At 50.9% G+C, this 141,868-nt stretch overlaps 3 protein-coding genes across 4 annotated transcripts; 2 read left to right on the top strand and 1 right to left on the bottom strand.

The window, feature by feature from the left end:
* The first annotated feature begins 67,480 nt into the window (after nucleotides 1-67,480).
* PIM1 (Pim-1 proto-oncogene, serine/threonine kinase) lies at nucleotides 67,481-73,223 on the top strand. 2 transcript variants are annotated; one of them, XM_065402976.1, is made up of 6 exons: nucleotides 67,481-67,560; nucleotides 67,934-68,048; nucleotides 68,274-68,324; nucleotides 68,477-68,843; nucleotides 70,893-71,069; nucleotides 71,806-73,223. In XM_065402976.1, exons 1-6 carry the CDS (start codon nucleotides 67,481-67,483, stop codon nucleotides 71,961-71,963), a joined length of 948 nt encoding a protein of 315 aa, XP_065259048.1. In that variant the 3' UTR covers nucleotides 71,964-73,223. The 2 variants fall into 2 exon arrangements, with proteins under 2 accessions (XP_065259048.1, XP_065259049.1); XM_065402977.1 differs by having other exon boundaries at nucleotides 67,481-67,562; nucleotides 67,942-68,048.
* Nucleotides 73,224-77,564: 4,341 nt separating this feature from the next.
* Nucleotides 77,565-78,146, bottom strand: TMEM217 (transmembrane protein 217). Its single transcript, XM_065404321.1, has one exon. The coding sequence runs from the start codon at nucleotides 78,144-78,146 to the stop codon at nucleotides 77,565-77,567; it is 582 nt and encodes a 193-aa protein (XP_065260393.1).
* A 12,355-nt stretch (nucleotides 78,147-90,501) lies between these two features.
* TBC1D22B (TBC1 domain family member 22B) lies at nucleotides 90,502-130,588 on the top strand. The gene is made up of 13 exons (XM_065404457.1): nucleotides 90,502-90,578; nucleotides 96,544-96,600; nucleotides 97,689-97,993; nucleotides 100,612-100,791; nucleotides 101,172-101,242; nucleotides 103,127-103,255; nucleotides 103,832-103,897; nucleotides 105,981-106,095; nucleotides 121,835-121,941; nucleotides 123,432-123,507; nucleotides 125,932-126,059; nucleotides 126,371-126,466; nucleotides 127,565-130,588. Exons 1-13 carry the CDS (start codon nucleotides 90,523-90,525, stop codon nucleotides 127,691-127,693), a joined length of 1,515 nt encoding a protein of 504 aa, XP_065260529.1. The 5' UTR covers nucleotides 90,502-90,522; the 3' UTR covers nucleotides 127,694-130,588.
* The last annotated feature ends 11,280 nt before the right edge of the window (nucleotides 130,589-141,868 follow it).

Raw genomic sequence — 141,868 nt, 5'->3', positions numbered from 1 at the left:
CATGAAGCCCTAGGACTTCCTAGCCTCGGATGGTAGGACACGGTGGGATATCCCACGAGTAGAGCAGGGTACACGTTCTGGCATCTATTGGCTGACTCGAACTCGCTGGAGAAAAGCACAGCCGAGGGAAGTGATGTCTGGGTTATTGCTCAAGCGGAGTTGTGTTTGGGACCTGGAACTCAACGGCACTATAACACGAGCTAGCTCTCGTTGGCCAGAGATCTCCAAGCACTTTACAAGAGAGGGTCCGTGTCCTTATCCTCCGTTTATAGATGGGGAAACTGAAGCACAGAGCAGGGAAGTGACTTGCCCAAGGCTGGCGGCAGAGCTGGGACTAGAACCCAAGACACACCCTTGTTGATGAAAACAGCTGTCACCAATGACCCTCTCCCCCGTCCTGCCCCGGGGGCCTCTCCTTAGTCCTTTCTCACTACCAAAAGCCCCAACACAGAGTAAAATCAACTCTAATTCAGTACGTTCTGATTGCCCAGGCAGGGCTGCTGTTGGTGTGAGTTTGCTGCAGTTTTCAAGGGTCCCTGCCCTCTGGCTTAGGTCTGATATACCAGAGGTCACAAGGCTTTGCCGGGGTCTATCCAAGGCAGGAAAGAGCCGGTGTGGGAAGGCAGGGATGCCTCATCCAGCCCCCCCACGTGGAGGAGAGGAGCAGCTGGAGAGGTGGTGACCAGCCAGGCACACTCATCTCTTCCTCCATTTTTCCTCCACACACAGCACTGACCCACACCCAGGCAAACGCCTGCTGTTGTTTTAACCTCCAGCTACGCTGTTCTGGCTCTGACATGCATGGGGAGAGGAGGTCACCAGCGCTTCCCCTCTCTAGCACAACCCCGTTGCCCTAGCAACCCCATCAACATGGTCCCCTGATGCCAAGCCAAGTCACCCCAAGGATGAACAGTGTCCCCCACCCCCACCCCATGTGCTCTTGTCTCTGTCTTGCCCCCACCCTGTTGCCTTGAGTCAGAGAAAGCTGACTCGTCTCTTCCAGCAGCACCTAGAGGCCTCAGCTGGAATCAGTGCCCCTCACTGGGCTTCTAGTCTAAAGGCAAGAGACATAGGGTGAGTGATGAGAAGGATGGTTATCCCCATTTGGGGAAACTGAGGCACATAGAGACTAAGTGACTTGCTCACGGTCACACAGGAAGTCTGTGGCAGAGCCAGGATTGAACCCACATCTCCAGAGTCCCAGCCCAGTGCTTTCATCACAAGAGAAACCTCATTCCCCTTGTTGTATCCTGCACATGTGGGAAAGGGACAACTGAGTGACCTTAAACCTTGTATCCCTTGGGCCTCGGTGAGACCCCTTCTGTGTTTGCCCCCTGTGTTTACATTCACTTTAAAGACCATGCCAACCAAAGTGGTTTCTGAGATGGTTTGGGCCACCAGGATGGCAAGGGTGGAACCCTGGGCCCTACGTTCCCCCAGCAGAACGGCCCTCGAAAGGGGATTGGGAGAGGCAAACCGGGACACTAGAATCCATCTGAGCTGGAATTGGGTTTACACCTGGACTCCCAAATGTGGAGTAAAGGCTAACGTGGATGGTGGGCCCTGAAGGTGACCCATTCCTTTGGGCTGGTCTACAGTGGCGGTGTGGGGGATCGATCCAAGATACGCAACTTCAGCTACGCTATTCGCGTAGCTGAAGTCAAAGTATCTTGGATCAAATTACCTGGGGTCCAGACGGCGCGGGATTGACGGCCGTGGCTCCCCCGTCGACTGCGCTACCGCCGCTCGCTCTGGTGGAGTTCCGGAGTCGACGGTGAGCACGTTCGGGGATCGATATATTGTGTCTTAACGAGACGCGATATATCGATCCCGGATAAATCGATTGCTACCCGCCGATACGGCGGGTAGTGAAGACGTACCCTTTGTCTCATGCTCCCCATGTACCTACTGTGGCTGTTCTCCCTGCTGTGCCCCCGTCTGAGGCCTGTGTGACTTGAGGGCAAGCCCATGGTCCTTGGGAAGCTTTGCCTTTCCCCTGTGGAACTTGTCATTGGGCCTGTCAGCCCCTCCGCTAGGAGCTGGGGAGGAGCCCCTGAGTGGGGGCTGGAGTCCCTCTTCCTTCAGCAATTTCCACTGCTCTGGGGAGGAGCGGGGGGATGCAGCAGCTCATGGAGCCCAGAGTGGAACGCCCTGGGGCCAGGCCTCGCACTATGGAACTCACCATCCCCCCAGGGACTCCCCACGGCTACTGGAGAGACAGCTAATGACAGCCACCCAAAACACCATCTTCCATCAGTGCCTAGCCAGAAGACTGGGTCCCATCATGCCACCAGCATGAGCCCCAGTAGGGCACAACACAAGACTCCTCTTGCAGCCAAAGCTTCCCTCCCCGCGGATGGCTGGAGACAGAAGAGTGGCCCAGCAATGTGCTGTTGGTCTTTCCTCACGGAAAGAGAAGAATGGTACGAGGGGGAGAGAGAGCCCTCCCAGAAAATATCAGAGGAAAGGAAGAGACGGTGGTAGAGATCTGAACCATGGTGAGAACCTTGGGGAAGTCACTTCACCTCTCTGTATCATGAGCCACCATAACTCTTAATTCTCACCTACCAGCTTGACAGCATTTGGGAGGTCCATGGAGCAAGCCATTCTAGCAATGCTGAAAGAACTCCCAGAGGTCCCCCTGCCATCTGGGATAAGCCCCAGGCCCGCTGTGGCTGGCAAAAGAGATCCAGCAGCATATACAAGCCTGGCTTTGCCAACACCACTTTTGGAGAGGGGAGCCTCCCAGCGGCTGTAAAGAGGGCCATAGCTCGGGCTGTTCTCCAGAAATCCACTCTGGACCCAGGAGACCTTGCCAACGGTCAGCCGATGCCACGCTGCTTGCTTTGGGGTGTGATCCCTGAGAGACTAGTGCAGAGCCGTCTCCAAACACACCCATCCACTGCCAATATCTAGGCATGCTCCTGGAATGGAGAGAGTGCTGATAGCATTGCTGGGTGAGTTCCTCCACACCTGTCCTCCTGCATGTCTCAGGCATTTGATAGGCATGACCACTGGATTCTCCTGCCCAGCCTCAGAGACGGAACAGGGAAAGCTCGGAACAGGCTCCAGTCCTTCCTTTCAGGGGGAGAGTGGTATCAGGGAACTGTTCCCCTTCCTCCAGAGTGCTCACCACGCGCTTGCCTCCCACATCCTCTTTAAGGGCTCCTGAAGCCACTGGGGGAAAACTACGAGACAGCTCTCCATCTCCTTTACCTCTGCTAAGAGCACCATCCCCCAGCTCCCCCTCTGCCTGGCTGGGATCAGTATCTGGAGGAAAGGTAGCCGGCTGGTGCTGAACCCGGGTGTGATGTTGACGGGAAGAGGGAAACGCTTCATAGACCAGGCAACTGTTCACCCTCCAGTGGTGGGGCCTGGCCCCAGACAATCAAACCAGCCAGCAGCTTCCTGGACTCCTTGCAGCTACTGGACATGCACAGGTGACAATGGTCATTTAAAAACACCATCCTCCATCAATGCCCCATATCTGATCAAACACAGACATGGCCACAGCGATTCAGACCTTTTTGGCCTTCAGTTGGACTGTCATAAGTCACTACAGGCAGGCATTAAAGCTTCAGCTAGGTCTGCACAGCCTCGCTACTCTGATGCCCCATGCAATGCCAGGCCAGGCCACCTTACCAGCCTTGGGTTTAGTCTCCAGGACCCTCCATGGAACCAGCCCATGTTATGTCTGAGAGCACCACCGGTCTTCTGTACAACCACCGTCCCTCAATAGTAATCTCTCTCAGGACCACCAGGCTGTCCGCCTCCTGCGTTGCTGTCCTGAGAGCCGGAGGCTGGGCCTTCTCGGATCTAGGACTTGTTACCAACGGAAATAAGAGTGATCCCAAACGCCAGGGCCTTCAGACCAAAGCAGAAAACTTGCCTCTTTCACTGGGCTTCCCCACAACCACAACCCAACACAGCGGAGAAGGAGGAGGAAAAATTGAAGTCAAGAAGAGAGGAGCAGCAGAGGAGGAAGGAAACCAATTTAAAACTGTAGCCTGATGGCCTCAGGGGCAGCAGAGAGGACACACAGCTGGGTGAAATTTTTCAATCAAAACCTTTTTTCAGCAGAAAAAAAAAATGCAGATTTGGCAAATTTTGTTAGGTTTTTCCCGACTGAAACAATCCTGTGAAACTAACAAAAAATCAAAACCTTTGATTCAAAGCCACTTTTTATTTGAAGTTTCCTTTGAATTTTTTTTTCCACCTTAAAATGTTTTTAAAAGGCTTTGTGTGATGGGGTCGGCGTACCCCGCACTAGCCCAGACAGGGTTAGGCCCCAGGGGTTGACAGCGGAAGTCCCGCCTCCTTGGCAAGACTGGGTATGCTCCAAGTGCTCTAGTAGTATAAAGGGAGGGAGACTGGCTCATTCTGGGCTAGAGGCCACAGGGGAAGGACCTGCTGGGGAAGCTCCTGCGGAGGGCCAGTCACAGCCTCTGACCACGCCAGGAGGCACAGCCGTCCAGAGCCCACCTGCACCCCGGCGACTGGAGGAGACCCTGGAGACGACTGGACCTGCCGAACACAGGGGAATCGACGTCTCATGGGAAACCCCATCACAGACTCAGGTAGGAAGTGACCCAGGGAGGGTGTCGGAGTGGTACCTCCCACCCAGGGAAACTCAGCGTGTTTCGGCAGGACCCCCCTGCTGAGTCAGTGGCAAGCAGCTACTCCACTGTTAGGGCCCTGGGTCAGGGCCCGGTGGAGTCGGGTGGGCCCAGGCCCCCCTACCGGGGTAGCCACACCCCAATGCTATAGACTCTGGCCACTAGGCTACGCTACCCTGCACCAAAGGGTCGCTTTCTGGACTCTGGCCGCTAGGCCACGCTGCCCTGCACCCAAGGGTGGCGCAATAGACTCTGGCCGCTAGGCCATGCTGCCCTGCACCCAAGGGTGGCGCTGTAGACTTTGGCCGCTAGGCCATGCTGCCCTGACCCCATGAGCATGGACCGTCACACTTACGATCAAAACACTTTTATTTGAAACGATTATTATTATTATTTTTTTTTACTCTTCAATTCACTGAAAATGTCCCAAAAAATCACTTTCAGTTCGATGGTTTCTCCCGATATTTCCCCCCCCCCAGTGAACTGACAAATCCCTGATTCGCCCAGATCAAATGTGGAGGGAAATGAACCCCACACCCTGTTGACACCCAGATGCTGCGGTGATGGGCACCTCTATGACAATCTGATCTCCTCCACGCTGATTTTCCTCGTCATTGCACTATTCTGCCTGGGGGGGCCCCCCTGCAGTTTGGGGGCCTTGACTTTTCAAAGAGGGCTCAGATTTTTCCCAGCTCGGCCTAGCCGTCTCTACTTGGGTTTTCAGCTTTTTGCTTGTGACCTGCATGGGTGTGGGTGGGTTTCTGAAGCAAATCCCTGCAGCCCATGCCTAGCCACAAGCCTCTGCCATCTTGATGAGCTGCCCTCATTGGGGAGAGCAAGACGGGGGGACGGTCGCTTCCACCCCTCTTTGTCTGCCAGGCCTTTCACTCCCCAGCAGCGAGACTGGGAAGTGATGCCCCGTGAGGGGCTGGTCAGAGATTCCTGGAGGCCGACATGCTTTCCTTCTGAGTCACAACATTCCTGTCAGGTCAGAGACTGCAGGCGGCAGCCCCGGCGCAGCAAATCCCGTTAACAATCACCCCAGCTCCTTGCACTCTCCCTGAACTCCCCTCTCAAAACAAACTTCCCCTGAGTGCTGGAGGCCAGGATCCTCCGCCTGGCATTGTTACCGCCCACCCGTGCGAGAGAACACACAGCAGAGCCGGGGCTGGGGTGGCGGGAAGATCCTCAGTCCCTGGGGGGTGGGGTGTGCTCTGGGCTGTACAAAGGGGGCTGGCGGGAAATGTTGCTTAAATGGTTTTAGCCGAGCAAGGCCTGGGCAGCGCTGGCCCCGTGCTCCCGCCTGATCCTGTACTAGCACCAGGCCAGGAAGTCCTGTTACTGGCGAACATGGCATGAGCTGCCCATTGTGCCTCACTCCTGCTGCCGGATCTGTCAGTACAGTACAGAATGGGGCGGCCACTCTAAGAAAGAGAGACGGGTCCCTGGGGATGGAGACAGGCCCTCCCAGTGTGGGGCAGAGGGGCCTGGGCAGCTGGGCTAGAGTCAGCCCCTCGTGGCATGGGGCAGAAGGGCTCTGGATAAGTGAAGGGAGCAGACCGAGCTCCTGCTCACGCCTGTGCAGATCAGGGAGCACTTTCTGGAGGTCAACAGCAGAGCTTTGTCACAGTGAAATGGGGGGCAGGCCGGTGAGCTCTCTGCGATGGGGCTTCACCTCGCGGCTCTAGGGAGGCACAGTTACCAAATTCACAGCCCAGATAGCCACGCTGGCAGATGAGAAAAGCGCAGGAGGAGCAGAGACCAAGCCTGGGCAGGGTCTGGGGTGGGAAGAAGGCACCAGGACCTTGTACCAAGACGCTGTGCCCTAACCTGAGCGCCTGTACCCCAAGCCAAGCTCTGCCTTGAATCCCAGCTGGCTTAGGGCCTAATCCTGCAGTGTGGGCACCCAGGGCTCCCAAAGCCTGCAGAGGGAGTAGAAGGCGGTCTGCCCATTCAGGATTGCTCGCTGCTTTGCAGGATGAGCCCTGACTCCCCAGACTTCGCAAGAAATTAATCTCTAATCTTTTCTACCTGTCAATTTCCACCTCTTCCTTTCTTTATTTCTTAAGAAAAGAAAAGAGGAACAAGAAGGAGCCGTCCAGCCCCCCTAGCATGCCACTCCCCTTGGGGGGGGCGGGAATAGCTCAGTGGTTTGAGCATTGGCCTGCTAAACCCAGGGTTGTGAGATTTTTGTTGTTGTTGTGTTTTTTGGGCGGGGGGGGGAGGGGATTGGTCCTGCTTTGAGCAGGGGGTTGGACTAGATGACCTCCTGAGGTCCCTTCCAACCCAGATATTCTATGATTTCTTCCCAAATCATGCTCCGTCCTTCTCTCCAAAGAGAGCTAGAGGTTTCCTGAATACGTTGAAGAGGCAGTGTGGTCTAGTGGATAGCGTCCTACGCTGGGACTCAGGGGGCTGCATTCTACTCTTGGCTCTGCCAGTGGATTCCTGTGTGAACTTGGGAATGCCACTTTGCGCTTCTGTTTTCCCTGTACCCCCATTGGCATTGTCAGCTCTTCAGGGCAGGACTATCTCTTACCCAGTGTGTGTGGCCTACTAGCACCATGAAGCCCAGGTCTCAGTCATTTGTGGGGTCTCCAGGAGCTGCTGCATTTTCTGGGTACTCTGCTGGCTGAGTGCTGGAACCCTGGGAAAATCTGGCCTCAATTGTGGGTGCTGAATGCTTGAAAAACCAGGCCCTGAGCTCTTTTAATAATCCATGCAGAGCCGCCCAGAGGGGGGGACAAGTGGGGCAATTTGCCCCAGACCCCGGGCCCAGCAGGGGCCCCGCGAGCCCTGGCCGAGAATCCCTTTCCTCACCCGGTGGCGGTCCAGGTCTTCGGCGGCGGGGGGCCCTTCAGTCGCTCCGGGTCTTCGGCGGCATTTCAGCGGCGGGGGGCCCTTCAGGGCTGCCGAAGACACGGAGCGAGTGAAGGACCCGCTGCCGCCGCCGACTCGGAGCGCCACCCGGTGAGTACAAGCGCTGCAGCGGGTGGCGCCTTTTTTTATGTCCGCTCCCCCGCTTTGCCCCAGGCTCCCTGAATCCTCTGGGCGGCCCGGAATCCAAGCCTCAGTTTCTCTGCCTGTAAAATGAGGATAATGATACTGTAAAATGCTTTGAGATCCATGGACAAAAAGCCCTAGATAAGAGCTGGGTGTTATTGCTATATATCGCCATAGTAACCTTCTTCCCCAGAAGCTTTTTCTGTGTGTTTATTTCCCTTTCTCTGTTTAGAGTTCCATGTTTACCACGTTTCCTCATTCTCGTAAATGATCAGCTTTCCTTTTTAACCCCAAGCTCTCACCTCTTCTCTCCCACCCTGAGAACTCTTGTCGGCCTTGTCAATCACTTTAAAAAAAAAATCTCCCTTTTTTGGAAGAAAGCCACTTTTCTAAAAGAGGTAACATCAAGTAAAATAATAATAAAGGGCTTTCCTGTGTCCCTTACAACACCTGCAGGAAAATGTCATGTGATCTAGTGGATAAGGGACTGGATGGGAAGTCAGGAGCCCTGGCTTCTATTCTTGGCTCGGCCACCAATTTTCTGGGTGATCCTGGGCAAGTCACTTCCATGATGTTTCTCTGTGCCTCCGTTTCCTCTCCCTCCTTTGTCTGTCTCATCTCGTTAGATAGTAAGTGCTTCGGGGAGGGATTGTATCTTACTTTGTGTACAGCACCTAGCACAATAGAGCCCTGATCTCAGCTGGGGTCTGGTAGGTCCTACCATAATAACAATCTGCTAGTTGGCATTTCACCATGGAGACTGTCCTAACCACCTGTTATCTGTAGACATTAATTCACTACAGGTCCCACTTCTCTACTTTGTATTTCAGAAGGATGATAGTCCAAGTCCCCAGGGCTGGGTTTTGAACCTCTAACTCTGGCAAGCTTTAGAAGTGTAAACACTGCAGTTTAAAGCATCAAGCTTCCCCCACCAGCCTCATAGCCACCATACCAACCATCAGCTCCTTATTGCCCTATGGTCCTGTCTGCCAAGGCACTTGCTCTGCAGTCAGTGACAGTGCAACCGTCTGAATGTTTGAGTTCCCATCCCCACCTGGACTGGACAACAAATGAGCGGCAAACCTAATATTGCTGGAGGCCCAGATTCATGGAAATCGGATCTGCTCAGACCTGCCTGCCTGGTCTGCGATGTTGTTGTTGTTCTTGTTTTGCTTTTCAAGATTGCGCTGCTGTTCAAAAGCAGATACGCCCACCAGCTACAGGAAACACTCAATCAAGATTACACTGTGGAAGAGCTCTGTTACGTAGGTCCAAGGTATTATGGGACGTGTGGGCTGGGTGGCGCTTTCTTACCCAATGGATCTGTGTCCTGAGCATTCAACAGAGACAGATCTGCTGAGCTGAGTGACCAAGACTTTTCCTGCTTTTCAATCCCGTTAGCCTGCAGAGCCAGCTAGCGGAGAGTGACCTAGAACCTCTTCCTTCTTGGGCAGCAGCCACAGATTCTTTCCTGCCATGTTTGGCAACATTTGCATCCGGACACCCCCTTATTCCAAGTCAAAAATGTTCATGACCCCTCGTCATTTACTATAAAAGTAGGAGTTTAAAAAAAAAAAAAAAAAAGGATCGATGACCCCAAAGTTAAGCCTAGATAATTGAGTGGGGTGTAGTGGGAGAGATTGGTGGAGAATACTGGAACTGGGGCTCCTACAGCGTCTAGGTTCCCGGCTCCTCTACCTGGAAATATCAAGCAGCCCCAGCTTGAGGCAGGCCTCCCAGTTCGGTGGCAAGGATCCTGGAATCTCCCCCCCCCCCCCCCCCAATTTCATTTCAAAAAGTCACCATGAAATGTGGGTTTGATTTCTTTTTCGGAACGAGTGTTTGGAATTCCCACCCCATGGGAAATCTCGACATGCAAGGCTCTGGCCTTAGACAGAGTGAAATTTGGTTTGGAAATTTTGCACTTGCCCGTGGCCTGGGAATTCCAGAGTCTGGCCAGCCCTGTTTAGATTGCAATAAACTTTTCAACACCATGTGTCCCACTAGCTTCCCTTTTGGGCCCCCCACCCATTCCCTCCCTGGGTGTTCACAACCCACCAACTGAGGAACGCGGGTTTATTGCTTTCCAGAGAGTCCCTCTTGTGCCAATCCATTGAGGGCACCAAATTCTGCACGGGTATCCCTCCGGGCCTCACTGATGCTGCACAGCCCGTACTGCTGGTGATAAAGAAGAGATTCCAGCGTGGCTCTCAGATCCCAGGGTTACTGCAGGGCTGGGAGTTGGTGGCGGGGGGCAAGAAGCATCTTTCTCTGATCACATTCAATCCAGGAATCTTAAGAGCCAGCAAACTCAGAGCCCCCCCGTGCCACTTTTCAGCATTTTCACATTCCTCGTCTCGTCACCGGTAGGCCACAGCCTCACCTGTGCATGGGCCATCCCCACCCCTGCGCTGGTTTTATCCTTCGATTCTTTCCCCCACCCCTGCTCCCATCCGCCCCCTGCCCGGGAGCCTGCACTGAGCAACAAGATGAGACGCTCGTAACCATATGCCATATGCCCCCTGGCAGGGTCCCAGTCTCTTTCTCCCACTCTCCAATTGCATCACGGTTCCTATTCAATTCCAAAGCAGCAGTAGCCCTGATTGCTCATCACTCATTGTGCGGATGGTCCTGCTTTCCAGACACAAGTCGTGTTTCATGCTTGGGTCAGCCCCCCCTCCCCCCCGCAATCCTCCAGCATATTATAGGGCCAGCATCTTGCAATTTGCTTGTGTGATGCCTGGGGAGAGGCTGGAAGCAGGGGCGGAGCGTCGCTGGGGTGGGCATGGCTGTGGGAGTCCACGCCACCGTCTATTGTATCTGCCCCATCAGCACATGAGTCGCTCACGCGGCAGTGCCCCAGCCGGCTGCCACTTGGGATCAGCAGATTGGAATGCTGTGAGCTTGCAGAGCGTGGCTTCAGCGAGACGTTATCTAATGGAGGAGGAGGAGGGCGGATTAAGCCAAACCCACAGCACCAGCTTTCAATTAAACCAGGGGGGAATTTACGGCTTCTCTTTCTGACACAGTAAACACAAGTGAAAAAAACTACAGCCTGAGCAATCTTTAAGGTCCTGATCCTAAGAGGTGCCCCCAGCTCCCAGGCTGAGCCAGCGTCATGCAGGATCGGGGCCCCCCAGGCAGCTGTAAATCTCTCTCTCCCCCCCGCCCCGGTATGTTTCAACGGCACCCAGTATCAGCACAGCTCTGGATTTATTATTGCTACATGTTATTTATATGACAGTAGCACCCAGAAGTTCCAGCTGAGATCAGGGTCCCATTGTGCTGGGTGCCGCAGGTATGGATTGTAAGAGACAATGCCCCAAAGTGTTTACAATCTAAGGTAAGACACATGAAGGGTGGGAGAAGAGACAGGAAGGTCCAGACCCTCTGTGGAGGTTCGGAGCCTAAATACTTTTTGAGGAACTGGGCCAAAGTGACTCGCAGCAGGGGAGCTGGGAACAGAACCCAGCTCTCCTGACTTGCAGGCTGGTGCTTTAGCCACTGGACGGGTTTGCAGAGCAAACTGGAAAACAAAACAAACCCTCAGGACTTTAAAATCGCCCTGAAAAAAGTGACTCCCAGTTGCTGCCACCACGAGCTGAGGAAGAACACACCAAGGGGAGGCATCAACAGAATAGGAAAAAGTTGTGAGGGTGGAGGGCTTTCCCCCTCTGTACCTTTGCAGTATTTATCCCCATGCACTGGAGCCTGACCTGAGACATGTCAATCAAGGGGGTCTCAGGCCCTGATCCTCAAAGGTATATAAGCACCTAATTCCCAAATGGAGATACATTACTGTGATCGTCCTGCATAACAAAGGCCCACCAAACATTGGACAAGGATCATTCTCTCTGTTTCACAGATGGGGGAAACTGAGGCACAGAAGGGGCAGTGACTTACTTAAGCCCACTTAGCGAATAAGTGGCAGATCCAGGCGCAGAACCCAGATCTCCTGATCGCTTCACCCAGTGATTCCAGCATCAATTAATAGCCAGGTGCTATATGGCAGGGAATAGATGGTCTTGGGCCAAATTCCCTATTGGTGTAAATAGAGACGGCGTCATTGCAAGGAATTTAGGGCCAGATCCTGCAGGGCTGAAACAATGCTGAATATTGGGATTTGTTTGTTTCTGCCAGTGCTGGGTATTTCTAAATGACAGGGGAAAAGAGCACACTTAGGTTAGGCTTCCCTCCTGCTTCCCCACTGTGACTGTGCACCTTAAACGTGTGCGAACTGTAGTTGGGTGGTGTTGTGATGGAGCCATCTCTTTCCTCTCTGTCCTGCCCATCTATCATGTTTGGATTGTGACATCCCACGGGCGGCAGGTGGCACAAGCAAGATGCAGCCCTCGTGCATCTCGTTGATGACCATGACTGTTTGTGGGTTTAGCATTAGCTGGCCTTCTGCACTATTAACAGCGTTTTACTAGCTTCCAGCTCTGCTGTCCGGTCTGAGTCAGAGATCTTAAGTGCTTAATGACTTCACTTCAAAGGAGGCATAAAACCCAACCTTCTCCACAATGTTTTCTGACTGCACTCGGGACCTGATTCAGCAAAGCACCTGAACACGTGCTTAATACCCAAAGTCCATGTGATTTACGCGTATCCTGAGGTATTTTGCAGAACCAGGGCCTCCGGGATGTTTGTTTGAGAGGGGGACAGAGGCCAAAACATGGTCTAGAAGTTTCAGAACAGGGAGTTCTGGATTCTCAACTGGATTTAGGTCCGACTAGATCACATCACTTCCTTCTATGAAGCTTGGACTGTGGGAATCATCCCAGCTCTGACTCTTCGCCATGGCCCCGCTCTGTGCCTCAGTTTCCCCCTCGGTAGAAATGAGGCTAATGCACCAGAGATGGATATGTGTCTTGTGGGGTTGAGATTTCTGTTGCCTCTTCTGACTCCTTTGGAACTGTGACCCCCAATCCTTAGCATCTGCATCCCAGATGCTTCCTTATTCCCACTTCAGCTGCTCTCCTCACATGTTGTTTCCATCCCTTATTGCACTTGGAGTGTCAGCCCATGTACCACATCTGTGTGAGAGACGTGAACTCATCAGAGCAAGTTGGATTAAGGGCACTGGATTAAGCAGAGCTGGGTTCTGTCCCTGGCTCTCCCACTTAATCATCAAGTGGCCCATTCCATGCCTCAATTTACCCCTCTGTGAAATGGGGATAACGATGCTTGTCCAGTGTTTGATCCTAATATGAAAAGCACTATTGAAGTGATAAGTAATATTATCTCTTTTGTGCTGGTAAATTGGCATATTCAGTTACAGGGCTGCATAAATAAAGACCTAAACAATTCTTCTTCCTACTTTTTGGTTGAAGCAGCAAAAACTTACCATAAAGGAGGTCCGACTTGCATGTGGCTTTTCCAGAATCCAGCGCTAGGTCCGGATTAAGGAAACACTTTCTCCAAACCCTGAAAATTCCTCCTCTTCCTTTGAAATTCTCATCCTTTGTGGCACAGTCATGACACAATATGGGCTCCCCTTAGTGCCAGAACCTCTTCAGGTTCAGTAGCAGAGAAAGAACAACAGGTTGGTATCGTTCACTTGTATTTTCTAAAGGCTTTGTAGGAAGTCCCAGGGCAGGAGGCTGCTAAAGAAATTTGGCAAATACAATGCGAGAGGTAAAGACGAAAGACCAGATACTCAGTTAGCTGTAAATCAGCATAGATCCACTGAAGTCAATGGTGTTATACGAATTTCCAGTGGCTGAGCAATGCTGATGTACTCCAATTGAAGATCATACCCTAGAAGCTGGCTTATAAATAGGACTAGGCGTGATCATGAAACGACGAGGCTAGACTGGTGCTCCCGGAGTCAGATTTTGGACCAGCGTTGTTCAATATATTGATTAAAAGCCTGGAATGGGGATGAAGAGCGAGGTGGCGAAAATGTCTTCTGACCAGTTCTTTAGGTCCATGCAGAGGATTGAGGGTGGCGAGGAGCTCTGGAATGGTTTAGCTACAGTAGGTAACTGGGCAATTCTGTGCCAGATAGAATTCAGTGCAGGGTGGCTGCCAGGTGATGAGGACACTTTTCAGGGCCAACCGCCGTTTTCCGGGGTGAATCGCTACCACCTGCTCACAGCAGGAGGGAGACAAGTCTGTGCCCACCCCAGGAAACTCTCTCCAGCCACCGGCTGCTGGCAACACAAGCGCTCCGCTCCAAGCTCCGCAAGGCCCGCTCTTTTTCCCAGCTAGCAATTGACACACCTCAGGTTGTCACACTTGAGTGCCCAGGCCCTTGTCTTTTGGACACCGATCCGCGGGCTCAATGGAAGCCTGGCGCCCCAGTTCAACAATTGTCATTTATTTAACAGAGCTGGAGATAGAGATTCAAAGAAAAGCAAGTAGAAGGGCTTGGAAACATCAGGTTACAAGTAAAAGAAAAACATAAAATGTAGGCGCTAGTCTAGACTTATTAACAAGTTACTTTGCTGTCTAATAAGGTATTTTTCACCCAATGGTTAGAGCTTAAACTGGGACCATATAGAACATGGTTGCAACCAAAGTCCTGTAGTGGCACCAAATCTTGTATAAAGGAGGTCAAATGAGGTGTCTAAGACAAGGTTATGGTTTGCTGGTTATGATTATGCTGTCTGTATGTGTGTATCAATTTTGTAGTTGAAGTTGTGAATATTGGCTCTATACTCTCTGTATTTCAAACTTATGCTATGCTTCTGGGAAACATCCCAGACAAGTTGGTGTTAGCTCTGCCTAGCCTGCTTGATGGCCCATTAAGGACCATCAGCTATACAATTGACCCATGGAGAGAAGGCAAATAAGCCTTGCAACTCAGCAAAGTATGCAGGAACTTGCCCATGTGACTCCAGACTCCATTTTGCTGTAATTTTCCACAGTAAGGACAAAGAGGTATTCTTACACCTGGAAAAGACTATAAAAGGCTGATGCCTCTCCTCCATCTTGTCTTCAATCCTGCTTCTTACCTCTGGAGGGACTTTGCTACAAATGAAAGCCCTACACAAAGGACTGAATGACCCATCCCAGCTGTGGATGTACTCCAGAGACTTGAGTTAAACCTGTAGTTTATGCTATCACTGCTACAAGCCTAAACCAAGAACTTTGCCATTACTGTATGTAATTGATTCCATTTAACCAATTCTAGCTCTCTATAACTTTTTTCCTTTTATGAATAAACCTTTAGATTTTAGATTCTAAAGGATTGGCAACAGCGTAATTTGTGGGTAAGATCTGATTTGTATATTGACCTGGGTCTGGGGCTTGATCCTTTGGGATCAGGAGAACCTTTTTTCTTTTAATGGGGTATTGGTTTTCATGACCATTTGTCCCCATAACGAGTGGCACTGGTGGTGATACTGGGAAACTGGAGTGTCTAAGGGAATTGCTTGTGTGACTTGTGGTTAGCCAGTGGGGTAAGACCAAAGTCCTCTTTGTCTGGCTGGTTGGGTTTGCCTTAGAGGTGAAAAAACCCCAGCCTAGGGCTGTAACTGCCCTGTGTTAAGCGATTTGTCCTGAATTGGCACTCTCAGTTGGGTCCTGCCAGAACCGCATCGTTACACTAGCCTAGACTTATTAACAAGTTACTTTGCTGTCTAATAAGGTATTTTTCACCCAATGGTTAGATCTTACTGCCCAGGCCAGGCCAGAAAGCTGGGCTCCACCTTGCATTAGACACTCCCACTGGTGGAGTTTCTCCTCCATAATGGATAACAACATATGCTCTTTCTTCATCTCTTGTACAGTTTCTATTATCAATTAGCCCAGGAGGTCCCCTATTCAGAGACTTATCTTGGGGTTCTTTTGACTTGGTCAGTCCTCAAGTCTCCACCGAGTCCAGACCGTAAACACAGGGTTCGGGCTGGCTACAGAGATGTCCATTGTTCTCAGTACTGATTGTGTTAGCCCTGAACCTGCCTTGCCTCAGGACACAAGTTTCACTTCCTCAGGTTTTGAAATCTAGAATTCAACACTTTGCACCTCTCTCGAGCTATTTCCCGTACAAACCTCTCGCAATAACGATGCCGATCAGCGAGTTCTGAGAGACCACCCATGACCCCCTCCGGTAAAATATTGAGAAGATGTTTGTACATGGGGGGTAATAACATACATGTCTGGGCAAATCTATGTCACAGGGATGCAGTCAGTTCGAACAAACTACAGTGTGATATTAGAGAGATTGTAATCGTGATATCCAATTACAAAGATGAGTAAAATCACTAAAAAAAGTTAATAATAACCCATGGAACTTCCTGCCTCAGGATATTACTGAGGCAAATAGCTTGTGAGATTCAAAAAAGGATAAGAGATGAATGAGAATAGCATCCGCACTTACACTAGCTAGGATGGATTTACCAGGGCACTCAATGCTCATGCTTCAGGGTATATGGTGTTGACAAATGGGGGGTCAGGAAGAAATGCCCCCTCTTCATGGGATACTATTACACAACTGGGTGCATTGTGCAGGTTTTATGTCTTCCTGCGAAGCATCCGGCTTAGCCCATTGCCAGAGACAGGATACAGAGCTAACTGGACTATTGGTCTCATCTGGCAGTTCCTGTGCTCCTAGGAGAACTAATCAATACATATAATTACTTTCCCCAAGAGATGCTCAGTGCACATAAACAGCTAGGCACAAATGTTGTAATGCAGCTGCTTTTCCACCTGCCCCCACATGCTGGTTTGTGCCATCTTATCCTGAGAATGGAAAAGTCCAGGTGCTCCTGCGTTAGAGGGGCAGGGTGGATGGGTGTGTGAGGATTGGATTGCAGGGGTCGCTGGTAAATAGCCAGGTTCATTCAGAGCCACCCTGATCTCTCTGTTTCTAGAAGTTGGGGGTCTTTGCACTGAGTTCAATGGGAGCTGGATAGAGCCCTAGTATTCCCCTTCTAATTGGCCTTTTCCACACGCTGCTAAGGAGGGAGGCTTTTATCAGATGGTTGTTTCTATGCATTTAGTTTATGAAATTATTGCACAGGGTCCCAAGCTGGTTGGGGACTCGGGGGTTAAATGCAGTCGTAGTTTCAAATGAATGATTGCTTATGAAATGTCAGCAGCTCCGGGAGAGAGCCAACCTGTGTGAGGACTGGCACCATCATTATACACCACGCAGGGCCAGATTCTCAGCTGGTGGAGAGCCCGGTAACCCCAGTGATGGCAAGGGAGCTGTGCTGATTACCAGCAGCTGAGGATCTGGTCCGTATAGTTCTAATGGACATCAGAGTATCAGAGCCCTCCCCATCACCCCCTGCCACCATATGGGCGGATGGCTGACAGTGATGTCCAGGCTGATCCCAGAACTTGGCTTCCCTTGACTGGAGAGGCCATGAGAGATCAAATGCACGCTGAGAAGCCAGGAGGAGCAGCAGGTTTGTAAAGGCTGGAAGGGAGGGTGTAGCAGCCCTTTGCTCGTGAGTCAGCTGCACTCTGTGACTCAATCTCAGCTGGCAGGGCGGGAGAAGACATTTTCCATGCCAGCCCATTGCCTCTGCTGATTCAATTCACTAATGATGAGGCTGCCGGTGCACTGGCCGGTCTAAAGAACAGCGTGTCCGAGTGGTGCACTCCTTACCCTCCATGCAGGCATCCAGCCCCGTGTGCGTCTCGCCAAGTCAGCCGGTGCCTTAAAAGCGCAGCGCTCCTCTGAAAAAATAACACTGCAGAAATGGCCCCGCTGCTCCTTGAATGCATTTCCTCTGAGTCCCATCCGTTTGCTCACTCAGGTCTGCAGCCTCCAACCTTTCACTCTTTTCAGCCCTACCGAGCCCTTCTGGGAGGGGAAGTGAATTCCACTCTACACCTGTGCAGAGCCACTGACAGAAGCAGGGCCGCGAAGGCAGCGCAAAGGCACAGGCGTCACTGAGGGCATGGTTTGTCCCGGTGAGCATGTCTCATTAGTGGCGAGTTGTAGATTTTTAAGGACCATTACGATCATCGGCTCTGACCTCTGAGGTTGTGATGCCCAGGAAGGAAAGAATCCATCCTGCCTCTCAGATCCCAGGGTGAGTTTGTAGGTTTGGCAGCTTGTAAACTGAGCACATTTGCCTTGGAAGCCCGTGTGACAATAACCTTGCAGAACCACTCTTGAAATTCCTACGTTTTCTGTTTCCCTCTTCAGCCAAGCAGTTACATGTTCTTCTTAAGACGGCTTCAAGAGAACAGAGAGAGGTTTTTTCCCCCTGTGCTTGGCAAGCAAGATATCTCTATAACCTCCAGAGAAGTTAATAGCCTCCTGTCCTAACAGCAGTAGTTCTATGCCCATTCCTGCTCTGGGTAAAGACCACTAGAATTTTGCCATTGACATCAATGGGAGCAGGTTCTCTGTTCCCGTATGACTCTGGTCTCTTAACGCTTTGTGGCACATGTTCGTTCTTCAGACAGCCACTATCCATTACTGGCCAGGGGTGTGTTCTCTGTGCATATCTGCAAGGCAGAATTTGCCCAGCAAGGCAGTGCAGCAGCTGCTCTAGCCACTAGACTACTTCCCACCTCACCACTCCACTCCTGGAGCTGGGGATAGAATCCAGAAGGATATGAGTCGACAGTGTGCCCTTGTTACCAAGAAGGCTAACGGCATTTGGGGCTGTATAAGTAGGGGCATTGCCAGCAGATCGAGGGACTTGATCATTCCCCTCTATTCAACGTTGGTGAGGCCTCATCTGGAGTAAGAAGGATGTGGAAAAATTGGAAAGAGTGCAGCGGAGGGCAACAAAAATGATTAGTGGGCTGGAGCACATGACTTACGAGGAGAGGCTGAGGGAATTGGGATTATTTATTCCGGCAGAAGAGAAGAATGAGGGGGGGATTTGATAGCTGCTTTCAACTACCTGAAAGGGGGTTCCAAAGAGGATGGAGCTCGGCTGTTCTCAGTGGTACCAGATGACAGAACAAGGAGCAATGTTCTCAAGTTGTAGTGGGGGAGGTTTAGGTGGGATATTAGGAAAAACTTTTTCACTAGGAGGGTGGTGAAGCACTGGAATGGGTTACCTAGGGAGGTGGGGGAATATCCTTCCTTAGAGGTTTTTAAGGTCAGACTTGACAAAGCCCTGGCTGGGATGATTTAGTTGGGGATTGGTCCTGCTTTGAGCAGGGGGTGGGACTAGATGACCTCCTGACGCCCCTTCCAGCCCTGATATTCTATGATTCTAAGGACCCGCACTCCCCTCTCCATGCACGTCTGAGGCCATGTCTGTATTACAAAATGGAGTCAACCCAACGTACAGCCGCCGCAGTCATTGCACCGCTTGTGCATGTCTGTGCATTGCTCCTTGTGTCGGCAGTGCGGGTCCTCCCCAGGAGCACTGGCACCGATTGTACTGTCCATGTGGGGCCTTGTGGGACAGTTCCTGAAAGTCAAAGTAAGCAGCGCAGTGTCTACACTGACGCTGCATCGATCTAACTATGTCGGCCTCGACTCAATGCTGCTCGTGGAGGTGGAGTTATTAAGTCGGCGTAGTGGGAGTGAAATGTCTGTGTGGACACTTCTGTAGTTAGGTCGACATAAGCTGCCTTGGTGGTATAGATGAGACCTGACTCTAGCGAAATCTCTGGCACAGGCATTTTCTTGCCCACTCTGGTTGATCACCTGGGTGGAGCCTGCAGGGTGTAAGGTGCTCAGAGATTCAGCACCCTGCAATTCTCCATAAAGGGACTTAACACCTTCCAGGATGAACGCCCCCGGGGGGAGGGGGGCGATTGCCTACAACAGGAATGGAGCTATGCTGAGAGGACACTGATCATGAGCGGTGCTGAGCCCCTCCAGGACCTACTGCAGTCCTGAGGATCAGGATCAGGCCCAAACCACCACTGACTCTGATGGGGGTTGCATGTGGCTGTGCGACACGCAGTCCACACCGACTGGCACAAAAGGGATCATCAAAATCACTGCCAAGCGCTCAGGCTGGAAGCACCAGCTCTCAAGTGCAGCACAATCAGCAATTCTCCATCTCTGAACAGCTGGGCTCCTACCACAGGGCTGGCAGCTGACAGCCCCAGAGACACGTCCTCCCGCTCACCCCTCTGCTCCTTCCCCCATCTAGGTAATAAATTCTGCAGCTCAACAGAAGGCAGAAAACTTCTTGGCACGACTTTCTCCTCTCAAGCTCTCCCAGCAGCACCCCGGCTCCCAGCATCACTGGCCGGGCAGAGAGGGGAGGGAAAGGATTCCCCTGCATGCATTGGAAAGGGTGGAGCAGCACTTGGGCTCGGAGGGGAGAGATGGCTGGATAGAGACTCAGGGTCTAGTGGGAGGCTTTTGTGTCAATTGCTATTCATGGCATCGCAGACACAGTCCCTCTTGCCGTTCGAGTCGGGGGCCTGTGAGTGAAACTGACTTCATCCCCTTCAAACCTCAGGAACTGGGCGTCCAGGGCAAAATCCCCATCCCAGGGCACAAGGCCCACCCCTCCCCTGCTGGCGGTTACGGTCTCTGCACTGGGAGCACTGGGGCCACGGGATCAGGATAAACGTGGATCCTTGTCCCCATCTGTGGCAGGGGGATGTGCTCAGGGCATACAGAGAACCCCCTGCATGGTCACTCCTCCCGCCGCCCTGTGCAACCCTACTACAACCCTCTTGCTCTGGTCCCCTCTGCTCCATGGTGAATTACGTCCTCTGAGCTCTTCACTAGCTCACAGCACAAAACCCCTCCACTGTGTAGCAGGATCCCGTCTCCCCCCACCCAGCCTCAGAGAGCTGCCCTGGCCCCCAGCCTGTGCCTCCGTTTCCTCCTCTGTAGCACAGGGACGGGACGGATGTACCCACCCGAGGGGTGGTGGTGAGTCTGAATTCAATGATGAGTTCAAATCTGCATCAGGATGGAGCTGATGGTACGTCCGGTTGAGGGTATGTCGCCGGAGGCAAGGGGGCTGTGACGGGGATGGGAAAGTCTAGGCTGAGGTTCCCTGCCAGAGCCGTGGGAGGGGGCAGGACCGGAAGAGCAGCGGTGTTGCACATAAGGACATCAGCACCTTGCTACAGCTGCAGGGCAGGGTGTGGGGGGAGCGGGCGGGAAAAGCAGGGCTCATTGCAAGGTGCCCGGGCAGAGCTCTGTGCCAGAACAGACACGTGTTCCACCAGACGCTAATACCCCTCTACTTGCATTAACCCTAAATCTGCCAGTCTATTGTTTTTAAAAAAACAAGGGGAGGAACGAATACTAGTTTCCCCACAAGTTTCTTCTCTTCTCCTGCCTGAGCGGAGGCTAACAGTGAATGAACTTAAGTTATGTCCCACCCCCTGCCTATGTGCAGAGTGTTCGGCTGTGTACAACCCAGGCCTGGACTCCACCCCCTCCCCACCCCGCTTTCCTAACCGTGTTACTCACGCTATTGCTTGGGAGGGTTTGTTGTGAGTCGCTGTTATTCAGAAAGAGACCAGGGTGTCTCCAAGGAGTTCCTATTTCATTAGCACTCGCCTCTCCCTGCTGCAGGCGCCCATGAGTGCTGAGCACACCGGGCGTTTTACAATCGCCCTTAGCGTGGGGCATCATCAAAGCATCATGCAGGTGCAAGCTAATTAAGCTGAGCCGGGAGAGGCTCAAAGGGGAAACCGAGGCAGCAGGCGGCAATCTGCCCTGCCCAGTAAGCCAGTGCCAGAGCTGGGATTGGAACCCGGAGTTCCCATCTCCCTGCCCTGTGCTCAGATCACCAGGCCAGGTTCCCCAGCTCTGTCATTCATTAATTGTGTGTTGGCTGGCCGGTAGTGCTGGTTCTGGGCTCGGCGTAGGCTGGTGTTATGTTAGCACGTGCAAATGCAGAGGTGGGCCGGCAATTGAATCCAGGATCTGATGGAGTCGGGCCTCAGTATATAGGTCAGGCCTCTCCATGCCCTCAGATGTACCATGCAGCGCATCATTTTTGTTGAATTGTTATAAGCAGAAAAGTTATTTTTTTTTTAAATAGTTGCTGTTCAATACTGCAGTGCAGAACTGCAGAAGTAAGGGTGGCCATGTCAGACCATGCCACCCTTACCTCTGCATAACGTTTGACATATGCTCTGGGAGGGGTGGCTACGGGGGGTGGCTAAAGCAAATTTTGGGGTTCCTATAGCCCCCGCAAGGCCCCCCCAGCACCACCCCTGCCTGTGTCTGCTTTTTAAATTATAAAATTACTTTTTTTTTTTTGCCGATCTCCATGTTCTGATTGGTCTGCAGTTTAATGTGCCTCTTCAGCTGCTGAACAATCAAGCCCTCTCGTGTTGTCTCAGTCCCACCTTTTTAGTCTCGACAACAAACCGGCACACAAAATAGACAGTCCCCAGACTCCAATTTCCTTAAAGTGGTGCTGATCCAAATAAATATTTTGTTCAGGAACAATGCTCGCTAACATTATCCCTTGACAATACTTTTTGCAGTAAATACACGACATTGCGACGGAAAGGAGTGTGTAATTTTCTAAAATACTAGATTTAAATGATATATTTCATAGCAGGTGCTCTGTTTCGTGCATGTACTCGCAACCCCCACCTAATAACCTCGTGACCCCCTGAGGAGTTGCGATCCCCAGTTTGAGAATCCCTGCTCCAGGGGGAAGGCATCTTAGGGCAGATAAGCTGCCGCTGGCTGTGCAAACCCAGCTTGGTCCATTGGCAAGTTCAATGGGCATTTTGAACTGAGCTCAGGAGAGAGCACGTCTTCCCACCTGTTCTCTGTTTACCTTCCTCAATGGAATCCACCCTGCCAACTTCCTCCCTGCACAGCCCAGATAAGGAGAAGTCACAAAGGTTCTGATTTTCTTCGGGCGGCCGTGAACCAGGAACCGTAGCTCGGGGGCCTTGTTAGTCGCCCTGAGCATTTGAACAGAGGGTAGCTCTGCTCATGAGCTTCGGCCCTCCCAGGCATAAGGGGGCAATGTGACTTGCCCAAGGTCACACAGCATGTCAGTGGCAGAATCACTGCCAGGCTCGAACCACTACTAGACCATCCTCCCTTCTCAGAGCTGGGACCGGAACCCCGGAGTCCTGACTCCCAGTCTCTTACTGCTACTATTATGCCAGACTCCCTTGCAATTACTTATCTTTTAACCCCTTCAGTGCTGAATGACCTGGGCAAGGTGGCTGACATAACTGGTGCATCTTGCTGCTCCATCCGTCTAAAAGCAGATTCAGTGGGCGTCCTGGCAGAGACACCCCCCACCACCACCAGGGGGAAGGGATCTGACAGCAAGAATCAATCCTGCCATGCCTTAGGGTCATGTCATTGTGCAGGCCAGATTGGAGCAAGCAGCCCAGCTGGAAAGAGTGCCTGATACAATCCATCCATTTCGGGCCCCTCCCACCAATAGACTGTGATTATCAACAGAAATCCCAGCGGGTTCGATAGGTCGCTGGGAGGCTGCAGGTCATGGTTAAACAGCTCTCGGCCCTAAATCCTTTAACTGCTCTCTGGTTAATTATTCTGGCCCCTGTACAGGGCTCCTGCTATTTCCACCTGGAGGTAGGAGAGGAAAGGCTGGGATATCTGTCACAGTTAGACAGTGGGGATTAGATATAGGGTGGGCCAAAGATCCCCTCCTGCAAAATACAGCATGCCACGCCCCATACCCCCTCCTGCAAAATACAGCATGCCACGCCCCATACCCCCTCCTGCAAAATACAGCATGCTGCGCCCAGGGCCGGCTCCAGGCACCAGCTTGTCAAGCAGGTGCTTGGGGCGGCAGCTCCGGAGAGGGGCGGCACGTCCAGGTATTCGGCGGCAATTCGGCGGACAGTCCCTCACTGCGCCTGGGAGCGAAGGACCTCCCGCCGAATTGCCGCCGCAGATCGCGATTGCGATCGCGGCTTTTTTTTTTTTTTTTTTTTTTTTGGCTGCTTGGGGCGGCCAAAACCCTGGAGCCGGCCCTGGCCGTGCCCCATAGCCCCCCTCCTGCAAAATACAGCATGCTGCGCCCCATACCCCTCCCCTCCTACTAAATGCAACATGCTGCGCCCCATACCCCCTCCCCACTGCTCTCCGGGGAATCACCTCAGTACATAATGGAACAGCCTCTCATTGCGGTTCCCAAGAACAGTGCTGGGAGTATTGAGTTGTGGGAAGAGGCTTGTTTATTAGCTCTGAACATGTGAAGCTTGTTGCACGCCGGGTGCTGGATGGCTGCCCCCTCACCTGTCCATGCGGGCAAGAACGGGGATCAGGCCCTCTCCAGACTGAGTCGTCGCTATCGTCTCCCTTCCCGCTTCCATGGCACCACTCCCACCCGCTCTGTTACTGGGGTGCTGCGGGTCGAGGCCGAGCAGGGGGCCTAGGATGCAGGGGCTGCAGAGGTCTCACACATGCCCTGCAGCCTCCTCCTTGTAAGTGCAAAGCCGCAGCCAGGAACCAAGCGCTGGCTCCAGTGAAGCCACTGGAAATGCTCCTTTTGACATCAGCAGAAGCTGGTCTGGGCCCAGTGGAAGGATAGCAATGCATGGAGCAAATGGCAGGGAGATATGGGTCTGCCATGATCCCACCCCCAATCCAACTACTCCCTTCCCCCCGCGCCCCGAACCTAGGGACATTGGACTTCACTCGCGGGATCTGCGTGTTGCAGCTTGGGCCCATCTCTGTGAGAATTGGTCCCTCCCCGACGAGTTTACAAGATAAAGGGTGGGAGGGGAAACTGAGGCACGGAGCAGGGAAGTGACTTTCCCAAAGTCACCCAGCAGGCCCATGGCAGAGCAGGGAATAGAATCCGAGTCACCTGAGTCCCAGGCCAGTGCCTTTTCTATTGGATGCTTCCATTTCCTAATCTAAATGTGGCCATTTGGGGTAGCCGTGCAGGCCCCCTGGGTTGCAAAACTTGGGTGCTCCTGGCCCAGCCTCTCCAGCCCACTCTACTGCTCCCCTTTATCCCTGGTTCGTATGCCTCAGTCCCAGCAGATCACGGAACAGTGACGCTCAATGGGGAAGGTTCAGCAGAAGAGTCAGTAACAAGAGACGTCGCCTGATTTGTTCTCTCTGAGCTGGGTTACGGGCAGGCTATCCAGAAGGGGCAGCGGCATTTGTTACAACTGAGAGGTGCAGAGACGATGATACATCCAGGGTTGTATTTACCTGGAGATCAAATCCCGGCCTGCCTAATGATCTCAGCCACTCCATTCTATCCTGCACCTTCTTATGTATACCTGCCTCACACAGGGAGAGAATCCCATGGGCTCCCAAAGCCTATGGCTCACGCCCTGGAGGAGAAAATGGTGTTGAAGAAGACAGGACTCCTGAGTTCTATGCTTATAACATTTGCAGAGGACACCACACTGGGAGGGGTTGCAAGCACTTTAGAAGCCAGGATTAGAATTCAACTTCCGCCTTGACAAATCAGAGAATTGGTCTGAAATCGACATGGTGAAATTCAATAAAGAGAAGTGCACAGTACTTCACTTGGGAAGGAAACATCAAATGCACAGCTACAGGATGGGGACTAAGCGGCTAGGCTGAAAAGGATCTGGGGGCAATAGTGGATCACAAAGCCAATGAGAGTCAATTGAGTGTGATGCACTTATGAAAAAGGCTCAGCTAGAGAACTGCGTCCAGTTCGGGGCACCACACTTTGGGAAAGATGTGGACAAATTGGAGAGAGTCCAGAGGAGAGCAACAAAAATGCTAAAAGGTTTAGAAAACCTGACGGATGAGGAAAGGTTACAAACCCTGGACATGTTTAGTCCTGAGAGCAGAAGACTGGGGGGGAGCCTGGTAACAGTCTTCAGATATGTTAAGGGCTGTTATAAAGAGATTGGGGATCAGTTGTTCTCCTTGTCCATTGAAGGTAGGATAAGAAGTAATGGGCTTCAGCTGCAGCAAGGGAGATTTAGGTTAGATATTAGGAAAAAGTGTCGAACCATCAGGATAGCTAAGCTCTGGAACAGGCTTCCAAGGGAGGTTGTGGAATCCCCGTCATTGGTGGTTTTTGAACAAACACCTGTCAGGGCTGGTCCAGGTTGACTTGGCCTTGCCTCAGCGCATGGGGCTGGACTAGATGACCTCTCAAGATCCCTTCCAGCCCTACATTTCTGGGATTTCTATTATTCTATTCCTGACTCACTGTGTGATCTTGGGCAGGATGTGCTCCCCTCTCTCTGCCTCGGTTTCCCCATTTGGAAAGTGGCCTTAATCATGATGATGACTCACCCCCTTATTAATGAGTATAAAACACTCCGATGTGATGAAGGGGATAGAGGAGTTCAAAACAGTAGTATTAGGAATAAGCAGCTGTTTATCGTGTATTTGAACTGTAGATCAAAGCCTTGGCACGTCTTGGAAAAGCAAGGCCCACTCAGGTCTGACTTGTGGTTCTACAGAACCATCCGTCTCATGGATCCCTGCCTCTGCCCAGCAGTAGCATTAGCAGAGGTGACTCACAGGCCCGCAGGGAGCAGCTCTGTTGAGTAATGTGATGACACGTCCACACAGTCGCCTTCTCTGGCCCATTCGAATGGAGGCCAGTCCAAATGAGGGACGGGGTCCCTGTCCAGACACAAGCCCCACAAGTTTGGGACTTCCCAAGGACCAGGGGGGTGGGTGGATGCTGGGCTCTGGCTCTAGGAGTCAGCCAGCTTCCCTTCCTGGGCTCTCCACATCTGGGGGCTGTTCCGTTCTTTAGCACATCTGCCCAGCATGCTCATTTCCCCTCCTTCCCCCTGGCCTCGTCAGCACAGGCAGCGGGCAGCACCCTGCTCTCTCTGTCACCCTCCGCATTGCGATGTGGGATTTGTTCGCTTTGGGTGCAGTTTTTAAACCATATAAGTGGGGCTGGGGAGCAGAGGGGCCCACACAGCCCCCATGTGGGCCCCTGCCCAGAAGAGCTGTGCCAGTGCCCAGAGCACTGTTTGGGAGGTCTCCCCTGTTCTCTGCACGGCAGAGCGCTGAGGGTGTGCCCACCGCCATCTAGGAGATGAAAGGCGGATGTGTCTGATGCATAAAGCTGCCGGCCTCCTATCTATGGGTTCCACTAGCCCCCACATTCCTTCTCACCCCAATAGGTGCCTTTCTGGCCGGCGTGGCCCAACCTGCTGGGCTGCTCGGGCGAGAGGTATTTACCTCCCCATTATCCATGACTCACGTGGGACTCTACCATCCGCTTCCTCGCTGGGCAGCTTCAAAGGGAATGGTTAAGAGGAGACAGGACACTGCAAAATCGGATGGAAAGGTGGGCGCAGAAAGTGCTGTGAGCCAGGGACAGCAGGGTGCAGGCTGGATCTCTGTCTGCAGCTGTCTAGGAAACAAGAATCTTAGGGCCCGGCGCACCACTGTTACAGCAGAACTGGAGACATGCTAACAACGTCAGATGTGTCCCTCAGTCGGAGCATAAACAGCAGCAGTGGGGACCCAGGGCAACCACGCAGGTCTTGTGCGTAAGGTGCTGGCAGGCAGGAGATCGGGGTCCAGTTCCTGCCTCGGCCAGTCTCCCCATGTGACCTTGAGCGAGCTGCTTCGGCCTGGGCTACACCTCAAACGTAGGTCGGCCTAGCTAAGTCGCTCAGGGCTGGGAAACATTTTGCCCCCTGTACGTCGACCTAACTCTCGCGCTAGGCACAGTGAGGCTGACAGACGGATTCTTCCGTCCATCCAGCTACCGCCCCTCATAGAGGTGGGTTTATTACAGTGATGGAGAAACCACCGCCAGAGTTGGATTTTCAGAGGCGCTGGGGTTCTTGGGCCCAGATCCTCAAAGGTATTTGGCCTAACTCCCATTGCTGTGCCTTGATCCTTCGAAAATCAAGGCCATTCGCCTTCTGCACCTCTGCTTGCCCATTGGCAACATGGAGGGAATAATAGTTCCCTTCCTCCCAGGGGCTTGTGATGCTAAATTCCTTAACCTTTGTGCCATGCTCAGATACTAGTGAGAAGGATTATGAGCTCTTTGGATCAGTCACTGTCTCTCAGCGCCTGGATCAATGGGTCTCGGACCTCATCTGAGGCCTCTGGATGCTATGGGAACACAAAAAAATAAGATGAGCTGTATAGGGATCAAGATAGATAGCTTCCAATGTCACTGGTGTACCTGGGGCACACATACAGTGACTAGTCTGAATCACTGATTAAGGTCCTGCTATTTAAAAAAAAAAGATCAATGTATTTTGTTTGCCTCAAGCTCACGGGGAAAGATTAATGGCGTGTAAGGCCAGACGGGACCACTGTATCATCTCCTCTGACCTCCTCCATAACACGGTCCAGAGAGCTGCCCTGAACTAGGGGGACTGGCTGGGCTTTAGCTATCCACACACCAGCATGGATAGCAGCAGTGCAAACCCCACCCATCCCATCTCACTGTTCTGCCTCAACCCCTGCCGGCCGGGGGTGATCAGGGACTCAAGGGATCTCAGCCTGTTCATTCCTGGCCCCTCCAGGTGTCTCAAGAGCTCAGGGCCAGATGTTCAAGGTCTCTCTGCATCCACAGTCAGAGCCAGAGTTCTCAAAGAGCTGAGCACCCAACGTGTCCCTGAGTACGCTTTGTCTCGGCACTTTTGGGGTGTGGACAGCTGTTCCCAATGGAGCAGGGCTGAGAACCCCCCAAACTCGCTACATTGAATGTCCCTCAGATGGCCATTCTCAGTTCTGATCCAGCTGGATTATTTTTTAAAAGAACCAGTGTCTGTTTTCAGATTTGTGGCTCTCTGTGAAACTTCCCCAAACCACCCTCTACCATTCTGCATCCGCTACATGGAAAAGGTACGGGGACTGCGGCATTTTTGGTTTTTAAGTCATAAAAGCTTTGGAAGCAGGTCCCAGCCCAGAGTGAACGCTCTGCAGCCAAGTTATATAAATCCCTGAATGACGAGTTTCACAAGGCAGATGCTAACACGCCCTTAACCATCGCCAGGCAAGCCAGCTGCTGTAATAATACAGGTAGTAACAATAAAAGGAGCATCTGTAGGTGCTTAATTATCATACACCTGTAGCTATTCATTCGTGCTTCTGCTCTTCCACCTGATTTGGGCGCTTCGGCGGGCTGGGCTGTGTTCCTGTACAGTCCCCCTTTCAGAAGGGAAGGGTCAGCTTGTAGCTTAGGGCTAAGGGTCAGGGTCAGGCTGACCTCGCGGTCAGGCGAGAGGAAGGCTGGCCAGGGGGTAGGGTGCTGGGAAGACGCAGGTTTGAGTCCCTGTTCTGCCGCAGATTTCCTGGCAAATCACTTTGTTTCTCTGTCCCAGTGTAAAATGGGATAATAGCACTGCCCTAACTCCGGGGGGTGCTGTGCAGACAAAAACACTCAAGGTTACTCAGTAATGGGGGCGTAATCTAGGCTACAGGGCATAGGATAGGGGGCTGGGGCTCCTGGGTTCTATTCCACTGACTTGTTCTGTGAGCTTGGGTAAGTCAGGTCCCAGCTCTGTGCCTCAGTTTCCCCACCTGTGAAATGGGGCTCCCTGATACCTAACGCACAAGGCAGCAGTGGATGTCTCTGAAGTGCTTTGAGATACTGTGTGCAGATATGGTCACCCCATCTCAAAAAAGATATATTGAAATTGGAAAAGGTTCAGAAAAGGGCAACAAAAATGATTAGGGGTATGGAACGGCTTCCGTATGAGGAGAGATTAATAAGACTGGGACTTTTCAGCTTGGAAAAGAGACGGCTAAGGGGAGATATGATTGAGGTCTACAAAATCATGACTGGTGTAGAGAAAGTAGATAAAGAAGTGTTGTTTACTACTTCTCAGAACACAAGAATCACAAAATGAAATTAATAGTCTGCAAGTTTAAAACAAAAGGAAGTATTTCTTCACACAACACACAGTCAACCTGTGGAACTCCTTGCCAGAAGATGTTGTGAAAGCCAAGACCATAACAAGGTTCAAAAAAGAACTAGATAAGTTCCTGGAGGATAGGTCCATCAATGGCTATTAGCCAGGATGGGCAGGAATGGTGTCCCTAGCCTCTGTTTGCCAGAAGCTGGGAATGAGCGACAGGGGATGGATCACTTGATGATTCCCTGTTCTGTTCATTCCCTCTGGGTCACCTGGCACTGGCGACTGTCAGAAGACAGGATACTGGTCTAGATGGATCTTTGGTCTGACCCAGTAGGGCCATTCTATTGTTCTTATGTGATCCCCAAAGGGAGGCTGTGCAGGGCAGCACTCTGTCAGAGCAGAGCTGGGTCCTGCACTTCAGGCAATGACTTAGGACAGCAGCTCAGTCCAAATGAGCAGCTGTAGTGTCACCCCCTGCTTTAAGGTGTGACAAGCACCAATCTGCACGTCAAGGCAATGTAGCTTGTCTCGACGTGTGAATTTGGATCCCCCCCGCCCCAGAATCAAGCAGGGGCTGGACTAACTCCCTCGCCACCCAGGAGCACCCGTGGGTGAGTGCTAGGTGGCCTCAGACTTGGCTGCCCCACTGCTTTGTGCTTGGAGCCATTGGGGGGCCTCCTCCCAGACCTGTGTCCACGACGGGTGCTGGCACTGAGAAGGTGAAGTGCTTTCCCTGGGATGAATCCGCCTCCAGCTCAGGCACTGAGCCCGCCAAGGAACCATAACCCGCTGCCCCATTGTGCACTGCTAGATGGTGTATACCCACACGTATTGGTGGAGTTGAGAGTCTCCCCCTTTCTCCGGAGTCCTTGCCTCAGCACCTTCTAGTGTTCCCAAGTATGTACTGCACCTGCTCACCCCGGCGCGGTTCCCTCATGGCTCTGGGAAAAGGCATCTCGCCACGGGGCTGCTGTGGAAACATCCCTCTCTGAGCCCGCGAGAGCTGTCAGCGCATCCTTCTCATGAGATGCCAAGAGTCACAGCCTGAGCTGGCGTAAATTAGCATCGCCCCATTGACTTCAATGGAGTTCCACCAATTTACACCAGTTGAGAGTCTGGCCCAGACCCTCCAGAGATGCAAACTCAGGTAGAGAGATAGATGTGAGGGTCGAATCGAAATGCCCAGAGCCAAACCCCACGCCCCCAATGAGTTGGAGCCCAAACCAGAAGGAGGCTATTGGCCAGGTCTAACTGCGAGGAGCCCAGAAGACGATCTTGCCAGATTTGCACCCTTTCAGGGCCAAAGTTAGAGCAGCCGGCAAGACCTCGGTGCTGTCAGCCCTGATTCAGGTCTGGAGCAGAAAACGCGGCCCACCTCTGCTTCTGATCAAGGAGTCACCTACACAGCTGGGGCCAAGCGCTGGGGCGAGCAGAGGGGAAAGGATCCCAAAGCCAGCCCCGCCCTGTGAAACCCACGCTCTGTGCTGTGTTGTGAAAGCAGCTGGTTATCAGCGCGGGAGGGTGTCGGTGCACAGCTTCCAGGAAAGGAAGGAAGTATTGGGTCACCGCTCCGCTACCACCCTTTTCCAGCAAACAAACAAGGCTGATAATGAGGCCGATGGTATGCGCTGCAGAGGAATGTGTGTTAATAGGGAAACTATGTGACCCAGCAGCATGTGCTCCTGAAACTTTGTATTTACTCACACTTCCTCTCTGGACTCACCAATGCTGAAGCAAAGGTAAACATGGTGCAAGCCAACGAGCGGTTGGATCTGCTCGGCAGGGCCCGAAGATAGCACTTCGATCATATGCCCCAGGGAGCCTCTTGACAGGCATGGATGCTACATTGGGCCTAATTCGCCTCTTACTCACCCTGGTGCAAATCCGGAGTAACCCCGTTTGGCCTAATTCCCTTCTCACTCACCCCTGGCAATCAAGAGTAACTCCGTGGGGTCTGAGGCCCCTCTCGCTCAGCCCAGAGTCAATCGGGACGAATGTCGTTGAAATCAACAGCGTTAGGGCTGTGTGAGAGGAGAATCGGGGGTAGCTTTAAGATGCATCCCAAGTCCAGAGCATAGATGTGAGGTGCTGGTATAAACCATGACTTGTAATGGAGCAAGTAGGGGGCATTCAGTGCCTCTGAGTCCCTGCTGAGAACAGCGGGAGCTGCTGAATGCTGGGCCCTTTCGAAACTCATCAGACATCACAACTAATGAGGACAAGGACCAGGTATCATCCTCTCGAGGGCAGAGGGTTGCAAGAGGAGGCTTTGCAAACCCTAACAGCAAACAGGAAGCGGGCCAGGGATGGAAGGAGCTAGGTGTGTGGAGACTGCTATAGGAGTGAGTCAGCAAGGACAATGAATAGGTGGGGGGGTTTTTAATGTTTGCCTAGTGCCAGCAGTGCTCCAGGCCAGGCAGGGTATGTCTGAGCTGGGGAGGAGGGAGTGTGATTCCCAGCTGCAGGAGAAATACCCTTGCTAGCTCGATGCAAACTAGCTGCGCGAGCAGCAGGAGGGTGAGTATGTACCAGTGGTCTCGGATGAGCGCGAGCTCAGGGCAGCTAGTCCCGCGCTCTGCCGCGGCTGCCTTCTAGTTTTTGCACGCAAGCGCCATCCGGGCCAGCGCAACAGCGACGTCTCCTCGAGCTGGGAATCGCGCCCTCAGCTTGCAGTGTCGCCCTTCCCTGAGATAGCTACAAAAGTCCCTCCGACCCTCACGCAGCCCTATGCCAAGGTCTTCGCCGCAGATCAGCTGTGGGCCAAGTCCTGCCTGTTTTCCCTTGGTTCACAAATTCAGGTGTTCTGCCTGAATAAGGATTTGGGGACTTGACCATTTATAAAGCGAGATGGGCCCAAAGGGTGAACTCCTGGGGCCTGAGTCTAGCGTCAATTGTACAGCACCGCAACTCTGCTAACTTCTTGATTTACACTGGGAGAGGAGACCCAAGCCCAATGGTGTTACTCCTGATTTACATCAGGGTAAGAAGAGAACCAGGCCCCCAGTCTGAAGTTCTAGGGTGTTCAGTTCCCGCTCATCCCAGAAAATAATCTGGTTGCTGGAGGAAGGATTAAAAGAGCTAAATTTGCATAGCTTAGTGAAATGACAATGGAGAGGGGGGAGCATGGTAACTATGTGAAGGGTGTGGACAGGTAGGACATAGGATGGAGAAGGCTCATCCGCCTCTATAGCCTGCAGCTATAACTGGCAGTCAGGGGAAGAAAGGCTGAAGACCAGGAGGTCTCTGAGGCTGTGAAGTGGCATCTCCGGAGGGAGACGGTGGAAGCCCTGTGGTTTAGCTTTTCAGGAGTAGGGCAGATTCCCCCAAGCCTGTGAGGCAGCAGCACCAATTTACCCCAGGTGAGAATCTATCCCTTGTCTCCCTACGGTAAGAGGCAATCCTGCATGGGCAGGGAGCTGAGACGATCCGGTGGGTCTCATCCATCTCTAGCTTCTGTGACTAATGATGTGATTCTATGACTTGGGAACAAACTGAGGATTCATCTTTGATCTTGTTAGTCCTGCTTGACCATCTGCCTTGCGTGTGCGATGGACTCCCTCATCGCGCCACACCACTGAGGGCCAGCCAAACAAACAAATCCAGGGGAGAAGGCCGCGTTGTGGCAGGATCGCTTCCCTTTACCAAGCTTCCCCTCAGAGATCAAATCTCCCCACTCTCGAAGCCAGCCGGTGGGATGCAGACAGCTCTGGAGCATACGCTGCCAGGCGGGTGCAGCTAGGGGAACGTGTCAGCGCTGAACAGCCGCCCAGAAGAGGAAGCTCCAGCTGAAGTCAATCCAGCCAGGTCTCCTCAGGTTGCACTGGTGCAGGTTTTTTTCTGAGACTGTAATTTGGACTCAAGAGTCTGCAGCTTCCAGCGTGGTGGGGGGTGGCCAAGGCGATGTAAGAGGGAACTAAGAAAGACCAGGCAGAGTCGGAAGGCTGTTCTGGAGAGGAAAGAGAAGCTGGTGTTAAGGCACTCAACCCATCACTGGTCTTTATTATTTGTGTTACCGTGGTACTTAGGAGCTCCAGTCCTGGCCCAGGACCCCACGGCTAGTCAAACACAGAACAAAAATTCCCCGCCCCTTTGCCTGACTTCTTTATTCAATGTGTATGAACTTTGGGGCAGGGCGTGTCTCTTACAAGGCCTGTGTGTAGCATCCAGCATGGTGAGCCCCTGACCTCAGGTGAGGCCCCTAGGAGTTAGTGCAATACCAATGGCAATGTCCTGATGACGAGGTCTCTCAGGCCCTGTGGGCCAGAGGCCTGGTTGCAAGACCGCTAAGGGGCGTGGTGTAGGCAGATCTTAGCCACACACCCATAACCAAGTCAGGACCCTGCACGGCCCGTGGCTTTAGCCCAGTCACCAAGCCATGGCTAAGCTGGGTCCCATCGACACTGCAAGTTGTAACTGCGGGTTTGGAGTAGGACAGGCAGAGCTGATGATCCACGTGGACTGCACACAGGTGATGGCGAGGGTGAAAGGATGCAATGTGGTATTCCACTGGCCTGGGCCCACATCTTGGTGCCCCATGGACAAACCCACCGGGGGAGGCTCTGGGGGCAGTAATCTCCATGAGGAACTGGTCAAGATCCCCACACATCTTCCTAATGGGGTTTTCACATGGCTCGTCATCCCCGTCTTGTGTCCTGATGTGCCACTTCCCGATGCTGCCATGATATTTTGTTCCCTGATGTTGCCCCGATATGCCCCCGCCTCATGTTCTCCTGAGATGCCCCTTCCCATCTCCTCCATCTCCTCATCCCAGCTTTTGTGCTGACACGAACTGGGCCACACCTCATACTGCCGCACCTTGCACAACCTCCTGCCATGCGTCAGCCCCATCCTGTCCCCGCATGCACTTTACCGGCGCTGTCCCCAGGTGCCCCTCCCTGATGTTGCCAAGATGGGCTTCCTCATGGGGAGGCTGATTCTTCCCCCTTGTGGCCACATGTGAACCCCACCCAGACTTCTTCGGGGAAGGAAGAGGCCAGCCTCCCTAGGGACATGAAACCAATCTATGAGACAGAGAAACCCGTCCTCTTCCCTGCCCCAGAGAGACTTTTAAGAAAGAATTATCCCTGGGGAGCAGGTTGTCCTAGTGGTCAGGGCAGTGGCCTAGGAATCAGCGTGGGCGCTATTCCTGGCTCTGCCACTGATTTGCTGTGTGCCCTTGGGCAAGTCACCTGACCCTTTCTCCCCTTGCACACTTGTCTGTCTTGTCTAGTTAAGTTTGTAAGCGTTTAGGGGCAGGGCTTGTCTCTTGCCATGTGTCTGTACAGCACCTAGCACAATGGGGCCCTGGTCTGAGTGGATCATCATAACGTGGCATGTTATATACTTAGCAGATAAAACCCAGCATTGCCTCCTGCTGGGCCCACTTGCTGTCAAGACACAGCTGGCAGGGAGAGGAGACATACAGCTGGTATCAGCCTGCAGTCTGGTTACGGTAGGGTGTGTGTGAGGGATAGAGGGAGACAAGTCGGGAATGGAATTTCTTTATCAGTATCGCTCTGAGGCTTTCATATCACGAGAGGCTTAGCCGGGATTGTGGAAACTGCTTCCTCTTGAGTCGTGATCCCCCAGTCAGTGCTGTCACGTCCAGGGAAGTTCGCCTCCACCACCCTCATCACTGGGTGGGAACAACCAAGGTAGAGAGGCATCTCCAAGGACAGGTGCACTGGCAGAGGTGGTGGCAGGACCGGAGTGTTCGGGCTGCAAGGGGTCAGGACCGAGGGGCACTGGCAGAGCTCTGTGGGGCCCTGGGACTGGAATAAGGGTCAGGACTGAGCTGCATGAGCAGAGCTGAGTGAGAAATCCAGCACAAGGGCTCTTTCTTTATAAACAGGGAAATTCAGCTCCCCCCGCCGCCCTGCACTCAAATACAAAAGCAGCCCCGTCTCCAATGGCTCTGGCAATGCAGCCAGGCAGGGAAATAGTTTGGGAAGCTCCTAGAACGCCGTGATTAGCAAAGCACGTCTGCGTCTCCTCCTTGGAAGCTGGTGTCCGTCCGGCAGCAGAACTCCCAGCTCCCCACCGCCTACGTGTGCGAAGCAGCAGGGGTCTGGGCGACACGCAGCGCACCGCGAGGCACAGACAGTCACACTGCGGCTGCTGAGCTGGAGTCGCGGAGCCCCCACCAAGGAGACAAAGACCCGCTCCTCAGCAAAGCGTGATGGGCTGCAGCAGGAGGAACAACCAGCGCGCCGGCTGGACACTGGATTTCCAAGGGTTTGGGTCTGTGCTAGCGGCAGGCAATGAAAGGGAGGCAGAGCAAACACTGTGACCTGATTGGGCACCAGGGAGTGAGAGAAATAGCCCTATCCAAATGCAAACATGCAGCTGCTCCTGGTCTCAGGCCAGTTCCCAGTGGATGAGCAGCTGTCCAAGGCCTACATGTAACGAGTCTGGCAATTCTCAACCCTGATACTAGCGGCCAGGTGTCCACATCCCAAATCCAGCCCCACGACTGGTACGAGTTGACCCTCTTGTTGGCAGCCTGGCAGCAGAGAGGCCAAAGGTTCAAGGGGTCATTGAGACTGGACTCGGCTCTAAACGTAAAGAGGAGGCATAGTCCAACGGAGGTGTATTCATAGGCAGGAAACTGTAGGGGGAACTTGCCCAGCCTCTGCCCATGATGTCCCTGCTCTGGGGATGACGTGGGGACCCCAGTCTCCAGCAGTGTCAATCTGTCACCTTTCACCAGCACTAAACATACAACAGCAAACTCCCCATCAGGGAAGAGGCCAGCACAGTACACTGCAGCTCCAGAACCACGTCAGAGACCCAGATGTTCCTGCAAAGGGGGCAGAGTTGATGTCTCCCCCGCAGGCCATGTGAGAGGCGGGGCAGTTATCCAAATCTGCTTACTGGCTTTGATCTAATAATGGTAATGATGAACGAATGGGCCAGCTGCTGGTCTCGCTTACAGCCGGGCAACCCTTGAGTGACTTTAGGTCCCGGAGTATCCAAGTGCTTCGCAGGAGTTACAGGGGCTCAGAGACCAGGGTGATGGGCAGAGTATTACAAACTAGAATAGAATCTGGACCAATATTTGTAAATCTTAATAGTGAGGCCAGATCCTCAGCTAGTGTAACGCAGCACTGCTGCCTGGACTTCAGCGGAGGGTCGGGCCCGTTGTTTTGCACAGCTATGGACTCTTTCATGCAGGGATCACAAAGCACTTTGGCCCAAATCCTGGGCCTTTACTGACAGTCAAGATTCACCCTTCCAACATCTTGCCTGCATAGATATGACCATGGCTCCAAAGGCCAACCCAACAGATGCCCATTCCCATTCCCTTGTTCCTAGCTGGGTCGTTCTAGCAACAGGCCTGCTCTAAACAAGTGACCCCTGGACTGCCTGCAGTACTGAGCCAGTTGCACAGACAATCCACCCCACCAGGTGGGTTCAGTATCATTATCCCTTTTACAGCGGGGGAAACTGAGGCACAGAGCAAGGCAGTGACTTGCCCCAAGTCACACAGGGGGAGGAAGGAACAGAACCCCAGGCTTCTACATATACAGATCAGACACCCAAACGTGCCACAATCAAGCTACAAAGAGCTGGACTGAGGCAAATGTCCAGGAAGAATGTCCATGGCCAAGCAAGCCCCAGCAAGAATCAGTCACCTGATGGCCTAAAGGCTGGTGGGGGAGTCCCTGTTGTGTGGTGGAGTCAGAGCACAAGGGCCTGCCAGGATGAGATTCGAGTTTTAAATCCTGCCAGGTCCTTCTCTGTTACAAGCTTTTCCACTGAATAATTCCATGGCTTGACTCCCGTGTTGCCTGACCTGCAAACAGCCCAGAGCGAGACAGGAACAAGAGAGAGACGAAGGAAAGTGTAGGTCCCTCTACTCAGCAGGAAAGAAGAACTAATAACTGATGACATCAAGAAGGCGGAGGTGTTTAATGCCGATTTTGCTTGTCTTCACTAAAAAGATAAATTGTGACCAGATACTTAACACAATTAATATTAACAACACGGGGGAAGGAACACAAGCCAAAACAGGGAAAGAACAGGTTAAAGGATATTTGGATAAGTTAGAGGTATTCAAGTCAGCAGGGCCTGATGAAATTCATCCTAGGGTAATTAAGGAACTAGCTGAAGCAATCTTGGAACCGTTAGTGATTATCTCTGAGAACTCATGGAGGATGGGTGAGGTCCCAGAGGACTGGAGAAGAGCAAACTTAGAACCTATCTTTAAAAAGAAGAACAAAGAGGACCTGGGGAATTATAGACCAATCAGCCTACCTTTGATACCTGTAAAGATACTGGAACAAATTATTAAACACTCAATTTGTAAGCACCCAGAGGATAATAAGGTATTAAGGAATAGCCAGCATGGATCTGTCAAAAACAAATCATGCCAAACCCACCTAATTTCCTTCTTTGACAGGGTTACTGGCCTAGTGGAGGGGGGAAACAGTAGACATGCTATATCATAATTTTAGCACAGTCCCACGTGATATTCTCATAAACAAATTAGGGAAATGAGGTCTAGATTAAATTACTATAAAGTGAGTGCACAACTGGTTGAAAGACCATAGTCAAAGAGTAGTTATCAATGGTGCACTGTCAAACTGGGAGCATGTATTAAGTGGGGTCCCGCAGGGGTCAGTCCTGGGTCAGGTACTGTTCATTATTTTCATTAATGATTTGGATAATGGAGTGGAGAATATGCTTCTAAAATTTGCAGGTGACACCAAGCCGGGAGGGATTGCAAGGACTTGGGAGGAGAGAATTAGAAATCAAAATGATCTTCATAAATTAGAGACTTGATCTGAAATCTACAAGATGAAATTCAAAAACGACAAGTGCGAAGTACTTCACATAGGCGGGAAAAATCAAAGGCACGACTACACAATGAGGAATAACTGGCTCGGGGATAATGCTGCTGAAAAGGATCTGGAGATTTCAGTGGATCACACATGGAATACGAGTCAACAGCGTGACACACTTGCGAAAGAGGCTAATATCATTCTGAGGGGTATTAATGGAAGTGTTGTGTGTAAGACGTGGATGGTAATTGTCCCACTCAGCACTGGTGAGGCCTCAGCTGGCGTCCTCTGTCCAGGTCTGGGCGCTGCACTTTGGGACCGATGTGGACAAATTGGAGAGTCCTGAGAAGAGAAACAAAAAGGTTAAAAGGTTTGGAAAACCTGACCTGTGAGGAAAAGTTAAAAACCTGGGTATGTTTAGTTCTGAGAAAAGAAAACTGAGGGGGGACATGATAACAGTCTTCAGATATGTTAAGGGCTGTTGGAAAGAGGATGGGGATCAGTCATTCTCCATGTCCACTGACGGTAGGATAGGAACTAATGGGCTTCATTTGCAGCAAGGGAGACTGAGGTTAGATTTTAGGAAAAAAGTTCTATCAGGGTAGCTAAGCTCTGGACCAGGCTTCCCAGGGAGCTGTGGAACCCCCGTCATTTGAAGGTTTTGAAGAACCAAGTTGAACAAACCCCTGTCAGGGCTGATCTAGGTTTACTTGGTCCTGCTTCAGTGCAGGGCCTTGGACTAGATAAGCTCTCGAGGTCCCTTCCACGCCTGCGTTTCTATGATTATCAGCCCTGAGCTTTGCTGACGTTTCGACCTGGCCAGAGATCTGCAACGGGCTGAACGGAACCCCTGGGCCCAGCCAGCCCTGCAACATGAAGGCATGGATCAAACACTGCGGCTCTGCCCGCTTCCCCTACCCATCACGGAATGATGCTTCCTTGAAAACCAAAGCAGCAGCAGCAGCTTTCCTGGTGCAACAGGTGGGAGACCCCTGCAATGATGAGGATAAATAGACAGAGGGGAGCATGAGCAGCTGGTGCTGGGAAGGGCTCCCCAGACGACCCCGCTCCCACCTGAGGAGAGCCCCAAGAAGAAAGCCCTCCCTCAGGGCGGCTGGAGCTTGTGCATCTGACTGCCTTGCCTCTGGTATAATGCCAGCCGCATGGGCGGGCGGTTGACACGCTCGGCCCCCTCTCCGTGGTTCCGCTGCCTGCAATGGCAGCGCGCCCGGCTTTCATATTTGGGTTTGAATCTCCTGACCTGGACTCCATCCAGTAGCTGCTAGACACCGATCTCCAGAGCACAAGCGGCTGTTATGACAGCGCCTCGTAGCTAGGAAACCGTGCTGGGGAATAGTCTTGTTTTGGCAACGGAGAGCTCCGGCTGAGCGGGAGCCAATTGCAGCGAGGTCATCTACATATCAACCAGGGTCCCGCGGCGCCAGGACTCTCCGTTCGGGGACGGAGCTATCTGTGCAGCCAGCCTGTCCCGAGACCGCCTGTGCTAGCTTCAGCTTTCAGGGCCTAGCTCACGATTTGCAGCCTGAATCCCCAGCATGACAACCACACCTCCGCCTGCAGGGAGTCACAGCGGCCCAGGCGGGGGGAGTTCTTGGCTGTCAGAAGCTGTTTCCACAGATCATTCATCACTGGGCCCGTGCGGGCTAGAGGATGATTCCAGCGTGAGCGCTGACATGCCTGGTAGTGACTTTCCACACCGCATCGAAGTTCCTCTTTAACCCCGCCAAGCCCCTGTCCCAGCAAGTGGAGGTCACAGCCATGCCATTGGGGCACCGTGGCTGCTTCCCAGTGAACTCTGGGATTCCTGTTTCCAAAGCGCTGGACAATTAGGCACGAGTTCTCCTGCATACCGGCCAAGGCTACGTCCAGTGGGCCAGAAGGGGAGAATGTGGGCCAGGCAGGTGCTTGAAATATCACATAGCAGCAGCAGCTGTCCAGGGGCAGCTGAGCCGGCGCTCAATGTGCTTGTCTGCAACATTGATTAGCTGGCGTCAGCTTTTCCGGGAGTGATGCACTGAACTGCTTCTTCTCCAGTGCATCACACTTAGCCATGGGAGAGGGGAGAGGACTGGGGCCATGCAGGCAAATTCTGTGCCACCTCTGCGACCTAGAATCACTGGCGTACCCTGGATTCCACCAGGGAAGCAGATTCAGTTCCAAGGGGGACAAGGAGATCTCGATCCGTGGCTGAGAAAACTGGCAACGGATGTGAATCACATCTCTGGACAAGATGAGCCAATATACCCTGGGCACCAATACAGGGGGAGGCCAGGACTCAACAGATATGGGCTTTAAATGACCTTCCATGCGGTTCATCCCATTTTTGAGGGTTGGTTTTTTTTTTTTTAACCCTTTTGTTAAAAATAAAACAGAAGAAAAATTCAAAAGGAAAAGCTGCTCAAATGGAAAAATCAAAACGTCTCCTTTAGAAACCGTCAACGTGTTTCGATTGGCCAGAGTTTGTTGTGGATGGAAACGCTTTGACGCAAAGTCACGCGATGTGTCCGTCGACCTAAAACTGCATTTTTCAGTGGAAAAAAAGGGGTGTCCGAAAAATGTCACTCTGCTCTAGTCCTGAGCCCCGGTGCAAGGCAGCCCCCTTTGCAGAAGCGGATCATGAACGAAACATGCTCTCTTCTGCCCTCAATTCTCCAGGGGCTCTCCCAAGTTGCCCAGGCTGGATGTGTCTGCTAAGGACCATGAAAAGATGAAAGAGAATTCCTGCCTGATCTCCTGACCCCTTGCCTATCCCCTACAGCAGAGAGAGGCATTTTCCCATGGTCGCAGGGGTCAGCATTCTCTCCAGCGCACATGGACAGAAGAATGCAAGGAATGTACCTGTGGAATGGGCAATTCCTTTGCTCAGCACCTGCAGAGACACATGGAGCTGTGAGAGCAAGCTCCCCTTTAACTTTCCAAAGAGCTGTGAATGGCTTGAAATATAAAAAGCCAGTTTTCTGGGTGCCGCTGTGAAAAATCTTGCATCGTTTAAGGAATCTGTTCTGGTTGAACTCCCAGGACCCGATACACACCTAGGTGTAAACCGGCAGTGCTCCATCTCCTCCGCTGCTGCAAATAAACTCAGCTCCGTGGCCCCTGAGCTACACCGATTTACACCCGCTGGGGTCAGGCCCAGCACGTGTCCTCCTCCTGACCTTCCCTCCCACTCCGTTCCCATCTAGGCAGTCGCTCCCTACCCAGCATGCTTCCTACACTGGGTGCAAACAGGGAAGCCAATCAGACTGCTCCCAGCAGGAAGCATTTTGCCCGGTTGCAAGTGTTTGACTGGACTGGGCCCTTCAGTCTCAATCCTGCAGCTGGATCCATGCGAGCAGACCCTTGAGATCCCCATTGACTTCACTGGGACTCTCAGCAGGTACAAGAGCCCCATGCAGCTCTGGTTGCGGGAGCAAGGCCTTAGATTGCACACCGTGATCTCAGCGAAGGGAATCACTCTGTGCTTGCATGGTAGCCCCGATCCAGCTAAGCATGTCACGTCAACAAGACTGCTCGCATGCTTACAGTTCAGCGCATTCTTTGGCCCTGGATCAAGGCCAGAGCCCTCAGCACCTTGCAGGATCCAGCCCTAAATGATTTGCCCAAGGTCACGCCGCAAGACTGGGGCAGAGCCAGCGATGGGCCCCACAGCTAGTGACAAATGACCCGCCCACATTCTGTGCCCGGTAGGGGCTGGGGAGAAAGGGGCAGGGGTTGCATTCCCAGCCCCCCTTGACTGCAGCACATTTCCCTCCATATCACTGGTTCCCCAGCTGTTCCCGAGACAACCCATCTGGCCAGATTGAGGCCTCTGAAAGGCGCAGATGCCGTGAAGGGGAGAGCTCGAGGAAACATGATAGCTGTTAAAGGGGGGAGCTGAAAGCCAGGACTCCTGGGTCCCATTTCTAGCTCGGCCACTTCCTTGCTGTGTGCCTCAGTTTCCCCATCTCTAAAGTGGGGGTAATACTACCGACCTATTTTGCATGGGACTCCCGAGGCTTAATTACTGTTTGGGAAGTGCTGTGAGATGCTCAGATCAAAGGTGACAGAAGGACGCAAAATGGCACCGTTCCCTGGAGCAAATGACGGGGGTTCCACAGTTAGAAAGTGATGAGCACCTGCTGTCTGGAAATCAGGCCTCTTTAAGGTATGAGGGACCCAAAGATGGAATCCCCCAGAATCCCTATGGAAAATGTTGGCTGATGATTTTACTTCACCTTGCTGTGATTTTTCCCTGATCTTGGACATGGGGCAGCTGTCTACAGCCACCTCCACACTGGGGTTAGGAACGAGCTACAGTCAAACGCCCAGTGTCCTTTGCCTCTTTCAGCTTCACAGAGTTGGCAATCCCTTGTGTAATCATTCCCTGGAGATCCGTTCCCATTTTAATACCCTCCGTTACTTAATATTGAACATCCGCCAGCCTTTCCCATCCCCACAATAGAAAGAAAAGTGTGGCGTGGTTCTTTGCACCTCGCAAAGCACTTGACAATGGAGCTGGTTGGGAAATTCTGACTGAACATTTCTTTCCATCGGTAAATGCTGATTCATCGAAACCGTTCGTGGGAAACGATCTGTTTTGATCAATTGCCTGACTCAAATAAGTTTTCTGCGGGGGAAAAAAAAAAGCTTTGAAATTGTTGAAATGACCCATGTGACTTTTTTTTAAAAAACGAGAAGCTTTGTTTTGGGGTTTGAAACAACTGTTTGGTTTGAAATTTGAGTTGATTTAAACTAAAGAGATTAAAATGTTGTCAAAGGTTGGAACCCAAACAAAACGTTTTGAAATGATGAAAACACAAGGCTTTGTTTGACCCCATCCCATTTTCTTTCTTCAGCTGATCGCTTTGTGAAATTGTCCATTTTTTGACTTTGTCCCCATTCAGCTCTGGAAACATTTTCGATCTCTCAAAAATTCTTGTTGGATGGGAAACCTGTTTCTGCCCAGCTCTGCCTGACAAGTGCTCATCCATCCTCTTGACCCCCTGTGAGGTAGGTTAATGTTCATGCCTCATTTTTACATATGGGCAGACAGAAGAACAGAGCGGGTTGGTGTCTTGTCAGAGTCACATGGCAGATTGCTCTAACCATTGGGTAACACTACCTTCAGAGGCGAAACAGAACAGGGGTGTCCCGAATCACTGTCCCCTGCTCTAACCACTGGATCACACTCTCCTGCCAGAGCTGAGAATCAAACCCAGGAGTCCGGAATCCCAGCCTTCTGCGCTAACACCCCTCTCCCATGTAACGTGTTTTCATTTGCTTTGGGAGCACAACAAGAACCAAAGCCACCTGGGGAGTCCAGCCCCAAGACATGGCCTGTGAGGCTGCAGCAGTGGACTGTGCAGATACTTTCCCTTTAGTGAGTTCCCCACTGCTCCCACCCTCAGCCCTCCCTGAACAGATAAACAAGGCGACTAATCTGATGCAAGGACAGCACCTTAAATGGCCATCCCGACTGACTCCTGGAATTCCACTTGGGGCAGTGGCTTCTGGAAGGATCAAAGCCAAGCAGCTCATCAGACGGTCACCTGCCAGCAAGAGACAAGTGCCCTTGTGTTCCTCTAGGGATGCCGTGTGACTTGTGGAGTTTTTTAAATAGAAGGGCTGATCTCACAATGGGTAAAATGTTTCCCTGATCTCACGCTCATCTGCTAAGGTCAAGGTTCAGAGAGAGGAAGCAGCCACCACAGACAGCACCCCCCCACCAATCCCAGACGCTCCGGGGTCCCCGCACATGACATCATTTCCCACCAATCGCAGACGATGGACGTCTTATGGTCTGGGAGCCGGGAGGCCCACTTCCCTTTTGTTTCAATGCAAGATCAACTGTGCACAGTGCAAACTGACCCAGCCTGGATCCGAGAGGGGAGAAGACTCTATGCTTCTTATGAGCACCGGCACATTCAGCGCATGCCTGGACACCTGGGGCATTGGCATTGGGTCCCTGCACTTCTCAGGGGGGAGGGCCTCTCCCCAGTGGCTTGAAGCCCCCCTTCCAGTTGCCAGCCCCCTACCCACCACCTAATTCAAACTGGTCAAACCCTTGCCCTGCCCTCAGCGCCCTGATCCCCCTTTTCCCCGGTCGCTCCAATTCTCCAGCAATGTCCTATCAAAGCACCCCGCCCCCGGCCAGCCCTGTGCCAAATCCCACCTGCAGGAAGGTCCTCGCCTGTCTTACTGTGCACCAGGTCCCACAACCCCCCGCAGGCCAGTCCTGGGGTCTCCAGTCAGACTCATGCAGTGAGTGAAATCCAGGGCAAACGGCAGTGACCTCCCCTCCGAGTCGTCCAAACAAATGTGCCCCCGGGAACGAAGGTGCCACGGAACAGACTGTGTCAAGGGCGCCCTGTCCCCAGTGCCTCAGGTTTCACAGGACAAAGACGTGTTCCGCACCAGACTCTCCCTTCTCAGTCCCCGGGGAGGCATTTCCTTTTACAGGCTGTGGAGAGCAACGGACGTCAGAGCAGCAGCGAGTCCTCTCGGCTGTACTGGAGTCTGACTCCATTTAAGGCCTTAGCTACGCTGGGAATTAGCCCCAAGTCCAGCCTCTGGTGTAGCTGTGCCCATGTGAAGCCGCAGCGCAGGCGAGCAATGATGCTGTTTGCACCAGTGGAGCTTGAGACCAGGGGGAGCTGCATGGGGACAGATCACACCTTTCCTGCTCTATACTAGGGGGAATGCAGGGTTGCAGCTGCTTCAGTGACTAGCTAATTTCCAGTGTAGCTAAGGCCTATTGCTAAGCCTCTGCCCTTCCTTAGCACTTCCCATCCGAGGATCTCAAGGCACTTCCACTACATTAGTCCCACGTGGGGGGTGGGAGGGGTTGTCATTATCCCTTTTCTTTAGAAACAGGGAAACCGAGGCACAGAGCAGTGAAAGGACTTGCCCAAGGTCACACAGCGAGTCAGTGGCGGAGTTAGGAAGTGCACTTGACTCCCAGGCCCCTGCTCTGATCTCTAAACCGTGCTGCGCACAATCAGCGTTTCTCCTCCTCCTGTCTTGGCATCCCCTGAATTATGTCCTTTGTCCCTAATATCCAAGAACTTGAGACACCCTGCCCCCGCTTGGCATAAAAGTGGGACTCTCTGGTCATGCCGTGGGGAAATGCAAACAATGATGTGAAAGGGACAGGCCAGGAGCGAGATGCAGACCTAGAGCCAGGGTAAGGGAGCCCAGGACTTTTAAGGCCTGGGTGCAGAAATCCTCTTGCCAGCCCTGAGGTTCGTAGTAGAGTGTAGACACTGTGGATTCCCTGGATGGGGCAAATGAGCCATGCTTGAATAGGGAAGCAATGGCACAGGTTTGCTGAGGAATCCAGGCATTTTGTGAGCAAAGGGCACTGGGCACCACTATCGATATACCACTGCGAACTGCATGAGAGGATGGGAGAATTCATTCCCTTGTGAGCTCAGGGATAATCACTAGGACCAGGGGTAGGTTTCTATGCAGCTCCTTTGGCTTGTGGTCTGGCAAGAAAGAGATCTCAAAGGAGCCTCTCAGTTGAGGTCAGCCCATTTGTCCGTCCCGCTCCCCTAGGTGTCTTGCCCCGGCAGGGCCCAGTACCTGTTAGCGCTGAGTGAATGCGGTACTGGTGGTGTGGACATGTGTAAAAGCCCCTAAGAGCCGTGCTCTGTGTTTGGGTTGCGGTGTCATCAGTCGGCGTGGAGCCTGTAAATAAAGACAATTAATAAAGAGAAGCCCGGGGCAAATTGCCCCAGATAAGCACATCCTAGGTGTGAGGGTCCATTACACAGCGCAGGGGCTTTTGAGCTGTTCACTCCTAAGACTTCGTTCAGATCCCGGCTTTCTGGCCCCAATGAAAGTGACATGGGGCTCACATTAATCCCAGCGGCTGCCACATAACCACCACGTGCCTTGGGCCGATTCCACTTCTCCAGCGAGGAGCCCCCGTCTCGGGCATCGAAGAGGTCCAGAACGGGACGAGCAGGAGGTGCTGCAGGTTGGGACCAGGCAGAGCTGTATGCAGGGCACCTGCCTGCCCAAACGAACGTTCTTCATCCAGCGCTTTGCTCGCTTCTGAAACGATACGGCGCTGGCTTAAAATGACTGGCCAGAGACAGAAGCAGGGGAACCACTTGCCTTCTGAGCTGGTTTTCGCTGTGGCCTTAAACCACCTGCTTCTGGCACAGCCCTGATCCCGGCACTGTCACCATCCTCACCAGCCGGGCTTTCCTGCATGGACGGAGCTTGGCAATGCTGGGACCCACGAAGGGCATCCCTCTGAGCGAGCTCAGCCTGGCAATGCTGCTGCCCACTGGCTGGCTCTGTCTGAGTGACCGGAGTGCCTGGAAGTCCTGCTGCTCCGCTAGCTGCACGGGCTGTGCCCTGGGGCCTTCGTTCTCTGCTCCCAGGACAAACAGGCATCTAATGAATGGGTGGGGAGGGGAGAGACCTACAGTGACCTGTCCAGAACGTGGCAACCCCTATAGACAGAAGGGGGTAAGACATTGCTGCTGAACTGGATTGGAGCCAGGGGTTGTTTTATGGCATCCATGCCAGCGCTTCTGTCACAGCCTCTGCCACCGCTGATGTACAGGAAGGACGTGTGACATTCCCCTGGTGTTATCTGGACTTGTGATCTGCTAGGTCACTCCAGTCCTCGGCTCTGGGAGCCAGCCTTACCCTGCTCCGCTGTGAGAACCCCCATTCCTGGGCTGTTCACGCACAGCCTCTGGTATGTCAGCTGCTCCCAGCTATGTGAGTGAGCACTTTTGGCCAGCCGCTGCTTGGATTGTGCAACCAAATGACACTAGCCAATATCTCCGGTCCCAGACACAATCCTAGGAACCTCTGTCTTGCAGTGTCACGTTATGCCCGCTGGACGCTGCAAGTTTATATGAGTTCATCAATTTAACAAAGACATTGATATGTACCAGGCTTGTTATCCCACACGCTTCAAACCAAATGCACTGCTTCAGGTAAAATAAACAAAGAAATTTATTAACTACAAAAGATAGATTTTAAGTGATTATAAATCAAAGCACAACAAGTCAGATTTGGTCAAATGAAATAAAAGCAAAATACATTCTAAGCTGATCTTAACACTTTCAATGCCCTTACAAAATTAGATGCTTCTCACCACAGGCTGGCTGGTTGCCCTTCAGCCAGGCTCTCCCCTTTGATCAGTGCTTCAGTCGCTTGGTGGTGGTGTCTGTAGATGGAGGTGGAAGAGAGAGGAAGAGCATGGCAAACGTCTCTCCCTTTTATCATGTTCTTTCTTCCCTCTTGGCTTTTCCCCCCGCTTTAGGTTCAGGTGAGTATTACCTCATCGTAGTCCCTGAATGACCAAGGGAAGGGGGGTGACTCACTCAAGAGTCCAACAGATCCTTTGTTGCTGCCTAGGCCAGTGTCCTTTTTTCCTATGAGGCTGGGCTGGGTTTGTCCCATACATGCCCCGATGAGGTGTGAACTGCCCCTCCTTTCCTGGAAGTTTTGCCTCGGCTTGTTTTAAGCCATGAGGACACATTTTCAGCCTCATAACTATATACATGAAATTACAACCTATAACATTACTATAACAACAATGCTCAGTGCATCATGAGCCTTCCGAAGACACCCGACATGACAAACTTTGCATTGGATACCACACAATCATATTATAAGGATGAACATAGGGGTGCAAGGTGTTCCCCCGAGATACAGAGTGTCAGGATGGTCCGGTAGTTTGGACACTAGCCTAGGACATAGGATGTATAGGTTCAACTCTGTGGCCTCAGTCTCTCTGTTCCTCATCTATAAAATAGGGATAATGGCACTTCCCCTCCTCACAGAGGCATTGTGAAATACATTCGCGGTTGCAAGGTGCTTGGATCCTGCGCTAAGAGGGGCTGGGAAGTGCCTCCGATGGGTGGAGCCCTCCGTTGTGAGTAGGGGAAGGGGAATTCTTTACCCACATTAGGGATTTTCCCAGGTCCCCTCTGGGCTAGTGCAGCCAGGGCTCAGGCGGCTGTGTGCTCTGCAACTGCTTTGAGCAGGGGTAGGTGATGCCCTAGTAAGTGCCCACAGTGGTGATCCATGTTAGAGCTGCCCCAAAGCCTATGCAATTGTAGGCGAATTTCCACATGCGCGCACATACCCCTCTAAAAAGTCTAGTGTAGCTACAGCCTAAGAAATTGACCTTGTTTAAGGCCAGTTGTTTAGTCTGGTTTGGGAGACGGTGTTGTAACATCACCCTTTGGTCCTGCTCGCATACATGGGGCCAACACTGCTTCCTAACAAGGATGACAAAAAATGCGTTAACCTGGGTTTAGCACAGCAAGGGCTCAGTATCCACCGTTGAGGCCAGATTTTCCACAGGCCTCAGCTCCCATTTAGGCCCCTAGATTTTCAGAAGTGCTTTGTTCCGAGCACTGAATCTGTCCATTCATTTTGGTACCTAAGTGGAAGCTGAGCTCCTCTGATAATTTGCCTCTTCCAGATGGTTTGCAAACCTGGGTGTAAAGCCCAGGCTAGAAAATGGGGCCAGATTCTCAGCTGGTATCAATGGGTGTCAGTGGAGGTAGGCCAAGTTTCCACCAGCTGACCGGCTGGCTTGTGATTTTTAAAGATGGTTCTAATACAGTTTGTGATTCCTGAATTTCATTTAAAACGAGGGTAGACTGGGCCAAACGCCCACTCCACATGTGAGTACTGGGATCTGTATCTTGTGTAACATTGAGGGAATGATGCAGAAATATTTCCGACAATATTTGCTGGGATTTTTGAAGATCTCTCACTGTGCCTGTGTTTGCGTTCTTCTTGGCTCCTCCAAGCAGCCCAGGACACACAATCAGGGAAAGCCAATTTTTGTAGCTACTGGCAATAATATCCCCGCTGGCAGAGCTCCTGTCCTCAGCCAAGGGGGGGGGGGGCGGGGGGAGGGCAGAAACCATGCCCATGTGACTTGCCTGACCAATTGCTGCTGAGCAATGCAGCTTGACTTTAGAATATACATGATCAAGTGGCAGAGTTATAAAGAAAATTGGACACGACTGCTCCTGGGATAGATCCGAAGAAAGGGTACGTTTGAGGAAATGCCGATCCGATCTTGGATCCAGGGGGGCTGGAGCAATTTGTAGAGTAGGGGGGAGGGGAGAGGCTGAGAGCCATTGAACCAAACTGTAAACCCCGTATACAATGGAAACCACTTCAAGCCAAGGGGTGCTGCCGCACCCCAGTTCCAGCACCTATGCTTGGATCTCCCTCAAGCAGAGAAAGCGGTTGCATTAGAGGAACCAGACGGTGGCTGGGATTCATTTTTCCAGCTCTGGTGGTAAGGGAAGTGCTATATATACCCCCCCACACACACCCAGTCCCTGCTCTGTCACAGGGTTCCATGCACACATCACACAGATATGCTCACCCACCCCCACCCCCATTTCTCTGCAGGAGGGTTAGCTTTGTAAACATCAGTCACTTAGTAACACTCTGCATCATTTGCCTCTGGGCTATTATTCATCCCAAGCTAGCCCTAAAACCCCTTAAAATCCCAGCCTACCCCTTCTCTGCAAGGCACCCCCAGACCAGAGGAAATTCCACAGCTCTGATGTGATGTGAAACATGATCCCCCCCAAGCCCCAGCAGCCCCCGCCCCCAGTACCCAGTCTCTCTCTCTCCCTGTGCCATTTCCCAAACCAGGTCTCCCTGCAGCAGCCCCCCCGCCCCCTTCCACCAGCCTTTTCTGTTTTAGACATTGTAACCCGAGAGGGTGGAAACGCAGCTTCTTTCATCTTCCATTTCCCACATCCTGAGAGTCTGCAGAGAAAGAGCCCACCCAGATAAAGGAATTTCAGGCATGTGGCTCCCTCCCCCTCCCATCTCCAGCCCCCCATGCTGCTCCATTCACAAAGCAGATTAGCAATGGTTTTTTGCCTCCAAGGGCAACTGCTCCCTCCTCACATGCTGCACCTACTCCCCAAAAAGCCCGTGGTAAAAAAGTCAACCCAAAGCTCCCTGGTCCACGTTGGGGGCTTTTCTCCCACATAGCAGGGATCTCCCACAGGGCAGCGTGCCCCAACTGTGCTCCCCTTCTTCCGCGAGTGGGGCGCCTTCAGGTTCTCATGGGAGGGGAGCTGTTGTACCCCGAGGCTGCTCTTGCGTGAGGCTGGAAGGTCTGTTCCGGGATCCCCGTTAGTAGGCCAATGGGTAGCAAGGTCTCAAAGGACATTAAGGGCAGGAGCCTGAGAAGTACCTGCTCCTGGGGAAGCTGGGGGAGGGGAAGCGATTCAGGCCATGAGGCCACCACCCTTTTCCAAAGCAGATTTTGGAGGTCTCCCTTTCTCTCAGGAGCCAAAGGAGAGGCCTAGGGCGTGTCTCTTGGAAGGCTGAGTACCCCCAGCTCCTGTCCCAGTCAGTAGGAGCTTGACCCCTCCACCGATGAGGCCTTAGGTATCTGAGTTGGGCACCCCTAATTGTGATGACTTCTTTGTATGTTGGTAACGCCCCGGGATCCCAGTCCCGGCCCAGGCCCCCACCATGCTAGGCGCCGTGCAAACCCCGAACAAAGAGACAAGTTACATCCCCGAAGAACTAAGTAATTTAAGTAATTAGAGACGGTCTGAAAACGTGCCTGCATACAATTCACCCGCATGCCACCCCTGTGAGGTTGGGGAAATATTACTAGCCACATTGTACAGAGGGGCAGACCGAAGGTGGAGCAGGGAAATGACTTGGTCAAGGTCACAGTGAGGCCAAGCGGGTGACCCAGGGCAGCCACCACAGCACATTGTAGCAGGTATCACTGGTCTGTGTCCTTGCAGGTGCAAAGTGGGTTGGCCATTGCCTGAAAGGATGTATGGGGTTCCGTGATTAACTCAGGCCCCGGTCCTCAAGGGTATTTAGGCCCTTAACTGCCATGGGTCCCATGGATCTGGGCCTCATTGCTTCTGGGGTTCACGAGTGCTGGGGATGCGCGGCTTTGAAGTTGTCACACACACCCTGTGGCGTGTGTGTTGGGGGGGTCTGTGCCTTTATTTGCTGGTCCACTAAAAAGATATCACATGTTCCTGAGGAACCAGCAATAACCTACAATCAGACGTGTGTGCGTTCGCTCAAGTTACTCAAAATGATCCCATGTATGTACGCCCAACACCCCTATACAGTCAGCGAGTGGTAAGCGGTTTTACGGGTGGATAAACTGAAGCACAGAGTCAAAATATGATTTTGCCCAAGGTTGTCCAGTGAGTCAGCGGCAGTTCTAGGAGCAGGACACAGACCTCGTGGCTTGCCAGGCCACTGCTCTAGTCACTAGCCCATTCTTCCTCCTTTCCTGGTGATGCTAAAGTGAATTTTGTGACTCCCATCCACTCTGGAACGGCAGGGGATTGGGAATGGAGACACATCTAACCGCCTGCATCGGCTGACAATCTTTGTTTCAGTCTTGAACTTAGGGTAAGTCTACACTGCAAAAGAAAGTCGACCTAAGTTATGTCGACATACAGCCACTGCAGTAAGTAAATCACTTTTGCATGTCCACACTACGCTCCGTGTGTCGGCGGTGCGCATCCTCACTGGCAGCGCTTGCGTCGATGCAGAGAGCTGTGCACTGTGGGTTGTTATCCCACTGGGCAACTCGCTACCATCTAGCACAGGGTGTTTTGGGAAGGGTTTGCAATGCCTCTTGGGGGCAAACGAGTTGAGCAGCAGTGACTGGGAACACGGTTTCAATGTTCCATGGTACAGTTTTCTCCATCCCATAATTTTATGCATCTCCCATAATATTTCGCGCCTCTTGGCAAAAGCCCCGCAAACCCGCACATCCGCCATCTCTGTGAGAAGCATGGATCCTGCACAGCTCTGCACTATTGTATGAGCGTTGCGAGCACGGGGCGCCTGATCCTGCAGTATTTGCAGAGCCACCAGAGGAGCCGCGGGGAACATGATAATTCCCTGGAGGCTAGCTTGCTGTGGGACATAGAAAGAAACCATTCAGCGTTGTTGTGGGCATTCACGGGCAGCTGCAGACGGTGGAGTGCCAGTTCTGAGCCCAAGAAACAAGCACTGACTGGTGGGATCGCATCATTATGCAGGTTTGGGATGATGAGCAGTGGCTGCAGAACTTTCAGATGTGCAAGGCCACTTCCCTGGAACTGTGTACGGAGCTCGCCTCAGCCCTGCAGCGCAGCAACACCAAAATGAGAGCTGTGTTGACAGTGGAGAAGCGAGTGGTGATCACTGTGTGGAAGCTTGCAACACCATATTGCCACCGATCAGTCAGGAATCAATTTGGAGCTGGGAAATCCACCGTGGGGGTTGCTGTGATGCAAGTGTGCACAGCTATTAATCGTGTCCTGCTACAAAGGATTGTGACTCTGGGCAATGTGCAGGACACGGTGAATGGTTCTGCAGCAATGGGGTTCCCAAACTGTAGTGGGGCAATACATGGCATGCATATCCCTATTTTGGCACCAGACCACCTTGCCAAGGCGTACATCAACAGAAAGGGATATCTTTCTATGGTATTGCAAGCTCTGGTGCATCACTGGGGAGGTTTTACCGACATCAATGCAGGATGGTCAGGGAAGGTGCATCTTTAAGAACACAGGCCTGTACAGAAAGCTGCAAGCAGGGACTTTCTTTTCAGACCAGAGGATTACCATTGGGAATATTGAAATGCCAATAATGATCCTGGGAGACTCAGCCTACCCCTTACTCCCGTGGCTCATGAACCTGTACACTGGCCACCTCAACAGCAGCAAGGAGCACTTCAGCTACGGGCTCAGCAGGTGCAGAATGACAACTGAATGTGCCTTTGGCCATTTGAAAGGCTGCTGGCCCTGTCTACTCATGAGATTAGACCTCAGTGAAAAAAATAGCCCAATGGTTATGTGCTTCATAATATCTGTGAAGCAAAGGGGGGAAGTTTCTGCTGGGGTGGAGGGTGGAGGTGGAACTGATTTTGAGCAGCCAGATATCAGGGCTATAAGAAGAGCTCAATGGGGAACTATACGGCTCAGGGAAGCTTTGAAAGATCATTTTAATAATAAACCACAATAATGTGTGTTAGAATCATAGAATATCAGGGTTGGAAGGGACCTCAGGAGGTCATCTAGTCCAACCCCCTGCTCAAAGCAGGACCAATTCCCAACTAAATCATCCAAGCCAGGGCTTTGCCAAGCCTGACCTTAAAAACCTCTAAGGAAGGAGATTCCACCACCTCCCTAGGTAACCCATTCCAGTGCTTCACCACCCTCCTAGTGAAAAAGTTTTTCCTAATATCCAACCTAAACCTCCCCCACTGCAACTTGAGACCATTACTCCTTGTTCTGTCATCCGGTACCACTGAGAACAGTATAGATCCATCCTCTTTGGAACCCCCTTTCAAGTAGTTGAAAGCAGCTATCAAATCCCCCCTCATTCTTCTCTTCTGCAGACTAAATAATCCCAGTTCCCTCAGCCTCTCCTCATAAGTCATGTGTTCCAGCCCCCTAATCATTTTTGTTGCCCTCCGCTGGACTCTTTCCAATTTTTCCACATCCTTCTTGTAGTGTAGGGCCCAAAACTGGACATAGTACTCCAGATGAGGCCTCACCAATGTCAAATAGAGGGGAATGATCACGTCCCTCGATCTGCTGGCAATGCCCCTCCTTATACAGCCCAAAATGCCGTTAGCCTTCTTGGCAACAAGGGCATACTGTCGACTAATATCCAGCTTCTCGTCCACTGTAACCCCTAGGTCCTTTTCTGCAGAACTGCTGCCTAGCCATTCGGTCCCTAGTCTGTAGCAGTGCATGGGATTCTTCCGTCCTAAGTGCTGGACTCTGCACTTGTCCTTGTTGAACCTCATCAGGTTTCTTTTGGCCCAATCCTCTAATTTGTCTAGGTCCCTCTGTATCCTATCCCTACCCTCCAGCGTATCTACCACTCCTCCCAGTTTAGTGTCATCTGCAAACTTGCTGAGAGTGCAGTCCACGCCGTCCTCCAGATCATTAATGGAGATATTGAACAAAACCGGCCCCAGGACCGATCCTTGGGGCACTCCGCTTGATACCGTCTGCCAACTAGACATGGAGGCATTGATCACTACCCATTGAGCCCGACGATCTAGCCAGCTTTCTATCCACCTTATAGTCCATTCATCCAGCCCATACTTCTTTAACTTGCTGGCAAGAATACTGTGGGAGACCGTATCAAAAGCTTTGCTAAAGTCAAGGAATAACACATCCACTGCTTTCCCCACATTCACAGACTCAGTTATCTCATCATAGAAGGCAATCAGGTTGGTCAGGCATGACTTGCCCTTGGTGAATCCATGCTGACTGTTCCTGATCACTTTCCTCTCCTCTAAGTGCTTCAGAATTGATTCCTTGAGGACCTGCTCCATGATTTTTCCAGGGACTGAGGTGAGGCTGACTGGCCTGTAGTTCCCCGGATCCTCCTTCTTCCCTTTTTAAAAGATGGGCACTACATTGGCCTTTTCCCAGACATCCGAGACCTCCCCCGCTCGCCATGAGTTTTCAAAGATAATGGCCAATGGCTCTGCAATCACATCCGCCAACTCCTTTAGCACCCTCAGATGTAGCGCATCTGGCCCCATGGACTTGTGCTCGTCCAGCTTTTCTAAATAGTCCCGAACCACGTCTTTCTCAACAGAGGGCTGGTCACCTCCTCCTAGGGTGACCAGACGTCCTGATTTTATCGGGACTGTCCCGATATTTGCTTGTTTGTCCCGCGTCCCGACCAATGTTAGGTCAGGACACTGGACAAACAAGCAAAGGCTCCGGAGCCCAGAAGGGCTCGTGCCCCACCCCGCCCCCTCTATCCCCCATTGGATCCCTCCCCAAATCCCCGCCCCCATGCCCGCCCCCTCACTGCCTCATTGGCTCCCTCCCCAAATCCCCGCCTCTTTCCCAAGCACGCCATTCCTCCTCCCTCCGCAAGCGCTGGAGGGAGGCCCGGGAGACGCAGGGGAGCGCAGGGCCGGGGTGAGTGTGAGTCCGGCCTGGCCCCGAGCGAAGGCAGGACTTGGGCGGGGCGATACCTGGACGGAGAGTGGGGGGGCGGCCTGCGGGGCCAGGCGGCGGCTGTTCTCCCCACCTGGGCAGCGGGAGTCGGGAGCAGCCGCTGCTGCAGCTCCCACTGCCGCGGGGGGAGGAAGCGGCCAAGCACTTGGCGGCTGCGGCTCTGGCGCCAACGAACCCCGAGCCCGGGCCTGCTGCGGGGACCCAGCCCCTGGCCAGTCGCGTCTGGGCTGGCTGCCCAGCTGGTGCAATCCCACGGGCGGCGGCATTGGCAGCCCCATTTGTTCCCCTGTGGGACCCAAGCAGGACGGGGGGGCTGGGGCCTGCTGCCCCCGCTCCGGGGCCGCCCGCGGGATTGCACCAGCTGGGCAGCCAGGCCAGACGCGACTGGCCAGGGGCTGGGCGCGCGCAGCATGCGCGCTGGGTCCCCGCAGCAGGCCCGGGCTCAGGGGGTTCGCGGGCGCCGGAGCCGCCACGTGCTTGGCTGCTTCCTCCCCCCGTGGCAGTGGGAGCTGCAGCAGCGGCTGCTCCCGAGTCCCGCTGCCCAGGTGGGGAGAACAGCCGCCGCCTGGCCCCGTGGGCCGCCCCCCTACTCTCCCTCCAGGTACCGCCAGAGTCCTGCCTGCGCTCGGGGCCAGGCCGGACTCACTCACCCTGGCCCCGCGCTCCCCCTGCATCTCCCGGGCCTCCCTCCAGCGCTTGCGGAGGGAGGAGGAATGGGGGGGGGGGGTTGTTGTTGTTTTTTTGCTCTGCCGCCGTTTTTTTTCCCCTCTGCCTCCCCCGCCCCCCCTCCTCCCCCCCCCCCGTGTCCCGATATTTGACCTGGGTGATCTGGTGACCCTACCTCCTCCGCATGCTGTGCTGCCCAGTGCAGCAGTCTGGGAGCTGACCTTGTTCATGAAGACAGAGGCAAAAAAAGCATTGAGTACATTAGCTTTTTCCACATCCTCTGTCACTAGGTTGCCTCCCTCATTCAGTAAGGGGCCCACACTTTCCTTGACTTTCTTCTTGTTGCTAACATACCTGAAGAAACCCTTCTTGTTACTCTTAACATCTCTTGCTAGCTGCAACTCCAAGTGTGATTTGGCCTTCCTGATTTCACTCCTGCATGCCTGAGCAATATTTTTATACTCCTCCCTGGTCATTTGTCCAATCTTTCACTTCTTGTAAACTTCTTTTTTGTGTTTAAGATCAGCAAGGATTTCACTGTTAAGCCAAGCTGGTCACCTGCCATATTTACTATTCTTTCTACACATCGGGATGGTTTGTTCCTGCAACCTCAATAAGGATTCTTTAAAATACAGCCAGCTCTCCTGGACTTCTTTGCTGTTGTGTGCTCTCCCTGGCATTGTTTTTTTGCACCCCCGGTGTGAACCTTGTAATGAGTGCTCTGTGTGTGTTTTGTAACATAACATTGCAAATGCACCTATTGCTATTATCTGTGAATGATGTCAGCCCCAGACAGCATATGTTGTGAATTAATAAAGATGAATTAAGTTTCCATAAATAGACTTTTATTCCAAACCCATGTGAACAGACATATTTGTAACTGAATGGAACTTTATAAATACAGGGGAAAGAACCTTGGAAGGGGAAAGAACAGTCATTCTCATTTCAAACACACGTACACCAACCGTGTCCCTCACAGGTCAGTGTATGTGCGGCTGTGATTGTACTCTCTTCAGGGGTGGAGTGGTAGGGGTAGTGAAGCAGCCCTGGAAGCCAGGTGGAATGTGGGTGTGTGTGTGGGGGAGGTCCTGAAATGCAGTTTTCTATGGGCTGCAGAGGGAGTCCTGTTGAACTTGAAGGTCAACAAGAGTCTCCAACATGCTTGCATCTCCCACTGCACGTCTCTCTCCATTTCCTGTGCTTTTCTCCTCTGCGCTCCATCCCTGTCCATTCAGTCCGCGAGGATAATCCTCTAAGCCCTGTGCTCGGTATCCGAAGCACCAGAGGATTGTAGGATCTCTTGGATCATGTCATGTCGTGTCTTCTTCCTTCTCCTTATCTGGCTGAGCTGCTCCGCTGGTGTGAATGGAGAGATCCTCAAGGCCACATTTCCAGCTGCAAAAGATAAAAGGCACAGAGGTACTATTGTGAGTGTATTCACAAGACAAATGGGAACTTGATATACTGAACTTGCTCCCCTTGATCCACACAAGTTACAAGTGCTACATTCTCTCTTCAACTGGGGATTCATAGAGCGCGGCAGCAGTCCCAGCTAGGGTGAGTATGGCCTGGCAGGGAGAGGGCAAGTTGGGACAATAAGGGGGGGGGAGCTCACAGGCATGAGTATATGCGTCGAGGACAACTGAACTGAATACTAGCACTGTTTTCCACAGGCAATGGTGATTTTAGCTGATATCTCACTCCTGAGGGTAACCGATGTTGAAAGGGAACAGGTCTTACTGGGTCCGTATGCTGCTAGCCTGTGTGCTGCAATGGTACCTGCTGAAGTATTTGCTGACTGGCCTGGGAAAGTGTCCTATCGCGGTAGAAAGAAGAAATAAGGCAGGCCTCCCCAGAAACCTTTGGCAGAGGATTGCAGACTACCTTCAGGAAAGTTTCCTGGAGGATTCATGGGACATCCCGATGCCCCCTCTGCGTAACTGTACAGGGGAATAAGAAGCAGATAGCGACTCTACCTCTGTTGGTTATTTCGCTACCTCTTATAGCATGATTAATAAAAAGTAAATGAACAGTTGTGTCCCTGCAATATCAAAGCAAACTGCATATTTACCAGAGGTTTCTTCCCCTGCATCAGGCTCACCATGCTGGACTGTAGGGACTGGCTCGACTGCTCTGGAGTCAAAAACAGGTCCTGGCTTGCTGCACCACTGGATTCCCCAGTCACCTGTCCCCCATACACCTCCTCCTCCAATACCTGCTCCTCACTGTTCACTCTGGGACCTGTGACTCCAGCTCCCCCAAAGTATCCAAGGGGCCTATAGGGGTGAGGGTGGGGTCTCCACCAGATGGTATGCAGCTCTTTGTAAAAGCAGCATGTCTGCGGCTCCACTCTATAGCGACTGTTAGCCTCCCTTGCCTACTGGTATGCCTGCCGCAGCTCCTTGTCTTTCACGCGGCACTGCTGGGGGTCCCTTTTGAAGCCTTTCTCCCCCATGCCCCGAGTAGATATCAACATTTCTGCGGCTGGATCAGAGCCGTGCCCGCACAGCCTCTTCTCTTCACGGACCCAGGAGATCCACCACCTCCTGTGTACGCCAGGCGGGAGCGGGTCTGCAGCACCGAACCGGCGTGGTCAGTTGGGCAGTTGCATAGGTGAGCTCTTCATGCCGAGCAAACAGGACATGGAACTTCAAAAATTCTCGGGGTTTTAAAAGGGGAGGGGTGTGTACCTGCATATCTGGCCGCTGGGCAGTGGAGTTCAAAACGGGACCAGAGCAGTCATGGTAGGGCATTGTGGGACACCTCCCGGAGGCCACTAAAGCCGATGTAAGTAATGCAGTGTCGCCCTAAGCGCTACGCCTCTCGCGGAGGTGCAGTTATTAAATCAGTGTAGTCGTAGTGGGCAACTTACATCGCCAGGAGTAACACTGCAGCGTCGACCTAACTGTAGCATAGACCAGGCAGGCCTCAGTAATTTACCCAGTGATATTCCTTCTGCTGTCCAGAACATTGCATGGCGTGCAAGCCCCTGTCTGACAGCCGATTCCAGTTATTTGTGTGCAGTGAATTGAAACTACAAAGCCCAGCTCTGCTACCAACCATTTTCACCTATTTGCTAATTGTAATGACAAAATCTGGAGACTGAAGGATCTAAAGAGCAGAGGGGGAGGGAGAGCGGGAGACAGAGGAAACAAAAATATAAACTGAGAAGGGGACACTGCAGCTCCAAAGGCCCTGCACAACAATCAAGGGATAAAGCGGCAATTAGACCTGATTATCATGCAAGACAGCCCTGGTTCGACTGGAATGCAGCTGAAGAGACTGCAAGCTGGAGGGATTGTTTGCAGGGCTGGGGACTGATCCTTTGATGTCTGCATGGTGCTTGGCTCAGCCAGTCACCAGACCACAAAATGAAAAACGTTGCAAATGCACTGTGCAATCTTGTGCCGACAAACCACGCTGCAGACAGAATGGGGCGCGAGCTGACTGCCAGGTCCCGGGGAAGCCTGCCGACACGCCCAGCGCTCCTGCTCCCGGCTTTTTGCTTGCTTGCTTCCCCCCCCCGACTGTCTAAGATTTACTCTCCCAGTCTGCTCTGCGAGAAATGCGAGCGCCACTCAGACAGCGGGACCAAATTCAGCACTGGTGTCGCTGCGTGCAAACGCTGCCTTCTTCACTGGAGCGACAGCCGCTTTCCCCAGGGCTGAATTTGGCCTGGAGATGGAGAGAGAGCGAGGAAGAACCAGACAGACACAAGCGGACCACCCTTGATTTAGGGCATTCCTGTTGGCTACCGCACTGATTCGAAGCCCAGGGAAGACTCCCCCATCCGCTGCCATAGCGGGGCCTGCTTGAAATGGGCAGTAAATTGCCCTGGTTGAAGGCCTGGGTGTCCCCGAGAGGCGCTAAACTGCAAGAACAGATGCTGATGGTGTTGAGAGGCTGACATCCTCTGCAGCTTTTATCCTGACTGCAGATTGCGGGGGGAGGGGGGGACCAGTTTGGAATCAACCAGAAAACTAGGTTACCCTACCAGCCAAGCACACACCAGATAGTGAGCCGGAGTGTTTGGTTGGTTGTTTATTTATTTATTTATTTCACATCTGACACATCCTAATCACCTCAAGCAGGGAAGCCTGGACTGGAATCAGGGCCAAGTTAAATACAAACATGCAAACCTTGGTTTCAGCGGAATGAGGCTTTTCACACACAATTTAGTCCATTTTGGGAGATGGATCTACTCCCTCATGGAACGCCCTGATGAGAGAAAGATAGGCCTGAACCACCAGCAACAAACTGACACCAAGTAATTGCATGCACCCCCATGCTATCTCGGTCCAGTATGGCTAGCTTAGGCCATTGGTGATGGGAGGTGGAGCCTTTCACCTCTAGATCGCCAGTTTAAATCCAGCACAAGTCAGTAGGGATAGAAAGCTGTCACCACGTGGTAGCTGTTCAGTGGACCATGGGAAATAAGTTGGTGTGGGACTCAGTCCACTTCCAAAGTCTTGTCTACACTGGGGAGGATCCCCCAGATTCAGTCATTGGGGGACCATTAGGGTAGCTGCAATGGGACAATCTCTTAGCATAGACAGGCAAAGCTGTTGTGAAACATCATTTACACCAGTGCATGGGCCAGACCCTCTATGCTGTAAATTGCTCTGGTTCCACTGACATCAGTAGAGCTAGACTGATTTAGACCAGCTGAGGATTTGGCCCTAGGAGTCCATGTTACAAGAAACACTGCTACATTTGGCCCTGATTAGCAGCTTCAACAGAGAGGCTTGCTTGTACATCCTCCTCCGCCTTTCTTTAGAGGAAGTCCCTGCAGGTGAGAATCAAGGCACCTTGGCAGGAAAGCTTGCCTGGTTGCTCCGTCCACTCTGTTTGTAAACAGAGAACCTCCATTTCTAGGGCAGTCGGTTTGGGACCTTTCATCATCACTGTAAGGAATTCAGTAATTGGTTAGGGGCAGACTGTGAGCGCTTGCTCCCAAGAGTAGTCCCATTGCTTGGCGCAAGACTACTTGTGGGCGTGAGCAGTAAGAGACACAGGGCTCTGGGAGGGTTTTTTTGCAGCCTTGCATCACTCAAGAAAAGGCTGAACAGATTTTCCTCAAACTTTCCAGCAACAAATATTTCACCTTTGGCCGGAGACCAAGCCTAGAAAATTTCAGCTGCACAAGAGGATGTTTCAGAAAGTTCTGAGTAAGCCGAAAACAGAAAATTGAAACTCTTTTGCAGCCTTGAATGCTTGGCGAACAGAGCTTGGCGAACAGTATAAGGTGGGAAGGCAAAGTGTTTTGTGGATTCATCCTTAATGAACGAAACGTGTGTTTATCACACTGCTCACTGTCATGCCTTTTAGCTCAGTCCCATCTAAGTATGTGCCACATCTTGTATTTATATCTTCCTGGAATAGGGGGATGTCTCCTTTGCCATGATGCCTACAAAAACTCCACAACGGTTAGCTCTCAGAGATCACTGTCTGTCATGCTGACCAATAATACCTCATTGTTTCCGTGGGCTCCCCTGTCTGTCTCCATCAGTCGTCACTTGTCTTCTACTTAGTTTATAGACTTTGGGGGCAGGGATGGCCTTTTTGTTCTGGGTTTGTACAGCACCTAGCACAGTGGGGTTCTGGTCCCTGACTGGCACTATGACAACACAAATAATTATAATAATCTGCACTGCAGCTACAGGTGTGGCCCTTTTGTTATGCCTATAATTTCTTGTTAGTCCACTTGTAGAAATGGTGTGAACATTTGTTTCCCTTTTGTATATGGTAACATACTTCTCTTGAAAGCAGAGATGCTCAGTGCTAGGAAGATATTTAATCTCAACTCGAAAATACTCTTAAAGCTGCTCTGCCACGTACTGTGTGTCTCTTAGGACAACGACAGGGTCTGAGACTGAAACTCTGTTTTCAACTATCGGAGCCTGTGTACTTTTTGAAAATCAGTTGGGGAGTTTTGTTTTGACTCAGCGAGGAGCCTGAGCAGCTGTGTGTTTTTTTAAATAATAAAAGAAAACAAGGCTCACCAGAATTTCCAGTAAAACCCATTAGATTTAAGCAATTCATTCCACAAGTATGTGTGGGTGCTGGGAGCTCCCTGGTCTTCTCAGGAAAAAGAGCCCAGATGGGCTTCATCTGTAATAATTTAGCTCCCAGTGGCTGAAGCTCTTTGCTCTAAATGCTAATAGAGTGAGTAATCAGAACCCTATATCCAGTAAATTATTTATCTTATCTCTGGAACTCAGCAAAGCATCTCAGCCAGCTACTTCTGTGGAAAGAGGCTGTTGATCAAGAACTCCCAGCTGGAATCTTCACTTTTACTAGAAAAGGGAAAAGTCTGTGTGTGGATCAGGAAGCAATGACGTAATTACAATAATACCCAAAGCCAATCAAAGCTGACTTCTTCAAGGCTGCAAAAGGGGTCTGGCTTGTGTTGATGATGCCAGCATTGACAGGCACTATGGATGGGATCCATGAAGGGACTTGTGTGTTGCAACACTGAGCATCATGGGGCCTAGAAAATGCAGGAATGCTGTGATCCACATAGCCGAGTTTGGTGTCTAGATTCCCTGTACAATGAATGGGGAGAGAGAGGTGCCTTAGAATGCAATGCACAAAAGCCAGCATACTAGGTGGCGACTTGCCTAAGGAAAATGGCCACAAGAGGCGGAACTGGACCCAGGGTCTCCCATATGGGTGACCGAACCGCTGGGCTAGAGTTTTTTTCCTTGCTCTTCCCCACCTCCCCCCAGTGACTATTTTAGCATTTACCTGGGGAACTTTTATCCTGAAAAACTTAGGTACCAAGAGAGTTTAGGCACCTACAGCGTTCGGGGGGAGTTTTGTGAATTGCAGTGGAGCCAAAACTGAGACTTGGGCACCTAAATCTGGGGTTTAGGCACCTAAATCCTTTCATGGATCCCACCCTATTACCAAATAGTCCTTCAGTACTGCAAGTCAAGTACTTTTGGATTTAGACCAGTAAGAGAGCCATTGTATTCCCACAGAACAGGAGCAGCACCTGACGAAACTGCTCCCACTGTTTTTCATCCCTTGCCTACAAAACCAGGAACTCATCTTTTAACTTCACTGCCATAGTCTATCTATAGTACTTGAATGGCCCCCCTTTCCCCCCCCCCCCCCATTGCTGCAGTGGCTGAGTGCCTTCTAATCACGTAAGTATTTATCTTCACAACATAATCACGTAAGTATTTATCTTCACAACAGCCTGGTGAGGGAGGGAAATGCCATGGTCCCTACTTTACAGATGGGGAAGCGAGGCCCCGCTCCTCAAAGGTATATAGGCACCTAACTGCCATTGAGGATCTAGGTGTACGTGACTTGCTTAAGGTCACAGAGGAAGTCTACAGGAAAGCAGCAACTTGACCTAAGTGCAAGGCTAGGGCCCTAACTACTGACCCATCCTTCCTCTCTGTACGGGGAGGCACTATCCCTACCAGACACTGTCCTACAGCCACTGCACTGTTTGACACTCTTCCCTTGGAAAGCTTTGAAGAAAACACTGATATTGCTGGCTTCTTCCTCACCTGGTATCACTCCTCCTACCTCTGTATCCCTGGTGGCTGCTCTGCTGACAGTAAATTATTCCTCTGTGGAGATGCTCAAAGCTCTGTTCTCATTTCTATCTACCACCTGCCATTGTTTCAATCGATTCTTTTTATGGGGCTACCGTCCCTGGCTCTAACACCTTTCAATTTTACAGTGACTCCTCTATCAACGTCCTCTCCATCCTGATTTCCTTCAGCTGGAAATGGGGAAATTCTAAACGATGGTTCTCCGGGACAAATGTAACTTGAACTCCTTGCATTTATCTAGTATTTTTGAGCTCTGTATACAGCGGCCAAATTATGGTCGATGGGGTAGCTGTAGCATTTTGGAATTTCTTGAGTATTTTATGTAAAAACTTCAACCACCAGGTTGTATCATCATCTTTTTTGTTAAAAAAAAAAAGAGAGAGAGACAACAGTAAGAGGATACTGAAGAATAAGAGGATATCAAGTTAAATGCATTGTGTGAAATGGCTATGGTTTCAATCAGCCAAACAGAATTCCCCAGGTGAAATTCACCACACGACTGAGACAAATGAGACATTTCAACCAAAAGCAAATTCTGTTATGAAGTCCTGTCCTTTGAGAGATGCTCTAACCTAACTTGCACCTGGCTGCTTACCACCCCTACTAGGGCCATTCTAATGCTAAGAATAGCTGGACCAGAGGGTGCTTTCATAGATTCACCAGCAATCTCAAAGCAGGAGGTTTGTATCATTATCCCTGTTTTACAGCTGGGAAACTGAGGCACGGAGAGGGGATATGATTTGCCCAAAGTCACTCAACAGGCAAGTGGTAGAGTCAAGAATTGAATGCTGGTCTCTTGAGGCTAGTTCAATACTGTTAGGCAACACTGATCCCCCCGGTTAAGCCACAGCTATACTTTTTATTATACCAATAAAATAAAAACTAGCCGTCACTGCTGTCCCATCTGCATGATAGACTATCATTTTAAACGTAAAATCAGTGATTAATTATCACTTCAAATGTAAAAACAGCATAACAAAGCAAACCCTATGGATTTGAATAAGGATGAATTCCTATAAAGACAAACTCTAAAAACTGAGAACTTTGAGTCTGGTTTTGCAACCACCCTCCAGGAGCATCAGATGCGCATCTGACAAGACTCGGCTCCATCCTCGTGTCCAGGCCACCTGGCCAGTGGCTTGGCACGAGCAACTCTAAGGCTGGTAACTATGATAACAACCTTACAGAACCTGTGTGTGTATAAATAAATGTGTAAATAAATATGAAATTGAATGGAATGTTATAGTTGTAACTGACTGCTTACTATGATTCTTTCTGTATTCACAATAAACGTGGCATTTTTTCTTATCCCCTTGTATAAGATCCTGCTAGTTTTTATTTGATTGGTATAACATTTTGGTGGAGAATTGCGAAAGAGGGACTATTGGCATATGTCTTGGTTATTGTAAATTGGTATAATATTTTCCCCTATCCACATCTCTGGTACTAGGGTTCCAGGGAAAGGGCAGGCAGGCACCAAGCCACTAGACTGGTCCATCCCATCCAAAGATTCTCTCTGCAAAAGAAAAATTCCCAGATAGCTGGTTAAGATGGCTTCCTAGCTGTTAGCAATACAGAGCTAGGGTTGCCAAGCCTCCAGAATTGTCCTGGAGTCTCCAGGAATTAAAGATTATGTCATGTGATGAAACCTCCAGAAATTCATCCTACCACAATTGGCGACCCTATACAGAGGAGCCAGAATAGTGGGTCAAAATCTGGACCATAACGCTTTGGGTGCTACTACTCTGAAATAGTTATATTGTATAAAAACATAAGAATGGCCCTACTGGGTCAGACCAAAGGTCCATCTGGCCCAATATCGTGTCTTCCAACAGTGGCCAGTGCCAGGTGACCAAAAGGGAATGAACAGAACAGGTAATCATCAAGTGATCCATCCCCTGTCGCTCATTCCCAGCTTCTGGCAAACAGAGGCTAGGGACACCATCTCTACCCATTCTGGCTAATAGCCATTGATGGACCTATCCTCCATGAATTTATCTAGTTCTTTTTTGAACCCTGTTATGGTCTTGGCCTTCACAACAGCCTCTGGCAAGGAGTTCCACAGGTTGACTGTGCGTTGTGTGAAGAAATACTTCCTTTTATTTGTTTTAAATCTGCTGTCTATTAATTTTATTTTATGACCCCTAGTTCTTGTGTTATGAGACGTAGTAAACAACACTTCCTTATCTACTTTCTCTATACCAGTCATGATTTTATAGACCTCAGTCATATCTCCCCTTACCCATCTGTTTAGAAGAATTGAAGAACTGAAAGTGGGGACAATAACTTAATGCAAAGAGCCTGCATCTCCACTGCCTTGCTTATGCCGTCATTTAAACCTATACACAATGAGCATACAGAAGGTGAATAGAGAATTCTGGTTTATTAGTGTTTTTACACCCACTTTGCACAGTTGTCAGTAACTACACAAAGTGTAAGGCAAGAAAACATGTTTAACGTCCTATTTATTTTCTACCATTTGTGCTTTGTTCACCTTTTTGCACTTATCTCACACGATGGAATTTAGTCAGTTTCACTTGTGTTTATAGTCAGTTTCACTTTCGGGATGCTGCAGCCTTTGGCTTGCAAGCATTGCTGGGAAGTGTCTGTTTGTTTGTTTGTTTGTTTTAAATATAGCTACTCCTGCCTGAATTTGTTTAAAATACAAATATTGTGAAGAGATTTCTGTTGGTTTTAGGTTTTATAAAAGCTTGTTTATCCAAAATAAAAATGTTGGGGCCAAATTTGAATTGACAGTATTTAAAGGTTGTATTTGTATTGCTCTAGCTCAATATACACATAACAGCACACAACACAACTCTCCTTCAGAGCTGCCTGAGACAGACAATTTAAGTGAAGGAATGACATTTTTTAAAAAGCACGTTTATTGGAACATGCTGCAAAAATCTTTACTTGCAAGAGTGTGAGGTGTTATACACTGCCTTAAAGCAGTCAAAGGAACTGGGTGCCAAGATATTATTTACCATGCATGGGTCCTATTTTTACATACACACACACAAGATAAAGGGTATGAGTCTGAGCTCATTTACGCCAGTGTAAATCAAGAGAGTAACTCTACTGAAATAATTAGAACCGTGCCAGTGTCAAACTGGTGTGAGGGCAGAATCAGACCCCACTGAGTTAGTTTACAATCTACATGAGATGAGATCTGAAAATTCCAGCGTTTTTCTGGTCAGGGTGGACATTAAAGATCCCATGGCCCAAGTGATAGGAAAAGGGGCGTTACCAGAAAACCCCTCCTTTGTCTTTCCTGTGAATGCGCCACCCTCCACCCCAGAGGTGACTGCATGGGTGTGGTTGGATTATGATGTGTATTATGGAAGTGTCTAGGGGGCCCCATTGTGCTAGGCGCTGTACAGAAACCTACTGGAGGTCCCTGCCCTGACGAGTTTACAATCCAAACAGAGAGACAGACAGAGGGTGGGAAGGGAAACAAAGATATAAGTGCTCTGGGCTCATTCAGGATGGAAGATGCTTGTAACCACATTGATCCCAGGGGGCCCAGCCAGGGGTGGGGGTGTTAGTTTATTTTGGTTTGTATTTTCTGCTGGATTTTTTTTTGAAGGGGGTATTTAAACCCTCCCCCTGCCCACCCTCCCTTCTCATTTACCCCTCCCAAACTTTCCACCTGCCCCTTCCACCTGCTGTCTTCCCTCACTTTTCCTCAGGCTGCTCCTCCCTCTTCCCCCCCCTTCATCCCCCTCAGTCTCTGCCCCATCCCCCCGCCCCGCGCCTTTATTCTCCCCTTCCCCCGACCCCTCCCCCCTCTTGGCGCCTTTTCCTTCCCGCCACGTCTTTAGTCTCCCCGTCCTCTTCTGACGGGAGGGGGAGGATGGGCCCCGCGGCTGATTGGCTGCGACCGCGTTTGTGGGCGGGGCGGCACCGTGCTGAAGCCCCGCCCCCGGCTGTCCCCGGCTCCGCCCCTGCCCCGGCTCCCTCCCTCCCTTACTACTGGCGGCTGGAGCTAGGGGAGCCGGCGCCACACGGGAGCCCGGCACCGAGCGGAGCAGCCTCGTCGGCTCTGCTCCCATTCGCGTCCCCCCCCTTCCCCTCGGCCTCCGCCCCTCCCGCACCAGCCCGGACTCCAGCCCCTTGGTTCCGACCCGGCGGGGCTGCGAGCCGAGCCACTGGCGCCCGGTTCGGTTCGGGCGGTCCCGGTCCCGGCCCTGGAGCAAGGGGACGGGGCGGGGATGCTGCTCTCCAAGATCAACTCGCTGGCCCACCTGTGCTCCGGGTCCGGCGGGGAGCTGCACCCGGCCAAGCTACAGCCAGGTGAGGCCCGGTTCGGTTCGGATCGACAGCAGGGGGTGGCTCCGGAGCGGGGTGCCCTGGAGCGGTCCGGGTTCGGTTCGGGAGGAGCCCTGTCCTGCTGGGCATTGGGGAGGTTCGGTTCGAGAGGGGTAGGTTCAGAGAGGAGTCTGGTTCGGTTCGGGGGAAGGATGTGGGTCTGGTCCGGTTTGGGGGGTTCGGTCTGAGGAGAGCTGGGGGGTCTGATCCAGTTTGGTCTGGGGAGGGATGTGAGGCTGGTTCAGTTCGGGGAGGGAAGTCGTTCTGAGGAGGGATGTGGGGTTGCTGTGGTTTGGAGGGTTGGCCGGGTCTTTTGAGGACACAGCTGGTTCTGATCCCGGTGTCTGTGCCTCTCTGCCTGCAGGGAAGGACAAGGAGCCCCTGGAGAAGCTGTACCAGGTGGGCCCACTGCTGGGCAGTGGTGGCTTTGGTTCTGTCTACTCGGGCACCCGCCTGTCGGACGGCGCCCCGGTGAGTAGAGCCTGGACAGTGACCCCCACCCCTGCAGTCCGCTCCCCATGCACGCTGCTCTATAGATCTCCACCTTTGCGTTCCTTACCCAGTTACATCTCCTTTGCTTTGCCCTGGCATAACCACCATCTTGCATCCCTTCCATTGGTCCCTTGTTTGCCTCCCCTCTTTCTGGGGTTGCCTGACCTGATTCTGATTGTCTGTCTGGTTCTGTTTGTGTTCTAGGTAGCCATCAAGCACGTGGCCCGGGACCGGATTTCTGACTGGGGAGAGCTGGTAAGTGTCTAGGGCAGGAATATCTGCTGTGGCTCTGCATTGCATGGTCATGGCTCTGTAGTTAAGGTTGCAGCCGGTGTCGTAGGTAGCTCTTGACTTTGTGGGTCGATTTGCCTGCCTCTGATGGAGATCTCCTTTCTCTGTCTGTGCAGCCTGGCGGGAGCAGAGTGCCCATGGAGATCCTGCTCCTGAAGAAAGTGGGCTCAGGCTTCCGCGGGGTCATTCGGCTCTTGGACTGGTTTGAGAGACCGGACAGCTTTGTCTTGGTTTTGGAGCGACCGGATCCTGTGCAGGACCTGTTCGACTTCATCACGGAGCGGGGTGCTCTCCCTGAGGAGCTGGCCCGCAGCTTTTTCCGCCAGGTTCTGGAGGCGGTTCGGCACTGTCATAGCTGTGGGGTATTGCACCGGGATATCAAGGACGAGAACATCCTGATTGATCTGAACAGCGGGGAACTGAAACTGATAGATTTTGGGTCTGGGGCATTACTCAAGGACACAGTGTACACTGATTTTGATGGTGAGTGTCTATTTCCATCCCCTTCTATTTTATCTGCGTAGGGAGGGAAGCCAGGGAAATTCCTCTCTGAAATGGGTTGTTCCCTGCCTGTAAACGTTCAGTAACTTCCCAGCCAGGGAATGTTTTGTTCCCTCCTCCCCCTGCCATTGTCATTTGCTAAATATACTGTTGTATGATCTGCAGCTTTGATACCGTTGGGGTTTTCCTCCCTGCCTTGTATCCAAAAAGCATTTCACAAATGTGTTTGCCCTTTTGTTGGATGTTAACCGCAGGCACTGGTGGTAGCTGCCCATGTCACACAGGGTGCAGCGGGGGGGGGGGGGGGGGGGCACATGGCAGAAATTGGATGTGAACTCACAAGCATCAATCTTTGGAGTCCCTGTTAGCAACGAGAGGAGAAAGTTGGACTCTGGTTCCAATGGTTTGGTTTTCTCTAGGTCCATCATATTTGTAGCATTTCAGCAGGGATCTGGCTGGTATTCCACCCTCCTGGGGTGGTGCAAACAGGATCTGCCTCACCTCATAGATGGGGAAAGATTGAGTTAAACCTGTCTGCAGCCGTGGCTGCTTAGATGCTGGATCCTAACCTAATCTAGCAGCTAGAATGCAGGGGGAGGGGATGTCCCGTCCCCCCCAAGGATAAAGAAGAGGGCTCTTGTACAGTTTCTTTCTGTGAGGATGGATGGACATCCAGTGTGGGGAGTGGATCAAGAGGAGAAGCTGCTGTCTCCGCCATCTCGCTAAATTATTCATTTCATTGGAAAGTTGTGTGTTGTCACGGGATGAATGTTGTGAAATAGGATCTGCGGGAGATCTGCTTACAGCTGGCTCCCTTTCCTCTGCTGCCCAAAGGCACCTGAGTCAAATCTTTGGGGAGGGGGGAGCTCCAGACCCAGGGAGGAGTGTTTGACCTTGGAGCAGGGGTGCAGGGATCTGCGTGGGGGACAAATAACCTTGTGCTGCTGGCGGCAGGCATTCTTTCTGACCGGGAAAGGCATATTCAGGGTAGGGCCGTTGAGTTTCAAAAAAAAAAAAAAATCACTGTTTGTTGTTGAGGGTTTGTTTTGCTTCTGCCGGGCTGCATTTTTTGTTTTTAATTTAACGGTTGATGACAAGGGACGGGTTTGCACCTTCTCTTCTGCAGAACTTCCTAAGCTACTGGTGCCCCCTGGTGGCACATCAGGTTATTTTTTACAACCCAAAGTTTGTAAACAACAGTCACGTGGCCAGGAACCAGACTGAGCTCTGACCTCAGTCTCCTCTTCCTGCCAGAAGGGAAGAGATCAAATACAACAAAGGCAAAGGGCGTAAGCATCTGCAGAGGCCAGAAGCAGGGTGGAATCTGAGTTCCAAGCATAATTATCACACGCCCAATTGTACTAACTCCCTTGATGTTGTACAACAAACCTTTGTCCATAGTTTTGGAGTAGGCTGGCTTTATACCTGGCTGACTCAACAGTAGTCAGTGCCAAAAAAGGAATAAACTCTTCAAGGTATCTGCCCTTCTTTAGGTTAAGCAAGGAAACCCTTTTATGTAGAAAGGACTATAAGGTTGTCAGGGTTCCTTGTAGTGCAATAGACAAGGCCTCAGCCCCTCCCCATGGGGCTGCACTGGGTCACCATGGACTGAAGCATCTGCAAGCTGCCTCTCTCTTTACCTCAGTGAGAAATGGTTACATTGACAGCGATAAAGTCAGGATAACAGTGGCCTTAAGAAACCTGTTACTTATTGTGGCCTGTATTGCAGCTGGAAAGCATGTTTATTTGCACTCCATTTGGTTCTGTTTCACTTGTAGTCTATGCCCTAGCGCAACACTGCAATTGGTAAAACTACTGGGGGTTTAAATCCCAATCAAACTGGGCTGAAAGTTAAACAATATTAAGATATTGCAACCTAAATTTTGGGCTGAAGTTCCTAACTTGGTCTCTTAAAAAGCACCCTGATAACACCTGAAAAAAATAATTAATAACTGGTTGCTCTGATTTCCTCTGTTTAGAGTAAAAGATGAAATATTTCTGCTAACCATGATCCTCTAATCTTCTCTACAGGGACCAGAGTGTACAGCCCCCCGGAATGGATCCGCTATCACCGGTATCACGGCAGGTCAGCAGCAGTCTGGTCTCTGGGGGTCCTGCTGTATGACATGGTCTGCGGGGATATCCCCTTTGAACATGATGAAGAGATTGTTAGGGGCCAGGTCTACTTCCGACAGAGGGTCTCTCCAGGTGAGCACTCTACTTTGTTGTGTTAGAGTTGGGCAAACAACTGCTTAGCCTGAATGGCACACTGACAAAGCGATAATATGATGCCATAGAAGTGCATTACCATCATTTCATGCAACCAGTGAGACGTGCAAGGCATGATTCTGTGATCTAGTGGTCCCTTCTTGTCTTAAACTCAATGAGATGTTTAATGCTATTGAATCCCAGCAAAGTGCTGGGGACCCTGCTGTCTTCTCTGCCTTAGACAGCTGCTTCAGAGCTCACTGTGGTAGTTCACTTCAGCACTTCACTCTCCTGCCACTTGCTGGGGTCTTTAATGTGGCTACTGCAGCTGGCTGCTGAAGCAGTCTTACAGAAAGTGGAAATGACAAAATATATTGAACCAACCGAGTAGCTCTCAGGTTTAATCATCTCACTGGGAAGGGAAAGTTGATTTTTGCTATTAGCCTGGGTATGAGTGGCAGGGGAGGATGGGCTGCTCATGGACTTGCATTGCAAATTTGCTCCTTTGTGTATTTTCGGAGTCTCCTTCCAAAGATGGGAGCTGGTTCACCCACGTACTAGGGTGAGGGGGGTAACTCAGAAACCACACCTAGCCACAGCCATGGTAATCTGTCCTGTGAAGCAAGAAAGGCAGATCCCAAAGCAGACTTGCAGATGCTAAAATAGGGAGGCTTGTAGGCTTCACAGACATTACCCAGCAGTGCAGTCTCACTAACTGCTTGTTTTCTCTCCCCAGAGTGCCAGCACCTCATTAAATGGTGTCTGGCCTTGAGGCCCTCTGACAGACCATCCTTTGAAGATCTTCTAAATCATTCTTGGATGCAAGACGTCCTCTTGCCACAGAAAACAGCAGAGATCCACCTGCACAGTCTAATTCAGGAGTCTGGCAAATAGCAGCTCCTCTCATCCATTGGGTGTAAAAGAGAAAACTCTCACCAGTGACTGTCTGCCTGTTACATGGGAACATTCATATCTCATTCCAGAGCTCAGCTAACTGGAGAATCTTCTGAGAGGCTGGAGGTTACCATCCATCCCAGGTGGACTGGTCTTGAACTCGTTAGGTCCTGCCTTACTTGATGTCTTGCCAGTAGACTTTTTTGATGTCTTATGGGCACATCCATGAGTGTCCCTGACCTGCTGAGTCCTGGAATATGAACTGAGCGAGGACCAGAGAATTAGCAAGAACGGTTCGCTTGGGGAAACTGGCTGTGGAGGGGGAGGGAAGGTACTGATTTGAATAGCTGTCTTATTCACTGTGTCACCGTGTTCTGAGTGCCTTCAGTTGCGATCTGGGCTGTGCTGGGGGAAATACTTGAATCTTCCTACACCTCTGCTTCTCCAAGATTCACCTGGGTTTATTTTATATTCCCCTTTTTAAGGAACAGGTCAGAAGCAGCCACGGGTGAAACCAATGCACCCTGGCTAGTTGTTTCCGAGGTATGCTGTTAGTGAGAACTTTCCTTCCTCAGCTCTTTGCTTTGAGCCTCAGAAGCCAGAGCGTCCTCACAGATGCACAAACAATGCAACCCAATAGAGCTGTAAATGTGTACAGAATTATACAGGAGCGAAGCTTGGTGTACAGAGGATTGTAGTTTATAATGGTAACGTTTTTACCTTTTTATTTTTAACTTATTTTCAGGGGTTTGGGTTATTTTTTGTTTGTTTTTAAGGAAAATGTCCTAACCTGTAGGATAACTTATTTATTTATTTATGAATCATGTGGGTTCAGGGCCCATGCCTGGCTTCCATAGCTGCTGATCTGGTTTCCAGTTGGGGTCCCCCCTCCCCCGACTGCACTCCCTTCTTAGAATGCTCTGTTAATGTCTCACCACTGTGTGGAGTGGCCGACCGCTTCCCAGCTGTCTGTAAATAGTTCCGGCTGCCGGTGTTCCTCTTCCACGCGTGTGTTCAGTTGCTTTAAAGGCATTTCCACGGGTATTTGTCTGGGCTTGGGGGGACGTCATGTCCGCATGTGTATATAGCACTGGTTTTGCCGAGCTGTCGGGAAGGTACCCTGGACTCCAACACTGTCAAGCCTGTATATGTAATCAGTGTGTAGTCTGCTGCTTTTGTTAATAGTTAATATTGTACAGGGGAATTCAGAAATCCTATTTTTTTTATACATGCGGTTTTAAATAAAAATGAATCACTTGATTTAACCTGAGACCTCTTCTCTTTCGGGTGGAGTAAAACTGCCAGTTTCACAGGGCAGAGAAGCGGTGCTGTCGAAACTCGGGACCCTTCATAACATGACCCGAACGCCCAGAGCACCACTAAAGCGCGCGATTCTCAGAGCAGGAGATGAGTAAGCTACAGCCTGCACTACAGCTAGAGATAGCAGCCCAAACCACAAAGCTTGCATTCACATGTCCTCAAAGCTGTGTCACTCACATACAGCGTTTTGGTTCAGCCCGTTAAAGGCATCAGCTGTTAGTGTTGGAGCTGAACTTGTGCATTGTCCATGTCCAGTGTCCTGGTTCTGGCCATCTCTGGCAGCCCTCTTCACTGAACTGTGAGATCAAAGGTGTATGGCTGAGGCACGAAGTATCTCCATACTGTTTCCATTCATGCCTAGTGGTGTGTGAATAAAGCAGGTAAACATCAGCGCTATATTGATGATGCAGTATGTTACCCATGCACGTAGTACATTGAATGTTGACCATCAATGTCGGGGCACAGTGTGTTTCAGTAACACAGATCCTGTGTGGCAGGCTCTGGAGGCAGTAATGCTTCACATCCGTGAAGGGATTGTTAAAAGTTGCCTATTAGGGACGTCTGATTCGTTAAGTACTATCACCATCGGCAGCCAGGCTGTGACTGGCCCAGAGCCACGGGGGCTGTTGGCGTACAGGTTAGGAGAACTCGGTCATTTTCACACTCTTCAGCACAAACACGCTGGGCTTCCCCTCATTAAACTAAAGCGCCCACATGTTGCACGCAACTGCTGTTAGATTCAGTGCTGCACAAGTTACTGTTCATACTGAGAGGCAAACTTTAAAACTCTGCTTTACCCTGGTGGAGCCAGGATCTATTCTTTAACTGTTACGTTTCAGGGTGTCTGCCTGCGGGTTGAATGAAACAGCGTGCTTCACCTGGCTGTAATATTCATGGCGTTGTCTAAAACCTAGGCTGTTGGTTCAAGTGTGGGGCTGTGTAATGTTAAGAGATGGAGCAGTGACTGCAAGCATTGTTTGCACAGTGCATTTCTTTTTAAAACCCTGTTGGTTGTAGCCTCCCAGGGAAATATTTTACCCTCTCGGTGCACTACCTATTTGCTGCTGCTAATCTCCAGCAAGGTGCCTGCCACCAAGTGAGCGCTGGAGTTGCCTAGAGACTTCTAGGTATGGGTCTGGAGTACTAGCATGAGCAGCAGGATATAGGAGTTCTATTCCTGCGCCGCAACTTCCTTGCTGTGTGCCCTGGGCCAAGTCATTTGCTGCTGTGTGCCTCAGTTTCCCCATCCATAAAGAGCCCCTCTATACAGCCCTTGCAGGTCCCTTTGAGGAAAGGCGTTAGTGAGTTAATTTTCCTTTGTAGGTGGGCTGAACAAGAAAGCTCAGCTCCACGTCTTCAAAGGCTGGGGGCTACTCAGCTCTGTGGTTTTCGTTCAACCGCAGGCTCTTGTGCTAGACCAAAACAAACTTTATAGCTCCTTATTTCGAGAAAGTCCATCTCACACGTTTATAGCACCAAATGAGTTACGCAGCGAGTGAAATTTAGCCGGGCGCAGTTACGGTATCACAGCAAACTGCTCCCCACTGAGTGCAGGCTCTCCCTCCTTCCCGTAAACACTGCTCAACTGCTACTCCACTTCTTAGAAACCTCACCACAGAAAGGCCAAGTAAGATCAGAGTGTCAAGCCCCGCAGGGACCGATGCAGTGATAGTCACTATGCTTCCTGCTGCAGCTTATGTCTATTTCCCGGCCAGGCCAGCTCAGTAGGAGGGAAATGCTGTCAGGGAGACATGACATCCAAATGGCACAAAGTACCAAGGAGAGCACACAGCCTAATACGGTCATTTGTCAGGTAGGCATAACTCTCACTGAGGCTGGGAGTTAAATCCATCTAAGATTCTGGTTCAGAAAAACATTTAAACATGTGCTGAAGCCCTGGGAAGTCAATGGCACCTAAATGGGTATGTTTACACTGCAGCTGGGAGCACCCTAGAAAATAGCAGTGTGGATGTCTTGGTACTGGTGGAGGCTAGCGTTAGCCACACGATCTTAGACCCCGGGGGTAGAATAGGCTTGAGCTTAGGTGGCTAGCTGGAGCCTCTGCCAGCACCAGGTAAAAATTCCAAAGTCCTGCCCCAGCATGCACTGGGCTGGATTTTCTGGAAGCCGGTCTCTTCTTCAGTTTTCCCAAAATCTTGGCATCTAGGTGGGGAACGTCCCCAACACAGTGTCAAGAGCCCTGATGGGCAACAGAGATGCAACAAAACCTATTGGCACTATTCTCCACTTCGGCAGCACCGGAGGTTCCTGTGCTTTATTAGATAGGTTATTCCGCAAAGCAAGGTGCACCCGCAGTCTGGGCTTGCACCTGTGTTCGCTAACCTCACTCTGCCTGGCTATTGCCCACGATGTGCAATTGCGCTGCTAAGCTCCAGTTCCTACACTGTCCCACAGGAGGTGCTGCTCAAAAGCGAGTGCTTCCTGGGAAGTGATGTAAATAGCTTTGTGGCAGCCTACGTCCTATATAGAGGAGCTGCTGTAGTTACGTCAGTAGTGTGGTGCTGTATTTGTTTACTTCTACATGGCAACCATGCAATGATTTAGTTAGGCTGGATGCCAAAGATATGCGGCATGGTCTACTTGAATGCATCCTCTCAGCAGCATCTGCTACAGGGCTCTTACGATACCCTGATCATAACTTACAGCTGTCCCAAGCACCTAAATCCCTTTTGAAAATGAGAGCTAGGCTCTTAAATCAGTTAGGTGTTTCAACTCTGAGCACCGCAATGCCTAAATATCTTTCAAAATCTGGCCTTATGTCAGGCTTTTCATCCCTCGAGCTTCAAGTGCCTTACATATATACTATACAACAATATCTTTCTCTCCATTTTACGGATGAGAAAACTGAGGTAGGGGGAGATGACATGACTTGCTCAAGGTCATTTGGTGACTCGGTAGCAGAACTGTGGATAGACCCAGTTCTGCTGACTCCCATGCCCTGTGGCTTCCTGATGCAAAATAAAAGCCAGGGGTGTGATGTTATTGACATAAACTGGGACCATATAGATCATTGTTGCAACCAAGGTCCTGTAGTGGCACCCAAATCTTGTATAAAGGGGGTCAAATGGGGTGTCTAAGACAAGGTTATGGTTTAGTGGTTATGATTATGCTGTCTATATGTGTGTATCAGTTTTGTAGTTGAAGTTATGAATATTGGCTCTATACTGTCTGTATGGCAAACTTATGCTATGCTTCTGGGTGACATCCCAGACAAGCTGGGATTAGCTCTGCCTAGCCTGCTTGATGGCCCATTAAGGACCATCAGCTATACAATGGACCCATTGAGAGAAGGCAAATATGCCTTCAGATTCAGCAAAGTATGCAGGAACTGGCCCATGTGACTCCAGACTCCATTTTGCTGTAATTTTCCACAGTAAGAACAAAGAGGTGTTCTTACACCTGGAAAAGACTATATAAGGCTGATGCCTCATCTCCATTTTGTCTTCAATCCTGCTTCTTATCTCTGGAGGGACTTTGCTACAACTGAAGCTCTGAACAAAGGACTGATGTCCCATCCCAGCTGGGGATGTTCCAGAGACTTGATTTGAACCTGCAGTTTATTCTATCGCTGCTGCAAACCTGAACCAAGAACTTTGCCATTACTGTATGTAATTGATTCCATTTAACCAGTTCTAACTCTCATCTCTATCTTTTTCCTTTTATGAATAAACCTTTAGATTTTAGATTCTAAAGGATTGGCAACAGCGTGATTTGTGGGAAAGATCTGATTTGTATATTGACCTGGATCTGGGGCTTGGTCCTATGGGATCAGGAGAACCTTTTTTCTTTTTCTGGGGTATTGGTTTTCATAACCATTTGTCCCCATAACGAGTGGCACTGGTGGTGATACTGGGAAACTGGAGTGTCTAAGGGAATTGCTTGTGAGACTTGTGGTTAGCCAATGGGGTGAGACCAAAGTCCTCTTAGTCTGGCTGGTTTGGTTTGCCTTAGAGGTGGAAAAACCCCAGCCTTAGGCTGTGACTGCCCTGTTTGAGCAATTTGTCCTGAATTGGCACTCTCAGTTGGGTCCCGCCAGAACCGCATCGTCACAAGGGGAAAAACCTAAAACACAAATATAAATCATGGGCTTTTGGGGTATTTATTCAGGACTTGAACTCAGAGCCTGGAAAATGCAGCAACAGCAAGAGAAACACTGAATTATACAACAGAGGAAGGAGATTACATAGGTAATGGTCTCTCATCTCCATCAGTAGGAAACACGTGAAAATGGGGCCCAACGTACTGCTCCAATACCTCCCCTCACACGCCTTTCCTAGCAGTGGAGCGCAACCTAAACCTGGGCGGTTCTGACACGTTCCTAGAGCTCCGCCTTATCCTGAGCGACAGCCTTTCTTGCTCTTTGCTTTCAATAACCATCAGGGCATATGTGACAACGAAGGAGAGCCAGAAACAATCCATGGGGATCCTGATGGCCAGCCCAAACCACTCCAGGGGGCTGAGGGAAAACCAGGCTTCTTTGGAGACCTGGTAAGCCAGGGCCACGATGAGGCAGTTAGCCAGGTCATAGAAGGTGATCCATGCAACATAGCCGAACATGCCCATGTAGAGCCGCTTCTGGACTGAGTAGATGAGGAAGACACACACCGGGTAGGTCATGACAGTCAGCGTGATGGCTGTATAGTAGCAATACGGTAGCATCTTTCCCACTTCGGTTAAGTTGAAGGGCTTGATTTGTGCCATGTCCGTCATTGCTCGTTCCAAGTGGCCAACCTCAAAGATCAGGTAGATGCTGGTCACTAGGATCATGTAGACAGCAGCTACAGTGGCCCCGGCCTTGGGGGTCATGCCACAGAACCCCGCCGGGCACAAGATGATTGTCATGTTTTCTCCACAGGCAACGTCGCTGGCCAAGGAAACCGAAGGAGCGTCGCAGAGTAGAAAGGCAGAAAGGCAAGCTAGGAGAGACGTTGGCGGGGCTTGTGTTAGGGATTAAGTGCAGTGAACTCAAGCCTGTGCTGGAAAAGAAAAGGATCAGGTTAAAACATCGTGGGGCGGGGGTGGGAGGGGAGGGTCATCATGTGGAATGCCTAAGGAGGAGAGTTGATCAGTGTGCACACACACACTCTGTAACCCCATCTCTCTCTCTCTCTCTCACACACACACACACACACACACACACACTCTGTAACCCCATCTCTCTCTCAGACACACACACAGACACCCACTCTGTAACCCCATCTCGCACTCACGCACATACATGCACACACACTGTAGCCCCATCGCTTTCTCTCTCTCTCTCTCACACACATACACACACACACACACACACACTGTAACCCCATCTCGCACTCACGCACATACATGCACACACACTGTAGCCCCATCGCTTTCTTTCTCTCTCTCTCACACACATACACACACACACACACACACTGTAACCCTATCTCACCAAGATTCCTGCTAAACCAAAACTTGGTTCTGTCCCCCATGATCCTATGTGCTCTTCACCACGGTCCACCTCCCCCAACACTCGAGTGCAGAGAAGGGCTCCCAGCCCCCTTAATCAATGACAGGCCATGCTCCAGAGCTTCTGAATTGAGAGACCTGCCAGCTTTAAAGGGGAGGCCACCCGAGTCCCCTTTTAGAAACAGTGAAGGGGACAGGTGGTTGATTGCTCGAGTTCCCGTGGAACTGATTTTAATGGTGGTGAGATTAAATTTAATTGTGTTTACCGAATAATTAATGACATTAGGGTGCCTAAACCCTTGGATCAGCCTCCTTATTATTTTAATCTCAATAACATAGAGTCTAGCAGTCTCACAGCTGTTGGCGTCCTCAGTGCGACCTGGTGGATAGAGCACTTAGGAGATTTGGGTTCTATTTCCACCTCTACCACTGACCTGCTGGGTGATCTTGGGCAAGTCACGTCCCTCTCTGTGCCTCAGTTTCCCCACCTGTAAAATGGGGATAATGATACTGTGCTTTGTCAAGCACTTGGAGAACTACAGATGAAAAGAGCTAGATTAGAGTGAGGTCTTTATTATTATTTCATTAAAATCACCAAATATATGTTGAATCAATTATTTGCTGCAATGTAACCACTCAGCTCTAGATTGCAAGCCCCTTGAGCCAGCTCTGTACTGACACAGAACTTTATTTTTTTTAAAAGCATTGCAAAATAAAATAAAAGAAAAGGTGCAATGCCAAGCCTGCAGGCTGACTCCTCAGGGGGGCTGAGCGCCCACAGCTCTCCTGGAAATCCACAGACCACGTTTTCCAAAGAGCTCAGGGCCAGATTCACAAGAGCCTAACAGGGCCTGCAATCTGGACCAGGTTGACCAAGTTAGCTTAGTGCTCAGCAGCTCCCATTGTGGTGCTCTGGCCAGATTTCTAGGCTATGAATGCCAGCAATTCCCACTGAACTCAAAGGGCCAAAGCCTGGAGCTTTAGTCAAGCAAACTCCCATCAGTGTCAAGAGAAGTTTGTTTGAATGGGGACATCTGGAAGTAGCCCTTTATATTTCATCTCCATTTTTCATGTCCACCAACAGGAGGCATTTCCAGCCTCTCAAAGGTTAGACTCAGTGAGCAGGTCAGGGCTAACTTCCCTCCTTCTGAGAGAGAAAAGGGAGGAGACCTGGTGGATGGATCGGCTGCGATATCTTTGCACCGTCTGGAAGTGATGCCTAGCTACAATGCCACTGACCTAATGGCTGAGAGACCGTGTGCTCTTCCCCTTGGGACCCTGCTTTGCTAAAGGAATAACTCCTCCAACTCCTCAGCTCACCAGGAACCTATAAAGCAAAGGGAACATAGGAATTGCCAGATGGAATCAAAACCAAGGTCCATCTAGTCCAGGAGCCTTTCTCCAACAGTGGCCAGTGCCAGATGCTTCAGAGGAAGATGCAAACAAACAAACAAAAACCAGAAGGTAGCAGTGGGCTAATCTAACAGTTAGAAACTATGGCCAAACAGAAGGCACCTGGCCCAGATATTGGCAGAAACCAAACTATCCACCTGCCTAGAGCCAGCAAAAGGTGGCTGCTTCCCCCTGCTGGAGACCAGCACCTAGGACAAGGGCCTGGGAGAGGACTTGTCTCCATGGCCAAGAAATCAGTAGTGCTTCCTTGGTCTGTTTGGGCAATGAAGAGATTTCTGACCCCACATCGGGCAGGGATGCATTACTGCCAGCCCTAGATCCTACACTTTAGAATGGGGCGTGACTCTGTTTGGCTTCCTCCCTTAAAAGAATCCAAAAGTTATGCACCTGCTCAAGTGTTTTCAGGATCAGGGCCTTAGATTGTAGGTTCATTAGGGCAAGAACGGCAGTATTGTCAACTCCCATCATTTTATTGTGATATTTGGTGTTTTTCTTAAAGCCCCAGCTCCTGGAGGCAAGTGATTTGGTGAGAATGTCAACTTCTGTTTAAAAAAACCCACATTTCTAGCCCTCATGGTTGTGGAGAAAATCCAGAAAACATTACCCAAGTGCCCCCGAAAGGAAAGACAAAGAGCCCATGTTTATTAATTTAAAAAAAACAACATGATTTTTAAGCCAATCTCATAATTGTTGGGGCCTGACCCCTGATTTCTGAACACTTGAGGCTGGGCATGCTAGAACTTTCTATGTGTTCTGTGCAGCACATCATACCATAACAAACAATCCAGATTTAAAATAACCTGAAAGCATGAAAAAATTCAGATGATTTTTTTTAAAAATCGCAGTTACTCTGTACCACTGCGTATGTTTCCAGCTGGGAGAGTGGAACTAGCCTAGTCAGTTTCACTTTCTGCCTCTGTGCCTTAACCGGAAGCTGCAAGGTTTGGGTGGCCAATCCTGCAGAGGAATTGTTAACAGCCACATACAAGTGGCTTTCATTGCAACTTTAAAAAAGAATTTCTATCCAAGTCAGGTTTGATCAATTCCCATTCTCCCCTCTCTACCCTTTAAAAAATAAATACATTTGGGGGCCATCCTAGGTTGGTGTATGTGGATTCCAAAGAGACCCAAATAAATGGAAATCTATTAATTAATTTGTGTTATTGCAACCCTTCTGCCAAAGAGCGCCGTCCCCTGTGATCTCCAGACCACAGGGTACATTATGAGAGCGCCTACAGGCCCCAACCCAGATCAGGGTTGTGTGAGTCTGTGTGTGTGGACTCTATTATTATTTGTGTTGTGTATGTGAGGCTCAGGGCCCCATTATGCTAGGTGCTGTACATATATATGCACAATAGACAATCCCTCCCCTAGAGAGCTGACAATCTCATAGACTTTAAGGTCAGAAGGGACCATTATGATCATCTAGTCTGACCTCCCGCATGATGCAGGCCACAAAAGCTGACCCTCCCACTCCTGGAATAATTCTCTCCCTTGACTCAGCTGTTGAAGTCCCCAAATCATGATTTGAAGACTTCAAGTTGCAGAGAATCCTCCAGCAAGCGACCCCTGCCCCATGCTGCGGAGGAAGGCAAAAAACCTCCAGGGCCTCTGCCAATCTACCCTGGAGGAAAATTCCTTCCCGACCCCAAATATGGCGATCAGCAGAACCCCGAGCATGCGGGCAAGATTCTCCAGCCAGACCCTCATTGACCATTGTTACCAATTACCAGCGATGGCACGTTATTGACCTATTGACTAAAATCACAATATCCCATCAAACCATCCCCTCCATAAACTTATCAAGCTTAATCTTAAAGCCAGAGAGGTCTTTCGCCCCCACTGTTTCCCTGGGAAGGTTGTTCCAGAACTTCACCCCTCTGATGGTTAGAAACCTTCGTCTAATTTCAAGCCTAAACTTCCCGACGGCCAGTTCTCAATACCCTTCTCAATAGATGGGGCAGCAAAGAGTGGGAGAGAGGAAAGGTACAATTAGCCCCAGGTGACCCGTGAGGAACTGAGGCCCAGACAAACTTGCCCAAAGTCGCTGTTTGACAAGGGCTGTTATTCACCCCACGGAGCCTTTTAGGGGGCTGCTATCACATAGGGTTACCATATTTCAACAATCAAAAAAGAGGACACGGGGTGCCGCCCTAGCCCCGCCCCAGACCCGCCCCCTCCCACTTCCCACCCCCCTCAGAATCCCCCTACCTCTCCCCCCCACACCCTAACTGCCCCCAGGACCCCACCCCCTATCTAAGTCTCCCTGCTCCCTGTCCCCTGACTGCCCCAACCGCGCTCTACACCCCCTTCTCCTGACAGCCCCCCCCAGAACCTCCGACCAATCTAACCCCCCCGTTCCCTGTCCCTTGCCTGCCCCAACCGCTCTCTACACCCCCTTCTCCTGACAGCCCCCCCAGAACCTCCGACCAATCTAACCCCCCCTGTTCCCTGTCCCTTGCCTGCCCCAACCGCTCTCTACACCCCCTTCTCCTGACAGCCCCCCCAGAACCTCCGACCAATCTAACCCCCCCCGTTCCCTGTCCCTTGCCTGCCCCCCCCTACCAGGCCGAGGGAGAGCTGCGGGCTCCACGTGCAGCCAAACAATTAAGGCGCTGCTCTGCGGGGGAGGAGGGGGATGGGGAGGGACTCTGGCTGCTAGAGGCCCCAGTGGCTGCGAGCGGCTTTCAATCAGGCACAGCCGTCCAATCAGCCGCGCCGCACTCTGCATGAGGGGAAGGGGGAAATTCCGGACATTTCTACCTTATTAGAAATCCCCCCCCGGACGGCCATTTAAAGCTAAAAAAGACGGACATGTCCGGGGAAACCCGGACGGATGGTAACCCTACTATCACAGGAGAGATGAGCTCCTTGAAGCACCGACACCACTCCGGCACTGATCCAACAGAAGACGGCCTGATAACGCTTTGTTCCAGCCCAGTCAACGGCTTCCTGAGGCATTCATGGACAACATAAGTACCAGTGCATCTGAGAATGTTGCGCTAGACAGCTTCCCAGTAGGAGGCATCAGAGGATGACAGTGTGGAGAGGTTAATATGTGGGAACTCTACTGGCAGGAAGTGCTTGATGAGAGAGGCCAGTACATGTCGGGGGGAAGGGGGTGAATAAAGCCTCAGTGTTACACGGTCTTGGCTCTCTCTCATTTTATGCTGGAGCCCTCAGCAGTAAACAGCCTTTGGAACTGTGTTTGTACAGCGCCTAGCACAGGGGGGCCCTGCTCCCTGGGTGCACCCCCGCCCACAGTACCAATAATAACTAATAATCATGAGCGGACGTGCGCTCACTCGCACCTGCGCTCCCTTAGCTCCCGGACCATGTCTCGTCAGCTTCATCTCAGAATCCTTCTCAATGCAAACCCTGGGCCAGCGTGAGCCCGGAGTAACTCTTGACTTCGCTGGCGTCGTGCTGTGCCGGAGCCTTCTCGCCTTACATAGCGTGTAGGCCAGAGCCCCTCTTCACTTGGAGGTTTATACCGGCGGCACTGAAAGCACAATCAGGCCTAGCATACCCGTACGTGCCACACTGGGTGAGCAGCACCAGTTCCCCTAAATACTCCTCCGTTGGCCCTTACAAACCCCACCCCGAGCCGTAAATACCTGACCCCAATGGGAGCTCCCTAACCGCTCGCACGCTTTTTATTCCGTCCCATCACTCCCTACCATGGTTACCCCCAGAACCAGTATTACCATAAACTTTGTAGTATTCCCTCCCCGCTCTGTGCTTACTAGTGACAGACCTGGGCTGGAGACGAACGCCCTCATGGTTCTGTGAGGCTTTCGAGCTGAGGGCTGGAGTCATCTCTAGGACTTCTGGTTCTTTTAATGGGGGCTTCCTCCTGTCCCTCTTGCTCTGCTTCGGCCCGTGGCCAGCTTCCTCCCATCCTACTCTGTCAATGAGACTCAGCTGTGGAGGGCCTGATGGGGGGATTTCGTCTCAATAGGGCCTTGCCTTCTCCACTGAGGCTGCTGACCAGGCGGCCTGAGTCGCTGCTGGTTGTGGTGCTTGTGTGAGGTGAATACCTGGCTGCTGGGAGTTGGGCTGAGTCCCACCAAACTCATGTCACACAGGAATGGGGAGCTGGCCTCAGACAGCTGGATCCTGGTTCCCTTTGCTGATTGGTGCCTTTCCTCAGCTTGCTGACTATTTATTGAGTGAATACCCAGTCCCCTCAGGCAGCAGGTGGCATTTCATCCCCTCCCTCGGTCTGTGTATTGCCCTATATTTGTCCTGCTTGGCTCATGCCTTCCTCTATGTGCGTCATTGGCACATGCGAGCGGGACTCCATAGCTATCATTTTAGAGTGACATTCGCCCGAGGCCTTGGCACTACTTAAGTCCTCAAAATAGGCCTTAAGGGCAGGACTTTCCGACACGTTTGCACACTGGGGACTGGGCACTGCTGAAATCTGACCCTTACTTAGGTGCCTGAGTGAGCTTATTGGAAAACCATGTCCCAGTTGCAGGTGCTGAGTCCTTGACTATCTGTCCCTGCGTTCATTTGTCGGTCTAGCCCCATGTGGGCCCTCTGCCTGGGGTGCATTTCACCTTTCATGGGAAAACCAGGATTTGGGCAGAATAAAACCTTAAAGTCAAACTTTTCCTCTCCTGCCCCACTGCGAGATGGCAAGTAAGGAGTTAAAACCTGGGCACCACCTTCCTTTGGGGGGCAGTAATTGGGATGCTGGCTTAGCCCATCAGGGAGGAGGGGAATGTCTTGTAACTAGGCCTGATTTCATCTGAGTCATTCCCAAACAATTTCCCCAAGGAACAAAGCCTGTGGGGCCAATCTGTGAAGAAGCCAGAGGTAAAATTCCCAGGGAGAGGGAATTTTCTCTATCTCCCTATCCTGAGGCCTGGATGGAACAGATGGATTGCGAAGGACCCAATCCAGTGACCACTGACATGGAAAGGAATCTTTCCACAGACTTCAGTGGGAGTTGGGGCAGACTCTGAGCACTTAGACCAGATTTTCAAGCATGTCCACAGATTCAGGGTGGCTCAGTTCCCCGGGCCACAGTAAGTAGGCCTGATTTGCAGAGATGCTGAGCATTCACGGCCCCCATTGGCTTCTGTTGCACTTATAGGCGCTTCATGCTTCTGAAAATCAGGCACCAAGGTGTCCCAAAACTGGAGGTGCCCCAAGTCGGTCGCCGCTTTAGAAAACATTGACCTTTGGACTCGCTGTGCCAGAGTTTCCCCCTCTGCAAACCAGGACTAGTGATATTGATCTGACCTCCCGCTGATTGTGAAGTTGTGAGGTTTAGTGCATTCATGGTTTGCAAAGGGCTATGAGCACCTCTGCTACCGGAGCAAAGCTGTGTTGTCTCTCGGTGACATGATTTGTGTTACGGTGCATTGTGAGTTTGCTAACCAGATGGAAGAGAAAGCTGAGCTCCAGCTGCAAAAGCTGGTTGCAGATTTTGATCAACCTAATCTTTGGAGGCGGGATGTGTTTTGATCTTAAGTCTTTTCCAGCCCATTATAAAGAGAGGGGCCATTTATGAAAGTGAGATGCCGACTGCCAGATGTTGGGGTTTTGGAGGCGGGGGGCAGTGACTCAGGCTGATCTCTATGTAAGACATCACGATGATGATTGCTGCTAGTGCCTGTGAGCCCCGTCACGAATCAGGACCTGTCCCATTAGGAATGAGGCACGTTAGAAATAAGGCACGCATTTGTTACAATGCGGGTGATTAACCATTGGTACAAACGGCCAAGGGACGGGGTGGATTTTCCATCTCTTGATGTTGTCCAATCAGGCCTGGGTGCCTTCTGGAAGACATGCTTTAGCCAAACACAAGTTATTGGACTCAGTACAAGAGTAACTGCAATTCTCTGGGCAGTGATTCCCAACTAGGGATCTGCAGCCCCCTGGGTAGCCGTGAGCAGGTTTCAAGGGGATCTGCCCCAGGTGGTGGGACTCGGGGGAGGGAGCGCTACATCCGCCCTTTTACTCACCTCAGCGGGCCACCCAGCCTGTGGGTCAGCACCAGCAACGCGTTTCACACCAAGTAAGTAAAACAAAAATAATATTCCGTTTTTTTATTTTTGTACCTCTGTGGCACAGGTGGGCCGAGGAGTTTTTATAGCATGTTGTGGGGGCCTCAGAAAGAAAAAAGTTGCGAACTCATGATATAGAGGAGGTCAGACTAGGTCAGGGGTTCTCAAACTGGGGGTCGGGACCCCTCAGGAGGTCGCGAGGTTATTACATGGGGGGTCGCGAGCTGTCAGCCTCCATCCCAAACCCTGCTTCGCCTCCAGCATTTAGAATGGTGTTAAATATATATAAAAAGTGTTTTTAATTTATAAGGGGGGTCACACTCAGAGACTTGCTATCTGAAAGGGGTCACCGGTACAAAAGTTTGAGAACCACTGGACTGGGTAATCTAATGGTCCCCTCTGACTTTAAAGGCTATGGAAGTATGAAACTCTGAACCTTTCTGTTCTAATAGAACTCAAGAGACAGCACGCGTGCTCCCCACTTTGCCCCTGCCTTGGAGGGGCTGATCTCGCTGCAGCTGGGAGCTACAAAATTAACTTTCAACTTTCACTTGGCTTTAAGTTCCTTCCCCTGCTTGGCTGGGCACAGGAGGGAGAACTGATTCTTGTCCCTTCACTTTCAGTCTTGTTCAGAATCGAAAGTTGGCCTTTGGCTTTGGCCCTCTTCCAGCTGGGAGGCTCCTGCTGGCACCTAGGAGGTGGCTGGTTCAGGAGAAAAGAGAAGCTCTGTAAGGTGTATAATGCAGGGTGGTGTAGGTGGCCTGGCTTCTTATCAGCTGTAGAATTGTACTGCCCTCTGGTGTTAGCATGTCCCGTTTAGGCACTGAAACAAAGAGCCAGATTTTCATGTGCTCAGTGCTTGGCTCTTCTGAAAATCTGACCCCAGTTGTGTCTGCTGAGCCCTAGAAAATCTGGTCCTAGGAATCCCTGTCTAACTTTAAAAAAGACACTTCCTCGCCTCACTTGAAGTTAAAGAGAAACACTGGGGGCCATTCTCCTTCACCTTACACCTTGTGTAAATCATTCAGACTCACGCACAGTGGGCAAACGATGCAAGCAAAGCAGCCTGCCAGCAGTTTATACTGACTTTCTGCTCACTTAGCCCTGGTGTAAGTGACCACGCATGGTGCAGGGAAATGGAGAATCAGACCCATTCTCTTCTTAAATTTTTACACAAATAATAGTATTTTGCCCACCTAGAACACCTTCCTTCTCAGGTCCTCACAGCACTTTTGAGAGTATTGAAGGAATCCTCTCGACTTCTCTGGGCACAGGTCTGTACTATTATCCCCACTTTACAGATGGGGAAACTGAGGCACAAGGCGGGGAAGTGACTTGCCCACAGTCAGACAGACAAGTTGACACTTGAGTTTTAACCTTGAATAAATTGATTGCTAATTATCTCACAGCAATTAATATATGTCTGCACAGACTAGTTTGAATGCTCCCCAAATACATGTTCCAGAATTGCAAATGTTTGTTTACCGCAGAGTTTGTTATCAGCCTGTAACAAAAGTTTAGGGCAGTGATACTCAGACCTCAGTAGTTCAGGAGCCAAATTAGCAATCAACATTACCCAAAAGAGCCACAGTTGTGTGAATGATGGGGAAATATATATATTATCCTCACAGCAAATAACTTAGTGCAAGTCAATAACTCAATTGGTTAATAACATAGTAAAAGCATCCTGACTCGTTAATAACTTAGATTGACTAATAATTCAATCACACAGTGTTTTAACATCATGTGCTGCAAAGAGCCACGGGAGACCCATTAAAGAATCACCTGCGGCTTGCAAGCTTCAGTCTGAGTCTCACTGGTTTAGGGAGGGTCCAGACTGGCCTTCACAAAGGTCTTAGCTGCCTTGATTGACTCAAAGGAACAAACTCGAGGCCAGTGCACAGATGAAGGTTAAGACAGAGAGCCCAGGAGGCCCAGTGGTCAGCTCTTTGCTTTAGCAGCCAAACCACCCCTTCTCATTTACTTACAAAACGAGGTAGGAGAAATAAACCTGGGTCCAAATTTTCAAAAGTGGCCACCTTGGGAGACTTAGGACCTGATTTTCAGCGGCTCTGAGCTCCCACAAGGGGATCATGTTATTAAACATCGTATGACAGGGTCCATTTTCAAAGGAGCTCAGCTTCCATTTAGACACCCAAAAGCAGAGGCCATGGTTCTCAATGGGAGCTGCCAGGCACTGAGCACGTCTGCAAACCTGGCCCCCTCCTTAGATGTCTACACGGGAGCTGAGCTCTCAGGAAACTTTGGCACCAATTGTGAGTGCTGGGGGCTTGAAAAGCTGGCGAATAATGCAGCCAGGCCAGGGACAGCGTTAAGGGTGCCTAGGAAACGTTCACTTTGGCATGCCCTGGCGTTGGGTGCCTGGCTTTGCAGCATTTGTGTTCTCTTCGTGAACACAGAGATTGTAATGCAATGTTTATGGTGTTGGGTTTTGTTGTTGTTGTTCTGAGAGAGAGAGAGAGAGAAAGAAAAGTGATACAGAAGAGAAATTCCATAATGTGGAACTACTTGCTGAACAATGGTAAAGTGTAGTGTCCTGGACAAAGGTCCTGATCCAAAGTCATCAGAGAAGAAAGATGGTCTGGTCTAGGAACTGGCCTCTCTGCTCAAGTACCTGTTAGCTGGCATGGCTGGCAATTGTTGCATCCCCGCTGGAGGCAGCCAGAGCCACGTAGGAACTGCCAGGGTAAAGTCAGCACCCCAGCAAGTTCCCTGGGTCTGGCAAGCTTTTGCTGCAGGGTCCCATGCACAGCCTCTAACTTCACCCCTCCCGTAGAGCAGAAAGCCTTCTTCCCTTCCCTCAACAGCAGATTCAGCACAAGTGGAGTAAACCCCCTGGCTGATCCGCTCCTTGGAGAAGTAGCCATAAAGCCCACACCCACCTAAAAACTAAACCCCAGCAGCTCTATAGTCGGTACTCGCACCCCCGCTCCGCAGGACAGGGGAGGGGAGATCAACATGTCACTTATATCACACATTCACATTCAGAAAATTTTTCCCCCTTTAGAAAAAAAAGGGGAGTGCATGGAGCATGGGGTGTTGGGGGAGGTATGGCTCTGCTTGTTTTTTAACCTTGGCAATAGCAGCAATGGAAAGTTCCTTCCTGCTTTTGGTGGATAACTTTTTGGAGATCTCAACTGTGTAGTGTGAAGTGTCTCTTCCTTCCCCACTCCTCAATGGAAAGGTGTGGGATCTTTAACAAAGATGTCCCAAGTGTTTCTCCCACATTTGAGTTCCATAGATTCTACGAGGCCAACAGCCCTCCAATCTCCAAGAGAGTTTCTGGGTTTAAAAAAACCCTGAATGTCTAATGTAAAACAAAAACAAGTAGGGGGAAAACCTTCACTGAGACACAGACACATCCATCCCAGGTGTTCCAGGGACTCAGATGAAAAACCAGGACATATGATGTATGTCTACACTGTAATATAAACCCAGGGTTAGTAGAACTTGAGTTAGCAGACGCTGGGTTTGTTAACCTAGGGCTGGAGCATCTACATTCATTGCTAACCCCAGTTTAGGAAGTGCTGAACTCTAGGTCCCAACCTGGGGCTCCAGCATCTACACTGCATTATGCGGGCCTGACTCCAACCACCCATATCCCAGACTTCCTAGCGCCATCCCAAAATGTGGCCACTCCAGTGTTGGATTAATAATTTTGCCGCCCCTAGGCCGGGAAATAATTGCCGCCCTGGCCCCGCCCTGACTCCGCCCTTTTCCCGCCCCCATTCCAACCCCCTGCCCAAAGTCCCCGCCCCAACTCCTTAGTTTAATCCTACTTCACACCGCCTCCCTGGTGACCATGGTTTAACCGTCTCCTCCCCAGTGCAGATGGTGTAACTCCCTCCAAGCGCAAATAGTTTAACCCACTCTACCCCTCCTGCCCAAGACAGAAGATTTACCCTATTCTCCCACTCCTCTCCCAAGCAGAGTGGTTTCTCCCTTTTCCAACCAGTGGAGATGATTTAACCTAACTCTCCCCCCTCCTCAGTGGAGATGGTTCACTCCACTCCATCCCTCCAGTGGAAATGGTTTATTCCTCCCTGCACGCAGATGGTCTCTCCCGCCTCTCGTGGCCCCGCCCCTCTGCCAGGCCCCGGACTCCCTCGCTTCACGACGCGGTAGGATCCCGGCTGAGGATTGGCCGAGCCGGAGGCCGTGGAGCCAGGAAGCCAATGGCCGGGGTTTGCCCTCCCGGATCCAAAATGGCGGCGCCGGAGCCTGGCAGCGGGGCCTCCGGAGGAAGGAGGTGAAGCGGCCTCGGCCCGCGGCTCCGGGACTTGCCGCCCCTGCTCGTCCCCCCCGGAGCCGGCCGGGGCCCGGCCCCAGCCTCAGCCATGGCCGCTGAGAGCAGCAAGCAGTTCTGGAAGCGGAGCGCTAAGCTGCCGGGGAGGTGAGTGCGGCTCGGGGCACCTGGACCCCGGGCTCGGTCCCGGCTAATCGGTGACGCCCCCCAGGCTCGGTCCCGGCTAATCGGTGACAACCCCCCCCCCCCGGGCTCGGTCCCGGCTAATCGGTAACACCCCCCCCCGGGCTCGGTCCCGGCTAATCGGTGACACCCCCTAGGCTCGGTCCCAGCACCAGTTAATCGGTGACATCCTCAGAGGAGTGGGCTACACACATTCCTTCCTCCTGCCCTTTCATTGATTATTGATACCGACTAAGTGGTGATCTCCTAGCCCGGGCAGGGGGCCACCCCCCTTTTCCATCCATTCCTTGGGAGAGGTGGGGCAGGCCGGTTATTAGTGCTTTGTGGGTGCCAACCCCTCCCTCCCCCAGCTCATACATGTGTGGAGTTGGGCAGTTTTTCCAGGGAGGGAGAAGGAAGACGACCCCTCTTATATTCCTCCTGCTTGATCCCGACTAATCGATTAACTGATGTTCATCTCCAGCCTGGGCCTAAGAGGAGGGGATCTGCCTGGGAATGGGATTCACTTCCCACATCGATTTGTGGGTACCTGTAATATGTATCTCTGCCCCCATGCAACTCCTGCAAGGGAATGGGAGCCAGTGACAGAAGGGGGCGTGTAGGAGCCGGTTAACTAAACTCCTGTCCACCTGCTTTCCCCCCCACCAAGTCTCCATTCAGTGGGGGAAGCCAAGCATGAGGAGGAACAATTTGGGCTGGATATTGCGGGGTGAGGAATCAGCGAGTCCTTTCTCCTTCACGCCGCATCCGGGAGTGGGACAGGTAGGAGGCAAAGTGGAGAGGGGCTTGCTGGGCATCTAAAGGGCAACTTCAGAGCTGGGGGATATACGGTGCCCCCTCCTCCCCCCCCCGCAAATGTTGAAGCAGAAGCCCTTCATCCCCCCAAGGTCATACACTGCCCTGGAGGCTTCTCCTTGAACAGCAAGATCTCCCCTCGCCCCCAAGCAAACAGCAGAATGGGTGTCCTTGCATACCACATGAGACTGTATCACTGCACTCCCCTTAAACTCTGCTTCCATTGAGGGTTCGTCCTCAGGAAGTGTCAATAACAATCTGTGGGGGCACTTTCCCCACCTCATTTCCTCTGGCTGGGGAGCAGTAAGGTGCTGCTTCCTTTAGAGCAAGGGATGCTTACTTGGAGGGAGAAATGCACAAACCACTGCATTAAAATAGATTTATGAGAGCTGGGGGCAGGAAACCTGCCCTGGAGAGTGGCTCCTCCCATGTGGTTTCGAGAGGAAGGTTCCCATAGAAAAACAAAGCAAATCCCCAGGAGAAAGGGAAAAGGCTGGGGAGTTTCACCCACCTCCCTGTGAGGAGTATTACAAGGTTAGGTTAAAGTCTGAGCAGTTCATATGGGCTTCACGGTTTCCACACCCCCATTAATCTCATCTTGACCCTGCAATCCCCTTCTGGTGTGCAAATGCACAGCCTTTGAAATGCTTAGCTGGCTTTAAATCCTGCTTGGCCAGTTAATTCTCTTTCTTTCTAATGCGCTCTCACTTTCACTTGCTGTCCCTGCTCAAACTCAGGTTGTTGGGACAATTCAAATCGGGGCGGGGGGGGGTGGTGTGAAGCTGCAGACATAACCCACAACTCTTCCTTTTCTTCTGGAAAATAAATTCCACAATGTGTAAGCACGTGTCTTTAAGTGTAATCTTACTATCTGGTACATTCTTTATCAGGAGTCCACATCCTGCCTGTGTAGAGGGGTGGTCTCTAAGATAACAAGTCTCTTCCATCTCTAACTGCTTTGAGCTCAACTTTTGAGAGCTTAACCAGGCAAACCGGTTTGGGGAAAGAACTACGAGCCAACCAGCCCAGACAAGAAACTCAAACTTCATAGGGCATTGGATAAACTATTCCTCTCTCCCAACAGGCCAGCGTGCTAATATTCTGTCAAATCCATCAGTGTAACGTGGGAATGTCTCTGTTCTTAAATCCTTGCTCTGAATCACCCCCATTTTGACGCTGTCACTCTTGGCAGGTCAGTGGATAGTAGAGGAGGGAAGCAGGAGATGCTAGGCTTAAGGCCTCAGGAGATTAAGGTTATTTAAGAGTTGCTTAACCAAACCTTCTGTGGTCTTTTCCTGTGTGTTTGCTGGCTCCTTCCCTTTATGCTGATCACCCTGGAAGGGACTGGAGATGGTTGGGATAAGCACTCGTGCTTTCTTCATCCATCAAATCTGTCAAATGCGCTTTTCATCTGTAGATCTTAAAGCGCTTTGTGAGTTGTATCATTCCCATTTTAGAAATTGGGGTGGGTGTTGAGGCATAATAAATTTGTTAGTCTCTAAGGTGCCACAAGTACTCCTGTTATTTTTATAAGAAAGATGAGTGACTTGCCCATCGTCACCCAGCTGGCAACATCCCAGACCGAGTCTACCAAGCCACATGGCCTCTCAGATTAGACACGCTGGTTCAACGGCACATCAGTATTAAAAGGTCACAGCTGTCAAGATAACTAAAAATCAAAAACAGATGTGAAGAAAATGTACGGGGTTTTTTTCTTGCTAATAACCATAAATGATTACAATGGGAATAATGAACCTAGTTGATTTCTTGGATTTTGTTCAGTGAAACAAGATTGGTCAGTTTCACTTGTTCTCCTGCACAAGGCTTGGTGTTCAGGTTTCCTGTGCTACAGAGAGAGGTTCTCTAGGGCCCTGGGAAGTTTGGGCCCTGTGCGTAGGGTTTTAATAATAAAGTGTGTTGTGAAGCCTAATGAGAATAAAAATGTTAAATATTTTGGGTGTCACTGACAGGCTTCTTGGTTTTTACTTTCTGCTGTGGCAGTGGCAACCCAAGCAACCTTATTCTCTATTTATAGACAGTAGACCCTGGAGACCTAATGAGGTCAAGTCCCCATTGTGTTAGGCACTGTACATGAATGTGGTGAGAGAGGCTCCACCCCAAGTAGCTTCCAACTTAAATAGACAAAGGTGGGAGAGGGAAGAGAGGCACAGAGAGATGAAGTGACCTGAGCTGCTTTGTGACCTTGGATGGTGGCAGAGATGGGAACAAAGCATAGGTCTCCTGACCTAGTGCCCTATTCACTGCACCTCTCTGTTGACTCAGAGCCTTTCACTAGTGGAGCAGAGAACAAGCAAGTGGAACTAACTAGATACAAAAAGTGGAATTGATTACACTAGTTTCACTAGCTAAACTGTTGCATTGAAAAAGTAAATGGCATCAAAAGGAAATTAAATCTGAACATTCCATGAAAACATTTGAGATCCTCCAATGAAGGGGACTTCATAATGGCCAAATCCTCCTCCCTTTTGAAGCCAATGGGAACAGGATCAGACACTAAGGACTGCGTATTATTACTTTTCAGTAGTCCCATGTTGGTTGCTAGGCTGTTCCCAGTCTTGTTCTGGATATTTTTATATCTCTGGCTCAGGCAGATTATTGATGTGAATGGTTCTTGAAGCTGATTTTTACATAGATTTTTTTTCCTATGCACCTCTACAAAAACTCCAACCACTATAAAGTTAGAGCTAACTGTAGTCATTTTCAGCAGTTCTATAAGTAGCCCAGTTAGGGGAAGTCCGCAGTGTCCTCAGCTGGTCCTTATCGGTGTTATGGCCTGGTTTACTGGCTGGGGATGGCCATCTAAGGAAACAAGTTTTTTTTGTTTTGTTTTTTGTTAAAGTGGAAGCTCATGAAATTGCCAACATACCCTAGAAATCAATCCCATTGTAGCTTTCTCTTTGGGAGTGTTTGTGTTTCTTCCTCACTCTGCTGTTTACATCATCCTATAATACAGGGACAAAAGGTTCAGCCAGTGAAACGAACAGCAGAACAAACCAAAGGAAATGCTGCTTTTGTGTCATCCTGTGGAACTCGCTGCTGCAGGAAACCAACGTCAGATACTGCAGCTAGCGTCCCAAAGGGGGCTGGGAAATACTTGACCAATGACATTTTTAGCTGTTCATATGAAAATAACCCAGGCTTGTGGGCTACGTTTTCAGAAGTGACTAGTGATCTGGGTTATCTCTGGTTTTGGGTGTCTGCCTTGAGACAGCTTAAAGGGACCTGCTTAGAAAATCAGACACCCCTGCCCCCTTAAGATATCTCCCATTGGGTGCGTGCACTCAAAAGTTTAGGTCTGTACTTCTGAGCATTAGCTGCTTGCAACCACAGCCAGCCTGAGGCGGGATTCTAGATTTGAGGGACCAGTGGTGTGTTCCCAAAGGGGACTCCAATATTCCTGTGTCAGTCTTTTCCCAGTGCCCTTCCTGTGTGTAAATGAGGACCCTCTCCCAGAAGGAACATGTGGATTCTTGGTGTCACACATGACACTGATCAGTGTACAGAGGGGCGGCTTGGTGAGCTTTGTAAAACTCGCGTTATGCTTTAAAACAACTGATTTGGCTTCTCCTGGCCTCTGAAAGAAGCTGACATGAGTCATTTGCCAGCAACATTGATCTTATTTTGCCCTGGTTAATCTGCTCGTTATGCCCACCAACACAGCCACCTCTGTTTAATGGCTGTCCTGACAGCTAGATCTTAATTAGCCAGCAAACTCCTTCCCAGCCTAATCACTATTGGGGAAATACAGCTAGTCTTTTTCGAGCGTCAGGCTGAAAGACAGGAGTTGCTGATGCAGCAAGGAAAGCCCATGCTAGGTTTGGTCACCCATTGCTTTTCCTGGGTTTAGGGCCCATTGTCGCCCTGTGCCTGTACTGCAGCTCTTCTGTTCACTCTTCTGTTTCTCCCTCCTGCCACGTTGTACCTGTGCTGCCGTCTTCCCCCTCCCCTTAGCCAGACAGTTCCCAGCACTCAGCGTGTTCTCCAGCTGCAGCCAGACTGCATTCTCCCTCCTGTACCGCAGGGCCCAGCTCTCTGTGCCACTGGCTCTACCTGGAGCCATTGGCTCCATCCGGAGCTGGTGAAAGCGACTGCAATTCCATTGACTCAGGTGGAGCTCGGTCTGCTTACACCAGCTGAGAATGGGCCCTGCTGTTAAATAAGGTACGTGACATATGTGCAGAGGGATGGGCTTTGGTTATATAGAGAACCATCCTCCAGGAATGCTTGTGCTTCTCAGAGCATTGGTGTGGAGGCAGACAGAGCAATAGGCCTGGATGTTGGCAGGAGAGTGGGCTTGGGGGCATGTATAACTAGCCTGAATCTTGGACTGAATCCCCTACTGCTCTGTGTAAATTGCCTTGGGGATCTTCAAATTGCCTGTGAAACTAGCGATATCCTCATTTTAACATCTGTGAAGGCTAGGCCTCATTGCCTAGCGGTTCAGAGCTTCATAGCATCCTTGCTGCCTTTGAATGACGGGAGTGTTAGTCTGATCCACAGGTAGAGAGCCCAAGGCACGATGGTAAAGTTACTTGCCCAAGCGTCCTTCACCAAGCTGGGATTTGAGCTCCAATCACGCCTCTCGGTGCAGTGTTTTCCTTGTAACTTTCTGCACTGCTCAGCAGTGACTGTGAGCCCAGCACCTGGTGGGGAGCTCAAACCCACATCTTTCTCTCCAAGACACGAGCATGCTACTGGCAGTAATACTTTGCCCTTTGCTACGCACTTTCATCCAAGGATTTCAAGGCATAACGAACTATGCCTCTGATGCCCCATTGATGTAGGTGACTGTTGGCCTGAATTTACAGGTGAGGGAAACTGAGGCTCATACTCACGCAATGAATCAGTGTCACGGCCGGGCATAGAACCCAGACGCCCAGTACCCCGCTCCCACCTGCCCAGCTGAGCCAGAGTGCGGCTGATCATTTACAGTGTCTTTTCTGCTCTCAGAAAGAATAAACCTTCAGCTGACTGTGGCTCTTTGATCAAAGGCTTTGAACTCTGAACCCTATTGAAGTTGCTTGCGGCTCCCAAGAACAGCTGAGGAATGTGACCCTGTCCGAGGCTGAGGCAATTATTCGCAAATCTTCTGTGGCTTTTGTTTCCCCTGCAGTATTCAACCTGTCTACGGAGCCCAGCATCCTCCTCTGGATCCCCGGCTCACCAAAAAGTAAGTGCCGCATCTCCCCGCCCCCCCTCTGGCTCTGTTTCCATTGGAGGGCTTGCTTTGCTGGGATGTTCTCTGTCCCTTCTTGGGCAGGGGCTCTCCAGACTTCCCGTACTCCCTTGAAGCCTTGCACCTGTAGGGCATCTGTTTGACTCCGGCCCACGTTCCCAGTTGATGGCTTGTGTGAAACGAGCCCATGGCCTCGCCTTAGTAGCAAGGAGTCCGCATCATAGAACTACTGTCATAGCCACCGCCTAGCAGAGAGACCAAGGATTTCTTGGGCGATGGTGACTGACCTCTCTCCCTTTGCTCTTAGAGGGGATCCCTCCCGGGCAGTGGGGAGGACCTGGCAGCTTGTGTGTGGGAACCACATCTCTGCTGCTTCCCCTGCAGTCTCTGCCCTGTAAACGGGCAGCACTTCAGCCCCTGGGACTGTCGAGTCAGCACATTTCCCCAGCACTGAAAGGGAGACTTTATCTCCTGGCTTTGGCTCCTTATCACGGTGGACTTTGACTCTTGGAGCTTGAAGGTAGTGGGAGCGCTCTCCCTGTGTCTGAAATCATCATCAGGCCAGTCTGGCCAGCATGTGAGCACAGAGCTGCTCCTGTACCTCTCCCTGGGTTGAAAGTATCCATTATTTTTCCTGTTCTTTGTATGCGGCTGGGGCAGTTGCAAACCTAGGAGCGGCCTCATGCAGCCTGGAGCTGAATCAGTTCCTCTCCTTTGCCCTGCTGGGCAGAGTAGATAGACTTGAGCACCTTCCTGATAGGAACGGTTAGCTGGAGCATTGGCCTTCCCTGTGTTGAGACTGTACCAGCTCTGTTCTGCCTTCCGGCGTTTTACTTGCCGTGGGGGTTGCGTGGAGGGATTTCTTGCGTTCCTTAGCTCATGCCTAGGAAGGAGATTGTACCATGGGATGAAGAGGCATTGGGGGGGTATACCAGAGGGCAAAGGGAAGGAAGTATTTGGAAGGGGAAGGGATTGTACCACGGGAGGAAGAGAAAAGGGTACATGGAATGGTCTTGTCTGAGGAGTAAGGAGCTTGGGGTTGGCTCTTTCTGTGGCACTTACCCTCTTTCCCTGGCTCCCAGCTTCATTAAGGAACGTTCCAAGGGCAATACGCTGCCCCTGAAGAATAAGAAGGCCTCTAGCTTTCACGAGTTTGCACGCAACACCAGTGACGCCTGGGACATCGGCGATGATGAAGACGAAGACTTCTCCTCCTCTTTCCAAACCCTGAACTCTAAAGTGGCCAAGGCCACAGCAGCCCAGGTGCTGGAGAACCACAGCAAGCTGCGCGTGAAACCTGAGCGGGCCCAGTCTGCTCTCAGCGAGATGCCAACCAACTGCAAGGTCATCAAGTCCAGCAGCGAGGCCCAACTGTCCAGATCACCTGGTAAGAGAGGCAGTGACCAATCTGTTGCTCATATGCTATCCTAGCTGTCTGGCTTTGAAGCTAGTACCCACGTGCTGTATTGGTTGACTGTGGAATTCAGCCTCCGGCTACTAATTTCAAAGCCTTGGTTTGCCCAGGTGATCCTTCATTCTATTCCAGTGCCTCAAATCCAGGCCATCTGATTCAGCTGTGTCCGAGATGCTCTGCCTGTGGCTCTTCGGGACCCCACGTGCTGCTGTTGGACTCTCTGGGCCAAATTCAGACCTTTCCTAAGTGAATAGAGCTCTGGTGGAGCTGCGCCCACTTGGAACAGGTCGGAATGTGATCCTTTGAGTCTGATGGGACGCTTTGCCTTGATCCTGGCCTGAGTGCCCAGCCAGAGCGCTCTACCTGGTGTGCTAGATTAACTCCTCTGGCTTAGGTGTCTTGCCAGGTCAGTGCTGCATCCTGGTCTGATCCCAGGCATGTGATTGCTTTATCATCAGAGGCAGCAGGGTGATGGGACACTAGATGGGGAGGGCTCTGAGTTATTACAGAGAATTCTTTCCCAGGTGTCTGCCTGGTGGGTCTTGCCCACATGCTCAGGGTCTATGTGATGGCCAGATTTGGGGTCAGGAAGGAATTTCCCCCAGGTCAGATTGGCAGAAACCTTGTGGGGGTTTTGCCTTCCTCTGCAATGTGGGGCATGGGTCTCTTGCAGGTTTAAACTAGTGTAAATGATGGATTCTCTGTAACTTGAAGTCTTTAAACCATGATTTGAGGACTTCTGAAACACAGCCAGAGGTTAGGGGTCTATTCCAGGAGTGGCTGTGGCCTGTGATTGGCGGGAGGTCAAACTAGATGATCATGATGGTCCCTTCTGGCCTTAAAGTCTATGAGGTCATGTAAATGTGTCCTTCCATGCTGCCAGTGGACCTAGAAACACCCGACTAAATACTCACCATGTGAAAAGGAGCCGGCAGATGAGTCCAGCCACCAGGTGGCATCAGAGGCCACGTAATGTCTCCATTTCTGCTCCAGCTCTGACTGAAGTAGGCTAAAGGAGGCAAGGTGGGGTAACCTTCAAGGTCAGCTTCCCTGGGACTCCCAAGCACCCTCACTCTCTGAGATGTGGTGGAGTGCGGGGCGAGCAGGCATGCTGAATGCGAAAGGGAGGAAGGAAGGCAGGCAAGGACGAACATTGGGAGTGAGAGGAAAGGGTCGATCAGGAGGAAGTGATGGAAGAACAGCTGCAGGGAGCTGGCCTTGTTCCATCCTGGCTGCTGGGTTTGCAGCCAGGCCCTCCTGGCATCCCATCCCTGCACTGTGACTTCCTCAGGCTGGATCAGTGGTTCATAGTATGAAAGTGTGAGAGCCGCTACTGCAAAGCGGGGATGCCTGGCTCCCCGACAGTGGGAGTGTGGATGTGGTACAGGGTGGGGGAAAGCCAGTGAGGTGGTCATTGGAATGATGGGAGACTTAGCAGTTGTGGGGGGGGGGGGGGGCAAACAATGTAATTAGTTTAAAGAGAGAGCTGGACAAATGTATGAGTGGGATGGTAGGGCTGGGTTGCTCGTCATGGCAGAGTGCAGGGCTTGGCAGCCCTGGGGTCTCCTTTTGGTTTGTCTTATGTTTCCAAAAATCTCATGCTTCAGGGTGTCCGTCACTTGCAGGGGTCAGGAAGGGAAGTTTCCCCCCAACATATTCTGGTTTTGTTTTGTTTTGTTTTTTGTCTCCTTCCTGTGAAATATCAGATTTGGCCAGGGCTGAAGATGGGACACCGGATGGGGAGGGCCAGGACTCTGGGGTGGCACCAAGCATTCTCTTTCTTAAGTGTTTGGCTGGCTGGTTCTTACTCACATGCTCAGGGTCTAACTGATCACCATATGGGGGTGAGAAGGAATTTTCTAGCAGGTCAGATCGGCAGTGACCATGGGGGGCCGGGGGGGGGGGGGGAAGGTTCACCTTCTTCTGTGGCATGTGAGGGCGGGTCACTTGCCAGTATTATCTGGGTATCTCTCACGTATTCAGTTCCCTGCCATTGCGGGGGCTTCAGGCACTGGTGCACCTCCATCCCTCCTATTCTCTGCCTGTGGAATAGAACAGTCCAGTCTCCTGTGGGCTGCGCCCCTTTGGTCTAGTTTCAGTAGTGGGGTTTAGTGTGTGGGAGCTGGGGGCAGAGGGGTGGCGTGTCCCTTACAGGAGGTCAGACTGGGTGATCTGGTGGGCCCTTCTGGCCTAAAACTCTCCGATTCTAAGGGTGGGGATCTCGGCAGGTGGTTGGGTGCACTCAGAATGTGATCTGGTCTCTTTTCTCGACCAATAAACTTTTCCAAGCATTTTCCAGTGACTAGAGAGCAGCTTGAACCTTGGGGGACTCTCCTTTGTTTGGGGGCTCCTGAGAGGCTTCCGTTCCATGTGAGGATCCCAAAGCACTTGTACAAATGTGAGGGAATGAATTCTGAGGGAGGGATTTATCCCCATTACGCAGGTGGGGAAACCGAGGCACAGATCAGTAGAAGAATGAGTAGAACCTAGATCTCCTAGCCCCACTCCTGTGCTTTAACTGCTACTGCACACTGCCACACCACCACACACCCCGCTCACAGCATGTCTGAACTCTCTGAACCCTCTTCCAGAGGATGCCTGCGTGCGGAACGCCCTGCACAAACAGCAGTCCCTCCCACTCAGACCCATCATTCCACTTGTCGCCCGCATCTCCGACCAGAACGCGTCGGGGGCTCCCCCAATGACCGTGCGGGAGAAAACGCGCCTGGAGAAGTTCCGGCAGCTCCTTTCCAGTCACAACACGGACCTGGGTGAGTGCGGGACTAGTTGGGTGGGTCATGAGGGCACTTCTGTGCCAGTCAGATGTGGGACAGTGCCACTGGGCTGATGGATGGGATTGCTGAGGGGCGCTGAGCTCTGTTGAAGGCTGGTTCTGCTGGGCTGGGCTCTATACCCTTATCAGCTGCAGTCTCCTGTTGATGTTATCAGCGAGTATGATCAGGTCTCCACTTGTTCTGCACTTGTGTCCCAGGCATCAGAGACATAGAGCCTTCCTGGGGGCTCGGAGTATCCGGAGCCTGCAGGAGCAGACTGGGGTTTCCTCTCCTTTTAGGTGTAGTTCTACCTAGCCGGGCACCTCACTCGGGACGCGCCTAGGATCTAATCCATTGACACCACTGTCCGTTTGCAGATGAGCTGAGGAAATGCAGCTGGCCTGGCGTGCCCAGAGAGGTCCGGCCCGTGACGTGGCGACTCCTGTCGGTGAGTGCCGACCACTGCGGCCCGGGGTTCCTGGGGAAAGGCTGAGCAGCCTCGCGCGGAGCTAGGTGCAGCAACACCCGGCACGACGCGGTCAAATCCGCCCCGGCGCCGCAATCGGCGGGAGCCCGAGGGTGAGCGCAGCCCAGAGGTCCACGCGGGGACGTGAAAATGAACGTGCCTCGGGCTTGCTAAACGTGAATGCTCCTGTGTGCGTTGAACTAGGTCCGATCGGCTCTCAGTGCCTGGCCCCAGGGGCAGATCCATGTGTGACCATCTAGACACGGGACTGCCCAGTTCCCTGGTGGGACATGACCTTGAGTATGGAGCCGTTCCTTATGTATAAATTGCCCTTTCCTGTGCAGGCCACATTATAGGCTACCCAGCAAAGAATCCAAACTCTTCTTTGCAGGACACCTTAAAGGCGCATGGCAGAATGGAATGGAGAGCCCTGCCCTGAGGAGCCTGCGGTCTCGCCTGGGCAAATAGGATTCCAGGTGCAGAGCTCCTCAGTGCAGGAGACTCAATGGAATAAATGGGCTTTAGGGAGGGGGTCACTTGGAGGCTGCTCTGACTGTTGGGAGGAGAAAGCACAAGAACGGGAGGAGGAGACAGAGGCACCTAAGGAGCGAGGGGCCTAGGGTCAGATGACAAGGGACCTGAACTCCCAGATGGGTGGAGGGCAGGGACCTCAGCAAGGTGACGTGGTTGTACTTAACTCCAGCCACAGAAACCAGCAGCAGGGTCTGAGAGCGTCACTAGCATGCCATTGAGGTGTACACTGGTGCATGTGAATGCAGACGGTGCGCAGAGCAGTGACCCCACCAACCACATCGAGTGGCCTTGGGACAAGCCCGTAAGAGGAATCTGCAAAGATTTTTTTTTTTTTTTTGCCTGTCTCATTCGCTGCTCCTTTGTGATCTAAAATGGCCTAATTTTTCCAGCAGAGAGAGCCTCCCTGCTCAGCTTCTTCCCTTTTTTAATGACTCTATAGCACAGAATGGTTGTTTATCACACTCAGCACCACAGTACGTGATCACCTTCCAGCAGTGCCTTAAGCAGCATGGCTAACATCTGTCATGCTTAAAAATCCCTCCCCGCAGTCGCACAGGTTTCGGAGTCGGGTGGGATGTCTCAATGCTGCCAGTTCTCCAATCCACTGAGGAGTCCTGCAGCGAACCTGGGGAGACCTGATACTCCTAACCTTCAAACCCCACGCTTTCTGAGGTCGCTGATGGACACCCTGAAATGGGCACGCCCAGGCAGCGGGGAACAGCGCAGTCATTAGCAAAAGCCATGTTAAAATACAATGAAGACTCCTACCCCCTTTGCTTGTTTGGCCTCTGTGTTAAAGCCAACGAGTTTTCCCTCAGCGGCGCTCTCATCTTGCGTATGCTACATGTTCATTTTCTCCGCATCAGCCCCTTATCTCGCAGGCTCTAGCTAACACACTGGTGCTATCCAGCGCCTTCATGTACCACGTGATCTGATCTGAACGCCCATCTCAATGTAGTCTCGCCTCCTGCTTGGAGTGGAGCCCTACCTGCCGCTTCACATACTCGTCGGTATCTTCCTGTAGCTTTAAAGAGCAGTTGACAAATAGTCAGACCCAGCGCTGTCTTCAGCTATTCATGTAGAAACAAGCAATCAGATCTCATGCAGCTGGGTGTTGGCAGGTTGCCCTGGGGTCAGGCAGGAAGGATATCAGACATCATGTGCTGGGAGCTTTGAAGCCCTAGAGATCTCCCCTCCTCCAACCTTTGCATGCAGGCTGGAAGCGCTTCCTGGACAAACTGCTGCTTGGCAGGATTGCAGGGAACTGACAGTGGCTAGGGCAGGAGGGAGAGGGGAAGGGGACCTACTGTGACAGGCTGCTTTCTGCTGCAGGGCTATCTCCCTGCGAACAAGGAGCGGAGGAAGCTGACCTTACAGCGCAAGCGGGAGGAATATTTTGGCTTCATCGAGCAGTATTACGATTCCAGGAATGAAGAGCATCATCAGGACACCTACCGGCAGGTACAGGCCTTGCTCCTCCTCCTTTTGGTCCCTGCACCTAAGGGTAAGGCCCTCCTGCCACCCGGCCTCCTCTCCCACTCTCCGTCCCTTTCCCCCCCATACGACACTTCCCTTCTTCCCCGTTCTGCCTCTTGCGCTTGCTGCTGCTCTCTAGCCCGCATAGGATCACAGCAGCTAAAGCTGGGGAAAGCCATACGAGGTGGAGTCCATCTCCCCCAGTGAGGGCACGGTGTAGTGCCCCTATCCTGCCTCGTTACTGGCTGTATCAGATGTGTCAGTGGTTCTCACCGGCTGGATTTGCCACCCGATCGCTAGCTTTAAGGCGCCAGCCATTCTAGCTGCTCCCCCTCTTTCCCCAGAATTGAGCGGTGGGGGCTGGAGTTTAGACACTTCCCTCTGCCTCTCAGCAAGGTCTCTGTCCCTGGGGGTGGCTGAGAGATTCGGCCTCTTCTCTCGATCAGTGCCTTGACAGAAGAGTTGCGCTGATCTATACATGCGAATCGCAGCTCCTTCTCCTCCCCCGGCCTGACCATCGAGGTCAGCAAGTCTAACCCACTCTGCCTCTCTCCTTTTCAGATCCACATCGACATTCCCAGGACAAACCCTCTCATCCCGCTCTTCCAGCAGCCGCTAGTCCAGGAGGTGAGGCGGGACGAGTCTCTCTAGCTTCCCTGCAGTGGGGCAGGCCAAATCCTGCTGGTGACCAAGGGCTTCTAGCTGGAGACTCTTCCGTTCCACCCAGGGCATCAGGCCCATCTGGTTTTGGTGTGTGCTCCTAGGGGCACCTATTCTGTGCTGTGAGGGCCCAGTGGAGTTAATCTAGTCATCTGGATTTGGGGACTTGCCTCCACCCAGGGCCGGCCTCCCTCCTTTCTAACATGCGCTTTAGGATCAGCCTCACCTACATCTGTTTGGAGGGGGATGTAGGATGTTAATGTAGCCACCCCACCGTTCAGACACCAGCACCTCATGGGAAGGGGGATCTTGCACAAGGCTGGGTGTTTCCTCTGAGTAGAATGGGCGGGGGGTGGAGAAACCGTTGGCGTCCCAACCGGGGCCCCTTTGTGCTGAGTGTTGTAAATGATAGTGCCTGCTCCCAAGAGCCTACCATGAAAATAGACAAGACAACGGGGGAAACTGAGGCACAGAGCGGGGAAGTAACTTGCCCAAGGTCACAGCAGGTTATTGGCAGAGCTGGGATTAGAACCCCGGTTTCTTACGTCCCAATCCAGTGCTCTATCCATGTGACCACAAACACGTTCATTGTACCTTCAGTTCGGTGTTCTGGCTGTTGGATGACACATCCAGTCCCTTTTGCTGTGTGGTTGGTGTGGGCTCTTCTTTCGAAGGAACAAAACCACAACTGGACTCTGTCGTGCTTTGAAAGAATCATAGGCTAACCTGGGCCAAGCCCCTGTGATTCCAGAATAAGTGTGTGCAGGTGGAGGGTTATAGCAGTAATACTGTATTGGTACAGTTCTGTGGGTAAATGTCCCTGCGTAGACCAGTCCTAATGTGTCCTGCAACTTATCAGCAAAGTTCCTTTAAACCTTTTGGAGCCCTCTTTTAAAGGCTAAAGATCTGCTCTAGGGACTCTGGCCAGGAGCTCCAATTATGAAGGGCACAAATATAGTTGGCTAAAGGTAACTCAGAGTTGGTCAAAAATCTGAAGTTCTATTTGAAACCAGCCCAAGGCCATCATGCCAGAGTAGGCTGCATTAAAGCCTGGCCATCAAAGTTGGATGTGCAAGGCTTTTCCCTGTGGGAGCTGGCATGAGGATCCCAGCCTCTGTTGTATGAGACCCAGAAGGTTTAGCGGGGTTGCTAGGGTGTACAAGCAGCTTGATAAGATGGAACTGAACTGATCTGCACTTCGGGCAGAGTTCTTGGTCCGCCAGTTTCCTGAGAGGACCCACTAGAGTATGTTGTAGGAGGAGCTCAAGGACTTTCACATAGGCAGAGCTCTGCCAGGGCACCGGGAACCTGACATCTCTCTTCCCACTAGAGTCTCTCAGATCACAGGCTATTGACATGCCAGAAGAGGGCATGGGATTCTGGAGCCAAGGCACAGGGATACTTCAGAAGAAGCCTATATGCAGTCAATCCCAGCATGCTCTGTAACCCACTGGGAAATCAGAAAAGCCCTGGGGTGCCCTACTTGTAGAACTATTTTGGGGTCCATAACAAGGATGTGCTACTGCAGCAAAGAGACACAGCAGCCTGGCGTCTAACTTGGATGTTCCACAGCTGGAAACTGGCTTAGTCGGGAGCTGTCTAACAGTGCTGCGAGTTAAAGGGCTCAGGCTTGTGCGTGGATGAACGTCTTGGGTGACCCACTCTGGCAATTTTCAGCACAGTCAGACAGCTCTGGTAATACAGTAAAAACTCGACTTGGCCTTTGGAAGGGCCTGACACCACATCCAGGGCTGCATCTGGATCTTAGAAACTCAGGCTCCATGTTCACTCACCAAGGAAACTAACGCTAATGTTTGGGGAGGTATGGGCTGGGCTGAGAGGGGGATCTGTGCTTCATATACACCCAAGGGAGTCCTGGTTCTTTAGCTTGCTTACTTTTTATCCTATCAGTGTTGCTGCTAGGAATGGCTCTGCCAAACCATGATAGCTCCCCCCCGCCACGCCCCATCTGCCTATCATGCATGCTTCTCTGCCTCTCCTCTGGGCCTGGCTAACACAGGTGTCTGGCTTTCCTCCTTGCTTTTCATAGATCTTTGAAAGAATCCTGTTTATCTGGGCCATCCGACACCCAGCCAGTGGCTACGTCCAGGGGATTAATGACCTGGTCACTCCATTCTTTGTTGTGTTCCTCTCCGAACATGTTGGTAAGTGACATCTGAGGCTCAGAACATGCAATTGCCTCTTGAGGTGGTGCTGCAGTGGTTCTGAATTGTTAGGATGAGACAAGCTAATCTTGCTGGAGAGGATCTCTTTGCTATTCAACTGCTGCACAAAGCTAGAGCTGCACCTTACCCTTCCTGCCACGTCTCTCCTCCTTTTGGATTGGCTTTAGTCCCCTAACGTACAGGGCTCAGCAGAGGCGAAAGTGCCAAGGGTGTATTTACATTTGAATGCGCTTAATCCGGCTGTCTTTTTCCACATAGTGGAGCCTTTTATTGGTTTTGAGGCTTTGCTTAAACCCATAACTGAATTTTTCTTGCTCTCCTGGCTGGAATTGCGAGCTGGCACTCACTCAGTGCCCGCACACGTGAGCTATAAAGGGACCCTGTTTAAATTAAAAAATTAAAATTAAAATAAGATTGTTGCTCTGTGTTACTAATGCAGCCACAGCTGATTCAACCGGAGAGCTTTTAAAACATGAATTGACGTCTCCCACTTCTGCTGGTCTGCCCCTTTGAAGTTTTCACCTTATTAGCTGGTCAGTTTCACTACTGGCTGATCTGCACTTGAAGTGTCAGTTCTCTAGTCTCTGCTGTCTTGTTTGGGTTCACTGCATCGCAGGAGAATGTTTAAAGTCAAACTGCTCCTTGCCCCACAAAAGCTTTCATTGCTGCTTTTTAAACATAGGGGTTTAGAAAACCTTTATTAGGAACAGGATGGCTAGTCTGTCATGAGGTTAAATGTATCTTCAAACTTCCGTGAAGGGCCTAATACGAAGTACCCTGAAGTCAATGGAAAGACTCCCTCTGACTTCACTGGGCTTTGGATCAGTCCCTGCGATGACAGTGTCTGATTCCAAGGGCCTGATCCTGTGAGGGGCTAAGTCCTTCCCACTTGCATTCAGTGGGATCTGAGGGTGCTCAGCATCATTCAGGATTGTGCTCTGCGTAAGGGTCTGGGGAAGCAATGGCACGAAGCCTAAAGGGGCTTGCTGTTTTTTGCCCTAGTGATTTTCCTTTTCAATAGAAGTATCCACAAAAGGAACAAACTTGTGTCCTGGAAGCGACTGAGAGCAGGCCCCTGGCTAGTCTGTACCTTACTGCTCTATAGGTGCTATTATAGTGACATCATGGTGCATGACGGCCCCAAGCCCCCGCTGTGTCTGATCGGCTGGGTTAGAGGCAGAGCTGTGCAGGCCGAGTGAATTACCTAGCTGAGTGCAGGACTAGTCTGAAACTTCTGGTACACTGTGTCCATCGCTGGTGGGTAATGGGGCTGGTCTCTTACGGTTGAAAATGCCATAGGGCCTCATGCTGTGTGTCCACATACGCCCACACAGTATGGAGTCTGCTGTAACAGACATGCTAGTATGAATGTCTGTCTGTTTCACAGGGTGACAGGCCCTGATTGGGTTTCACTCCTGTTAGCCCTTAAGATCAAAGCCTTCTCACTGAACAGCTCCCTCCTGCTAGAAGCTGCTCCTGAAACATGGGAAAGAGCAAAATCTTTGGCTTGTGCGAGATTAGCCCTTTCACTGAGTTGGTTCCTGGGGCACAGCAGCTTAATGCTTCAGCCTTTCATCTCTGGAGACCTGGGTTCAAATCCAGTTTGGATCACAAGTGAAATGAGCGTTGTGCCTGGTCTACACTACGACTTTAATTCGGATTTAGCTGCTTTAATTCGAATTAACGCTTGACCCGTCCACACAACGAAGCCATTTAATTCGAATTAAAGAGCCCTTTAATTCGATTTCTGTACTCCTCCTCGACGAGAGGAGTAGCGTCAAAATCGGTATTGTTAATCCGAATTAAGGTTAGTGTGGCCGCAATTCGATGTTATTGGCAATTAGATGTTATTGGCTACCCACAATGCAACGCTCTGGAAATCGATGCTACTACGGTAGCTTGGACGCACACCACCGAATTAATGGTGCCTAGTGTGGCCGAATACATTCGAATTTATAAAATCGGTTTCCTAAATTCGAATTATATAAATTCGGATTAATCCTGTAGTGTAGACATACCCTTAGTCTCTTAAGGGGATAGCTGTCCAGTGCTCTGACTCGGTGGCAAGCTTTTGCTCAACAAAGGCCTGGGGCAGGATGAGCAGCTTGTGCTGCACGTCTCCAGAGATCGACAGTCCAGAGAGGTGGGAGAACCCTGCACGGTGTCTGGATAGCACTGTGCAGCAGTGTATTTAGCCCCAAGTTCACCTCCTTAGTGCTCGCTTGGTGGTGTGGAGCCGGGGCTGTTCCCTAGGGCAGCAGCCCTTGCTGGCAGGTACCAGAGCAGGTGACTCCTGGAAATGTCAGTTCTGGAGGCTCTCTTGCTCTGTCAATCATTAACCCCTGTGATCCCGAGGATCAGGAAGGGCTGGGGTAGTACCTGGGCTTTTGCAACAGGAGTGCATGAAGAGGCTCCACTCCGATCATTCAGCTTTGCATAGGGTATAACGTGGAGAGACTCATGCCTGTTATACAGAGGTCCCCCGGGGTGGATTTTCATTGTAAGGAGACGTACCCCTCCAGGGGCAACTCTTCCTTGTGTCCTGTGGCTTGCGCTCTTTAAAGGCGCGTCTCGTGGGGTATCGTCCCCAGGAAGTACGTGCCTTCACTCTCCAGGATAGGTGCAGCACAGCCCCAAAGAGCCACCCACGCCGGGGGGCCCTCCTGCGGTCCTACACCCTCTGACATATATTGGCATATACCCACAGCGTTGTATCAGCCCCACTTCGGGGAGTGTGTTCCGGGGCCAAAGCTGGTTCAGTGTGGTTACCCAGAAGCGGCCATTGCAGGGGAGGGAGGGCGGAGACTAATTCCAGCCAATAGTCTTTCAGCCATTTACAGACTTTATGCCCATTAGGTCCATCTGTGAAAAGGACGTATGGCGGACTGGCCATACCCTTTGCTGGCTTGCCAGGCCCGAGCGTCTAGCATGCCTGTGGATAGCAGATGAATCATAGTGGTAGCAGAGGAGACCTGACCGGGGTAGTTACTGGAGGGTGGCACTCGACCATCAGAGCGGTAACCTCTCAGACCCACCACTTGCTTTCACACCTCTGCAGACATCTGGGGGGGGGGGGGGGGGTGTTCTTGGCAAGTGGATGAGCCAGCAATGGACGGTCTCCTCCAGTGGTGGATCTGGCAGGTGGTTTGAAAGGAAAAGGATTGCGGTAGAGTCTGTTGTGTTCATTTTGATGGAGTAAATGAGACCCAAAGAGTCATCCCAACAGGTCCCCGGAGCCCTATTGTAAGGAATGCGATTTGGTAACTTCTGAGGATACAGCAATGGGAAGGAGGCAATTAGCTTATCTAGTCCTTTGTCAGTCCCCAGCCAGTGCAAGATTGTCTCTTTATAATTAAGCTTGGCAGAATTCAATTAAGTTCAGTGGATAATATCAATATTCATTTTTAAGCATTTTTTTTTTTCAATGTTCACAGTCGTCGGAAACTTTGGGGTGGGGAGATCAGGCAGTGGAGAGGGAATTGGACAATAATGCAATGACGGTAGATGCTGAGATCCAAACCGTTAACGCTTTATAACCATTTAAACACAAATGTCAACATTACGGGTCAAAATATACAAAGGAAATCAGCTTAAATCAAACTCTACTAAATTCTCTGCAGCATTTTCCCATCTGTAAACTTCGATTATCGATGGGAAGATTTTTTTCATCGGTTTAGGCATGTACAATGAAATTGACACCGATTATTTCCTGATTAAAAAGCTCATCTTCCAAACCTATTGGTCCAAGTTCGTGTTCCGTTATGGTGCTCCCCTCACTTACCCTGGGGCTTGTACCTCAGCCTAACAGATCTCCTTGGGAAGCGCTTCCTCTTTCACTTCATCCCATTATTCCTACCCACCGTGGACCATCTGAAACCATTGTTCCCTCTGTTCAGCTCCTTCTCCTACTCAGACAACTGTCTGCCCCACCACAGTCCCTGTGTGTGGTTGGCTCTTAGAAGTCACTCAGTATGTGCAGCCTAAAAGAACCGTTTTTTCCCTCCCCGCATCATACTCCACTGCAAGTTCATCTAGTTGGCTGCCCACCATCCTCTCTAGATCTCTGACTTGAGCGCTTTCCAAATGTCTCCCTCCCCTGACGGCAGAGCCTGCAGCCAACTGAGTCAGCAGGACCAAAGCAGCTCTCAGGGGTGGTGTAGGGAAATAATTGCTATGCTGGAGGTGGGAGTTAACTGTTCAGCACAAGTCCAAGCTGACAACAGAGCCTTTTACTGTTAGACTTACTAGTTTCTCCTTTAGCATCCCCCGACAATGATAGATTAACCCAGCTTGGAAGGTTACTGGGACTCGTTAACCTTCCTCACGCCTCGGCAGGTATTGTATTCCAAGCCAATGCAGCAGCAGCAGCTTTCATACAGGTCAATTACAACCTCTCCCCTTAACTGATCAGCTGGTCAATACGTGTCTCTGGCTGATCGGCTTCTCTGTCGCAATCGATAAAAGGGCCAGGCCAAGAGTTAAAACAAGCAGCAGCCAGAACCATCTCTCCAAGGGGCTTGTCTGGGCTCAGACCAACTGGAGGGGGTGGGCTCTGGGAGAAGCCATGCATGGAGGTTTTGGTTACATGACCTCATAAAAGACACAGGGAGGGCACTGTCTACTCCCTCAATGGCTTCGGTATCAAACGTGCTCAGTTCACAAGCTCAAAGCCAGCAGCTTCCTTCCTCTGAGGCTGTCACTAGCAATAAACGCTCTGCAGCCATAACTTGGCTCACTTCGTTGGCCACGGGTGAGGCGGGGCCTAATTCACCTTGCTCTGGGAGGCAGGGTGGTCTAGTGGTTAGAACGGGGAGTCAGGAGACACGATTCCCTGTGTGACCTTCGCTGGTCACTCGCTGCAGGGTTTTCCTCCCATCTCTGAAATAGGGACCTACTGCAGGAACACTCCTTGGGCAAAAGGCTCTGTCAGTGCGCAGTGGGGGTCTGCTGCCTGGCTTGACACTTGTCCAGCAGTGAAATGAACAGATCAGGGAGTAAGAAGGTGCTGTTTTGACAAGGCACTAGCCAATAGCTACCCTCAAAGGCTTTTACATGTGATCGAAAGAAACCCCTCCACTATGGGCTCGGGCCTCCTTAGCCTGGGGTTGTTTCGAAAGCTAGAAATGCCATGTCCTGGTTGGGGGTCCCGGGTCTGTAACACCTGGCGCTGCCTGGGAAATGAGCAGCTGCTGAGCGTGGGAGAGTCTGGGTGCGAAGCTGTCATGACTAGTAGTGGAATCTGGAGCCTGGCCTCTCTAGATGACTGGTTCTCCTCCAGGCCAGGCTGGGAATGACCTCAGTTACTGCTCTCTTCTGGCTGTGACCTTAGTGACCTGAGCTGCTGGGTCTCAGTCCATTTCCCAGCCAACAGGGACTGTTAGAACCTCCCTCCCACAGGCTCTTCCAGCAGTAGGGAGCCTAACGCTTGGATTGGCCGGAGATTGAACTCCGCTCCTTTCTAGCAGCCGTCAAGCCTTCTCCAGGCTGATACGTGCTGACACAGTGCTGTGGCGGAAGCTAGTGCTGCCTATATGGTACAGGACTTGGGTCTCCTTGGGCTGTGGCTCTGGTCCCCTTCATCAGTGCTTAGAAGCAGGTGGGGGTGTTCTCATGGTGTAGTCACTTGACGCACTATCTGCTGAGCTGTATATTTGGCTGCAGGGCTCTGGCCACATGCACCTGTCCTGGGCGATGGCCTCTCAGGTCAGTCTAGTGCAGGATTAGTCTTTTACTTCCTGCCTGGGGAGCTTCTTGGGGTCAGTTCCACGACGTCATTTCCTGCTGCCTGTTTCTTTCCCAGTGAGGTGGTGTTGGGATGGAGAACAGCCCTGTCTCTGCATTTGCTTTTCGCTGACGGTCCTCTTGTCTCCCCCTCCCCCCATGCTCACAGCTTTGAGATCTTTAGCAGGTGGGTTGCAGCTGAGTCCCTTGGTCCCATCCTTGCCTCCACAGCGGTGAGTTGGTTTGTATGTTCCCGAGATGATCTGTGTCAGCCTGCTGCACCAAACGCAGCTGCCTCAGCGAGCTGGCAGAGCCCGCGGATGCCTTGGGCCTCTGCCAGCAACAGATCGATCTATGGAGCGACTGCTGCTCCCATCTGATCCATGGCTCCAGCTGAAGAGTGCTGAGCGCTGCTTGTGTCAGCTGGTGCCTTCAGATAGAAGAGCTTGTGGGAGGCATCAAGGCTGCAGCAGCAGCTGCGCCTGCTGTTTTGCATCCTACAGGTGGGGCAGGCGTGGGCGGCTGAGCGATCAATCGGGAGATGCAAGCTGGCCTTCGAGTAACGTGCGCAGGTGGCTGCAAATGGCTGAGGAAGGAGGCAAGGATAGGTCCATGTCATTCCCAGGAATCACTGCTGCTTATCTTGTGCTCGTTGAGCTCCTCGCTGAGCACTTTACACTATGCCCTGGCCTCAGTTTACCAGCCCATAGCAAACCGACCTGAGTTAGGGTGGGTAGGGGAGAGTACAGGGGGTCGGGGGCATTGGGGTTGAATGTTCCTGCGCTTCCAGAGAACATCATGGGCTGCTTAACAACCCAAGCACCCCACAACCACATCATCCTTCCCTCCAGAGAAATGATCTCTACAGCTGCCAGCGTTGCCTTTCATTCGAAGAAGCAGCGGGGTAGGGTAATGACAGCACTGGGACTAGGGATCCATACTGCTCCTTTAAATCAGAAAGAGGTTGTAAAGGTGACTCTCTCCTTGTTGGCTGGAGCCGGTACTGGCCAGGGCACTGTACCAGCACTGCTTAATGCTCCCACTAGTTTCTGTTGTAACGGCTACGTTTCTATTTAATAACAGTAAGTTTCTAGTCCCTGGCAGTTGCTAAAGGAACCTCAGTTCTGTGCTTTCTTCTGTTTCTTTACCAAGTCTGCAAATAAGAACAATCCCTCTGAACTGTCCCTGTACGTCCCAGTTAGTGTTAACTCTGAAGCCTACTGATGGTGATTAAGACAGTACCTATTTCACAGCAACTAATAAGAGAACTATCCAGCTACTGTGAGTGGTGCTTGGCCAGAGTCCTGACTGGCCCCTGGACCTGGCTGTCAGTGTTGGCATTAGACTCAACTAGACAAATGCTCAACATAGCAGTGTGCATGTTTCAGGCTGGGCCCTTTTATCCTACAGTCTGCCTTTGCCCAAGCCATTAGTATAGTAATTCTACCATCAATGTACAGTGTACACATGTCCAATCCCTAGCAGAGCTGTGCACTGAGGAACAGGTGTAAGTATCCAGCAAGCAGCTCCCCCCAGCCCATAATACGGAGACAGCAACCTATCCTGCAGCTGAGGTGCTGATTAGAATTGGAATGATCCATCCCTTAATGGGAACGGAGAGGGGAAAGGGGTCAAAGTTCACAGGCAGGTGCTGGTGCTCCTGCCCCACTGTTAGGTGGTCTGGAATGCTAGGGTTAGTCAGTTTCATCAGCTCCTTAACCCGATCCCCTACTGCAGCCCCTGAGGGGGGGGGGAGAGGGGGGCAGTGAGATTCCAATGCCAGGAATGTTATTTTCCCCAATGGGACACCTGGCACAGCAGGGAGCTGAGCATGCTCATTCGCTCACAATGCTACCCTAGGCGCCCAGTGCTGCAGTGACGGCCACAGCCACGTTAGAGCCTCCTGCATCCCAGAGCCGACTGGCTGCCGCTCAGCTGCTGGCTCCCTTTCAGTTTCTGTCAGAGCCATATGTTGACTAGCCAGGTTCTTTATGTGGGGCCTTTTTAATGATGCTGTGGAACAGCTGTTTGCGCTGAGCGATGTGCTCCGGGGAGATGGTTTATCAAAGCTTCTGTTTGTCAGGGTAGTTGGCTCGTGCCTCCCTCCTGATTGTGCCACTTGCCTCTGAACGAGTCAGCGGTGGAAGGGGGCAGGGATCTGTGCTGTGAGTGGCAGTACTGAAGGAGGGAGCTGGACACGTGCCGCAGGCTCTCTTCCTCTACCAGCATTACCCCAAGCTTGGTACGGCACAGCCAGGCACGGTGCAAGCTTCCCCTGCCCACTTGCATTTACTGTCCTGGCTTTCCAGGGCTTCTGGCCTTGGAGGTTTCTTGTCCTGCAGGGGGAAGTCCATTGAATAATACTGAGTTCCTGTAGAGAGATACCACCTCCCTGCAAGACTAGCACTGATATGTGAACTGCGCCCTCAGTCTTGCTCCTTAATTTGTCCCTCCTGTTCTGATCTCTGATCCACCACTTCTCCCCTTTTGTCCTTCATATGCTAACTTTCAAGCGTCTCTAGTGCCTTCCTCCTTGGTCTGAGCTGAACTGTAAGCAGCCCAGGGCAGAGACTTGTTGTCCTTTTTTTTTGTTTTATTTTTGGTCTGCAAAGCATCAGCTGCTCCCAGGGTTCTATAGAAATAAAAATACAAGCGTACAGCGGGCTCACTTCTGAATCCGTGAGCTGCAGCTAGCTCTGGGGTGGGAAGGAGCAGGTGTTGGTGCACAGCGACACTGCCGAGTCTAGCTTGGGACAAGAAGCAAAGAATGCTGTATCCGACTGAAATTGAAAGTGGCAGAATCCAGCTGGGCTCTCCAATTGTGGGCAGTGCCATGAGATCTTCCGTGGCCATTGCTGGTCAGGACTGGGTTGGGACCTGGCATCTGAAAGATGATGTCTTTCAGCACTCAGGTTCCCTCCCCTAGTTTCAGGGTGACCCTGCTGCCAGCATGCTCCCCACTGAATTAGGAGCATCGCTTCCACAGCATGTAGGTGTGTGGTGGTGGTCTCCCAGTGGATGTGTTGTCATCTGCTCTGGACCTATGTGGGGGAGGCACGGAGGAAAGATGCTAAGTTTTAAAATACTAACACAATCCTTTGTGGCTCTGAACCACAGGGGAAGACACAGAAAAACAATCCAGTGCTTATGAAAACTACACCGAGCCAGAGAACCTACTTCCTACTACTCCTGTTGATAGATGATGAGCAGAAATTAGCAAAGGCTTAAATAAGAGTCTGTTAATTATAAACCTCAGCTTTGGGGTTGGTTCCAGGCCAGACATCCCCAGGTAGAGACATGAGTGAACCTGAAACTAACTAACTTAAACTAGTTAGGGGTCAGGATCCCCCTAGGGTGAGTCACATCCAGCTTTTCTAGCACAAGCGAAGCGCCCAGGAAGGGGACAGAACAACGCCCCTTCCCGATGCTGGGCTGGCCTAAGTGGGGCACAGGCCGTTCTTTCATTAGAATTCGCATTTCACTTCCTCTTCCATTGATTCCTAAGCAGCAGCAAATCAAGAATTTCAGGGCCAGGGTGGGTTTGGGATTCAGTCAAACGAATTTGCTTATCTTCTTGTTATTAATTAGCATTACAATAGCCCCATTGTGCTAGATACTGGACAGATGCAGATAGCCTCTGCCCTAAAGAGCTTCCAGTCTAACTAGATAAGACAGGGTGAGTGGAGAAACTGAGGCACAGAGAGGTGCAGCGACTTGCCCAGACCCAGCAATGGGACTCAGGTCGCCTGACTCTATCTGGTGCCCTATCCACTAGGTCACACTGCCTTCTCCCAATGCCCTGACTTCAAGCACCAGGTGCTGCGTGTGAGTCCAGCTGTGCTCTTGTCTTGAGCAGGGCAATCTCTGGACTGTCCCTGGAGTGGCACTGCCTTGTGTGTAAGGCAGTGTCGTCTCGCTGTGCTGCTCACGACTTCTTGTCACACACACATCCGCGTTTGAAGCTCTCCTCCCGCCCCGTTAAAAGGGAAGAGCTGCCTTTCACGCTCTGCATGCCCTTCAGGGACTGAAACCATAGCAGCATGTGCCTGCTGTGATCCTAATTAGCTGGATTCAAAAAACGAGTCTGTGGAAATCTTGAGTCCCCACCACCACCACATGCCCAGAAGAGAATCTTTCATGCCGCCCCTCTAATGCACCAGGCTTGTTGCAGTGACTGGCGCTCTCCTTTCACGTTTTGCACGGGGAGAGGGAAGGGGTCCTTTTGAAGCTGCACAGCAGAGGCGCCGCTGTCAGTTCATCACAGCTAATTGCTCCGAGCCAGATTTAACTTTCAGACCTTTGCTGGCTCAGAAGATGTTTAAGAGCTGTCGTGCCTGTGGGCCTGGTCACGCGCCTCCCAAAAAATCCCCCATCGCTGCTGACTGAGCGTGTGTAAGAGACTCCAGCAGTGGCCTCTGCCTCGCTGCCATTCCGTCAGCTGTTTTTGGAATGCTTAGTGCCCGCTGCTATCTCCAGTCCCTTGCTGCTGGGAGGCCAGTGGGCTGCCTTCCCTGTGGGGCCGTGCAATCTGCCCTGCTGCGGTGGAGGGCTGTCACATGTGACTGGAAGGGGGGGGGATGCTAAGGGGCAAGGTGAATCCGGTTACTCCACTAACTGGAAACGAGCACCAGTGATTTAAGCTCTCAGCCAGTACCCAATTCACTGCACATCTCTAGGACTTTCCCTCTGAGGAGCCTGTTAGGACAGGTGGGCACAGGCTAAGAGAATGTGGTGTCCTTTCAGTTTCAAGGGGAGTTGGGCACCTACCATTCATTGTGTCTGTTGTAGTGACGCGCAGGACCCCTTTGCACTAGGCGCTGTACGAACCCAGAACAAAAAGCTGGCCCTGCCCCAAAGAGCTGACAAGCCTCATCCCTTATTTTCATTGGGGCCTGATTTTCAAAAGTGCTCAGCACCTGCAGCTCCAGTGGAGATCGAGGGGAGATACAGGTGCTTCTGCATCTCTGGAAATGGGGCCCCGAGTCTCCTGCCAGCCCTGCGAGGTGGGGAGGTATGAGCCCTGTTTTACAGACAGGGACACTGAGGCAGAGAAGGGTGTGATGATGTGCTCAGTCCCATGCATGGTCTGTGGCAGCCCCAGAAATAGAAGCCAGCTCTCTCTGGCTTTAACCACTAGACCTTGCTTCCTGCCACGCCGTTTATTTCAAACACCACGAAACTGCAACTGTCTCGGGTGGAGAGAAGCAGTCAATAGCAGTGGTGGGGAGAGGAGAAATGTTGCCTACAGCTGCCGGGATAAACCGTGGTCGTGAGATCCTGCTTTAAAGGGTGGAATTGCAGTGGGTGTGGAGCTGATGAGGCAACTTTTCAGATGGGCGTTTAAACATCCCTAGTGATGGCCTATCTATTGCGCCATCTGGATCAGGATTCTCTCTGACACATGCTTTAGAGCAGGGGTCGGCAACCTTTCAGAAGTGGTGTGCCGAGTCTTCATCTATTCACTCTAATTTCAGGTTTTGTGTGCCAGTAATACATTTTAATGTTTTTAGAAGGTCTCTTTCTATATGTCTATAATATATAACTAAAGTATTGTTGTATGTAAAGTAAATAAGGTTTTTAAAATATTTAAGAAGCTTCATTTAAAATTAAATTAAAATGCAGAGCCCCCGAGACCGGTGGCCAGGACCCGGGCAGTGTGAGTGCCACTGAAAATCAGCTCGCATGCCACCTTCGGCACGTGTGCCAGAGGTTGCCTACTCCTGCTTTAGAGGAAGGTTCAAGAAACCTCACTTAGGCAGCTGTGGGATGATCTTAGGTTTCCTCCTAGTAACTAGGAATTGGCTTATGCCCTGAGCATGAGGTTCATGAAATCTGCATGTCTAGCTCCCATGATTTTGGGCAAGGAAAATGGCATAGTCCTGCTGAGTTCCAAATTCAGGATCTATGTTCGTAGCCTAGATCAGTGGCTCTGCTCTTAGACTCATGAATAAACATCACTTGCCCAGCAAGGGGTGGGGAGAGCGATACCAGTGATTCGTAGCATTCCGATTACTCAGCCCTCCCGTTCTCACTGGGCCTCCGTTTTACTTTGATGCAGAATCAAACCACAGCCTTTTCCACCCTGAGAATGGCCATGTCTAAGGCTAGAAATGCAGAGAGAAAAGAGGCTTGTGCGGAGTATAGAAGTCAGCGGGATGTGCTGCTCCCACCCAAGGCCCAAACGAGATCTGTATTTATGATGCAGCTGGTGCCGGAGCAGCTTGATCAGCTGCCTCTCCTGCTGGGAGCTGGGCTTCTCATCCCAGCAGAGCGGCTCGGTTCAGAACGAGCTGGCGGTGGATACGCTCGTGTTAGTTCCAAGGCCAATATTGATTTTTTTTTATCCAGTAGCCTTTTATACTGGCCTCTCCAAACTCTGGGCTGTGCTCTGGAGGGACTTGTGAATTGCAGCCTGGGTCTCCGCTTCCCAGCAGGGGAGTGCGGGATGGAACTGGGAGTACCAAATCACGGATTCTAATGCTGTTTGCGACACGCTGGGTGACTGTGGCCAAGTCACTTAACTTCTCCCTGCCTCCGTTTGCCCATCAGTAGCCGGAGGGGTCATGAGGCTTCCGTTTCCTAGGGGCGCAGGGTGACTTGTGGGCAAAGCCGCTTGGAGCTGTTCAGATTAAAGGAGCTATAGAGGGCACAGCACACCATTGTCGTCAGCAGTACTTGCATGGACTGAAGGAGCAACTGGCTTTGGGCACTGCTGGTGGGGAGACTAGACTGCTCAGGTGTCATTGACCATCCCCACTCCCCATCTGCCTAGAAGCAGGGCAAGGGAGTGATCTGAGGGGAGGGCAGTGGACAGAATGACCAGGCTGCTACCTGGAGTAAGAGCCCATCCCACCCTGCAGGGCATTTTGGGATACTGATGAGGGGAGGTGCTAAAAGGGACAGGGTCACCAGAGGAGGTACCTTGGCAGTATTCAGGTCTCAAGTGGTTTCTGCACGTATGACATTTGGGGCCATTGGCAGGCTGGCTCTGTAGCCAAGCATGGCACATCTCGGTGGGCCTTTTCCTCCATAAAACCATGAACGACAGCTGGGCAGACACAGAACCAAACTGAGCAGAAGTCAGGCCTACAGGAAGTAGACTGTGGGAGCCGGGCATCTCCCACATGCCCCTCCTGTAGGAACAAGATTGTGCCTGCTGCCCGAATGAATCCTCCATAAATCCAACACACCCTTTCTGTGGGCGAGCAGTGGGGTGTTGCTTGTCAGGCTTCGGCAGAAGACTGGGGTCACATGGTGTTCTGTGCCAACTGGAAATCAGGGGTACATTTTTAACAGTGAGAGTAATTAACCAGGGGAACAGCGTACCAAGGGTCGTGGTGGATTCTCCAGCACTGACGATTTTTAACTCAAGACTAAATATTTTTTTTAAAGAGATCTGCTTTAATTCAAACAATTATTTCAGGGCAGTTCTCTGGCCTGTGTTACACAGGAGGTCCAACTAGATCACAATGATTCTTTCGGCCCTGGAATCTATGAAACTTCAGCCAAACAGCAGGTTTCCCCTGCGGAGACAGGATAACTTGGGTTGTGATCTCCTCAGACAATCGAAGCAGCATCAGGCTTGACTAGTGCTGGAACGGCAGCCCTCCCAGGCAAACCCATGTTCTGCCGCATGTGGTGGCTGGTGACCCAATAGATGGCGCTGTTCCCTTTATGGCATTAGTTACCCTCTTCCAGATACAATCAAGGCCCTGATTGCTTTGCATCATTAAAGACCCTGGTGTCTCAGCCAAATTCCAGTTCAGGCAATTACATTCCATGTACCTGAAATCTCCCCTGCCATGCAGCAGTCTTCTCTCCTTTCTGCCCTGTGGTGCTGCTTCCTGTTAAACAGCTGCTACCCTCCACCTCAGAGGGGGGGTGCATGTCGTTGGGGTGTGAATTGATTTGGGGTGTGAAGCTGTTTGGTATGAAAGACACTCTGACTTTAAGCAGCAGTGTCATTGGGTCCCTCCCTTCCTGAATTCCCTCCAGAGGGCTTGCTGTCTGTTCTGCATCCCAGGGCTGCTGACTTTCCTGTGGGCTCGAGCTCTCCACCCCTTTAACCAGCCTTCAGAGAACTAGGTCAGTTGCTCAGTAGCTGTTAACTCTGCGTGAGGCTCGAGTGGCCTGTCCTTATCTTTCTGGTGGCTGCATGTGGTGGGCAACATTTAGCCTCCCGCTCTGTTCTAACAGCAAAACCAGCCCTTATCAGGAGCACTTTCTCCACTAGCTGTCAGATCTATTAGCAGGGCAATCGCCACTGAACGCAGAGAGCTGGCATGCTGGTAATTTAAAGCTCTGGGGTTTCTGGCTTGGCAATCAGTGTAGTAGGAAGGAGCCCGAGGAGAAACTGCTGCAAGCAGCCTCTGGAGGAACCAAGCCCAGATCAAATATGCAGTCAAGGGAGCCCCTTCTCTGCCTTTGCAAAGAAACGCAAGGCTTTGAGTGGCTGGTGGCATTTTCCTCATCCCTATCTGAATCCCAGGCTTTAGATCTATGCTGTGTGCTTCTCTTTGGGCATCTCTCTCATCTTGGATTAGGGCATAAGCCCCCTGTCTTCACAGAGGGAGTTGCTGTGTGACCATCTTGCCATCCCCACGGCCACCAGGGATGGATTAGGACTATAAATGGGGCCAACTCCCCCGCCCCACAAAATACCCCATTGGACAGGCTTTTCCTCCCAGCCTGGTCTCCTTGATCTTCCCCACCCAGCTTCCAGATAGACTGTTTCATTGATCCAAGGAGATGGCTGGTCCTCTTGAACCTGCGGGCCTGACTTTAGGGACTTTGCTTTAATACACCACCAGCACTCTCAAAGGAAGCTGTAAGCAAGCTTGGATGGATCAGGTTTTTATTGGTAAATATCGAGAAACATCAATTTCAGTGCACACAAACCCACAGAAAATATTTCCATTAATAATAATCAATATGTACAGCTAGGCAAGGTGCTTGAAAACTTAGAGTCAAAAATCCAGGGAATTAGGCTTGTTCCAAATGGGCTAGCAAATGACAAGTCAAAACACGTGTGATTTGTTGATTTAAGGATATTTTATTTTGTATATTCTGACATGTGATGCTGACAGTTTAGGTTTTAATGGTTATAAAGCTTTCACTTTTGGAATCTCAATGCCTATTGTCATTAAATAATTATTATTTGGCACCACCACCCCTAGTTTCCCACAACGGTGACAGTTTAAACTGATGAAAATGCTTACAAATAAACCTCAATATTCTCAAAAATAAAAATCGAATTCTGCCAAGCCTAGTTGTAAGCAAGGAAGTGACTCATTGGTTGTGGTGACCTTGATGTGGTGCCTGGGGATGGTATGTTGTGCATTGTAGGCCTCTTGTACCCACCTAGCAGCCTGCTAGATGATTGGATACACAGTTCTAGCCAGTAGGACCAGACCTGGTAAGGAAGCCCACAGCCATTGGAGCGTCTGTACTGGCTTATCTACAGAATAGGACTGTAGCTCTGGGCTCAGCTCCCCTGTCACGGTAAGGGGCACTGTTAAATTGTAAGCGCTGTTTGTGCAGCGCTTGGCACAATGGGGTCTTGATCTGTGCTTGGGGCTTATAGGCACTACCGCCCTACAAAGAATAACTGTGTTACAGGTGATCCCAAGGCAGTGTGGTGTTCCGTGTACTGGGGGACTGAGCTTTCCAGATTTCCCAGGCTGGTTTTTCGCTGTGCTGCACAGCTTTGTTACAGATCTTGTTCTAGAAGCCAGAGCTGCCATGAACCAGTTCTCCCAACCCCTTTCCCCCTTGATCCCAGCTGCAGAAGAGTGACTCAAAGCCAAGGGTAGGTTGCACCAGGGACACAGAAATGTGTTTGCAGCAAGGATGGTGGCACTATGGGGAACTCAGCCCAGCATCCCTCCACATTAAAGGATCCTGATTAAGATACTAGGGGCTCACGTGGCCTTTCTCCTCCTCTCCCCACACCCTTGGAGACACGTCCTCTGGATTCTCTCCCCCTTTTGTTTTACAGAAGAGGATGTGGAGAACTTTGACGTGACGACTCTGTCTCAGGATGTGTTGCGGAGCATCGAAGCCGATAGCTTCTGGTGTATGAGCAAACTACTGGATGGCATACAGGTAAGTGCACCGGGAAATGGGTCTGAGCAGATTTCTCTCTGCTCCCCGCTCTCTCTTAGATAGCAGTCCCAATGTCCTCCCTCTGTTTTTGGGTAGCCATCTGTTCCACCCTCAGGCCGCACCCCCAACTTGAGTGACATTCCTAGTGATCTCCCTGTACCTAACCCCTCTGGTTACAGGCTGAATCCTGTCTAGTTTTAGAGGCTGGGGACTCAAAGCCAGGAACTTCCAAGTTCTAATCCTGGCTCAGCTACTGATTACTCAGTAGCCTTGTCCAAGTCACTTATCTGTGTCTAGTCCCCTCTCGTTCCTCACAGGGCTGTTGTGCTTAGTTTATTCTTGACCCCCTTCTAGCCTGGCTTCTGAAACGGCTTGTTCAACGGTTGGCTGCTAACCTACTTCCCCGCACACAGACTCCCACATCCAACACCCCTCCTCTCTGATGAGAACTGTCCCCATGCGTATGCTCTCTGATCTCTCATGCCTCTTGTCCCCCCAGTAAACATGCTGCATCTTGTTCCCCAGACACGTGCAGCTCCTCACGTCTCCGCCTCTCATTGCCCCGTAGAGCTGCAGACTTCTACCCCTCCCTCCTTGGCTTGTGGTCCCACAGAGGCCTACGGACCTCCTTGATCAGGGTCCCAGAAAGACACGTAGACTTACAAGTGCAGTAACAGATGTCCTCTGTCTCCTTTATTAAAAACACTCCCCTCTTTTATCAGGATCGACCTTCCTAACAAAATGAGAATTAAGTACTCTCTCTTTCTCTGCCTATTTATGTCCCCATTAAAAAGGAATTTTGCTCTGTACGCTCAAGATTGCTTTCCTTGCGGCCTGACACAAATTCACTTATTTCGAGATTTCTCAAGCGTGCTCTCTTGTGATCTGAGCCCCCCGTACGTAGCAACAAAACACACAAGACACATCAAAGTCGAACACCTTCCGCTTAAAATAGAGTAATTACCACTTAGCACCAATTGGAGGATCTCAAAGCACCTTACAAAATTGCCCCTGCTTTACAGATGGGGAAACTGAGGCACGGAGGGGTTGAGGGACTCACCTAAAGTCACAGCGTGAGTTGGGAATAGAATCCAGGCGGGAAAGCCTGGTCCTATGGAAGTCTACAGCACAAGGCCCAGTAGGGTCAGGATTTCATCTCAGGTCTCCTGATTCTCAGTCTGTATATCTAACTACTAGACCGCTCTGCTCACTAAGCAAAACTCTAATGCTCATGTTTTCCAGGGATTCTGGCTTACACTGGGCCTGGAAGAGCAGCAGGGAAGTGATTTCAAGAGCAGAGGATCCCACCACCCCAAACTCACTGTCTCCTGGACAATTCACATCCAGGGACTCTTAGCAAAAGTGTGACAGCTGATCTTAGGGATCCCAAGAGTAGGCAGAAGGAGAGCAGGTCTCTTAGCTGGGTTCCAAGCCCCAGGATGCTTTCACTACAGTAGCTGCTGCCTTTGACTCTCACTGTCTTCCTGCAGGATAACTACACCTTTGCACAGCCAGGGATCCAGAAGAAGGTCAAAGCACTGGAGGAGCTAGTCAGCCGGATCGATGGTAGGTGGTGAGGAGATCCGAATGGGAGCAAGGCAGCTGTACACACCTCTTGTTTCTCGCCCCCTGCAGTTTGATGATAAGAACATGAGCGGCCAGACTGGGTCAGACCAAAGGTCCATCTAGCCCAGTGTCCTATCTTCCAACAGTGGCCAATGCCAGGTGCCCTAGAGGGAATGAACAGAACAGGGAATCATCAAGTGATCCACCCCGTCACCCATTCCCAACTTCTGGCAAACAGAGGCTAGGGACGCCATTCCTGCCCATCCTGGCTAATAGCCATTGATGGACCTATCCTCCATGAATGTATCTAGTTCTTTTTTGAACCCTGTTATAGTCTTGACCTTGACAACATCCTCTGACAGAGTTCCATAGGTTGACTCTGCACTGTGTGAAGAAATACTTCCTTTTATTTGTTTTAAACCTGCTGCCTATTACTTTAATTTGGTGACCCCTAGTTCTTGTGTTATGAGAAGGAGTAAATAACACGTCCTTATTTACTTTCTCCACACCAGTCACGATTTTATAGCCCTCTATCATATCCCCCCCAGTCATCTCTTTTCCAAGCTGAAAGTCCCAGTTTTACTAATCTCTTCTCATACAGAAGCTGGTCCATACCCCTAATCATTTTATTGCCCTTTTCTGTACCTTTTCCAATTCCAATATATCTTTTTTGAGATGGGGCGACCACATCTGCACACAGTATTCAAGATGAGGGCGTACCGTGGATTTATATAGAGGCAATATGATATTTTCTGTCTTATTATCTACCCCTTTTCTAATGATTCCCAACATTCTGTTCGCTTTTTTGACTGCCGCTGCACATTGAGTGGATGTTTTCAGAGAACTACCCACAATGACTCCAAGATCTCTTTCTTGAGTGGTAACAGCTAATTTAGACCCCATCATTTTATACGTATAGTTGGGATTATGTTTTCCAATGTGCATTGAATTTCATCTGCCATTTTGTTGTCCAGCCACCCAGTTTTGTGGGATCCCTTTGTAGCTCTTCACAGTCGGCTTTGGACTTAACTAGCTTGAGTAGTTTTGTATCATCTGCAAATTTTGCCACCTCACTGGTTACCCATTTTTCCAGATCACTTAGGAATATGGTGAATAGGACTGGGCTCAGTACAGACCCCTTGGGGACACCACTATTTACCTCTCTCCATTCTGAAAACTGACCATGTATTCCTACCCTTTGTTTCCTATCTTTTAACCAGTTACTGATCCATGAGAGGACCTTCCCTCTTATCCCATGAATCCTTACTTTGCTTAAGAGCCTTTGGTGAGGGACCTTGTCAAAGGCTTTCTGAAAATCTAAGTAAACTATATCCACTGGATCACTCTTCTCCACATTCTTGTTGACCCCCCTCAGTGAATTCTAGTAGATTGGTGAGGCATGATTTCCCTTTACAAAAGCCATGTTGACTCTTCCCCAGCAAATAGTGTTCATCTATGTGTCTGATAATTCTGTTCTTAACTATAGTTTCAACCAGTTTTCCTGGTACTGAAGTTAGGCTTACCGGCCTGTAATTGCTGGGATCACCACTGGAGCCTTTTTTTAAAATTGGTGTCACATTAGCTATCCTCCAGTCATCTGGTTCAGTAGCTGATTTAAATGATACGATACATACCAGTTAGTAGTTCTGCAATTTCACATTTGAGTTCCTTCAGAAGTCTTGGGTGAATAGCATCTGGTCCTAGTGACTTATTACTGTTTAGTAATCACTGATTGCAGTTATATGATGGGTCTTTTTTGGAGAATTCAACAGGGTGGAAGTTGTTGATGGACATGATTTCCCTCTGGAATTCTAGCATACGCCCTGAGGCAGAGAGCAGGCTTGCGATTCCTCTTCCATTGCCCCACGAGGTTCCCATAGACCAGTGGTTGTGCCAGATGGTATCCGGATCAGAACAGAGGCTACAAACCATGGGAAGGGGCTGGAAGTGGGGCTTGGTTTGGAGAGGGGAAGTGGGGCGGAGTTTAGTTGGGACCGGTGTGGCTTGATGAGGAAGGGGGCTGGGTTGGCTGGAAGCCATGCGGGAGGCGACATGGTTTTGGTGGGGTGGATTAGGTGGCAGAAGGCACACAGCTGGGTCATGGCTTGGCAGGGGAGAGGGCTTGGCTGGAAGGCATGTGGGTGAGGGCATGGTTTGGCACGAGTCAGACTCATTTGGCCAGAGAGCACATGGTAGGAGGGACTTGGTTGAAATGCATGTGGGAGGGGGCATCATTTAACAGAACAGGACTTTAATATACATGGTAGGAGGAGGCTTGGTTTAATGGGGAGAGGGGATTGGGTTGAAATGCACTTGGACAGGGGAGGGGATTGGTCCTGAGGGTGCTTTGAGGGACAGGACATTAGCACACAGAGTCTTGGGCCCCATGGGGATCCAGATGTGTAATGGAATGTGCTGTTTCAGAGCAGGTACACAATCACTTTAGGAAGTATGAGGTCGAATACCTGCAGTTTGCCTTTCGCTGGATGAACAATCTCCTGATGAGGGAGCTCCCCCTGCGCTGCACCATCCGCCTGTGGGACACCTACCAGGTACGTAGGACTAAAACTTCCCAGCCTCCCTGTTTTTTGCCCTAGGGCAGGCCCCCAGCTCAGCCTCACCAGTGGTGGGTGTGGGGCAGCTGCAGTGCTAGGAAGGCTCTTACGCTCATAGAGATGAGCAGCAGCAAAGTGAGCTGCTCCCTCCTCTTGTCTGCCTCGTTGTGCAGCCCAGCCCTGAGTGCCTGCCACAGGCCTGCTGTGGGGAGAGCTTGGAGCAAATGCAGGCTAAGCTGGGCCTGCCAGTGCTGTCCTCGCGCTGACTCTGCTGCAAGGATTGACCCAGAGTTTTGTGTCCTTTCCAGTCGGAGCCGGAAGGATTCTCCCATTTCCATCTGTACGTCTGTGCCGCCTTCCTGATCAAGTGGCGGAAAGAGATCTTGGATGAGGAGGACTTCCAGGTGAATCCCTGGGGAGCAGCTCCGCTGGTGGGGAGGAGGGCAGGCGACATAATTGCCCCCGTTGGGTGGTTTATGTGTAGGTGGTTAAACATCAAGCAGTGATATATCAGATCATAAAATCTACACCCAGGTTCCACCCCATAACCACGTAACAGAGGACACATGGTTGGTTACACTGAGCATAGGGCAGAGCCAGGTGCTCTGGGATCCTCTACCACAGACTCACTGTTTGACCGTGTGTCTCTTTGTGCTGTGGTTCTCATCTGTAAAGCTGGAGTGTTAATGCTGTATTTCACAGTGGGGTTGTGAGGATCCGTTAGTGCACCTCTGACAAGTGCTTTGAGATCCTCTGGAAGCTGAAGAGGGGCATACCAGGGTGTGTATCCAACTCTCACACAGAGCTGGGTATGCAGTTATTGCTGCTGCCAGGGTCTGAGCACTGCAATCGTTTCAACTGACCAGGGAATGTGAAATCTATTTGGATAAAGAGGGAGCAGTTCATGTGCTGAAATCAGGCTTGTTCGCTATAAACACTCGTGTGCTGCAGACTTGAGGTATGAAGGCTTCAGTGCATCAGGAAAAGGGCTGGGGGATGTGACCCCATTTTCCATGGATAAGTGAGGATGGTTAACGAAGGGTCCACTGTCCACCTTCGGGTGGCCGCCAGCATGCAGGAGGGATGTGTGTGTCTGTGTATGTGCAATGCTGATGAAGCTATGTCTATCTCTGCCTTCAGGACTGTGTTCAGATCTAGTGTAAACAGGTGCAACTCCATTGACATCATGGAGGCAGCATGGTAGGCATGAACAGGGCACTGGACTGGGGCTCAGGAGACCTGGGTCCTATTCCCAGCTCTGCTGCTGGCCTGCTGAGTGACCTTGGGCAGGTCACATCCCCTCTCTGGGCCTCAGTTTCCCCCTCGGACCACCTTTGTAAAGCACTTTGAGATTGATGGATGGAAAGTGCTCTGTATACTAAAGCTAGAACATATCATTATTCAGTGCTGCTGTGCCTGCTCATACGAGATCTAAATTTGCCCTACAGCTGGAATCCCTGCTCCACTGCCTCCCAAAATAAGCCCTTTTTCCCTTGTTTCAGGGTCTTCTAATGTTGTTACAAAACCTACCCACAATACACTGGGGCAACGAAGAGATTGGACTCCTCCTTGCTGAAGCCTACAGACTCAAGTACATGTTTGCGGATGCCCCCAATCACTACCGCCGATAGGTGCCAGGACTCGGTCTCCCCACCCCGGCCTGATCTAATCACTGTGGCATTTCATCGTCGAAGTCCTCGGACACGCTGGCCAGGAGCCACTCCTAGCTGTACAAAGCTCACATCGACTTTTGTCTTAACTCTTATGTGTGCCTGCCTGCCACTCCATGTGTGGATGTGCCACTCAAACGACCATCAGTATTCCATGCCGTTCTGGTGGCCCGAGTCTGGGGGGAAAGGAGGCAGAGAGTGGCAGCTTCTGTGGCTTTAAGTATAAACTGAGCCAAGGATTGAGCCTCTGGATGCCCCCGCAGGCCTGGCCTGGCTGTCACCAGCCATCTTAGCCTTGCTGCCTCTTGTTAACCCATCCAGGCACACACGCGCGCACACACTCCCAGCTGGGTCCATTTTCCCTTCAGACACAGTTTGATCCAACTCCCAGACGAAAATGCCTTACCAGAGACCTGCCCGGGTGGAACCCTTTCTGAGGGCGGCAGTGCTGTAGGATGCAAAAAGCTCTCAGGACCTAGCTTCACTCCAAGTGTCTGAAGAAACGCAGCACTTCAAAGGTAACAGGAGATATGCTCACGCCCTCTCTCTCTTCCTCTCATGCAGCACATGGGTGCACACATGTTGTGGGGGGTGCACGTGTGTGAGGGAGGCTGGCCCATACATGCACTGTCCTGAGTGACACATGTCCACTGGACAAGACTCCTCCTGTGACTGATCTGACCTGCTGTGCGCACAGCCCCCCACCCCACCCCACCCCCCAGCAGGGCTGGCAGGGGGGGAGCCGTGCCTCTTGAAATCCTCTTTCCATGACGACACTCCTCTTCCTCCAAGGCATATGTGTATATTGTGGTCTTGTGTATATGGGTAAGAGATGTACAATATACGTCTTCTGTTTGTAGCAGATATGATTTTATATTTATAATATGCGTCTCATGCGTGCAAAGGCTGCCTAGGTACAAGTACGGTAGGGCTCCGGTCTCCTCTGGCGTTCGGGGTTGCCAAGCTGTAGGCATTTCTGCACTAACACATTAAGAGACGAGTGTTGAATTCCTATTAGGAAAACTCGACTAGAAACTTAGAAATTGGTTTCAAGTGGCCTCCAGTGCAAGAGGGGCTGGGTATTTTAAGGAGATGGGGGAGGAGCAGCCCCTGGAAGAGCCAGGATGTGAACTGTGAGGTGTCGGCCAACCTCCTCCACACTTGGCCGTGCCCTTGTGAAGAGTACTCCAGTAATCTCCCCAAGCACTGTAGTGTGGCTGTCTGCTGTGGCGGCTTGGGCCATTACTGTACATCACTGCAGTATCCTTGTTAAAGGGGAATGAGCATCAATCTGCTTCTTTTCTCCTGCCTCCCTATCGGATTGTCCCATTGGCTCTTCAGGGCCATGAAGAGAAAGGCCTGGGCTCTCTTGTGTGTCTGTCTGCGCTCCTGGGGAGCAGAGAGAACAGAGGAGATGGCTTATGCCCACATGACTCCTCCCTCTCTACCCTCCACACACAGACCTTGCCTCAATGTGCTTTTAAAAACCCAAATTTGAATGTTTTAATGTAACATTTTATTCCTGCCGGAAGGCGCCATCTCAGTGCCAAATGTTGATCTCTTGGGGCCAATTTCTTCACAGGGGGAGATCCTCCCCCCTGCTCCAAGGGGTGATCTCGGCATGTCCCCTGGGGACCAGAGCGCACTGGTTATTATTTGAGTTGTTCTTATTGGAAAGAGAGTCCCAGTGGCGTTAGTCAAATAACAATTGCTGGAGAGGCTGGAGGATGTGAGAATGTAAAAGTGAGAGCTGTGTTGCCAATAAAACTCCAACCAGTGTCTCAAGAGTTGCTTTCCTAATCTGGAGTTGTTGTCTCAGGCATTCTGACTTTACTTTTTTTGTGTGTGCCTTTTGTTGTTTTCTCTGAGAGAGCGACCCGATGGTCATTAGTTTAACATGACTAATTAAAAAACAAAAACCCAACTAAATCGTGTGCCAGAAGCTATTTTATCTGTTGGCGGGGGAGAGAAGGGGTGTAAGTGAAACTCTGCCACTGGACTATTGGGTGACCTTGGGCAAGTCACTTCACCTCCCTGTGCCTCATCTGTCAAAAGGGGATAATGATACTGACCTCCTTTGTAAAGAGCTTTGAGGTCTTTGGACGACATGCTATATATAAGGGCTAGAGATAATGATTGTTATTTACTAAGGGTCTTCAAATAGATGGACTATTGCTTCCTCTCTTCTCTGAATTAACCTCCAGCCTCACAGCCTCTAGCGCTTCCAGTCTTGATTTTAAAAACTCCAGGTCTTTCTAAAAGATAGGCTATAGTTCAGTCACAAATGATTGGGCTCGATGCAGGCATTGCTGTAGTTGAGGTTCTCTGGCCTGTGTTATGCAGGAGGTCAGGCTACATGATCATAATGGTCCCTTCTAGCCTTACCATCTGTGAATCTAGACTCCATAAAACCTGCGTCTCTTCTAAATTAAAGATTCCATATGAATCTTACTGCTGGGGAAACGTGCTGCGGTAAACACCATGGAAGCTAAAGTTCCCAGTGCTGAGACAGGTACAGCGTGGGAAATGGTCTGGGGGACATATACCCACTGGCACCTGGACCAATTCATTAGGCTACTAAGTGGCTATTACTGTGGCCCCTAAAGGCTCCATTGTGCTAGGCGCTGTACGTGCACATAGTACAAGAAGAACTCACCATCTAAATAGACAAGACAGGCAGAGTGAGGAGTGACTGCCCCAGGTCGCAACTCCCTGGCCAGGGCCCTGTCTACTAGACCATGCTGCCGCCTCAGATGGTGACAATTTTTGGCCAATACTGACCTGAGTTGGGCTCAAAGCTGGACCTTAAAGAGCAAAAATTCCATCTTCTCACCCCTTCCCCTGAGCCATCCAGCCTGCTGACTTGTCAAGGAGCATGCAATCCTCTTCCTATGCCTGCCTGAAAAAAATCATAAAATCACAAAAAGGGCCATAACTTGTAGAAGCATCGTTTAATTTTGATCAAAATTGGCAGAAAGCTTCTAAATACAATTGATAGTTGCATTATGTACTCAAAACAGTACTGCTTTGGAACATCTGCAAACTGTTTAGCCCCAGCTGATATATTTTATGCATCTTCCTATACTTTTTGGCCTGCAGTTAAAGCTAAAGTGTGTAGTCACACGACATCTTGTCATTTATAGAATGGTCTGGTTTGAGAAAAGTTTTATCTCTCTACTATTTTTATGACATTATGCAGCTAAGACCTCTAAGTTTTGATGTTATGTGCTCAGCTGGAGAAAAGTCTAAAACCCACATAATACAATTGTAATTATCTTACTATCACTGAATACAAGGACAGTACATGTAAACTACTTATATAACAGTAATGATTCGTAGTAGAAGGGCTATAGAATGTCTTGTGTGACTAACAAAATATAACCACATACTCTTATGTAGCCCTACATAGCACTATGAGCAACTGCATGTCTAATGCAACTCTCCTTTGAGCTATATTCACTCAGAAAAAGTTACAGTAATTTGCATAGTTGAAATGTTTCTAACACACCCCTCAGAATCTGTCTCTGATGTGCTCAATACACACTTGCTACACTCGTCACTGTCACAGCTGCATGCCTCAAAGCCCCTCAAATCTTCCCTGCAGCATTTATATCTCCTTGTTGCACAGCTGCTCACACAGCTATACTGCAGAAAGGGGAGGATGGCTGCTGGAGCAGGTTGGCGGCACCATCGCTGTAGGAGCCAGATATCCCATGCTATCTATTGCCCATCCCTTGTTGACAGGGGACACTTGAAGATATTGAACTGTTCCATGATTCCATATGTATGACTGATAATTTGCACCTTTCAGGTGCTACCCGAAGGAGGCCATTGTTCCCGTTTTACTGCATGTTATCCAGAGATGCTTGCTTCTCCCCACAGTACAATAAAGATACCAGTGAGCCATAGGCTGCTGACTCTGAAAAAGCTGCAGCTGGCTGGGCTTGCAGGTACCTACCTTCAAACCTTGCTAGTGATACTGAGCAAGGACTACTTGTCAGCTACGGCTTGGTTCTTTCACTCTCTGGTTAGCTCAGGTCTGTCCATGCCATGAATTCAAAGTAATGGTCCTAATTTAGAAAGCCAGCAACAGGCAGAGACGTAGCTACCTCCCAAGACTGTTGGATCTTTGATAGATGACCAGGGCTGAGCGCTTTTGCCTCTTTGCCTCAAAACGGCTCACTCTGTAGGTAAGGGGAGCAGGCTTATAAATGACAGCATGCAGTTAGGTTCCTGACACACCCCCAGCTGCTATTTCATGCTTGTTCTTGGGATGGGACGAAATCACTCTTTTTTTGCACAATACTAGGGGCAAAAATGAGCAGTGTTCATGTAGAACAAGCCTCACTAGCCTTCCCCTCAGCCGACCAACACAGCTCCAAAAGCCAATAAGCCCAGCATTAGTAGACTTTCACTTTGGTTCTACAAAGTGGAGCTGCTGTGAGCAAGACAGGGAATGCCAGCCAGTGCAAGAGACATACAAAGGCTGCAGTAGCATTTCTGTTTAAAAGTTAAACTATGCTAGTAGAAGGCTTTGGTGCAAATTTGTGATCATAGTCAAGGAATTCTTGAGATACAGCTCCCCTCTCCTCCTGGCAAAGGACTTGTGCTTAATGCAAATGCAGCACCAGCTTGGCTTGAGAACTGGTATGCCAGATAGAGATCTAGTACAGTGTTGGGGTCAGTTGGTGACTAGAATCTCCCTTTTCCTCTGACCCAGAGAACTCCAGCAGAGTTTTAGTTGGAGGTACAAACAACACTGAGCCAGGGAGTAAACTGAGAATGAGTGTGCTCAGTACCTGCTACAACCCCACACCACACAAAGTGGGGATTACAGGCATACTCAGCCTGTACCATAGGAAATCTTGGTTTGATTTCCCTCTCTACGTGATGAGAAGGGAGCATACCAGAGAGTTCCCTCAGTATTTCCTCTTGAAGCTGTTCCACATTAATTCACTATTAATTGGGCTCACACAAGACTTAAATATGAGCAGCCCACTCTAGCATAGTGGTTAGCGTCTGCTACTAGGAGGTTAGTAACCCTAGTTCAAATCTACCCTCTGGCTGTTGAGGAGATGGGATCTGAACAAGGAGCTTCCTCAGTCTTTCCTATTGAAGCTGTTTCACTTTAATTCACTATTAATTGGGCCCAAACAAGACTCAAACATAAGCAGCCCCCTCCACCATGGTGGTTAGGGTCTGCTACTGGGATGCTAGCAACCCTAGTTCAGTTCCCCCATCTGCCAGATGGGATCTGAACAGGGAGCTTCCTCAATCTTGGCTGTTGGGGAAGCTAGAATCACTCTCTAGTCCTATGGTTAGGACTCTCGCCCAGCATGCAGGCAATCCTAGTTTGAGTCCTCCCTTAGAAGGGGTTTGAAGAGGGTTCTTCTCTCTCCCAGGTGATGGGGGGGGGGGGTCCTTCTTTAAATCCCCTCTCATTCACAGGAGCCATTGTCTTCCTGAGAAAGGAAGGGTTCTTGAAATAAGAACCACCCACCGGGCGGTGGTGGGGCAGTCCCTGGGATGTGGGAGATCCAGCTTCAAGTCCCCTGGCAGAGGGGGGACTGGATTTCCCACAGCCTGGGCAGGGGTCTGGGACAAGAGTGATTCATTTTTATTTTTTTTCCTCCTGCGCCCACTTAATTAAAAAACAAAAACACCTAGGTAGCAAATCCCTTCATGGCAAGAAGAGGTAGGTATTGAACCTGGGCCTCTACCACCACAGCTCAGTACCATAACCACTGAACTAAGGAAATCTCCTCAGAGTTACCTCTGGCTTTGGCCCAATTAATAATTAAAGTGGAAATGTTTCAACAAGAGACAAAGAGCAACCCACACATGTAGCTATTAAAGGAGTAGTAGACAACAGTGGGGCAGGGGGGGGGGGGGGGGGGGGGAGAAAGCCAGCAAATTTTAATCATGTGAATAAAACAGACAATAGACAGGAGAGCAGTGGCTGTAGGACTACAAGGGGTGTTTATGGGGTATAGGTGTATGGGGGTGACTGGGGATGCCAGAGGGGGGATGCTGTGACTGCAGGTAGAGATGTAAGAGAAGAGATGGCTGAAGGGGTGTGTACGGGGTACAGGTGTAAGGGGGTGACGGGGATCAGGGGGCTATGACTGCAGGTAGAGATGTAAGAGAAGAGGTGGCTGAAGGGGTGTGTACGGGGTACAGGTGTAAGGGGGTGACTGGGAGATCGGGGGCAGTGACTGCAGGTAGAGATGTAAGAGAAGAGGTGGCTGAAGGGGTGTGTATGGGGTACAGGTGTAAGGGGGTGACTGGGAGATCGGGGGCTGTGAGGGGCGGGGGGGCAGTGACTGCAGGTAGAGATGTAAGAAAAGAGGTGGCTGAAGGGGTGTGTATGGGGTACAGGTGTAAGGAGGTGACGGGGGGGATCGGGGGCTGTGAGGGGCGGGGGGGCAGTGACTGCAGGTAGAGATGTAAGAGAAGAGGTGGCTGAAGGGGTGTGTACGGGGTACAGGTGTAAGGGGGTCACTGGGAGATCGGGGGGCTGTGAGGGGCGGGGGGGCAGTGACTGCAGGTAGAGATGTAAGAGAAGAGATGGCTGAAGGGGTGTGTACAGGGTACAGGTGTAAGGGGGTGACGGGGATCGGGGGGCTGTGACTGCAGGTAGAGATGTAAGAGAAGAGGTGGCTGAAGGGGTGTGTATGGGGTACAGGTGTAAGGGGGTGACTGGGGGTCTGTGAGGGGCGGGAGGGCAGTGACTGCAGGTAGAGATGTAAGAGAAGAGGTGGCTGAAGGGGTGTGTATGGGGTACAGGTGTAAGGGGGTGACTGGGGGATCAGGGGGCTGTGAGGGGCGGGGGGGCAGTGACTGCAGGTAGAGATGTACGAGAAGAGATGGCTGAAGGGGTGTGTACAGGGTATAGGTGTAAGGGGGTGACGGGGGTCGGGGGCTGTGACTGCAGGTAGAGATGTAAGAGAAGAGGTGGCTGAAGGGGTGTGTATGGGGTACAGGTGTAAGGGGGTGACTGGGGGTCTGTGAGGGGCGGGAGGGCAGTGACTGCAGGTAGAGATGTAAGAGAAGAGGTGGCTGAAGGGGTGTGTACGGGGTACAGGTGTAAGGGGGTGACTGGGGGTCTGTGAGGGGCGGGAGGGCAGTGACTGCAGGTAGAGATGTAAGAGAAGAGGTGGCTGAAGGGGTGTGTATGGGGTACAGGTGTAAGGGGGTGACTGGGGGATCAGGGGGCTGTGAGGGGCGGGGGGGCAGTGACTGCAGGTAGAGATGTACGAGAAGAGATGGCTGAAGGGGTGTGTACAGGGTATAGGTGTAAGGGGGTGACGGGGGTCGGGGGCTGTGACTGCAGGTAGAGATGTAAGAGAAGAGGTGGCTGAAGGGGTGTGTATGGGGTACAGGTGTAAGGGGGTGACTGGGGGTCTGTGAGGGGCGGGAGGGCAGTGACTGCAGGTAGAGATGTAAGAGAAGAGGTGGCTGAAGGGGTGTGTACGGGGTACAGGTGTAAGGGGGTGACGGGGGGATCGGGGGCTGTGAGGGGCGGGGGGGGGCAGGGGAGCTGCGAGGCAGTGGTTGTGAGCAGAGATGGGAGGGGGGGGATAAGCCGGGGGTGGCTGTGGTGCTGCAGGGGTGTGCAGGTGTCAGGGAGTAGCTGGGGGGGGAGGGCTGTGAGGCGCGGGACGTGGCTGTCTCCCTCCCCAGAGCCCAAGCCCCGCCCACCCGAGGGCCGCGGAGCCGCTACGGCCCCCCCCGGCTCAGCTGGGGGCGCGGCCGCTCCCGCCCCGCTCACCTGGGTGCTGTCCCCGTCCCGGAAGGCCTGGGCCACCCGCTGCCGCAGGAAGGCGCCCAGGTCCCGGCCCCGCTTGGTCTCCTCCGCCGGCCACTCCTCGCAGAGCTTCAGAAACAGCCAGCAGCGGGTGGCCGCCATCTTGGGACTGGGGCTCACACGGGGTCACGCACCCTCCCAGAGACGATTAACAGGTCACGTGACTCGGAGTATGCCAATAAACTCGCTAATAATTCAAAACTACGGAGGCCGAGAGTGGGACAATCACCGAGAGCGGAGGGCGCGTGCGCAACCAGAGCGCCCGTTCGGCTCTCGGCAGAGGATCAGGTAGCGCATGCGCAGCATAGTGCAGCGAAGCCGTGTGCTTCGAGCTGGAGCTGGGGCAACAGGAGGCGGATACGCATGCGCCGAAGGGGCTAGAGCCTGACACTGACATGTGCCCTGAGATCCCCCTGTGGCTGGGAGCAGCGCGATCCCAGAGGGGAAGGTGGGGTGCAGGGGGCAGAGCCTGGTCTCCAGCGTGCTGGGTAGGGGCAGTCCAGATTTTACACAGAAAATGTAGCCCTGGTCTGGGGCCCATCCCATGATTATACTTAGAGCCTTGATAAGTGGTGTGAGCAAAATCCATCCTGCGGACGTCAGCTGTGGGGTGACCAGTCCCACGCAGCATGGTGGGTGTTGCAGTCTATGTTCTGAACATGCCAGGGTGGTTGTCCAAGGTTTCTTTATTCTCCTGCTGTTCTTGTCCATGGTAGATGGATGATGAGAAGCAAGCAGGAGTAGAACGGATAGGAGCTCTGGTTTTTATGTCCGAAAGCAGAGTCGTTAGGCTGAGACACAAAGCGTTCCAACAGGTCTGCTCTGAAGTGGTTACCACTGTGAAGGAAGCGGTAGAGCAGTGGTTTTCAACCTTTTTTCATTTGCAGACCCCTAAAAAATTTTTAATGGGGGTGCAGACCCCTTTGGAAATCTTAGACATAGTCTGCAGACCCCCAGAGGTCTGTGGACCACAGGTTGAAAACCACTGTGATAAAGGGCTAGTTTGAAGCCAGTGGGTGATGGTTTCCTTCCCTACTACTTGTCTTGGCAGAGAAATTGGCCAGTATCTACTTGGCAAACCTTGAATAAAAAGAACAATAATCTAGACTATGTGTCTCTCAAATTACTGCACCTTCGGAACATCCTGCATGTAAATAATCCAGCTAGTTCAACAGAAGGAAAAGCACGTAGTTTAGCGTTAGCCTAAATGAACGGGCCCACAATCAAGCTGCTACATAAAATGCTTAGTTCCTCTCCGGTCTCAACAGCATATGGCAATTTATGTGCCAGGCTTCTAACTGAATCGAAGACCGTGTCTACATGGGAGGTTTAAGCCACTGCTAGCCAGCCCTCAGTATAGCTGCACTGGTGCAAACTCCTAGTGTAAACAGGCTATAAACTGCAATTTGCACTGGTGCAATTTACCCCTGCTTGAAACCAGGATTAGATGCATGGATGGAAATAGTGATTTATAGCAATTTACCCTTGTCTACGCTAAGGGTTTGCACTTGTGCAGCAAAAAACGTAGCTGAAATTGGGATAAACCACCATTGTGGACAAGGCCTTAATAGAGGTGCTGTACTCTCCCTCAGCTAGTAATGCACAGTGCTACAGTCTTATTGTCCAAAGCACAGAACTAAAGAACCGCAAGGAAATCTAGACAGGAATATTGACACGATCAAGCTCTGGGAGTGGATACAGAATTCGGTTACATACCACATGTAATTTAAAGGATAATCAGTTCAACATCAGAACGCTGAAGACTGGAGAGGCACCTACTTGACGCTAGCTATTTACAGTGTTATCTATGTGTTTTAATCATAATAATTATCCCGCAGACACAGCAGAGCAATGTTCTAAATCTTCGCAGAGGCACAAATGAAACAAATTTATGCTTTCAGTATCTAGCAGGAAGGGGGGATAATTTTAATCATGAAAAGCCATAATAGTTAGCACAAAAAGGGTGTCTGGTGTTTCATCGACTAGACTAAAATGTTCCTAGAAATGAATGAGCATGGACAGTTTATGTTCTTCTTTCTTCCAGTCCTGACTAACACTGAACAGCCTGGGTGGAGAATCAGGACAATGTATGTGTGACGTTGTGCAGTCTATATGGTTTTAGAAAAATATGGTAAAAATTGAATATAACGTAACTGGGATATGCTTCACGCAAAAGGTCTCTTGTAAGGTATCATTATGAGCTTTGTAATCTACTGAGTGTGATCATCCTATTTGTATAAATGTACCACTCTTGTATCTAAAACTAGAAATATAAAATGTAACTCTGAGGGCCTATTGTAATTATGTAAAGTGTGGGCCATTAAGGATGGTTTGGAATCTTGATGACTCCCATTGTCTGCAGATGGCTGTATTTACCTGTGAGTCTTCCTGTATATGTGTGTGCTGGCAAGTGAGTAATGAAGTCTTGCAGTGACATGTGATCATGTCACCTGAACTGGAATCCATCTTTACCCTGGTGCTTTTCCAGTGGGGGGGGGGGGGGAGGGGTGGAAACCCAGAGGGACAAAGGGTTCCCGCCTTATGCAAAAGATATAAAAAGGGGTGGAAGAGAACAGAGAGGGAGAGAGGAGCCATCATGAAGAATCCCCTAGCTATCACCTGAGCTGCAACAAGAGCTGTACCAGGGGAAAGAATTGTGCCCAGGCCTGGAAGGTGTCCAGTCTGAGAAAAAGCTTACTGAAGCATCTCTGAGGGTGAGATTATCTGTATTCAGTTTGATTAGGCATAGATTTGCGCATTTTATTTTATTTTGCTTGTGACTTACTTTGTTCTGTCTGTTACTACTTTGAACCACTTAAATCCTACTTTCCTTATTTAATAAAATCACTTTTTATTTAGTAATTTACTCAGAGTATGTATTAATACCTGGGGGAGCAAACAACTGTGCATATCTCTCTATCAGTGTTATAGAGGGCGAACAATTTGAGAGTTTGCCCTGCATAAGCTTTATGCAGGGCAAAACGGAATTATCTGGGTTTAGACCCCATTGGGAGTTGGGCATCTGAGTGCTAAAGACAAGCACACTACTGTGAGCTGTTTTCAGGTAAACTTGCAGCTTTGGGACAAGTGATTCAGACCCTGGGTCTGTGTTGGAGCAGACGGGAGTGTCTAATTCAGCAAGACGGGGTGCTGGAGTCCTGAGCTGGCAGGGAAAACAGAAGCAGGGGTAGTCTTTGCACATCGGGTGGCAGCTCCCAAGGGGGTTTCTGTGATCCAACCCGTCACAGTATGTGTCTAGGGCCAGATCGTTAGTTGGTGTAAAATGGTGTCGCTCGATTGAGGTGAAGAATGAAGCTATGGCAGTTTATATCAGCTAAGACTGTGGCCCTTAGTAAACTCTACGTGGTAACTCCTTGTGCTTGTTTTGAAGAACAGAAATACTGAAGGGGTCAAGTGAGCAAGAGTCCTTCCTACCTGCATTCTGTAGATGCGAGATCCAGAAGTGCTCTGTTCACACCTCTATATGGCATGCTTTCTTCTCTTCTGAGGCATTGTATCCATGCTGCCTGATTCCCATCTTTTAAGTCCAGAATGCACGGATATGGTAGCCTTTTATTTAGTTAAAGTGGATTTAATAATGTCGTTTTACACCACTGGCTACGGTTTCAATTTCAACAGAGTGAAAATTACCTCTGCCACTTGTTTCAGATCTAGAGCCTCTAGGAACACGGAAAGCAACACAGACAGTCACAAGAACAATGTCCAATATCCTTTGTCAATTTTTATTAATGTTACCAGCAAAGTTATGACTATCCAAGCATAGATAAATCCTACATATATCCATGCACAATTTATAGCTACAGTCATACTCAAATCCTCCTAGATAGTCTTTACGGTCTGATGGATCGCTCATTAATTGATCATCAGTAGAGGGATGGTTCCTGCTCGAATTTTCCCGCAGGGAACTCAATTTTCCCAATCTGGGCACCTTCTTTTTTAATGTGATTCTCACTATGCCTGTGTGTGAAAGTGTCAACCCTCTTTTTCCTCACTTGTATTGTGTCTCCCAAGAATACTGGGGTACCGCATTTTTCATAGGTTGTGTATAGTTCCTTTTATTCTCGTTAGCACTGACGTACAACCTGTATCCTGCAAACCGCAGGCATGTGTTAGAAAAAATGTGCCTCTCGGGCACTTTGTGATCTAAAATGAAACTTACAGCTAATTTTTCGCAGCATCACCTATTGGTACATTTTTTCCTGTAATCTTATGGCATCGGGTTATTCTTTGGTCACTTACTTATGTCAAGCATTTCTTAATTGTAAGGCCTAGTATGGCTAAGCTAAAATCTTACAGGCCTCAGCCTGTAGGCCTTGCGTTTCAGCCCTATTTACTTAGATACCTAATACACACTTAGTCCTTCTAATTACTGATCAATCTTATACGTCTATAATCCTACCACTTCAGTCTATTCAACATACAATGATTATATATTACACGGTATGACAGTTAATCATAACATCACACAACACACAATAAATGAATGATAGAATTAAGTAACTGGCTATAATATTTATACTTTAACACCACATTTTCAAGTAACAGAAACTGAACACATGAGTTAAGGGAGACTTATTATTAATGTACAATTGAAAAAGGTCTTAAATCAGAGGTGGCTGTGTGCATCCTCTGAAGTTTACCATAATCATTCTCAATTGTAATGAGACTTCGCAATGCACCTTTACCAGCCACACCCACCACGGCGACTGGCCCCTTGTTCCCAATTTCAGCCAATTTACTCTAAATGCAATGGCACCAGTCAGATTACCAATGGCTCAGATCTCCTGTGCAGATCTAGCCCAGGGCTGTCAATCCACCACATTTCATCAACATCAAATTCACTCGAGTCTGTTGGTGGGGAGGTTAAGCTGTATTGATCACATGATGTTTTGTAGGAAGGAGAAGAGCTGTTGCTGCTTTGAAGCCTTGTTTGTTTCGTAATTCTTACACTATTGTGTTTTCAAATATATACACAGGCCTCCCTTGGCTTGGATGGACACCCTTTGATGTGGAGTTTCTGTTAAACAGAGACAGAGAGGTTGCTGTCACTCAGTCATAGGGCTGATCGTGGTTTGAATAATGCGCAAGGGAGCGAAAGGCCAACTGACTCCTCAGGCGAGCCTGAAAAATTAATGTAGTGCATAAACATTTCCTCTTGGAGAACAGGTCCAGGGGCACTGACAGCTGCTCTGTGGACTCATGCGACAGGGTCATAGAAGTTCCTCTAGTAAAAGGGATAAATCAGCTGATGGCATTCTCATTAGCTGCACCCTCTGCTGCTTGAGATGCCTGATTTGGCCAAGTTCAGTGGCAATGAAAGCTGCTGTCCCTGTCTCCAAGTAAATTATCCCACGAGGCTTTAAGAAACTTCAGGGATGATCTGACTGGGCAAAAGAGCATTGATCCGTGGTAAATCCTCAGGTTCCATGTCCTAGGTGACGCCTATCTGGAAAACGTGACCCAAAAAAGATCAGTTTGGAGTGTCCTCCAGCATATAAAAGTTTTGAGGAGGGCAGGGAGAGTTCATAGCTGGAAGCAGACACCCTCCATTTTTCATGCAGACTGGGCTGGTCGCAGCAGGTCATGAAAGCCTCCCCTCCCTGCCCCAGCCAGAGTTAATTACTATTAAAATAAAATGTTCACTGGAGTGGAACAAACGTAATTACTTTTTGGGAGCCTAATTATCTGCATTTATTGCCAGTGCTTTGTTGTAATTGATTGCTAATGGCCTGCTTCGCTCTCGCATTATCTAATTAATACCGCCGCAGAAATCGGGAGAGCAGACGGTGCTCAGAGATAGGGATTTTTCTGCAGTCCCCAGCCTGCACCTTTGCCACTTTCTGGCCTGTTTGGCCACGCCTGGCCGTGCATCGGGAGTGGCTAGGCTGCATTCCCTTCTGCCGCATCTGGCCATGTCTGGCTGCAGGGGCCCAACCTCCTCTGCTATGTCTATACCCCTCTGTTCTTCTCCTGGGCCGCATTTCCCCCTCGCTGCTTTCCATCCTACAGCTGGGTCTAGTCCCACCTCGCTGCATCCTCTCTGAACGCCCCCGGTAATGGCTCCAACCTTCTCTGCTGTACTCCGGCTGCCTACGGCACGTCATTCTTGACCTGCTCCCGCTAGCTGCAAGGTGATGCAGAGCAGACGAATTGCTTAAAGCATTTGGCTCTGTTGCTCTCAGGGCAGTTCTGTTTTGAAAAGCGACGATGTGGAAATGGCCCCATGCTACCCAACAGACCTGTTCCCAGTGGGGTTCACTCCTACCCGCTGGCCTCGGTGATAAATAAGATCTTTCCCTGCCTTTTAC

The sequence above is a fragment of the Emys orbicularis genome, chromosome 4 (genome assembly GCF_028017835.1).
Source record: "Emys orbicularis isolate rEmyOrb1 chromosome 4, rEmyOrb1.hap1, whole genome shotgun sequence".
NCBI classification, from domain to species: domain Eukaryota; kingdom Metazoa; phylum Chordata; order Testudines; family Emydidae; genus Emys; species Emys orbicularis.
The sequence above is the reverse complement of the archived record's forward strand: the minus strand, read 5'-3'. Positions and strand labels throughout refer to the sequence as shown.

Coding starts and splice junctions, on each gene's coding strand:
- TMEM217 (XM_065404321.1), bottom strand. CDS start 78,146: ATGACAATCATCTTGTGCCCGGCGGGGTTCTGTGGCATGACCCCCAAG.
- PIM1 (XM_065402976.1), top strand. CDS start 67,481: ATGCTGCTCTCCAAGATCAACTCGCTGGCCCACCTGTGCTCCGGGTCC. Junction 68,049..68,273: donor GCCTGTCGGACGGCGCCCCG/GTGAGTAGAGCC, acceptor TTTGTGTTCTAG/GTAGCCATCAAGCACGTGGC. Junction 68,325..68,476: donor TTTCTGACTGGGGAGAGCTG/GTAAGTGTCTAG, acceptor CTGTCTGTGCAG/CCTGGCGGGAGCAGAGTGCC.
- TBC1D22B (XM_065404457.1), top strand. CDS start 90,523: ATGGCCGCTGAGAGCAGCAAGCAGTTCTGGAAGCGGAGCGCTAAGCTG. Junction 103,898..105,980: donor AGCAGCCGCTAGTCCAGGAG/GTGAGGCGGGAC, acceptor TGCTTTTCATAG/ATCTTTGAAAGAATCCTGTT. Junction 121,942..123,431: donor AACTACTGGATGGCATACAG/GTAAGTGCACCG, acceptor GTCTTCCTGCAG/GATAACTACACCTTTGCACA.